At 42.1% G+C, this 136,055-nt stretch overlaps 2 long non-coding RNA genes across 3 annotated transcripts; one reads left to right on the top strand and one right to left on the bottom strand.

The window, feature by feature from the left end:
- Positions 1–14,569: 14,569 nt before the first annotated feature.
- Positions 14,570–67,760, bottom strand: LOC148056285 (uncharacterized). Of its 2 annotated transcripts, none has more exons than XR_015703528.1 (4): positions 67,610–67,760; positions 59,963–60,072; positions 22,812–22,915; positions 14,570–15,193 (listed from the first exon to the last, which is right to left on the bottom strand). It is a non-coding gene; the product is annotated as an uncharacterized LOC148056285 (long non-coding RNA). The 2 variants fall into 2 exon arrangements; XR_015703529.1 differs by lacking the exon at positions 14,570–15,193 and adding an exon at positions 22,035–22,156.
- LOC148056286 (uncharacterized) lies at positions 52,645–57,060 on the top strand. Its single transcript, XR_015703530.1, has 3 exons — positions 52,645–52,719; positions 54,300–54,339; positions 56,924–57,060. It is a non-coding gene; the product is annotated as an uncharacterized LOC148056286 (long non-coding RNA).
- Positions 67,761–136,055: the final 68,295 nt, after the last annotated feature.

Below are 136,055 nucleotides of genomic sequence, written 5' to 3'. Positions count from 1 at the left end.
GAAGGTAAGGTGACAAGCAGGCGCCATGCATGAAGTTCTGCAGAGTTACTGAGCTGTAATTTCAGAATATTTTATTTACTGTAACCAGCACGTGGCAAAAGAAATGACATACCTACGTGCTCTCCAATAGATCCAAAAAATGCTGTGGTCTTAGTAAGAGACTGATGTTAGTGGCTTTGGACACAGCCAATTAAGAAAACATTGATGCGAACTGTTTAGCGGGAGCCAGCGCAGCAAGCCCTGGGGTCATAGGTTTGAATATCAGTGGTTCCAAAAATACTTGGATGCTCCTGTGTGCATTTTTGTCAGAAAGCAAGTAGAGAATTGAGTTTTTAATTGACCCTTTTGTTTAGCTGATGGAACATGGGGTTTAATCCAGTGTATGATCCTACTGCTTCTTTTGGGGGAGCAGGTAAGTGGCACACCGTGTGAGGTAAAGGGAAGGAATTCTGGATTGAAAAATTATAAAAGGACCTTATGCTCCTTCAGACAAAATAAAATATGTTCAATTCTATTAACTTCAGAAGAGTAACTAGCAACGTTGAGAGCAGTTACATTAGAACAGCACTGAAATACTTTATATTTCATTTGCCTTTCTTATTGATTGTAAATCTTCTCTGAATTTCCGTTCAGCTGTACAGTAAATACAGCTGGAAACACGTGATAGACCAGCGGCCAGGGAAGCAGAAATTATCCCTGCAGTCCTCTAATCCCTCTCTTCCACTAATTTATAACAGATTAAATTTGGGTTCAGATCTGTGGACGTACTGCACCTTTAAGAGCTACCATTTTATGTAGGGAAATTATTCAGTTTATACATTAGAGCAGATTAGAGATGTGTCAGTAGTGATCCTGTGCGTTTCTGGGCTGTCACATGCTGTTGGGGGAGCAGTTACTCCCAGTCGGAGTTAAGCCTTCCTTCGGGGCTGAAGCTGATGCGGGACATGGCGCGCTGCAGAAACCGGGGCTCTGTGTCTCAGGAGGTCAGGGAACAGCCCCTTACCGCTGCTACGTTAACGTATTTCTGCCACTTCATCCTTTTACTGTAGGGCACTTTGTTATTGTTTTGTTTGGAGCTGGCTTTACACCTGTGAAAGGTTGTAATAAGGATTCAGAGTTCAGGGGTTAAGCAGAATTGATCTGTGAGCTTTTCCAAGACGGGCGCTCTGCTGCCCTGGCCTTTGAAGGATAAATGTCTCACTCGGACAAATCCACGTCGCTTTTCAGAGCGACTCGGTTTGCTGCGCCACTGCTGTCAGGGAGCATGACTGCTGCGGAGATCGCCGGCACGAGGCAGGGAAGAACGGGCTTCTGTCTGCTTTTGGGGGGAAGGTGGAAACGCACATTTTCAAAGCAGCTCGTTGTTTTATAAAAGTCTGGTTTTAATTCCAAAATAAACATGTTTTCAATCTGTTTCCATCTCAGAAGGTAGATTCTAGGCGCAATTTAAAAGGTTCCTTTCAGCTTTCACTAGCTGGCGATCAAAGGCACCCATCATCCTGGATCAATGCACTGGGTTTGCGTGGCAAGGTTTCGGTAGCGGGGGGGCTACAGGGGCGGCTTCTGTGAGAAGCTGCCAGAAGCTTCCCCTGTGTCCAACAGAGCCAACGCCAGCCGGCTCCAAGAGGGACCCGAGCCCATCAGCGATGGTGCTGGCGCCTCGGGGGTAACGTATTTAAGAAGGGAGGGGTGAAGGGAAGTTTTTAAGATTTGGGTCTATTTCTCATTATCCTACTCTGATGTGATTGCTAATAAATTAAACTAATTTTCCCAAGTCGGGGCTGTCTTACCCATGATAGTAATTGGTGAGTGATCTCTCCCTGCCCTTATCTCGACCCATGAGCCTTACGTTTTATTTTCTCTCCCCTGTCCCCCTGAGGAGGGCAGTGATAGAGCGGCTCGGTGGGCACCTGGTGTCCAGCCAGGGTCAGCCCACCAAAATCAAACATGCTAATTCTCTGCTTTGGCTTAAACTCATAGTTGTGAGTAGAGAAAAAGTGCGTATAGAGTAAAGGCTTTAAGATCTATTCCCTCTCTCCCCCTTCTTTTTTTTAATATGTGTATTTTATGACGAAAGGTTCATTTCTCCCACCAGAGTTAAAGGTTACATTGCTGGCGTTTCTTTTTGGAGAAAACCCATTTCAATTGTGCCTCACCGTGCTAAGCTGCAAGTGCCTGGGGGTTAACTGCTCTGGCTTGCGCGCAAGTACACGGTGAGTATCTTCTGCCTCCCAACGCTTGCTTGAAATGGAGGGAGCAAAGAGGTGGGAAAATGTTTGTCCTCATGCAGCAGAGGTGCAGCGAAATCGCGTGGCTTCGCTGGTGTCACGCGGGAAGTCTGCGGCAAGCAGAGAACTGAACCTCCTGGAATCGCAGGTAGCTCCTGTCCCCTGGGAGCAGCATTGCTGCTTGTTTGCAAACACTGCTGTTTGTTTTCTAAAGCATATATTTAAAGGACACACCGTGATTACTAATAAACTAAATTAAAAGGGCAAAAGCTGGAGAGAGACAGTAGAGGGAAATTCTTATACCTGTTATCGTGTTCATTACTCACCACTGTTTGTGTTTTTTCACTGCTACAGATCGCCACACAGACATAACGCTAATTATCTGTGCAGGAGGTCGTTTTTGCATGCTAAAGGAAAACACTGGTATGTCTTGCTAATTTGATTTTAATATCTGTGCCATGCTATTGTTTGGCCTAGAAATTAGATTGCTTTTTACTAATATAATTGGCTAATTAAAACATCTTCTGTAGGAGATGGGGAAGATACCCACAGTCCTTATGTGACTTGGGACATAATAAAGTAAACATGAGTCAGTTCCTAATCCAACAAGAGCTCATTTAGAGCACAAAGAAAGGAGTACCCTCAATACAATTTTCTTAATAAGTTTTGAGATAATTTAGGGTCCAGTCTTCCACCTTTGAAGTGGAGATAGAAACACGGGAACTTAGAAGACCCAGCCCTGCAGGACTTCTGTGGCAATACCTAACAGGTAGTTAACTACTATCAATTCCATATATTTGCAGTACGCTGTATCTGTAGTCATTGTAAGTTCCCTACCTGGGGCTAGTCGTGAAGATGTAAAGCAGCAGAAAAGAGTGAAGTTGCACCAAAACATACTCCCTCTGTCCCAGCAACTAAACCACACCTGGTTTTGCGACCTGACCATACAAACTTGGTATTTCCTTCCTTCCTTCCCTGCTCCCAGTCCCCACCTGGGCTGAGTCCCTGGCAGGGGAATCACACTGGGGAGAGCCGCTGCTTTCCTCTCTCCCTCTGGTTAGCGAGGACACGGGGTAGACAGGTGAGGAAGGGACAAGTGTTGCCTCTGCCCTGAGAGTGAAGATGGAGCAGCGTGGGAAGTAACTTCCAGTAAACAGATCACCACCTTGTCTCGGATCCCAGCTGCGAGTCGCAGCCTCCTTCCCCCAGGATGCTCACTGGATTCCACCTTCTGCGTTATCCTTCAGACAGGACTCAAGGAAAAGTCCCGTCCTAGACAACCTATCTTTGAGCCTGGAAAGAGTTTGAGAGACTTATGCTAATCATATTTAATTTGTATGTGCAAATGATTCTAACTAAATGTAGGCTTCCCTGAGTATCTACAATTAAAAGCTCTGGATGTACTCCAAAGTTACAAATTCCTTCGCTAAGCCAGTAGGGAATGATAATGAATTATTGCTAATATAGCCATAAAGCTTTTATTTGCATAAGTAATATGAAGCTAATGTGTGGGTAAAATTAAACTTTAAAATGAAATATTATTAAAACAAAACTGTTAATGAATTTGGACACATTACTGAGCAGGTATATTTGGCAGCTGGCTAGAACAGATAACTCTAATAGAAGTCTAGTTGAATCAAAATCAATATTGAACATTACATAACAGATTGAAGATAGTTTAGCAAGTTATGTGTGCTCGTCTTCTCAATTCGGATGTGCTTCATCATTGTTAGCTTTCACAACCATAACTAAAGCAAACGAAGGTGTTGCAATGCAGGAAGGAGAACCAAATCCGTGAATTTGAGTATTTCATTCTCATTGTTACTGTTACAATGGGCTTGAGAGAAGACGCTCTGAATTCTCACTAGGATGGAAGAAAAATTGAAGATTGAAAGGCACGTTATACGTAGATGATGGATATATATGCTGCTTATACCAGCAGTATTATTGTTGTTATTATATTAAGATTGTTATTATATTAAGATTGTTATTACCGAGGCTGGACTTTTTTTCTTCTTGAAATGTTTCACTAATCGTTTTCCACTCTCTTTCATATTGCAGAAGTCTTTTCTCTATCCCTTGCAGATACTTTGGGCTGCAGTGGTTCAGGGGAATTACTCCAGACTAAAATAATCTGAAGACCAGAATAGTATTAGACGAAGGAACTTACTCTGACATAGTGAATTCTGCCTCTGTAAGTAAGCTGCAGAAAGATACAGGATGCGGTATTTTGATCAGTTTTCTCTTCCACTATCACACATGAAACAATCTAAGCAACGTCTCTCTTTGTTGGCGGACGGCATTGTATGGTTTTTATGGTGACTTCCTGGCAAAAGAATGCAGAGTAACGGCTGCGATTGCCTTGCTCGTAACTCTTAAACGTGTACATCAGACTTGCCTCCATTTCACTCGTGTACAAGCTGTGCTGCTGCCTTTTACACACATTACTCATTTACACAGGCTTAGCATTACTCCTGAGTTACATCCAGCTGCCCCAGTGCAGAAAGGTTCAGTTACAGCTACGTTGCTAGGCTCCCCTGCTGCCCTATTTCTGTACAGCAGTGTACACAAAACCGTATAAAGCAACCCCTGGATGTTTTATCAAGATACCCCAAGCCTGCTCACTTCTGGGGCTAGACATGGACCGTATCGTGCCTGCCTACCTTGTCTGCCATTGAGACAAGATGGAGTCATTCAATGTTTGGACTAGCGGAGAAAGAAGCATTTTTCGGGGCTAGAGGTTTCATTATCGGGTCTGAGAAACGAATTCATTTTCTCTTTTGTGCAGGAGGATTCTGTACTTCACCTTTTTGCAGAGGCCAAAACTCTGACACCTGAAAAGATGAAAGCTGTCAGCTCTCAGCTGGTGTTTCATCCCAAGTGGAAAGGCCTGCGCTGACTTTAACTATCTGGGAATTTGGCCATATCTGTGTTCTTTCAGAGTAGGTGCTTCAGAAATAACCTAGCGAAGTTGTTGCATTTCTGTGGGGCTTGCGCACCTGACCTACATACACAGCTTTGAAAATTCCAGTTCTTAGGAACTAAGGTTGAATTCAGTGTTGCTTTATGGTGCAAAAAGCACATTAGGTTTTCCTTTATTTTTTTTCTCTACATTCTATATGAATAGTTTTGGTGAAAAGAAATAGGAGATATTTCCCCCAGCGTTCCATTTCAGTTACTTCTGCTGTTTCTTGCACAGGATGAAATTATTTCCCTTTCTGTACTAAGAACAGCCTCTGAAGCTGTAACCAGGCTGGATCTGGACGGTACGGTAAATCAAGCTGGCTAGCTTGTCATTTATAGTTTGAATCTTACATGTGTGATAACCTTACTGCTGTGGGATACTGGTGTATTTTCTGTCCAGAAGAAGAGATTGAGACTTGGGATACTAAGTGTCATCTACCATTTTGCAGATGTCTTTTCCATTTTTGCACATATATGTGCTACTTTTAGCATTTTTACCTGATTTTATGCATATAACTTGCCAAACTTACAAGTTACACCTTTCCTTATTCATAATGTTTCCTAACTCAGTGACTAAGGGGAAAAGCAGTAGCAAGCTGGCTGTGTTCATCTTAAGTATGCTGTCCCCTGGAAGACTAGATGCAAACTGTGTCTTTGCACCACAGAGGAGACTGCAGAGTTTGCGGGCAGATTATTAATTTTGGAGAGAGCGCTACCCAGTTTTCCCACCTACCTGGGGCTTGTTCCGTCAGGTTCTACCAACTCAAAGGTTTCTAACGTGGGTATCTGCCTTTGGCACAGCTCTGTGCGCCTCCCTCGTGCCAGGGCTACGCTGTGCGATGGGTAGCGAGGCTGAGCTAATTCCCTTGGTGTGGGGGGAAAGGAGCGGACAGAGGCTGCTGACGCTCGCATCTGACTGATGCTGGGACCCAGCCTTGAGCCTGGCTCAGGCACAACCCCTGTGGCAGTAAGACACGCAGGGACCTTCCCTCCCAGCTTCCCCCGTCACCTCCCTGGGAAGCGTACATGTGTCTTACAGGTCTTGCCTGTTTTAAGCTCTTGATACAATCAGGTCATGAAGGTTGTGCACCCTGAATTACCAGGTTGCTTAATTTTGTCAAAATGACGTAAACAACTCATTCTGTTCCCTGGAGACTGTGTGAATAAACAGGGAGCAATGGGAATAAGACCCAAGTTTGTCGGACAGGAGGCATTTCTAATGCCTTCACTGAAGCACACCTGTGCTGGCTTTCCCCAGAGGAAAATTAGGTGTTCAGAGCATGTAAGTCCTAAACAGGTGAAGATGCAGGCCATGCTTTTTAGATCTCTGATTCAGCAAGAGCTGAGTGGATTTAAATTGTGCTTTTGATAAACAGATAAGCACAAACTGTGTCTCTGCTGATAACCTGAATGTCAACTTTCAGCCTTGTGCAATTGGAACTGCTGACTTATTAAACCTTGGAAATTGGGCTTGATAATGGAAATAGCAACTCAGTGAACCTTAATTACAGTTGTGGCACTGGCCATGGCCTACCTTTTCACACACAAGAAGAATTCAATATGAGAGGGTGAGTACGGTAGAAACAATTTGTCATGAACGGTATTAGCTGGGAATGTGGGCTTCCTTCACGCTGGCCACATGTCTTAGTCAACCTGAGAAAAGTTATCGAACTCAGTGGGGCAGTGTCAGCACGAGGAGAGTAAAACAGAAACTACGATTAATCTTTTTTTGTGACATGTTTTCAAGAGTCAGGTTCAGTATCTCGGTGGAAATGGGCCTGTTGTACTGCTTTGTTATGAAGGAAGCTCAGGAAGATTTGACAAAGTGGTGTTACAAAGTTAAATCACAAATGAATGTTGAGATGCGAGTTTGCTCAATTCTGCTTTCGTTCACTACTGCGCCTCAGTTTTAGAAGAATTTGAATACTGAAATATATGTCATCATTTTGAAATGCTTAGAACACAAGGCCAATGTTTCATCAATTTATGTTTGTCCCAAATGGCCTCATATATCCGAGAGCGTGCTTGAAACTCTGGATTATAGGCATAAAAAGATGAATAGAATTGTAATGATTTGCTGTAAAAGAAGACTAAGATTTGGGGAGTACGATGAAAGCCAGCTATAGCTTAAGCATTTTTCTTCTGTGTAGTTCTTCAAAGAAGTACAGTGGCAAAATCAAAAGAGATGGCAAGGATATGTTTTATATTACGATACAAAAGCAAACAGATGGTTTACTTTTTCTCCTCTTTTAAATATGTAGCTGCTACAGTCTCATTATATCTCTTGGAATGGTTTCAGGTATCAATTTATTTTGCAAAACTGAATTGATTGAATAATAGCTATATCACAATTTCAAATCAATTAGAAATATCGCTCGCCAGAGGAGCTGATGGTTTACTTGAACGTCAATAATAAAACTGTATAAGCCATTAATTACTTTGGACTATTTAACATTATTACATTTCTCTGTACCAGGGACAGTTCTGCTGATATTAGTTGACAGGAGCTGCTAGAGATGGGGCAGGCTTATTTATGACCAGACGTAAAGTAGCTCTCGGGGGCCTGTGGAGGGAGTTTCTTTGTCTCTCGGTGCTTGTGTGAGCGGTTCCCTCCCGACAGCTGCTTCTAAACTTTATCCCTTTCCTCCTCGCTCTCCGGCTCAGCACTTGCTGCTAGAAGGAGGACAGATGTAGGGTGCTTGCTTTTGGCTTCACTAAGCTGCCTTCCACGCAAGCACATTGCTGCTTTATTTTTCCTCCTTTTTTTTTGGTTTTTGTTATTAACTTAGTATCTTATTCTCTCTCCTGCATCAAGAAGTACGAGACGTGGGAAGATGAGTACTTTCTTTTATTTTCCGAACTGTAACTAACTGTTCTGCCCAGAACAACTTCTTGTAACCTGGCTTGTCTCTCATAATTATGTATTTCATACACGTTCTCCTGAGGGAATAAACTATCCCTGAGAATCTAATTTCTTAGAGAAGGGGATTGAATAAGGTGATATATGTGGGATTTAAAAACCCAGGTGAAATACAGTGTTATCAGTATCCTTCCTAGAACACTGTTGATTTGTATCATTTAATCTGTTATTAGTTCAAAACATGATTGTTTCCTTAATCTGCAGTACATTGCCCCATCGGGTCCCGCGACACAAAAGCACTTGCTTAAACCTGTTTCTGTTTGATGAAGCAACACTTCTGTAGCTAACTCTCACGGAAATTAGTTGACCTCAAATGTCTGCACACGGTGTTGCCATTTCTACTAGGCCATGAGTGCGCTTTGGGAATGTGTTCTGTCTTCCTAATTAATCATAATTTTCAACACAATATGTCAATAATGGAGAACCACACAAGAAAGGACTTAGCACACAACAGCAGAACATGCAGTTCTTACGCTGCAGGACAGGATGTGTTTTATGGATGTTTGAAAACGTCTAATTTGCAGGCTGCCTGGAGGCTGGCTTGTGGCGGTTTGAGCTACAGCCTCCTGGCTCTTTAACAGCAAGGAAGCGCTGGGGTCAATTTACATGGTGTTGCATGAGAAAATTTGCAAACAGATAAATAAATAAATATTGTCTTTTCCCCTTCCAGTGGGATCTGAAATAGGTTGGGGTGTATGAATTGGGCCGCGCTTTGCCTCCCGGAAACGAGCGCTGAGATGCGCGTGGGGGTAGTGTACTGCGGGCAGCCCCCGAGCTGCCAGGCCCCCCTGTTGCTGGAACAGGACAGGAGGCTCAGTGAACCCCGAACCAATTTCAAGACTTTTTGCATTGTGTATTCGCAGTTTTATTTCAGTGGCAGCTGCTCAGGTTGTGGAAGTGCAGATTTTTAATGTAGAGGCAGAGGAGAAGTTTTTCCAACCCCTTTAAGGAACCACCTCCTCTCTAACAGTAGCAGTAGGAGCAGCACTGAAAAATCTGGCCTCATTCATCGTTGGCCCAGATCTTCTGTTAAGGGGCTACACTTTGTTTCAAGATCCTGAGTCATGAAACAGGTCTTGCACACGGGTGCCTGGGAGACTCTGCAAGGGTGCCGAGGTGCCCGCTCTGTTCGGCTCCACGCGGTCCTCCCAGGCTGCCAGCAATGCTGGCCGGCTGCGGGGCAGCTGAATTGCATCGGGTTCTACTTTGTCCTGCAGTCACAGCTGCATGTGCATGGATAAGCGAGTTGAAAGGTAGATGCTTTTGTAGTTTAATGTGTGTCTTCTGCTGAAATGCATCCAGGGCCTCCTACAGAGCCATCTTTAGTTACAGCAAATCCGATGGGCTGTGCCGTGATTCGAGTCCTTCAGGACAGACCAAGAGCAGAGGGGCTGAGCTAATTCTTCTGCTTCCTACCTGTTGTTTTGCTGAGGGCTGTAATAACACAGCGTGGTATCATCCACGGTCTGACTAGCCAAAATGATGGCCTTTGGCCCCAGACTAAAACCAAAAACAGTATTTATGTTCATTGCAGAATTTAAGGTGCATCGATAGCTTTGACTCTGACCCCGATCAGTCTCGGCTCACAGGAAGCTGTTTTTGGCTAGGGCAGAGGTAGTTCCTGGCTTGGTATTCCCAGCAACCTCTTACCCCACTGAGCTGCAGTCAGTGAGGTCAGCCTGGGTCTCTGCACAGGTTTTTGGGCTGGTTTTGGCGGGCTTTGGTGGTTTTTTATCGTTGTTGTGTTTTGTTCTGGTTTTATTTGCTTCTGTTGGCATTGATCTCTGGAAGACAGTAAAAATATTTATTCAGCATAGGCAGGGTGACAGATATCTCTTGTATGAAGAACTATTTGATGAGCTGTTAGTTTTGAGTGCCTTTCCTATTCATTGAACTAATTAGCTCTACAAATCTTGCTGTCAACCAGTCATATAGCCACTTATTTATTTTCCCATGTGCAGAATTTTTACTTTGCTGCATATACACAGAGCTATAAAACCAAATGCACCAAAAATTGTCTCTTAGTTGGATATAAATGGAAACAAAATACGCTTGGAATTATTATTACATGTGCCATTAATTTTTATTTGAACTGTCTTATAAAAATGCCAAGCTGCTTTCATTGTTTTTCACTGTTGCACTCATGTAAATGTAGGAAAGTTGTTGATTTTTTTTTTTTTTTCTTTTAATGCTGTTTTACTGTCTTCGGTGGGAGAGCATGAAAATGACGATGTCTAAGTCAGGGGAGAATGGAGATGTTAATGCTTGCCACATGGGTACCTGGAATCTGTTGTCACCGATTGCTACGTCTCTTTAAAATTATTGCTTGGTTTTAACCTCCTCTTGTGCTTGCTCTCCTTCTGCAAGCTTTGCATTTTTGGCAGCCTTTTAAACATCATAGGAGTGGAGTTAAGTATTTAATGCAATTAAAGCATTTCAAGCTCATGAAAATACAGCCTGCAAGACTGGCCTGTGTTGTGCTTAGTCACAGTGAGTCTGGTTGTTTCTGGCAGTGACGGTGCAGAGGGCATTCGGATGAAAGATATCTAGAAAATGTACTTTGTGGGAAAGAAAAATATGAATTACGTGATTCTTGGCAGAAATGCCTCTTGTGGTTTGATTGCTGTGGCATTTTGGATTTGGGACAGGAGCATGTGGGCTCTGGAGACTCAGTAACCAGTGCTGCTCCTACAGAACTCTGAGGTGGGGCCTAGGAAGTATGTGATCACCCTGTGAAATATGGCCAGATGTTTTATAGCTGTGCAGTTGCCTACAAAAGTTGCCAGTAATCCCTGGAAGCTGTGCAACGTAACGGCCAGCTGGAATTGTACTGCCTGCTGGGAAGGGATTTTCTGTTTTGTAACCTGATGTCTTCAAAGTCATCACAGCCAAGATTCCCCTTCGACATATGCAGCATCCTCTGCTCCTGAGCATGGAGTTCACGGAGACTTTTGCCAGTTGCAAAGCTATGCCCTCAGCGGTCTGGGTTGTAACGGGCCGCATGGCATTTCTTTCTTTTCTCAAGTTTGACGATTTTTTTTTTTTTTTTTAATGCTGGTGTCTTCCTGTGTTCCCTTCTGCCCCCAGTACAAAATTCTTAAGTACACCTCCTTTTGGAAGCAGATGTAATGGAATTGTGTAGGATCTACTACAAGCACAAATTAAACTGTGTTTGAAAGCAAGCAAGCATTTACCTTTTTTTCCTTCCCACCAAAGAAAGCCCAGTTCACATGAAGCATAGACAAACAGTGAGTGGTGAAAGCATAGCTGTAAAACGGAAAACTGCTAAACAGAACTGCACTAATTAGCTACAGAGTGCTCTTATTTCACCATTTGAAATGTGTGTCTGATTTTGATGCGTGAACTTCAAAAAGGATGCTGGCAAATTGGAAAGGATTTGGGAAAGAGTTACAGGGAAGATTTCAAAATCATGCCATCTAAAGAGAGACTTAGACTCTTAATCTCTATATCTTGTTTGAGAAGAAGAATAAAAGATTACTTGAGGAAGAGATCTGTGATAATAATGACTATTTAATCTAAAGTTAGAAAGCACAGGAGCAGTGTTGGGCAGCCGTAGCTAGGCATGGTTAAGCCATACAGTTTTGACTGTGGGTGTAACTGAAAACTTGAGCAGCTTCACAGTGTTGGGCATTGTCTGCTGCTTGAAATCTGTGGTCAAGAGTGAATCCTCAAAGCTGTAAATCTGATGGAGTTGCAAAACAAGTGCTCTGGTTCGTGTTAGACAAGTCAGATAATCGTAATGGAGCAATGGGAAAAACAACGTACCTAATTTTCAGATGAAATTTGACAAGTTTGGGAATGTAGCTAGGTGACGTGGCTGCCTCTGATCCCTGTGGAAGATACTCAGTCATCAAGATGATGGCAGTAAAGCAAGAACTGGTAAGCTGAAAATTGTGAGGAAGACTTTAGGCCCGTGTTTTTGGTCCATTCTCTGTTGATTCTCTTGATGCATTACTAAATGCTGAGGTGTTAAAGAGTTTAAAAGAAACACGATCCCTTCTCTAAAGTGTGTGATACCTATCTTTGGGGAGAATGAAGCCTGTGGATGATGGAAATACATTTAAACCAGCACAAAACCCTTGCGTTAGGACTCTTCAATGTCAAGTTCTACCTAAGAGCTCCGATGAGGTGGGGTTACCTTGTGGCAGTCTGTTGCAGCCCGTGTGTATACACTTCTGACAGTGGCGTGGTGGGAGGCGGGATGGGGGCAGGAAGAAGGTTTGAAACATTGGAAGTGAGAGGCTTCAAGTTTCACGTTTCAATGTTTGGCAGGTACTAATTTATCCTGACAGAGCCTCCTTTCTCTCTGTGCCATTTTTGTTACCATAACACATCCTTTGCATTCTGTCTCTTCTTCTTAAACTTCCTTCCCATCAACCAGACCTCATCCTATGTCAGTTCTCTGCTCAGTACGCTTTCATTTGGGAAATTTTTTAAATTTTCCTTCTGTAAATGTGCAGGTATACACAAGAGACTTAAGCTGTTTGCCGGTTGTGAGCGAAACCAGACACGCTTGACTTGTGCTGGAACAAACAGAAATAGGACTTGAGCTGTAACACCTAGGCTGTGCTCACCTCGAGGTCAGAGGCATTTAGAACTAGGTTATAACTTGGGCCCACATCAGATTATTAACAGCAGTTCTGAAAGGATACATCTGTCTATTAACTGACCTTACTATTCAGAAATCTCTCTTCTTTGGCGCTTCAGCCCCTCTTGGTCATCATGAGAGCACCATACGTTATTTTGATTTGCTTTCTTAAGCATCTAGTCCACACCATTGTTTCACCTGAAGCTTTCCCTGAAAGAAAACACTGTTACAGTACCAAGCTCCTGACGACTTCTGAAAAGGAGAATAATAAACAGCTCGTTGAGGTAAATGGAAAGATTTCGCTTGGGCTATGTGGGCTTTCGATCAGAGAGGTTAATCAGAAAGGCATTTAGACATATGCCTAAGGAATAGAAATTGGCTTTAAAGGGAAATACATACTACGTTAGAATAAATTACAAGGTAATGCGATTTGGTAAAGTGGGGTTTATAACAGTGGAAACTGGAGTGGGCTTTTAATCCATGATGCCTGTTCATTTATTTTAATAGTGAGTTTACAAAACCTACAGTAAAGCAGACTATAAAAGATGTAACTTATTTAAATTATGCTTTAAAACTGAGGAATTTCTCTGTACCCAGTTAAAAGGAAGCATGGCATTATGCTAAAAACATATATCCTTACAGAATGTTCCTCAGGGTGGCAAATCTCAGTGGTGTCATTTTTCAGATGTGTTTGATTATAAGTCATGCTTGTACCTGAAATTATAGGAAATTGAGTGTTCAGTTTTATGCTTATAGGGGATCTTTTGAATTTTAATTCAACTTACAGCACGTGTAATATTTTCTTTAGTCCTAACACGTCGTTGTCAACTCTACAGAGTATATTTCAGAACAATTTTGAAACATTTCTTTGCTAGTAAGCACTTCTGTCTTGGCAATACTAGAAGTGCTTTTCCATATCAGCAACAGTGCGTGAATGCTGAAAACTCACTAGAGAATTGTGCTGCGTTGAGAGAGATTCTAACTCAGCAAAGCAAATGCGTAACTGGTAATTGTATTTAGAAAGTTACTATAGTAAAATTAACAATTAGTCATCTTTGATGCAGAATTTAAGTCTTATACACATTTTTCACATCCCCAAGTTTCTGAATAAAAGTACATACTAGAAGAAATTATTACAGATCAAAGTCCTCCCATGACACCTGCAGCACTCTTACGACCTTTGAATCTGTTTCTGTTTCTACATCCTGTAGTCGGGATGCTGCTGGGGAAGAATTTACCGGTTTTAAACTGTAGTTTCTAAAATGGCTTATTTGCACGTAGGTACACGTGGCAGCATCCAGGTGAGGTATCTATATGCAGAAGCACCACTGTGCTGCTTCACCGAGGGCATCCAGATTTAGCCCTGAACTGCAAACGTTTCAAGAACTGTCAGAGGGATCAGAGAAGAGTATTTGCTTGGAGAACACAGAAACTATGTTCCATTTGTAATAGCGTATTTACGTTTCTGTTGTATTCTTATACTAATTTACAACATCTTTGCACTGCCTCCATGACCAGAGTTCTTACTCTTTCACCAACATGTGAGCAAGTGTTTGAAAGCTGATGTGTTTTTTTTTCCCGGACAGATTGTCAGATCTGCAAGCGTACCTGTTGTAGGATGTAAATACAGTCACAAATTGAAGCAACATTTTATTATGTTTATCAGAAAAACTTATACTGAGGAAAGCCGAGGCCATTTTTTATGTTGATAGTCATCATGTAGCATTTAGCAGCTATAATAAAATTTGGGGAAGCAACCAATGTTCTCAAGGAAACAGTGCAAATCTCTCTGGAACTTCATTGCCACGCTGGTTAACTCTGCAGGAGGAGGTGGGCAAAATCTCTGGGAGGGCTACGCTGAATACTGTATTTAACTGGAGAGGGTAAAAAAAAGCCTAGTAAAGTTTTTAGTAATCTTGGCTTGAAGGGTAATTTTCTTGTCAGCTATATAATTAATGCACCATACATTACAGTAGTCCATTGTTATTCTAGAATGCCGGGATACATTTCAAACTGAATAGCTGTTTAACAAAACACTTGGCAGATTTATTACCCTTAGGTGATTCTGTCAGTCAGCATTTTCACATGTTTAGCCTGAAGTAGGCAGAATCAATTTTGGTATCTATTTTGTGAAATGCCGAGCTGTTTAAATTAAACCACACACACATGCACAACCCCCTAGAAAAACAGGACTTGTATTGGATCTTCATCTATGAGCAATGAGACAAGAATTACCCTTGCAAGCTCCTTGGTTTTTCCCCTCCACAGTCAAGGTGTTGCCTGCCCCTTGCAGTATCTGCGAAGGGGTATTTCGTGGTCATTTTCAGATAGTCCTGAATGGTATGGTTGTCTTTGCGTTACTTCGCAGAACGCTTACTTGGCAGCTTCAGAAACTAAGGTTCAGCAATAACTGTGTATGCGACGGAAATTCTTAGGCAGGGAGACGTCATGTTGAATTTGCTGTTGCCAGTTCTGCAAAAGAATTCAAGGTGCAATTGAATATTGGAGGGAAGTGAATTTAATAGGGTATCATGCCTCTCATGATAGGCTTAGAACTTCTTCTGAAAAAAGGTTGGTTTAAGTTTCTTGTTACAAATTATTAGGATTTCAAGGATGGAAATGTATTATTTTTATTTTTCAATAGGAGGAGATACAGGGTGCAGGTAGGAGCTGTGTATAGCCCAGGTATGAGGATACAGATAAAAGGTGGTAGGTGAGAAATAAAAAACATATGTTGCATGTTTGAAGCCGCAAAACATCACATAATCGTATTCTCATATTTTCACTGTTGAGACAGCATAATTTTCCGTTCTTTTTAAATACTCTCTGAAATATTCTTGGAAATTTTTTTACTTTAACTTAAAATGAAAAGGGAGTACATTCACTACATCCAGTTTTCCCTCACTGCTACCTTTCTGTCATATTTCTTTTGCTACTATTCTTTCTAGTTTGTTTTTTGTTTTGTGGGTTTTTTTTAGTTTTGAAGTTTATGAACTGCCAGAGCTGTAATTTCTTTCCTGTTTCACAATAGATATCTTTGCTAGAGGCTGAAAAGTCAGCAAGAGTAAAGGCAGGAGGGGGGGGGGCAGTCTTAGTTCCCATGCCTGACCTTAATTGATCTTCTCTTAACAGGTTTGAAGGGAGGGAATTATAATTAAAAAATATGAACAAGTAATTCCTCAAGCATTCAAATAGTTTTTAAATGCTTGTTTTTCACTTATAACTTCAAGAAAAAAAGAAAAAAGATATGTTTGTTACATGGCATAGCCTTGAGAGGAGGAAGTGTGTGTGAAATAAAAAGATTCTAGATTAAAAACTTCAGTGAGCTTAAAAAAAAAAAAAATTCCCACAAGTTGAGCACCTAGGTACGGCACCTGCTGAACTGCCTGTAAGATTCATTCACTCATCAGAGAAACCAAGGTGCATTAAGTAGGCCAGGTTTGTCACTGGGAGATTGTTCCGATGTCAATCATTGTCACCTCTAACCCCAGCTGGTGGCAATCCATCTGCACTTGTCAGCCGGGATGGTGGTTATATTCACTCGTGCGTTAAGCTGGCACAGTAGTCCACCGTGAATCTGACAGTAGCACTAGACCTTCCCACAGGGAGAGGCTTCTCAAATACGACTAATTTAGATAGCTTTAATTAAAGACCAGCGCATACATATGCATATGAAGCAGTAGCTGGTGGCCAGCTTCCTTGGGAGCGGGTGAGAGGGCAGGGAGGAGGGGCGGGGAGCTTTATCCTCCCCCGCTGGCTGGGGCTCTGCCATGTGGCTCACCCTCTTTAAGTTCCCCCCCGTACAGCTCCAGGCTGCGTCCGCCCCAGGGCAGCGTGCTGAGGGCACTGTGTTTTGTGACACAGCAAGGCAAGATAACGGCAGCTGTTTTACAGCAATAGGAGATAGGGAGGTTTGGGGATCAATGAGACCTCGAAGAGTTATCTTTTTCTAATTGATGTCAGACCTTGCCATGCTGTTGCTGGTGTTAACAAAGGTTCCCTGGGAAATAATTATAATAACTCCCTAGAAAACAATGATTCACTCTCAAGTTGCACTGAGCAGTTGTGTTATCCTGCTTAACTTGTATCAAGACAAAACAACCAGCAGTGCTGCTTGTGAAGTAGTTGGGCTGGTCTTTTGTTACAGACAGGATGCTCTCTGCTTAGTTAGGCAGTTCCGAACCTTAACAGATCATTTTTTTGCTGTGGTTTTCAAAGTAGCTTTGAATGTTGGTGCACCCTACAGAGACGGTAGGACACGGTGTTCTCCCAGTGCTTGGAAGTGCACCCATGGTGCAAATCCCACTGTGCGTTTGACATTGCTCAGCAAATGCACAGTGCAAAGGAGTCTAAAGCCAGTCACGCAAAGGCAGTGATGCCACCGACCTGCTGCTGCGCTGGGATGAGCGTAAGCTGACCTGGAAGGGCTGCCACGTGCGGAGTCCTAACCCACTGCATCAGCCACGAGGCCCCCACGCTTCCCCTCTGCTAGCAGTGTTCTGGAGCCTGATCCTGGGTGCTACCGTGTGTAGGGGAGGTCAGTGTATGGCACAAATTTCAGAATCAGTTCAGAAATACATGAAGAATTAGAATTAAACCACCAGCATTGGATGTTGCATCACATCTATGATTTAACCGTCTTAAAAACTGTTTTTAAAAAAAAAGACCCTGGAGGTGTCAGTGGGAAGTTTATTCTCTTCAACCATTTGATTGTCCTTGTTTCTGTGCATTGTGCTGACTCCCCAGCCATCTACCAGCTGTTGACTCTATGGCTGCAGGCCGGGCCCACGTGAAAATGCTTTGCAGTCCGGAACTGTAATGCTGAGCTAGGAGGTCATAAATTGGTTTTATTTTGTAAATTTTTAAGAAAGCATCCATTTTCACTAACTTTGAGTAATCTGAAGTTATTTTTTTTTTTCTCCTGCTGGTTTTTGGTGAAATGAAATCATCTCAGGAAAATATAGTGCTCATACTTTATTTGACCTTTTTATGGAGTCCATTTCAATTTCTCGTAAAAATAGGAATAAACAGAACATATAGAAGTCCCACTCTGGTGGTTAACGTTGAAGACCTTTTCCTACCTCATCTAACTTTGAGAGAGGGAGAATAGGTCTCTCTTGATATTCTGCTTTTTTAAAAAACTTTTTAAGAGGTTTTATTTCTTTTCCTTAACAAGTGGTTTCTAGAGACTCTACTGCTCTCCTGGCTGAGTTGTATTTGCAACCCTGTGCACTATAGGTTGCATCCGCTAGAATTGAGTTACAGTGCGCAACAGTTGGATAGATTAATCGAGTCTTGCTTAGAGTTCTTGCAGATGGAAATGATTTCATGGGACGAATCCCTCCCTGGAGTGAACTGACTTGATTGGAGTTACCTTAGAAATGACTTGACTTGACAGTGCAGAAAATGTGTGTGCAAGCACGGACCGAGAGCTGGAACTGAGCAAGCTTCCCCAGAAATGCCCGCGCAGCTCCCAGCAAGGAGAGGAGTACAGCTTTCCTAAGCCAGAAGCTCTGTCTGCACTGTTGTGTTTTATAGCAATGTATTCTCCGTGATATGTGTCCACTCTGTCTTTCAGTCTGTTTTTTCTTACACCACAGCATCTTGTGGCAATGACTTCCAAAATTTGAGTTGTTCTGCCAGAAAATGTCTCTGGTGTCGCAGAGCTCTTGTAGTATGAAACAGGCTTTTTTCTTCCTTATTCACTTTTTTGTGCCATTCATAATTTCACTGGCTTCTAGTATAGCGGATTCTCTCTTCAGTGAATATGCAGTTGTGTCCAGTATGCTGGATGCTTATGGAGAGATTTTCAAAGTCTTGGGCCTAATTTGTCTTCCAAGGGAGACAGATGTCCAGCTGTCCTTTGAAACCTTCCTTTTCCACCCTTTCTCCCCCAGTACTTACTATGTTTGATTTGATGCTCACCTACAAAATTATTGTCAACCAGTTTGACACTCTGTGTTGGCCAAGAGGTTTTCTAGTTCCTCACAGCTGGTTGTGGTTTGGCATATTCTTAGCAAAAAATCTAGTCCTAAAGATTTCACAGATGGCATTTCAACCGTACCCTTAGCTACATTGTTCTGGTGGTTAATTATCCCAAACGTGTATGCCTTATTTTCCATTGAAGTGTGCCTAGTTTCAGCTCCCAGGCATTGGATCATATTAAAGGTTTTGCCTCTCAGATTAAAACACGCTATACTTTAAGGGTCTCTCCCTACATAGTGTATTCTAGCTATTGGTCAGGTGAGCTCTTAATGCTCTTTTTGATAAGCGAGGTAGATTGAGCTTCCTTCAGGGTATGTCACACTTTGGTGCAATGCCAGTACAACGGACAATACTATCCAACAGTACAAGGCCACGAGCAAACTGTTTAAAGTTTTGATCAGGGGGTTGGCCAAGAGACCCCCAGGGGTCCTTGCCAACTTGAAATTATTCTGTGATACCACTAATTTACAGGATTATAGATCTACAAGAAAGCCAGTCCAATGTCCTGGAAATTTTTTCAATGGAAAAAATAAATCTGATATTTTGTATATATATTGATTTACACCTGTATTTTCATTACTTGCTAATAGAATTATATAATTATAATCTAGACCTGTTCTGTTGCACTTTTTCCTGAATGGAAAGGTTTCCTAGAGACTTCTCAAAAAGACAACAAAGGTACGGCTGCGTTTGCCAGTCTGCTTTTAAAAGGAATGTATATATTGATCTAAATCTGTTCAGCATTACTCATGAGAAATGAACCCACTTTGTGTTTATTCAGTTGGCACTGCATAAGTGGATGAGCATTAAGCTTGTTTTCCGTATTGAAGAAAACTTGCAGAGAACTAAGATGGCAAATTTATTTTTACATTGCAATATATGTGAATGTGAACTAGAAAGAACTCTCATTGCTTTTAGTAAGTAGGATAAATCCTTTTACTTCTATTTTATTTTATATGCTTCGACTTGCTCCGTACCTCAAGGCATCCATAAGCCATCCTAAAGTATAAAATGATGGCTAGATGTAAGGAAATAAAATAGAATATCAGCCCCACATTTGCTCTCTCATTATTCCAATGCAGGTGTGGGAATTAAGTCTTCTCTGTTCCTTAAAGAAGATCTCTTTCTTATTCCACAAACACTGTCTTTGCTGTGGCATTGTCTGAGTTATTTTCATAATTCATAATTATCTTGGTTCTTAAAAATTTAGACATACATTTAAAAGCATGATCCAATCTTGCCTGATTGCCACCACATTGTGTTTGAAGTAATTACCATTCATTTGGCTTTTGAGGCTGTTGAATGAATTTTCCACATGAGATTCCTTAATTTGTACATATTTTATTGCTATAAAATAGGTATTGGCAAGCTGCCTAAACTGTAGTGAAGCCCTTTAATTCCTATCCCTATGTGATGAAACAAATTAAGTGCGAACGGGGAGGCATAAGATAGACTCCTTAAAATGTATTTTGTTGACATTTCAAAATTGTCCTTACACAGGTGCAAATGCACAGGTAAAACTGAGGTAGCTTAGTTCTGCACTAAAGAGCCAAAATGGTTAGTTTTCATACAAGAAAGATAATGTTCCTTTATAGTAGAAAAGCTCTCTCTTTCTATCCTTGAGCTATTATCCCCATGAGAAAATGTACTCTGCTTGAAGAGGTTATTAGTGCCTTTGTGCTGCCTTCCTGCATGCTAAGGAAAACCTCCAAGAATATTAATCCTCCCTGTCCTGTACGTCTATTCTCTTATGGCTGAACGGGCCTGCCCTGCTAGCTAGCTTTGAGAAGCATGGAGGTGCCCGACTCTTTTAAAATAGCCGTGATTAGGTGGAGGTGAAGTAAGGAGGAAACACGTGCTCTGTTCCCCGCTCTCCCAGGGACACAGTGAAAGATCCTGGGGGCTTCCTTGAATATGGGGCTCCTTTCCCCCACCATTAAATTGACAGTGTTCTCTGGGTATCTTTATAAAGAGTCTACTGAGAGATTTAAATATGTCAGAATGCTATAAGTAGAGAGCAAATTATATAACTGCTCTTAAAGCATGCCAGGTTTCATAGCTGTGTTTTGCTAAACAATATTATAAAAAAATTTTAGGAGAAAATCTAACGTTAACAAACAAAAAGGGAAGAAACTTTGTTGGTTTTGTTGTTCGTTTGCTTTAAAGAATTGCAGGAAAGTTGACTGATTTCCCTGTTTCCCTATCAGGGCACTTCAGGTATGGCCTTGAAGGAAAAAATAACAATTCTTGGCATATGCCCTTGCATAGGCATAATTGGTACAAAATTCCACCCAGCCCAAACTAACAAAACCATCCCTGGTGATCTAGCATCTCATGTTTATCATAATCACAAGGCGCTCATAAATTAAACAGCAAGACTGTGGAGGCTTTGGATCTTACTAATGAGCACTTGTTGACAGTCAGCTATTCTATGCAAAATCAAGCCTTGCTTCATACTTCTGATGGGAAAGTGCAGGAGTTCCCGAAATGCAGAGCTTGTTAAGAAACCCGGCTAATTGTATTCATCTGAGGCAAAAGATTTACGAATTGAGGGATGTACTATGCAGGAACACCAGGGCTTCCACAGAGAGAATTTTAGGGATTGGTGTAAACGTGGAGTGTGGCTTGTGGTTATGTTGGGACGAGTGGTCAGAAAGTTGGCTTCAAAGACATTGGCTTACTCTTTAAGACAGACGTGCTGCTGTGAGGCCCCACTGAAGTCAATACAATAAAGGCAGGTGCTTAAAGGCTCTGTTGAACTTGAGGACCAGATTTGCAACTTCAAACATAAGAAATACATTCAGAATAAGAAATGTGCCTGAGACTGGACATCATAGGGAATAGCACATCTTCCTTCCCTCCATCCCTATCTATTCAGCATAAGCCAGCTGCTAAAGAAACTTCTACCTTAGTCATACTAAACCTTTCTTTACCTGCTTGAAACTCTCATGCCTTGGCCTTCTGAGCTCATTTTCACTGTGCAGAGTCCCTGCTGGCCTGGGAAGAACATTGTGGACGCATTTGGCATACTCTGGCCCTCGCAGTGCTGAATCAGTCTAACTGTTCATGAAGACATCTAAATTTAAGAACAGTGCTTCATGGGCTGTTGCGTAGAGGAGACTCAAGGATGCAGTTTCTTTCAGGGTTGATGTTTCAGTGCTAGCTATTTCTGTATCAGTTCCAAGCAGCCTGCAATTTCTCTGCTTGCAGACAGTAGCCTTTTTCTGCTTGCAAATGGCAGATACCAGCACCCTGAAAACAACAGGATGGCCTGCATCTCACGAGAGATATTGCTTTTGTTTCTCAGTTAATGGCAGGCATAATTCAGGAGCTGATGCCTCTCTATCGGCTCCAGCCCCAGAGCAAGCTTGGCAGTGGCTGGTTCCAGCGTTGCTGCACTGTGCTGTGTCGTATGCACAGACGTGCACTGAGACATGCACCTTCTTGTACCTACACGCCAGAATAAATCAAAAGACAAGGTCATGCAGTGTGGAAAGAAACATGCCATTGGATTGTCAAGCTCATCATAATACTCTTAGGATCCTTGTTCTCTGTGATCTCTTCATCTGGGAATATTCACAGTCCCTTTGATGATTCTTTACTGAGACACAGAATCCCAGAGAGGAAAAATGCTCTGTTTTATTATGGCAATGCATAACTTAATTTTGAGGCAGATCACAGATTTCTGTCTGACATTTCTGCCTTTCAACTGTTGCAAGTTTTTCAGCAAACAGTGAAGGAAAGGGAAAAAGACAAAGCCACCATGTTAAATGTTAATGTGCTTTTCTTCTCCCTCTGGAGGTAGATCTCAATAAAATGTATAACAGTTTTAAATCTTGTTTCAATACATTTTTATGTGAAAATATATGAAGTATAGTCTGAAAGGACAAAAGAAAATTCTCATTTGTCCTTTAGGCAAAGCTTTTTAAGTGTTCATACATAAAATATGATTGAGAATATCAGTGGCATTTCAACTAGAGACAAAAACAAGGTTAAAAATGTTCTGGATTATCCTAAAAGTAGAAGTTTCATTCGGAGGTTCTTTGGGAAAACCTTATAAACAAAGTGGTGCAGGATACAATTGAAATGTTGAATGCAAACTTACTCAGTTGAAGAGAGAATTCAATTAGGGCAGTGCTGGCTGTGAAACATGCACCTATCCGTGGTGTTAACGGGACTGTTTCCTGGTTTGTTGGTGGTCTTTGTCTTCTGAAAAACAGACGAATGTACAGATTTACTGATCAGGCGAGCTTCCACCTTAACTGTAAATTCTTAGGAACGACCTTTGCAGTTTGGTTTCATCACATAAAAAATAAAGCACCAACCCTGGATTCAGACTCCAGTGAACTGAAATGTAAATGTACGACTTCCTGTCCTCCTGCTTGGAAAAATATTTCTTATGTTTCTAGCAGCAGCAACACTCCATCAGAGGGGGCTGTAGTTAAGAAAACAGCACAGGTAAACTTTGGAATATGCATTTACAAAGAGAAAAATACCATTTGTGTTTCAGGTACTTCTTGCCTCTGTGGATATGGTTTTGCTCTGTGTGAGAAGCACCTCTTGCTGTTGCACTGCTGCTCTCTAGATTTGGCCAGTCATGAAACTGTGAAGTGCAGAGGTCACTAATACTTTGATTTGTGCCTTTTCATAGGTGGAAGAGGAAGAATCTGCTTGTGTCTCACCCTGTCTACATAAAGGGGCTTGCATTCTAGCTCACACAATCTCTAATCTAGCTGTGGCTGCAATGCTTCGAGTTGGCTGTAGCCTGCAGCAGAAGCCAAAGGGAAAGTTCAGACAGGTTGATTTATCAGAGAATCTCAAAAAATGTTTCTTTCTATTTATCTATTACGTTGCCTTCCCCTGATCGATCTAGCTGTGTGAGCAACTGAGCCCCTGAAGTTGCTAACACAGGCAGGAGATGCATGTGAGCAAAGGGGATGAAAATACTGGAATCCCTTCAGGTAATGCAAAATATCTCAGCTTTGAGTCTCTGTTGTTTCTCTCTGCACAGATCTCCATAGTCCCTCCTGGGGCAAAACCGCCCCACCTTGGGGCAGTGTTGGTTAGCAGGGTGCAGAAGTCTTGTGTGTGCACTCTTCAACACTGATACAGGCACAATGCATTTGTAGCGAGGCTTATTTTGTTTGAGAAACCAGTATAATGACTTTGCAGGCATTAGAGGAGATTTGCGAGAACACCTGTAGCTATCTAGCAAACCAGCTCTCCGGAAGGTGAGATCTTAACTCAGTAGTGCAGGCCACAGTTCACTGACAGGTTGGATGAAGTAACAATTTGCTGGATAAAGAAAAAGCCCTCTTTAGAAGTCTCCCCTGACTTTACATTCCTACACGGGTAATGCCATATATGGCCAGGTTCCTTATTTAAATTTTATTTTGAACAACTTTTATCTTCTTGTCATCGAGGTATCATCATTTCTGCTCTGTAGCAGTAGGTGTTTATTTTGATGTTTTATCTTTTTTTTTTAATTATTTGCAACCCAAACTGACCTTTTTACTACATAACCACTTGAAAAAGAGATGTCCTGCTCACATAAGGAATGCCTCAAGAGAAAGGCAGTCCTGCATAATTTCCTATCCTCTCGCAGAAAGTCTTCATATTGGAAAACTGGGGAATATTACTTTCTGGCCCTGCACTCTCTCCTGGGTAGAAAGGTCCTGAAACACAATTTATTGTAAAACACACAGTGGTTACAGAGCTAGCACAGTCAATGATATTCCTTTTATTACCACTCAGATGAGAACACAAAATGACATTGGAAAGCAGTGAACTCACCAGAAGGGCAGAGAAAGCCATTAAATTCAACACGCATCATATTTCATAATCAGAATCCTACAGTCAGAGCTGACACCACTGAATGAGTTTGTTGCAGTCATGATAATATAAAACCCGCTGCATCTGCTTCCCTTGGCACTTTTCTTTGTAGACCCTTGCAGTGTATGGGCTATTAATCATCAGTAGCCAGGGACACTGCAGACCAATGCACTTTGTATTGCATAAATTGAAAATGCATCACTATTAGAGAGAAAACTGCCTTCTGTACATCTCTATTTAGATAAGCAGTTTCCTAAAGGGCTGCCATGCTATTATGGCTAACCACTTAATTGGAGTTCTTTCCACAGCCTAGTAATTGGGGTTGGGGGGGAGGGTAACACAATCCCTTTCGTAGTGTGTATGAAAACAAGGCAGGGAGAGCGTTCTTCTTCTTACCTAGGAAGCCTGACAGGGCTCGAGCTGGAGGTGAGAAAATGCAGTCAAATACACTGTATCATTTAACCTCACTAAATTAACTTCATAAATGAGAGGGCTGAGTGTATCTGTGGGTGGGAGAGGGATGTTGTGTAACCTGTGCGGTAATGAATTTTCAGTAGCTGACTGCAGCAAGGGATTGCTAGAGAAGGGGTGTTGCCTTTCCTTCCATTAACTGCTCACAGAAGAGGGTAAGCTAAGGTTTGGGAGGATAAAAAAGTTTTAGTAGCAACCTGAGAAAAGGTAATTGCAAATTCAGCACTCAAAATTGCTCTTTTTAAAGAGAACCCATTTTATTCTACCATCATTTGCTTTATATGTAAAAAGGAAAGATCAGTAACTAATGAAAATGGGAGATCTGAAGTAATTTGACAATGAAAGTATAGCTTTTAAACTACATGTGTTTAACTGTAAATTGCTGCATGGTTTAAGTATTTTCTCTTGAAAGGCTGTGGTCAGTGTTTGGAACTTCGTTGATCTTTGGTTATAGCTGCCCACACTTCTTTATCATTACACCTACCATACTCTGTGGGTCTTCTTTCCTAGTGTGTGCAGTCGATGATGCATCAGAAAGACCTGAGTCTGATTGAGTTGAAATTATGTGAACTTGTTTTGAATCTCATGTCTTCTGGTCCTTGCTGGCTGAAACACAGGTATATCAGCTAAAGTGCTTAGGCCAGATCCAGATTAGACTGAGTTTAAACTGGGACCTATACACATCGCTTGTTCAGAACTGTGATCTTCAGCCTCCCCCTCTCCCCGCTGCTGCCTAACTTGGGTGTGTTTACATTTCAGCTACGTTTCTTCACTTGACTTCTTTTGACAAAGTTCTCTAGAAAGTTTCAAGTCCAGCCACAACCAAAAATATTCCTGTCTTGATTGATCTAAACAGCTCACAGGATCTTTTGTCACTCAGGTACTAGGTCAAAGCAATTTGAACTGGGGAGGTGTTTCCTGAGCATGTCTGTCTGTGAGGTTATCTAGGCAGAGCTGGAGGATACGGAGAGCCTAGGTTATTGGAGAAAAAGATGGCGCTATATTGACTAAAGGATGGAGAAAGGAGGGTCAGGCTCTAGCCCACAGTTGCAGGCTTTTGATTGTCTGTACGTTAACAGTAAGACACAGGAGTGGTGCCCTGCACCTGAAGTGGGTAGGGCTCGCTGATTTAGCTGATTGGCACTGACTTGCTTCTCAATAAGGCACTAATTCCCAAGCCCTGACAAAGAAGTGACAGAGAGGCCCCTTCATGCAGAAAAGAAAAAGGGGCATGGTAAAGTCATTCCCAGCAGCGCACACAGTAAGTGTCATCTTCTTTTTAAGTCCTACAAGTTTGTGCCTTTTGACTCTAGGATATAATCCTGTTACAGGTTAAACTGATCTAAATCCAGGCTGCTGGTGTCCTGTCCTACCCTCCCAGTCTGCTCCTGTGTGCTTTGGCACTACTCTGCATGGCTGAAGTTAAAACAGTTTTTTCCTATATTCAGTTTCAGCTGAATTGGCTCTCCGAACTGGCTCAGGGGTATTTGTCTATGTGACAGTGGTGCCCAAAAGGGAACCAGGAATAAGGGCTGCGCTTTACTCCAATAAGTAGAATTCAGTTTTAAACTCTAATGGCTGGGTTGGTAGCAGGTAATAGGGATGGAGAGGTCACTTAATACAGGAGTTATGAAGGAGAACAGCACCTTTATGAGGGACGACAGTTTATTCCTGTGCAGAGAACATTAAGGACTGAACTTCGAAGAAAGAAATCTGAAATTAGATCTGCTCAGTTAGGGAAAAAAAACACTCAAAAGTTGGTTAGTTGCCTTCATCTTGCAGTTTAATGGGAATTTAATTTCATTCTAGGTAAACTGGTGGCGAGTTATAACCAACCCTAATTTTTGGTTATGCGGTAAAGCAGTCAACTGATTTATGATGAAGAACATATTACCATCTTTAACTGGAGGTAACAAGGAATATGTTCTATTTTAAAGTAATTGTGTGGTTTCTGTGATGTAATCAGGGAAGGAGAAAAACTGTATTCACCTGAGTTCAGGACCAGGGCAGGACTGGTAAGCAGTTTGGTTCTGGGACTGATGCCTGTGCCTAATACCTGAACATTAACGCTACCTATAAAAAATGCAGAAATGGATTTTAAAAGGTAAGTAGTTACTATAACATCATTCAGGTTATGAAAAAGCTCTTTTGAAAAACAAGCAACGCTATCTGCTTAGAGTGTTGCTACTGCTTAGTATTGCTTTCTACAAAAATTACCTATTCAAAAGTATTGAAAGATTTTCTTTTAAAAAACCAAACAAACAAAATCCCCAAATCCAGACACCCGTATTTAAAGCCACCCATGCTTAAATTTTAGCTGTGAATACAGGTTGTTTTGCAAAAAATAATAACATCAAGGCATGGAAATATTTTGTTGAAAGAAATAAATTATGCAGAGGTTTCCTAAATAATTTAACAGATACAGTAAACAAAAATTATGACTTCTTACAAAACATCCTCAACTTGCTAGCATTTTGTTTCTGTGGTAACAGACACGGGTTCTGTGTTTTGAGGCTTTAATTTTAATCACACAGTATCCTGTTCTTGGTCAGAGCAGTGTTGCAGATGCAGAGTAATGTCCCAAAAGCCCTGTCAAATGTTGTGCTAGCATCCTTTCAAGTTTCTTCTGTAAATTAAAGTAGCTGTATGCTAAAATCCTAGTCTTTACTGTAAAACTATTACTATTATAAAATAAAATATTCTAGTATCAGCTAGTGAGCATGGCTTTGAAAACAAGATCTCATTATATTTGTTAACGTTATCGACGTGGTGAGGGGTTAAAACAGGTAACCTATTCAAACAGACAGTTCAGCTGACCAGAAAAAAATAAAAAAAAAACCTCATGGTATAGAAACCATCACAGATTTCCTGTCTGTATCCTCATTTCTTTAGATGAATTTCTGTTAGTCAGCAATGCCTTTTATTAATGCTTTGATTTCACTTGGGATGTCCCATTAATGCTTTGATTTCACTTAGGATGTCCCAACCCCTGGTTCAGTCTGCTGATAGGCTTTTGTCAGTATTATTTTATTTTTAAAATGGCTTTGATATATTGCCCTTGCTATACATAAAGCTATATTTAATATCAATTCAAGCTCCTCCTTCAGTTGTAAGAGTTACTCATGGGAAGACAAATACAAGTCAAAAAGTAACGCTTCCAAAGCACAGGAAATTTTCATTCTTAATGTGTATAATTACTGTTCTCTGTCAGTATTGGTAATGGGAAATTTGGAATCATACTTACACTCTGTCGTAAGACTTTGCAACAAGTAGAACAAGTTTCTGCAGCAAAGTCAGGTTTTACATTTATTTGGTCCTTGGGGGGATGCTGGAATTAAGACTAGAAGTAAATGAGGCCTCACTGATTTAGTATACAGCGCCTCGAATGTGTTAACCAGTTAGTGTGATTTATGTGTTTCCTTCCTCACACACCCCCTCCATAAAAGAAAATCTAGTCAGGATTTAAAGTTACGCTGTGTTCATTGCTTTGATTCTGGTGAATTGTTTCAATTTCTTATTATATGTGAAAGAAAAGCCAAGCAAAGCAAATTACAACAAAATATTTCAATTAAAGCTGTATTTGACCCATAATGCAGTGCTATGTGTTTCACACCTTGTTTTTGATACTATTAGCAACATTCCAAATTGAGAATATGATTGCAGTAACTGCTACCTACCAAGAGCTGATACTGTTAAGACAGAGAATGGGTAGGAACTTTTGTTTTTATAGTTTGGGAACACAGAAAAATGAGCTGAGGAGTCAAACAGTGGGTCAGTGCCAGAGTCAGGAATAGAAATCGGCTTCCCTTGCTCATTCCAAATGCTGAAAAACCTGACTCGTATCCAGCTGCCCAGTGAGCAGTATTTGTCTAGGATGACAACCTCCTGCAGCATCCTTCAAGATGAACCACGCCAGAGAAAAGTACCCACTCCTAGCAGTGCTGCAGAGAAAGAAGAGAGCGGACAGCACAGCAACCAGTTTTCTTAAGACCACTCAACAAACTTTCTTTTCCTTGCTTTTCCATCTTTATGCCATATTAATTTGCCTTTTTCTTTCTTGAACGTGCAGAAGAACAGTAAATGGGTCCATCTGCCTTGGAGAGCAGGAATGGAAGAGCCTTGGCCTTATCCCCTGGTGAGAGGCAGCACACAAAGGAAGAGGCCAGCGCAGTCAGACTAGATGTCTGCGCCAGCCATGGCTACTCTGTGGGCCTAGAAGGAAGGTAAGAACTGTGCCTCCAAGGTACAATTGATTTACACTGTGCTGAGAACGGTACAGTTTGTATAACACCGTTTATCTGCCCAAGGAGGCGTTAGGAGGACACACAGTGTAGTTCTATACATGGTGAAACCGCACATGGATTTTACTTCACATTCTGCATTGGAGTAAATTGCAGAAGAATGAATTCAGAGTGCCACTGCTCTCCTAAAGAGGGGGGAGTTCTGCCTGAGCCTCATCTGCTCAGCAGGGAGTGAGAGCAGCAGGAGCGAAGTGTGCTGTTAGTGCTCTGTGTGACGCTGGTACTACCCCGGTATTTTATGCACTAGAGGGATGTCAGTGTGGATTGCACAGCAAAATCATCACCGCTGATCTGCCTGGTAGCAGTATGTTTTCAGGCTTATGTTCTGGGAATCCTTCTTGTGCTGCTGGGCCTTCTGATTTAGCACAGTTCCCCAACTTAAATGGTCACAAAGTGATTTCCTTGCAGACTACAGTTGTGCATCCCACTGATTTCACGAAGGCAGATGGGAATGACAGCTAGCTCGACTTGGTGGTAGCCTGGTATTTTCACTATGGGGGAAACACAGCCTTAAAATCACCCAGTTATTTTTGTGAAACATGTTCAAGATTGCTTGCTTACTTCTGGAAGCTGTTGCAGCTGAAGTGTAGCTGTTTAAAGACTTACAGGTGCAGCAAGTCAGGGTCATCCATGTAAATCATTGCCTGCTGTTGACAAGAAATTTAACAGTTTGGGTTACTTGTTAGGAAAGCGTGCACAATTGGATATGTTGAAATCTTAATGGTGCTTTTCCTTACTGTTTGATACAGCTAGTAAAAAAACCCCAAACAATAAAAATCCCTCACCACAAGCTTTAATTATTTTATGAAGTCAGCAGAAATGTCTCAAGACTTAACATTCTGAAAAAAGCTTCAGTTGATCAAAACCAGATTCCTCCCTCTGTGTATGCACAAATGATTGATTTGCATTCATTTAATATTTTCCACTAGCTATATTTGGAAAAATCATTATCACAAGCTTCCTTGCTAGTAAAGGAGCTCAGTGGAACAGGAGGAGGACAGGGAATCAGAGGAAACACTGCAGGGATATGAAACGAGAGGGATGGTACAGCCAGTTAAGGAAGATGCCTCTAGTGGAAGAACTGAAGACAAAGTCTTCTGCATCTCCCTGCTTTGCTGCAGGGCAGTTTTCCATACTGCAAGCACATGAGTTCACTTCCATACTGCTAGCTAGTCCTAGAGGAAAACGTAAACCTGTTTTTAAGGCTAGTTTGTTATGAACTCTGCCCGGACAATAGGGATATATCCAACACTAGTCGGGCTCTTCCACCTGGGAGAGTTCCTTGGTATATACCAGGTAGTTGTGCACTGAAATGTCACCCCATGCTCATGAGTGTGCTCCCTGTATCATGCTGTAAACACACCATGCTGGTAGTCACCGTTATTTTGAACCAAAAACAAAAAGGAAAGAGAAGTTTCATGGCTGTAGGGTGCTAATTCTGGGCGATTTAGATGTGAGGCCTGTGTTTTCTCCCCAGTACAGCTGGTAAGGACAGTACACTCAACATTAGGAAGAAGCTAATTTAAATTTCCAAACACACCTCCCCTTACTTGGAGTTCCAAGTTGCGTGTTTTCCCACTAAACAGGGAATGCTTTAAAAGAGGTTTATGCAACTCTTCAGAGGAGTTATATGGTCTGAAATATGGAGAAAGTCAGACCAGTTTTCTGGTTTTATAATCTACAGTATTTTATATCTTTTTTTATTTAATTAAGTGTTTATCCCAGTCATCTTTTAGATTACTGCTTCGTCCAGTCATTTGTCGCAGCCAGCTCTTTACAGAAGCACAACTAGCTCTCTTCAGCATTACGGAAAACTTTATTTAAAAACTATATTTAATGAAAGAAAAGTGTCCTTCAGCCAAAGATGGAAGTATTTGGCAAATTACTCTATTGAAAGTTTTCCATAGTATGTCAGTCAGCTTCAGTGAGTTCTCATTAATTAAGCAATTTACCAGACGGTAGGAGATTTTTAAGGTTTACAGTGTCAGCACTGCCTATAGAATCATTAGTTAGTTGAGCAGCTTTTGTATAAAATGAACGACCCTACCACTGATGAGCTCTGTAGTCATTCAAGCTGGATGAAAAAGAGAGTTACCAAAGTTTGGTACCTCTCTCTGTTTGAAATCAAGAATAATTTTTGAAAGGTTTCCATAAAAGCCGGAAACATGAAAGAAATTCTCTAGAAACATTTTTAACACTTCAAATTTGAAGTACTCTGTCACAAGGCAGGAAATTCTGTTCATGTTGATTGAATGTTAAAATTAATGATTAGAAATGCTCCCTAAGTACAAGAGAGTTTCTTTCACAGATTTAACTATCAGGGCATCCCACTGCAGAATGTAAACTTGCACTTTTTAGTGTCATTCAAAATCAGAAATTTATTTAAAATGTATATACATGTGGTGCCTGTTGCCAGAAATGAGCAATTGAGAGAGGAGATTCCACCCTTTGCTAGTGTTAAGAGTTCTAGGATATATTTCTTAGAGGTTTCTGAGATGAGTCTTGAGCCCTGGAGATTTTATGCAATTATTTTGGGTTCAACAGTGCAGAAGTATAGATTACCATATAGACTCATCCATAAGCTGTAAGTAAAACGTTGACCATTGTTTTAATACTTGATTTTTTTTTTTCCATGCAGTTGCTGAATGCTTTCTTTGGCAAAAATGAAAAAACGCCCCTTAAGCAATAGCTACCCCATGTGCTGGACATTTGGTTTTGTAACAAGATAGTGAAATAGATTATATTGCCTCTCTCACTGTAGAAATATGAAAATAGAAATACTATTTTCTATTTCTATATATTGAGCATACCCCTTGTATTTTTCATTTGTATCGTGTCAAAGCCTGTCTAAAAGTCTAAAAGTTGAATACTTATCTATAAAAATAAAGAGAAGAATTAAGGTGGGAAGGCAGAAGTTAGGATCCTGAAATTCTGTGATTTATGGGCTGGGGAGGGATGGAAACAGACCATGAGTGCTCTTTATTAGATAATAACAATTGCAAGCACATGTACCTGCAGTTGTGTGGTTTTTTTCTGTTTTAAACATGTTGGCTATACTAACTTAATCTGAAAGTGTGTATTTCAATAAGTAGCAACCTGAAAGCACTTCCAATCCAAAAAGTGTTTTCTACGAACTAATAAACAGATTACTACTGCAGTAGTACTACTACTAGTACATATTTTAGGCTAAAAGCATTAATGCAGCCACTGAAGGTACTCTGTGCAAACACCAGAGACTTTTTTTTCTATTCCACAATTTTTGCTTCCATTATGGAAAACATCAGGAAAAGAATATTTAATGTTAAAAATATAGTGACTCCTTTGAACTGGTATGAGATAGGCAGTGTGACTGAAGTACTATTTTATTTGAAATTGAGGTTGTGACTGAGTACAATCCCTTTTTCTAGCAATAACATTCATCCTTGGGCCCCCAAGATAATAATGTTGAGTTTGATTTGTGAATTTTAACAACCTGTGGTTTTGCAAATAAAACTGCAACTCAATATACTGGTTTGAGTTAGATTTATAATGTAAAAGAAATTGCCACTTTCAGTGGATTTCTCTTGCAGAAGTTCCAAAAATGGCTCTCCTAAAACACTAAATGCACCCCTTCATTCTGAAGCATAACATGTGTTTGCGAAGCAAAGCCAGAATTATAACAGCAGTTTTTACTGCTCCAGCTTGTAGTATCACTGCAGAGAATAACACGAGTCTCATGTTAAACAGGCAGAGGGAAGAAAAGGTCAAGATTTTCCACAAAACAACTTTGTATAAAGTAACACCCACAAAGCAGAACAAAGAATGTTGTTGGGCGTAATCATAGATCGGTGTTTTCTATTAACTGTTTGTAGCAATTCAAGGTAACATAGCTATGCTCATTACAGAAGAATCCCAGCATTTGAGCGACAGAGTATTCTGTATTCCTAATGCTATTGTTTACACTGTGTTTTGTCTGGGGCTTTGTCAGCTCCTTCTCTACTGGGTTTTTCTTGAGCTCTTTATAGATCCCTCTTCAAAGTTACATGACTCTTAAAGTCATAGTAAAACAAAGACTTCATATCACAGTTTAATATTTCAATTAAACTACAGAGTAATAATTTGCATTAATTGTAGCCTATTAGTTGCAAATTACAACATTTTGTTTTGTTGTACTTAAAGATTTTATTAGTAACAGACGCTTTTAGTTAGTGTTTGTTGCCCCAAGAGCTTTAGAGGAACTGATTTTCTGTCAGAAAAGATTGGAATCAATTGCAGTCCTCCCTTCCAGATAGTGCTAAAACATTTATTTAAAGGTTTATATGCTCACCCTGCCTTATCTGTATTCCAAGTCACTTGTCCAATGAAATAAAATTCATTCATGCCTTCCTTCACTGTGTTATTGACAAAGTGTAAGCTTTATGTGACTGGAAGCCAGAATTCTGTCTTTTGGGAATACCTCTCTCTAAACTTGTCTGAAAGAATTATTTTATTGCATTTTTCATGCCAGTTCAAGTATGTTTGAATGGTAAATCCTAGAAGCTGGGCTGTCTGTGACCATATCAGCCTTTTGAATTAGCAGCATGCACAGCGTGATAGAAATATTAGATTGTACGGAAGGAGTATGTGCACTACATAATTTTTTTATTAAGTATTTTTTTTTTTTGCACATAATAAACTGCATGTCACTTGGTTCTACAAATCAAAACCAAGGTCGAGTCAGTTTCCTAAACGCCTGGCATTATGCTGATGGAAAGTTTGCCATCACTATATGTTTTTTTAGCCCGTTCTCTAAAGAGGAGTGTCAGGAGAGCAAGTGCTGAAAACTATTTATGCCGTGTTTCATTTGGGGAAAATTAGAGCATCAGCAGCTGCTTTGTTCATCCATGCAGCCAGTGCCAGCATGAGTGATGTTCAGCTGTCTGTCAGGGGCATAATACAAAAAAGATGTTATGATCTAGGTGCTTTCTCTTATACAAAAGATAAGAGTAGGTCATCGGTGAATTAAATATTTAACAAAACAAAGCAACTGGCCTTGCAGCTGCAATACTGGTTGAAGAGTCCAGAAGCGAGATATGAACATGACCTAACTGTCATTTCTTTTCACTTCTGCATTGGGATAACTCCTGTAAAGCCAAGGAGAGGTAGAGGTAAAAGCAGAATTTAACAGTGCTGTGCTGATTTGAGACTAGAATGTGGGAGGAGGAAGTAATAAGCTTACCTTTTCCTTTTGTCACTCAGCAAATTCACAGAGCTGACCCTGGAGAGAACAATGTGCGTACAGGCACCGGGGTATTACAGCATGTAATTCCACTGCCTCAACCACAAACTAATTAAAAAACCCTCTGATTCTCCCAAACCCCTTCCTCTCTGTTTTCATTTCCTCTCCAAGCAGGACTTCAGTTTAAATTTGACATCCTTTGGGGACTCTGCAATGAGTAAGACTATTTGAGTTGTTCTAGAGCTTTCTTAAGCTTTCCTCGGAGAAACTATCCAAGTATTCAGTAATGTGCATGAACTGAGAACTAAAAGCTGAGTATATCTGATTGTTAGAGTTCTCAAAACTGAGGGTGGAGAGGAGGCCTGGAAAGAGGAATTAAAATTAATTCCATTTCTCATCCAGAAGCTGCTATACCTCTAATGATGCTATTGAGATGAGACAGCTTGGGGGAGCCAAGTTATCAGAGGAGGTCACCCGAGCAGTCCACACAAGCCTGAGCTTACCTATGCAGCCCTTTGAAAAGGGACAGGGCCCGCTGCTGCAGACAGTGGGAGCTCTCAGCTGGGCAGGCGATGCAAGGAAAAGGGGTTTGCTTTCTATATGCTTTAACTTGGACTAGATGATCATAGTAGATACCTTCCAACTGGAACTATACTATTCTATTCTAATTTCTTTTTGTAAATTTTTGTAAAACACTAGTGCTGTCTTAGGAGGTTGTAATGTTTTTTAGAATTGTCAGTTATGCACACATCAGTCTAACACAAGCTCGTGAGGACCTGAAGAAAAGAAAATTTGGCTTTGAGTAACTTAGATTTGGCAGATTTGGGCCTAAAGATAAATGCTTATTTCTATGATAACCCTTTCTTATTGTGCTAATGGTGTTAACTTGGGTGCTAATTAGGCTGTGGTGTCTAACCTACAGCTTTTGTGTGTTCATGGCTTATCTGCCTGTGGCCAGTTGTGTCTGAACTGATCTCCCAGCTGTCCTGGCCTGTGACCACAAATAGGAAGCTCTTGTACTCAGTAATAAAGCCTTCCATTTCAGGGCAACAATCCTCTTTCATTTGCCAAAGAATATTAATAGCATTGCAGGATTTCAAGATAGTCCTGAAAGCAACCCCAGCAGAAATACCTGTGGATTTTGTGCTGATTCACTTGTTTTCATTCTGAGGTCATCAGCAAAGTTGGGTTTGTGACCACCTTTACTTTCTTTGTTGTCAGAGAAAGTGACAATAAATGGTTCACAAATTTGGGTAGGCCTATGCTAAGTAATGCTGAACAACTCTGACGTTTCAGTTGCTGGTTCTGGACGTTCAAGGAAGCTTTCCAAATTGACTAATCTATAACTAATATTATATCTGCTACAGTTCTAAGTCATTCTGGGCTTAAAAAAAAACCCCACACTGTAACACCAGCCACAGCACAGTGTAAAGCCTTCTATTTGTTTAACCCTACACTAAATGTAAGCCACTGCTATAACACCCAAAGCAGACCTACAGTAGGCGTTTGAGGACACTTTACCTTGTTTTTGTCCTTTCAGAAAAAGCCCATACTTTTAGAAATGCTTTTATTTAGTCATAGAAATTATCTGAGTGCTAGGGGACTTGATCAGAACTCTAACGCGCAAGGTTCTTGTTCATTTTGAGCATGACTTTGGAGAATATGTGCTCTCCTCCCTTGGCCAGGCCATTTTTATCACATACCCCCATGAGAATTTGCCACCTTGAAAAATAAGCTGGGAAACTCAGCCACCTTCAGCTGCTTTCACTGGGAATCTTTCCAGGTAAGCTTTCCAGACTTCATAAAGACAGATGTGAAATCAAGGCTCAGGAGGCCCAGCTGGGAATGACCCTCATGCTCAACCACATGCAAACCCACCAATTCCCAAAACAGGATTAGCACATGTCTGCATATTTCTTTTGTCAGTTCTCATATTGGACAGTTCCCCACTCTTCCTGGAGTTCACATAGAGCCTAATAAATTGGCCTCTATCTCAATAAGCAATCTTTTCCTTTGTCCATAAACTACCTAATGTGATCCTGGTCTATCACTGGGCATCCTTGGCCCAGCCCCAACACAAATTATTACCATTAATAGCCATAAAATACATTTCTCATGCCGTGAGGGAGATAAAACATTTTACACAATCCGTTCCCTTGGAGCAGACAACTGAGAGCACACGCTACTGCAAAAGCGCTCTGTGGTGTCAATGTTAGTAAGTAATATTAAGAGGACTCCCCCTCCTCCCCACACACACACACACAAACCCTGTGCACAATATCCCACAAGGTTAAGTGTTGTGCTGCTCAGGGCACAGCGTTATATCCTGGTTGCCTAGAGGCAGTTGTTGGCTCAGTGAACGTGATCTGTCTAAGGCAGGAAATATAATCTCAATGGGAGAATGGGAGCTCCTAACAAAAGTCATGAACTCATTCACAATCCAGACATGCCCCAGGAGTTGGTTTTCAAGTGACCTAGTTTGCCCTCTGTTGTTATACATTTGTCCCTGCGGCACTATTTCACAGGCGGGGGGAAAAAAAAAAAAAAAAGAAATTCAAATATGACTAATCGAAGACAAAATGTTGCTTTCAGCTGCCAGTTGGCAGCTTTCACCCTTGTGGTGGGTAGGTGGTTAAAGAAGTAGAAAGCAAATATTTGGATTCTGAAAACACTCTTACTGCACCTTTTTGGTGTGTTTATGTTTAAATAAGCTACCAGCTGAATGGATGATTAATTCTAGAGAGATGGATACATATGAATGTAAAAAGGTCATTTTGTGTTCAAGCCAGCTTGCTAATGCAAAGCTGATACTCTACTGATTGGCAAAAGTCATTTGCCCTATTTACGTGAAGAGAGTCAAACATCTTTACATGGAGTGAGCTCTTGGTAGTGTTTTTTTAAGGGAGGAAAAAGAAAGATAAACTCTCTAGTGAACTCTCAAATGTTTTTATAATGAAATTAATTATACGACCATTCTCATCTTCATTTTATTATGCCTAAGAATAAGCTGAGAACAGAGGGAGGAAAAAAATAGTCTTTCAAATAGGCACACACATGTCCTGACGCAGAAGTTTCCTGGACGTGCTCATGCAGGGGGAGCACCGTTACACACAGTCCCTGACTCTGGTTTATGGAGCCTTCTGACACAGAAGTCAGTGACCAACCTGGGAAATGCTCACACGCCATTTACAGCTGTGCTGTCCTGGTCCTCACCTAGGCTGAGATCACTCCCTTCACTCAGAAGGCAGTCTGACAGACTCACTCTTTCCACCGTGGCCAGAAATAAGCTATTCCCAAAGTCCTAAGAAAATCGGTATATGAAGTTTTCTCTGAGCTTCTGGATGCTGATCTGCACTGACTGTGTGAGTGTGAGTTCACAGGGTGAGCTCCTCTTCTTAATCCTTAAATATTTAAACCCATGTACAGAAGAATGAAGTTGCTGTAAAGCGCGTGAAGTGTAAAGTTGCAGAATGTCAAAACTGGGAATACTGAATGCTCAGTTTGCTCTCAAGCTAGGCATGAAGTAGGGATACTGAAAACTTGGGTTCAGGTTTCAATTTTAGAAGCTCTCAAGTAAAAAGTACTGATGCAGTAAATCATCTGGGCATTGGACCATACCCAAGAAAGGCCTTTTACCCACAGTCGTTACTGATTCTAAACAATGTAGGTATTTCCACACAGCGAGTAGTGAGTAAGAGGCAGTTGCCCTTCTTAGGGTCTGAACAAACTTTACCTTATTAATCTTGAAAAGCTGAAATTTAGCAGGAATCTACATAGCTGAAGGGAAAAGAAATCTATGTCAAACAGGAGCTCTACAAGAGGACTTCTTGTAAGCCCTTGGGAATTCAGAAATCCTTTTTTTGACCCTGCTTTATCCTATAGTTTAGAGCTGTACACGATAATAAGTAATAGGAGAAAATGAGTGCTCCGAACTTCCTGAATGTCAAGAGCCGTGATCAGAGATTCGGGCTGATTGCTTAGCCTTCAAACCAATTCCTTCGTCTTTGTACCAGACTAGAAGGAATCCCCCACATTCCCCAGTACTAAGGGAAGGGGATCTCCCTGCTACTGCCGTTAGACTGGCAGGGTTGGATTTCTGTGGCCTCATGTACCCTCTTCAAAAAAAGTGGTCTTGTTTCTTAGAGCAGGAGGCACTCACCAGTCCCAGCACTTTTAAGGTTACCTAATTTAGTTCACAGCCTGGTTTTCAGATATGCTTATTACAGAAAATACTTACTACTCTGAACAGTGAGATATATAGGAACATACCTCCATCAAGTTCACCTAGCAACCGGTACAGCTAAGACTTGCCCCTTGTCTTGTCTTGAATTAATTCCTAATAACAGACAATCTTTGACAAAATACAAGGTTTTAGATGGTGTGATTTGCTAATGAAAAACCACATAGATAGTTAACAAACACTAGGAAAGACCTAAACCCCAGTCAGGATGAATCTTCTCTTAGATGAAATTGCAACAGTACTGGTCAGCTGCTATCTAACTAACCATTTGGCTTTAAATTCTACATTACATGAGAGAAACTTGTATTTTGGTATCATCTTCACTTACGCAAACATGCCAGACTCTTACATGTAAAGGACTATGGAGTATGGTAAAACAGCACTTCCCATTTAAGTGGTCTCAGGCATGATAATGCTAGACACGTCTGAAGGACTGGAAGTGATAAAAAACCCCACCCCGCAGACATGATCTTTGGCACCCAGGAAGGAATCGGCTGCTCCTGTGTTCCCACAAACAGACTCCCAAGGCATCAGATGTGTGCAGAAATATCTTTCACAGGAAAAGCAAAAGCCTCACCAGCTTTTTTTTTTTTTCTGTTTTAACATTTCACAGACATACCTAACCTCTTAGCAGGGGTGATCCTCTACGCTTCAACTATTTTATAATGTATTTTATTGAGGCAAAACTCTTAATTTACAGACATTAAATTGCTTTCTTATTGTAGTTCTTTTAGTGTTAATTGTAGTTTCTTTTTCTGATGTTTTGCTTGTGTTTGTTTTCAGCTAGGAGAAGAAGCACTTGGGAAGCCTGCTAAACTCAGGCAAAATTTACTATTACAAGAGATTACAAGCTAAGGTTTTCGAAGTATTGACTTGTTAGCTGAGCTTCAGAGAGGAAAGTTGATGTGGAAAGAGACAGTAAGACCAAGCAAAAAGAAAATACTTCCTCAGGTCACCCAGAACTCCCTTGCCCTACTCCTTCCACAAACTCTATGAATTAAATAATAAAAAAAAAAAAAAAACAAAAAAACCGAAAACACCACAACTCCTGATCTTAATAGAGAAGACATCTACTCAACAAAAAAATCCACTTTTAAGAACAAGTTATTCTGAAAACAGCTAATTTAAATCCTGAATAGCTTGTGATATCTCATAGAACGTCATCAGTAGTGCTAGTGAGCTAATATTAACGCATTGTAACATACAGAATGTTAAGTATGTAGTGGAGTAGCTCTAAGTCAGAAAATTTTTGCATTAAAGTTCTTTATTTATTTCTCTTCTCAGTAAAACCAAAAAAGAGTAAGTTTTCCGAATTGCTAACAACCTTAGGAAGGATTTCTGCAATAAGAAATAAGCAAGTTTCCCAGCCTTAATCTTCCATAATATTGCCACAAGAAGAGCTGTACATAAACTAAATTGCCTGTGTTGTTTCTACTTATTTTATCATGGACTCCTCTGATGTCTGATTAAGACAGAGATCTGAATTTGAAAGACCTGAATGCTCTTTGCTGTGAAAATGCTGAGCCAACCTTGTCTAGCAACCTTTGACATCTAAAGAGGGCGGGTAATTTCCACTTTCATTTCAAAACGTTGTAAATGACATAGCAAATTATTACTTGATAGGGTCTACTTTTAGGTCTCACTGTAAAAGGCAGACAATTTCAAAGAATAAATCAATTTTCTTCTCCTGTATTTGTGGTTTACACCCTATCCCCACCCTGGATGTCTAATTACGTTAGATAAATGTGTGTAAACATGAGCCTTACCCTCCGTAATCCACCTCCTACCTTACTTGCTTATACGGAGGTTAATAAGTTCAGTCTATTTACCATACTACTTAAGGTAATGTTTTTAATGCTTTATGCAACTTTATGCTCTTTTACCAAGAGTAAAAAGGCATGGAATTAGGGAATGATCATCTTTGATGGGTCTGGGTTCAATAACAGACTTTTCAACTTACGAGTCTATGAGCAGAAATGCCAGTAAACAGATTTGCAGAAATATTTGATTTGTTTCCCAGGAGCATTAATTTTCATTTTTATCCTGTTTATCCTTCTGTGTAATAATTCCTCATTCCTGATTTGGAGAGGAGACTCATGCATTATCATTCAGAAAGCCACAAAATTCAATTAAGGGCTGGCTGCAGCATCCCTTCTTGGTTTGTGAATGATTTGCTTCTGTTGAGAAAACAGGATGACTTTTTCTGTCACAAAGCATGGTTGCTAATTTTAACAGAGTAGACAGCCTTAAGCTGTGTAAGCCATCATTAAACAATAAAGAAACATGAATAAAATGACGCGAGGGTTGGTGTCCTTTAGCCAGGAGTATAACTATCCCTTGAACATTATAGGGACCGAGCATGTAAAATAGCGTAACATCTCAGGTAATGTAATTCCACATCCACCAGTCTCCAGCCTCTGCAAGCCCCACTCACTCCTCCAGCTGGACCCAGAGTGCCCGACAACTGGGTTGTCTTTCAGTCAAGTATCACTATTCTGCTGTCGGCACTTTAGCCATCTTTACATCTGAGGTATACAGGCACCGTCAGCTTGATGCAAGCAGTCCATATATAGATATAGGATGAAATATGGACTCTGGTCTTCTGATGTCATTATTATAATTCTTATTATTTATATTTTGATTTATTTTTCAAGATGACCAAAAGTTTCCAAGACAAGTTTTCATTACTCTATGTAGAAAATTTAAGATATTTTTAAGCGTGCTAGAAAACGCTGCACTTTCTCCCTCCCCCCCAAGTGTTTCATCAGAATTTTCAGGCTTTTACCCGCATAGTGGATGGTCACGTTTTTTCTTCTTTACTTCACGGCACAAGGGAGTGAGGCACAGATTAAATGTTCTATTTAAAAATGCTTTGACACATTTTGTTGAAGCCAAGACAATTCTGTTGAACTATTATGATGATTTACTTGAGGTAAATCAGCAAATAACTCGTGTTGCCCCATAGGGCCACTCAGCTAAATGTGTGTTTTATATACACAGAGCCCTATAGCTTCAGCAATTGGCACATTTCCTTCAAGTCAATATAGAGATTACACAATAAGACAGAGATATTTAGAGAGATGCTGCTGGTGGTGTCTGAGCCCCTAGGCTTTGTTCAGGCAGCTCCAATCTGAATGGATCACTTCCATACCAAAAGAAAAAAAACTATCTCTGGAGTGTAATGCGAAGTGTTTTCTATTAATGGCAACATGAATGTTATTGCCGAGCTGTGTTATGCCGGATGATTGTATGCAGCAGAAGGTAATTTAACTCACCAGAATTTTGCTTTGTTTCCCTCCCCCAGGTTAAAAATCTGATCAGATGCCTGCTCTACGTGCGAAATCATCAAGTGACTGCAGCAAACGCCTCTCAGAACACAAAGCAGTATCAGACAGGCAGCAGCTGAAACAAGCCCCTGCCGCCAGGGGAAGCAAACAGTGGGGCTGTGGTTTCCCACTGCTTTCCCCAGCCCTTAGCTGGTGGGGAGAGGATTATTAAACCCTTCTGCTTTGCTCTGAAGTGCTACAAATAGAACAGTAAATCTAAATAACGAGGTGCACGCTGTTCTCTTCAGTACGTGCTGCAGATGACAAGCAGGGACCAAAAACCAAAAGGAAAACGTAAGTATAGCTGGAGGCTGTTGTGCCCACCACGGAGCTGACTCCTGAAGTGTGTGGAGGTATATGCCTTGTACTTGTGTTGCACATCCTGCGGTTGTGACTGCCTTGTGTTGTGAGTGAGGCTGTTTAGTCATGCCAGGATGCTTTTCGCACCAGTGACCCCCCGTTACGTGGCTCAGCACCCACTCTGACAAGCTACAGAAAAGGGAGGTTGTATCCTGAGATTGGAGCAGCGGTTCACAAACTCTTCCCCAAATTTCCCCCTCTTCCGCTTTCTGCTCCCCTAAGGAAGGTGGCAAGTACGATTGCACCAGGACCGCTTTCCCCATGCTGGTCCCTATGGGTTATCAAACCCAGCCCACAAGGACTCTTGGCCACAAAGAGCCTGATGGAGGGTCTTCTGGAGGGGGCTACTTCTCATGCCTGCCCCCAAATAAATCCTACCTGCTCTGGTTTGAGATTGCCTATGTTAGACTGGACTTGGTTCAGAAGGTCCGAGACCTGCCTGTGACCACTAGCTAGATAGCAAATCTGAGAGCTGTCAGCTTTCAACTGCCAGCCAAGGGCGATTGGACAGGGATTACGTCAAATTTCTCATATATTGGCCTACACCCAAGACAAACCATTGCTTTGTTCATCTACTGCAAACACTTAAGCCCCTAAAGTTGGGATTCTGGAAGCAGAAACCTCAGAAAGAGGGCGAGTGCCTACAGAAACATACTGAGAGATGAAATCTAGGTACCATCTCTAGGATTGATCAGAGTGATACACGAGGCCATTGATGACTCATCCAAACTTCTATTTAACTGGCATGTGGTGAATACATTGGACAAGCTCAACTACCCAGGTCCGAAAGTAGCATTTTTAAGAGCACGTGTAACTATTCATAAGCAAGGGATAGGTCTGAGCCACTTGCCAGCTTTGTTGCTTCAGTGGATTAGAATTAAAGGGTAGGGTCCTTTTTTCCCCAATGTAAATATTGAGCTAGAAATTCATGGCTACTTTCAGAAGTGATCCAAGTCCTTCATATTCCACATAGGAACAGATGAACAGAAGTGTTTTCAACTGTGAGTAGTTAAAAGGCTAAGAGGGGGTTTTCAGCAACACACACATACGTTCATGCTCTCTCCCTCTCTTGATCAGGATCGTCAGCTGAGAATTCAAAGGCCCCTTTTCAAGGCTTTCCTCTCATGTGTGCGTCTAAAGCACCAGTTCGTGAGTTTTGGGAGTGGATGAATCTCCCTCTATTGAACCGGACAAAACTTTTCTGATAGAAAGCTGATTTCTGATTTAAACTCAGTTCCCATCTGCATTATCAAAAATATTCCTGACCATTCTTCTACACTCCTTAAGTCTTTCAGTGAGATTCGGTGAATCTCATCAGTTATGGCAATTGGTTATCCTGTTAACAGCAGTTCTCCGAGTCCCAGCCAAAGCTAACGTGATGACAGGACATGATCTCAGCAGCCCGAATCATTTTTGAAGGGGGACCTGACATTTTCAAAAGAGGCTTTAGCTACTTGCCATTTCTCTGGGGTAATTCCTTTATATGACCTGGCATACCTGGGCTGAGTACATCTACTCTGGCTAATGCTTCCTAAAATGACAGATTTCAGAATAATTCTGTGTTATATATTTGGATAACTACTTCACAAGCTATTTGTCTTTGAGAAATTATAATGAAAAGCAAATTATTAAAAAAAATATGAGAAAAAAGAAAGAGGTTAATGGTGCTGGAGTAAAATGGGAACACACGTCTAAGTGAAGATTTTAGTGTTTGGGGGCTCTGGTTTGGAAGTAGAGCTGATTGCCAAAGTTACTGGATAACATAAATTCTCTTTCAATTTCTTTGCAATTTTGAAGCTAATACAACTCCAGTGAAAGTTCCTAATGTTATTTTTCCTCTCTTAACCTAATTAACAAACTGAAAATTTATGTAGTCCTAAATGGAATTACTTTCTCCTAAGCACTGCAGAGGGAGTTATTTCTCATGTACCTGTTAAAGCATGGGTATCGATGCTAATGCTTCACTCTAGCTACAATACCTGAATTCTCTTCATGGGAATAATACATCGAAATTGCTCTGTCTGAGGCCATGCTCCCTTATGATGCAAACTGCTAACGTTAACTGAGGACAGTATCACCCTGCCTCCATTACTATTATTTTAAATGTTGAACTGGAGTTGTTAATTTTGGCATATTTACCTGCTGAACATTTAGAAAAACCTGGGTATGGCTCAAAAATCGGTTATACTTTTAAAGAAGAACTAAAAAAAAAAAAACCAACCCCAAAACCCCTTAGTTTTCATTTCATAAAAGGCTTCAAGAACTCTTTTGATGAAATTATTAAAAAACAAAACAAAATAAATTGCTTGAAGTCTCAGAGAGGAATCATATTTTTTTCTTGAACATGATTTTTCAATGATGATTTTTTCAACAGAGTTGTATTAAAACAGGATTACTCATTAACAAAAACCTGCCATCACTTTTAGAGTGATATTCTAGGGTATTACCAATACTGAGCTAATAGTTTCACATGCAGTTAGTTTCTCAAAAACAGATTTAACACATTTCCAAACAGAAAATGCATGTATTATTTTGTGGCTTAAATCTGTTTTGTCGTGATACCACTTCCAAAATACTGAAGGCATAAAATGGTTTATCGTCCAAAAGATAAACTAGTACAAGCCACTATGTTGGAATATAGGGAAGGATCTGAGAAAGTGCTAAAAGCATTATTACAGCTACAGAATGGACTCTTAAATCTTTTATGCAACTTGATCAGTTCCCACTGGAACCACACTATTGTTTTCATAAATAAACACCAAAAGTTGCTGTGCACAGTGTTTTTGGACTATAACAGACTGCTTTTGTGCTTTAACAGGTTTTGTGTTAAATTGTAAACTACAAATGATTGCATGAAAACTTCTTTTTTCCAGCATGCTGCTTGTGAATGGCATGTCATCTTTCTTGATGATCAACAAAGCAATCACATTTGTATAGCACTAAACCGCAGTCACGTCGCTTCATCCTCCGTGGAAGTGCCACAGCTCATAGCCAGGCTGGGAGGAGCAGCCCAGCAACGTCGTCCTATCTGAGGGAAGAGACTGGTTTCCTGAACTGGAATTTTTCCATGGCAATGAGATTAAAGAGATGATTCCTCTCCCGCCAGGAAAAACCAGTAGAGAATAATCCTCCATTTTTATCTGCTCAACCATTACAACACTAAAAGCCTCCGTACATTGAACTGTTTTTTGCATGCAGCAAAGGCATTCAAATCCCTAGCTTATTACTCAGTATTGTCAACCAAACCTGGCAAATGAGTTTTGGTTTGTCCATTTTCAATAGAACAGTTTAACCTCACACTAGATCATACTATTCCAGCTCATTTTTGAAATGGAGTGCTCTCCAAAAGATCAGGCTGTGGCAGAGACCTCCTGTCCTGCATTGGCTACAGCTCAATGATTTGTGAAGCATAAAACTCTACGCCCTGTAGGCTCCAGCCCCCAGACTGCCCTCCTCGCCGCAACTCTGCATGCTTGTGTTGCACTCACCCTCCTCCCCACTCAAGAAGTCTGGAAAAATATCTGTCAGAGAAAAGACGGTTTGTCTAAACTATTCTAATGGTTCGGTTGAAGCTCATCCTATGTGCTCCCAAGTAAAATATAATCTATTATTTTTAAACTCTAAGCACTGCTGTTGATTTAAAAAAAAAAAACAACAAAAACGCAGGTGGCTTTGAGAAGATGTACTCTGGAGAGCAGTGTGAAAAGAAAAAACACGCAAAGGTGGCTTCAGAAACAAGGACAGTTGAAAGCCATTTTTGGAGCATCTATAGTAGTCTAAGGCACATGAAAAGTATCCAAACCATAAATATTGAAACAAAACATTTGGTAGGTGAACAAAACATTTTAAGTGCTGTACAAGAGAGAATGAAAATCTGTGCCGTATAATAATGTATTTTATAATTCTGAATTAGTGACAGAAAAGTAAAGTGGGAAAATTAGTGTAGTTATCTTTTAAGGGCACTGATAAGACTTGATTTTGCCTTAATTTAGAGGCAGGAACAGGTATTCTGTTAATGTTCTCCTACGAGTCAGTATAAAATGTTAAACTCTGCTACAGGTAAGGCAAAACCCGTATGTGACTCACCATTATGTAGAAAGCATTTTAGTCTAGGGGATAGGACAACTGAGCCCATCCTTTTTTTTCCAGAAGAGAATAAAAATATGGCTGTGTACTATATACCACTTAGTACGCAGATGGTGGTACTTCAGCGAACAGGAGGTGAACAAGTGGAAGGATCAGCAATTTTGAGTAAAACATCTGTATAAGCTATGAATGAAAGCTGATCTCGGCACAGTAGCAGCAAATAATTTGTCCCAGAATGGTTAAGTTTCTTAGCCTAAAGCAGAAATAACATTTTAAAATACCCAGTCTCCACCCCTGAAATGCCTCTAAGCTGTTCTCTTGGCCACAGCATGCTGACAGCTTGGAGAGAGAGAGAAATGAAACAAATATCAATGGTCTAGTGCCTGAGGATCAGCTAAGATTGAGGTCCTGCTGTGTTAGGATCTAGATGTACATGTAGTAACTACTGTTCTTCTCTGAGCCTCCTACTGTTTAAATAGAAAAGATCATTATCTGTGTCTTGCAGAGGAATCAAGAGATTTGCTTTAAGTCTCAGATGAACTTGTTGCAGAGCCAGAAACTCAATCTGAAGGCCTAAAAATTGAACTTCAAGTGCCTAAAAACCAGACCTCCAGAACAGGCCAGTGGATGTAGCACAGGACTTGCAAAAGAGCTACGCTGATGTGAAGTGGCAACTGGAGGAGCATCTAGAGTGACATTTGTGCAGCTGAATGCTAGCCTTGCATCTTGGCCTTGTACTTTTCCATCAGCAGATGGACAGCAACAGGGAGATACTTTCAAAACTGACTTCACGTGTCGACAAGTTACAGATACAATCTATATTCCTGTAGGACGACTACGATTGTTCTGTGCCTTCACTGAACACAGCAAAAATCTGCAGGAATTTAGACACAAAACAGAGACGATTTCTATTGTGCTGTACTTTGAGCCATTTCTGAGCACACAGGAGAGAAGATAGAAGAAATGAGCAGCCATTTAAAGCATCTGTTGCTGTTAATGCTCACTAACTACACCCATGTAGCTACTATTAAGCATATAGTATGAAGTGGACTTAAGCACTAACATTGGATATTTCCTTGCCCCTGCGGGCCGCAAAAAGTAAAGTTCATGAAGAGTTTTTAATTATAAGCCATGCAAAAATGCATTGCTGCTGTCTCCTGGCATCCTTAGGAAGGATACCTTCATAAGGAAATGCAAGAGAAATGAAACTTGTTGCCCCACAGCCAAAAGGAAAAAACCATACCATTTCCTGTATGAGTGGAAAGCAAACATTGAGGGAATAAAAGTGGATATATCAGAACTTCCATTGCAGGTGTCCGTGCACATGGACAAGGCATAATTTAAAGAGCTACGGTGTTGCTGAAGCTGGGGACACTTTTGTTGATGTCTGCTGAGAATCGCTGCTGTATAACTCATACCCCAGCACAGAGAAATGTCAGATAGCACCAGCAAAAATATAACTTGGAAAGATTTGTCATTACAGATGGTCTAAATTACACTGCACAGCACAGACTGTGTTTTTTCCTACAGCATTTTGCAGGTTGTGTATGTAAGAAATCCTGTATTCCCTGCTATAGAACTAGGAAATGGATCCTGAAATCATTTCTTAGTGTAAAGTCAGCAGATGTAAAACTAATGAATGAGCCTTGACTCAGCGTGACTTCCTCTGGATGCCAAACCAGACCTTAAACTAGGACAGGCTAAGATCTACCCGTTCCGATGTGACATTGCAGACATCACAGAAAACAAAAACTGAATGAGTGGATACTTTGGTCAGCGTTCATCAGGGTCAGCTGACAACTTCTTACATACAGAGATGTGCTGATTTAGGTTAGGTACATTTAGCTGTGGCTTTGTTTCGAAAAAAATGGGCCTGCATGACAGCTGCAGAAAGTGCCACCTAGCCAGCAAAGCCAAAGGAGTTAAAAGGCTTTTTTCTGGGACGCCGCACATATTGAAAAGTACCTTGCAAAATCTGTGCCACCCTTCATGGCCTTCCACAGACTTATTCTATTTCCTCATGGACCTTTCTTCCGCTCCCCTACTACCTTCAGGATTCATGTTTTGAATTGATTCTATCCATGAAGGTGTAAGGCTGCCTTCAGCAGGCTCTCTCTCTCGTCTTCCTCAACTGACTCCTTCACAGTGGTGCCTTACATCTACTTTGATTGTCTACCGGTGAGAAGTAGTTTTGTCCACAACCCTGTGAATGTAACAGCTCTCAGCAGCTTTGAAACAGGCCTTAGAAGAGGAAGAACAGAAGTTACTAGCACCTTTTCAGTAGCCCATAAGGTTATTAAAAAGGTAATAGAAAAAATTCCTTTGACTTTTGTTTGTGTAGCTCCTCCTGAAATGTGGGGAAGGTGAGAGAAAGTTAGAGCCAGTCCATAGTCTACTATAGAAATTAACTTCAATGGGAAGAATAATGTTGCTTACAAAACCAGGAAGCTGCACTGCATAGGAAATAGAGCATGAAAATGATTTGTGCAGTGATGTCGAGATTAGGGAGAACAAGCAACATGAATTAGCAAGTGGAATGCAAATATTGTACATTCAAGTGTAACTTCAGCATAATACCAGAGATGTGGGTGCATAAGGAATTGGAGAGTCTCTAAAATAATATTAAAACTGCTGCTCTCTGCTGACTGGAGCCCATGCACAGTGGCTTAGGTGGCCCCAGCCTCCATTGATCTAGAGCTGATGCTCTCTCCTTACTCTTCTTTAGCAGGTTTTATTGCATGAAATTAGAGATTTTGTTTGTGCAGATACTTGGCACATGGGACAGTGACTTGCTTGCAAGAACACGTGGAGGTTGACACATCTTGGCGTTGGACAGAGACAGCAGTAACCAACCACAGATAACATGTAGGTCCTTTAGAGAGCAGGTGGGGAAAGAAAAGCAGATTTGTGAGAAAGGGAGTGTGCTAGTAAGCACAAGCTAGGCTGCTTTGTTGGCCAGGTGGATCAGTAACTAGAGACTGCAGTCTCAGCCTTCTGTGCTTCTCTTCGCACCTCCTTGCAAGATGAAGGAACAGGGCAGCATTTAATAGAGATGAACTTTTCTAATGCACCATTATTTAGTTTCTTGCCCCTGAATATGGAGCTCAGAGCTGTATGTGTAATGCTGCACTTACAATAAAGCAACTACTTAAATGCTTTACTGAATCAGGGCTGTGGTATACTAAAAGCTTTCTGTAGCTGGAAGGGTTGAACTAGGAACCTCCTGAATGCAGACAAGAAAAATTAGTTTTCTTGTGTACAAAACATTTTTAAAGGCTTTACATGCTTTATGGGCTTGGGGGAAGAAGGATTTCAAAATATGAGCATGTGTTAAACAAGTTTCCTTTAATTCTGCAAGAATAGAGCCTACATTTTTAAAAGAAAGGCTCTAGGTCTAAGCTTGTCTGTGCCTATACAAGTCCATTGATAAGTTTAAGGTCAGTTGGATGATCATCATTACCTCCTTGTTACCAAGCTCTCCACTTGTCTTGATCTGTGAGCTCCAGACTTGAATACACAAATAACAGGTTTAGGGCTCACGCCATAGTATTCCTCCATATTCTCCCTTTATTTACAGGTTTAATGCCATAGAAATTGTTTTCTCTCACCCTAATTACTCGCCCTTCCCCCTGTAAATGGTGTAGTTGCATTGCAGTGACTGCACTTGACTCACAGCTACCTTCTGTGCGCACTGCTCTTCCCTACTTGACCCAGAAATCATCTCAGTACTTCATTTTTGGAGGCATTTCATTGCTTTTCCTTGAGGAAATTAATTCCTTGTACAAGAAAGCCAACTTCTGTTTTCCACTTGAATACTTTTTTAGGCAGAGAGGGGAGGAGGAATGAAGTGGGTGATTCGCATTTTTAAATCAATAAACTCAAACTCCCAAAATACAGTACTAGTGCAAAGGGGCAAGTATGTAATTTTCTCAGTAGCAAATATAGCTACATGTATCTAAATCCAAGACATTCATCAGCTCTTTTATAGGATAAGACAGGGCTCAGAAATGATTTTCTGTTTAAGTACATAAGATCAAACATGTTTGTCATTTTAGCCTTCTCTTTATTCTATCTGATTTCAAGATCTTCAGACAGACTCTCTTTAGATGTCATTGCTTCAAGCTTCTGCTTTTATCACATTAACCACTCTTCATGAGCTTTTACACATCAAAATGTCTTTAGATACATTGTTGAAGAGAGAGCACTTGTGAAGACTTCAAGAAAAAGTTAGAGAATCTGTGCCTGAAACTTTATACAAACACACTTAGAGGAAAAAAACCCACCAAAACCAAAATAAAACCCCAAACAAAAATCCACAATGCTGCATTCTCATTATGTTTTTTCAAGAAGGAGAAAAAAGGCGTTTTCATTATGCTTGAATACAGCTTTGTTAGCGTGCAAAAACCCAGAAGTGGTAAGCCGTCTCATGCCTGTTGGATTCTTAAATTTTTGGAGCTTAATACTTTTGCCTTTTTGAACTATTCCCTCCCTGCTGTACTAAGCAGATGGTTATACCAAGCTCTGTAATTAGAAAGACCTCCATTTCCTAATGGATTGCCCAGACTTTTGCTGATCTGCGTCTCCAGGTATGTGTTGGTCCTGCTTCTGTTTAAATTTTTGACTATAGAAAATTCTTCCTAGGCCGGGCTTTGCTTTAAATGGTTTTAACTGAGGACAGAACTAGCCTCTGTAAGATCATTTGGCAATTTCCTCACTGGTTGCCATCACTTGTGATCACTTGTGCTTCACCAGTACCTTGCAATTAGCACTAATGAACATAAGACAACAATAACAACGCGTGCATGGCATTAAAGTGCTCTCATCCCTCACGCAAACAGATTTGGACTCCCCTCAGGCTGAAGGGTGCGTTTGTGCATAGAAAGGGACTGTTTCCAGCACTCATCAGCAGTGTGGGATCACAAGGAGACCAGCACAGTGGCAGGCTATTTCCATGATAAGTATTTCATACTGGCAGTTTTCTTATTCACTTATTTCTGGAACAAGCCTGCTATTTTTGACACAACTGCTTGTAGTCAGACTAGAGTGCAAGGACCATTAGAAAGAAACTTCCAAACCATTTTCAGGACGTTTTTGTGCATATGCATGTAGGTGTATTGATGATAAGCTAAGTAGCCAGCTGGGCTGTGTTAATATGTGGTGGGGAAATATAGCACCAGGATTTACTAGAGGATAAAGGGGAGCTACCTTTCTTTCATGAGCATCCATGGGGTGCTGGAACCACACTGAAACACACACTGTGACACTGTGATGTGTCAGCATGTTAAGTAAGAAAAAGCACAGCCACTACACCTGCATTACCAGGTATAAGAGCCAAATGCATCCAGCTTTCTGAATGCATTCACCTGCATTTCCCTTCAAATAACTGAAGGAGTAAATGCTAGAGCTATGTTTGAAAAAGATCTAGTTTAGTTCCTTGCATTTAAAATAAATAAATAAATAAATAAATAAATAAATAAATAAATAAATAAATAAATGAAATCACACATACATGGTCATCTCCAAGTTCTGCTGTGGAGCTGGTCACCCAGGGGAGGCCAGCTGCAAGTGAGTGACTGGAATTTGCGTGTACAAGGATAAGCGCTACAGTGGTATGCAAATTGTAAAGCCACAGCCTTACTACGTTGATTGCTTATTTCTGGAGTAAGAAGTTATGCCTTGAGGAGCTTACAGTGTGATTAGACAGCCAGAGTGGAAGCATTTATGTTCCAGGTACTACAATAAACCATTACCTAGATGGTCATTCACACAGGCCTTCAAGGTTAGAAAAGAAACATGCATCTCCTGCATCTTTGGCAAAGATTTTCCTCTCTATTCTGCAGATGCTTGACGAGCACACAAACCCCTCTTGGCTGAACCTGGTTGCATAGCCCAAGCCTTCCACACACTATTTTTGGAGCATGTTGCCTGGAGGAAGTGTAGAGTAAAGGTGTTATTAATCAGTAGGAGCAGTTTTCCCTCAGCCATTTCAAATCTTCCAGTGCAGAATGTCCCATAATGTCTCAGCTGTTAGCAATCAAGTCCCAGAATTACCAATTCACATTCCTAATCAGTTCTGAAATTAAACAACACCCCCACACACAACATCCCATCCCTCAGAAGCAAGACTAAAAACGCTGCTTGCTAGAAAACCAACTGAAAAACTCCATGCCATGCTCTCCAACTCATCCACTGTGAAGACGGTATGTAGAGTGACAGTGTTTGTTGCTAACATTTTCTAAATACCACTAGCTTGTCTGATGTGTAAATCATTGTTGATGAACTGCCGATTTTTGTTGTTGTTGTATCTATTTGGACATCAGGAGAGCACTGTAATATGAATGAATTTACAAAATGAAAGAAAACAAGTCTTAATTTGTTGCATAATTATTGAATTTCTAGCCATGCTATACCAGTCCCTAAAGCATATAAGAGTACTCTGTTTTTCAGAGTTTGATGATTGATGTCCCTTAAATATATTTGCATAGAACAAAGAAAATTTCTGTTTAAAATATTGCCATAAATGAGACCCAAAAGAAACATCTTTTCTTAATGTAACGGCAGGAAAGGTTTGAACTAAGAAGACCTTGTTGTGGTTTAACCCCAGCCAGCAACTAAGCCCCACGCAGCCGCTCGCTCACTCCCCCCCCGGTAGGATGGGGGAGAGAATAGGAAGAGTAAAAGCGAGAAAACTCATGGGTTGAGATAAAGACAGTTTAATGGGCAAAGCAAAAGCCACGTGCGCAAGCAAAGCAAGGAATTCATTCACTACTTCCCCTCGGCAGGCAGGTGTGCAGCCATCCTCAGGAAAGCAGGGCTCCATCACGCGTAACGGTTACTTGGGAAGACAAACGCCATCACTCCAAATGTGTCTGTGTGTGTGTCCCCACCTTCCTTCTTCTTCCCCCAGCTTATATACTGAGCATGATGTCATATGGTATGGAATAGCCCTTGGGCCAGTCTGGGTCAGCTGTCCTAGCTACTGTCCCTCCCAGCTTCTTACGCACCGGGCAGAGCACAAGAAGCTGAAAAGTCCTTGACTAGTGTAAACTCTGCTCAGCAAGAACCAAAACATCAGTGTGTTATCAACATTATTCTCATCCTAAATCCAAAACACAGCACTCTACCAGCTACTATGAAGAAAACTAACTCTATCCCAGCTGAAACCAGGACAGACTTAAATGGTAAATCCAATTGTGTTCCATTTTTGTGCTACTTAGAGAAGACTTCAAGCTCAGAATGTTGTATTTTTTCAGTTCCTTTTCCCTATTAATTTGGGAGGTTAATTATATGACATACATGAAGTACCTAGAATTAATGATAAATAATTTAGTGTTTGAAACAGAGTGTGTCAGATAGGGCAGGGATAGGATTGTAGTTAGAAACAAAAAGAAAGACCATTCAGTGGCTTCACAGATAGGGACACTAGGCATGCACTTGAAAGACACAGCAGCAAATCATGAACTTTGAGAATTGTTTTCTAGCAAGTTTTAAGTCTTGATTTATCAAAATGAGGAATGCTTACTCTAGGCTGTTAACTGTTTAAAAGGGGGGCTGTCCCTGATAATCTGGTTCGTTGATTTGATTCCTGAAGTGGGGAATGGATGTGTCTGGGATGCAGGCTGGGAGGCAGAGGGGGGCAGACTGCTGACCAAGACCTATGGAAAGGCAACTAAATTGGAAGTGCCGGAAGGCCATTTATTTTATTGCTTTTTGTTCTGTATTTGTACCAATTATTTTTTTTTGTTTACTAAAAGCTGCTTTCTTTGATCTCTTCTGATAGCTGCAAGTGTGACAGCAGGAAGGTCGTCACCTGAGAAAGGGTGAGTAGTGCAGCAGCCATTACAATATGACTGTGCACCTATTGCTCATCAGCATTTCTCATGTATGTTTATAGCTGCAAACAAATATAATGTCAAATTGCATCTGGGAAAAAGCTTAGAACAGATCCCTAGGAATTTAGCTGGAAATAGCTGAAGACGTGCATAAGTGAAGAAGGAGCAGCATTTTGGTGAGCATGCTGTGGTAACACCAGTTGATCAGTCCTCTCAGTTGACCAGCCCACTGCTAACAGTGCACACTATACTCCTGCATTAGAGACACATTCTTGGCTCTAAGATCACTTGCCATTTCTTGGTCACCCACCTGAATAGTCCATACCTAGCAGATGAGGTACACAAGCTGATCTGAACTGATTAGCATGAAGACGGGTCTGCCTGACAGATGAATCCAGACATACAGCAACAGCATCATGCAATTTCCGTTCAGATTTCAGTTTGAACAGTTGGCCTCTGGGAATGATTTCAGTGAATTGCATATGGAGTAAGGAAAGGCTAGGGGATGGGTGGGTATTCAGCCTTTCTAGAAGGATCCACTAGCTACCTGGAGGTAACAGCTTCTTCAGAAGTGGGTAAATTGGGTATTTCTGAGTTAAATCCTCCAATGCTTGCTCATTGGGTATTTCTCATATATAAATCTAAGCCTACCTCAATTTTCATTCTGCAGTTGCATTTCCATTTATATCTTCTTATGAGGAGTCATATGCCAGTTAAAAAAGGGGAGGGGGGAAATTAAAATGGAGAGCAAATAACTCGCAATAATGTAAGATAAAATTGTTACCTTACAAAGGAGAAATGTGTGACACCCAGCACACCAAAAGGTATTACTTCCTTAAATAAGGCTGGGTTTGAATATCGTACGCTGAATGCTGTAGAAGATTAAATGCTAATAATCAGATCAAAAGTGGATATATGAGATGGGAGATGAGGCTGGGAAATTGCTTGCCAGACTGAACAAAGAGGAGGACAGGAGTAAAGTTATTAGCTCAATTAAGGAGAAAGATGGTTTGATGAAAACCTACACTCAGAGAAATAAATCAAGTATTTAGAATATTAAAAAAAGAGAGACTTAAATTTGTGGACAGCTTTTCTTTGACACCCTCTATGCCAGTGTAATCTAAAGGCTTCTCTGATTATGAATGGGTATTACAAGAAGTTATCTGCAAGAAATAAACAGAACAACATTTAGCAGCCCTTCAGTATTTTACAAGGAGTTCCTCAAATGGATCTCACAGATGGGAAATTACTGCTATCCCTGTGTTTTATGAACAGGAAGGGAGAACACTTGTGGTTGCAGCTTTCCCCGTTCTAATCCTCGTCCCTCAGGCTCAGGGTAGTACATGGCTCTCCTGGTGCTTGTCCCCTTGTGGGCCAGCTGTGAGGCCATGAACTCTGCTTTCAAGACTGATTTCAATGATGAAGCATTGAAGAAGCATTTTAGGTACCAGTGATCCCCAGTGCAAGATATTAGTGGATGCTTATGAAGCATTTTCTTATATCCCAGTCTGTTAACTTTCCATTAATTCAGGGATAGTTCTAGAAACATAAAATGTATAATGGTGGATTGCCTACACTATAACTAAAAATAAAAATAAAATAACTATCTTAAACCCCAAAGGCCATCACTAATTGACCTGACATGCTAATTAAGCAGTTTTGATCAGAAATAATTAACATAATCCAGCTAGACCAATTAGAGCATGGAAAAAAAAAAGAAATTAGAACTTTTTAGGGCTTTAATTTTAAGAGTATCATTTGCACTATGAAATACCAGCTGATTCAGCAAAGCAAGCAGGAGTTCTGAGTTTAGGAAACAAGTTATAACCCACTACACAAGGAAACAGTAGATAAAGCAAAAAGCCATTGACAAGACACTTTCTTCATGGCAGTGAGAAGACAAGCAGAAAACCTTTAAAACTTATTATCACCTCTAGAAGAGGCAGGCGGAAGAAGACAGAGTAGTCTAGCTGTTGCAGCAGCACTGAGAGAGTGATCTAAATACTGGTCCCACACCACAGCGACTGTGGATAGGTGAGAAAAACAGAGCCTGTGGGAAGCCTGCATTTGAAATTTACCCTTGAGAGACACCGTTAGCAATTTTTATTTGTTATTTCCACCACAGAAGAGTGGAAACGTCAAATCTCACTGTCCTAAATGCAAAGGAAGAGAGAAGAAAACTCTACTAATGAACGAAACAGTGAGTGATATGATTGCAAATAAAGTGAGACAGCTGTGCATGGAGATGGTGAAAACAGTTGCTTATTTTGGTTTTGGTGAAAAACATACTGAGACTTGAACCCACAGAGAGGATCAGCAGTATGGAAGCAAGATAGGGTGGAGGAGTTTGGTAACAGCCAGACACTATGCAGAGCAGAGGGGGGCTGGGAAAGATGCAGCACTCCACAGGATCACACCAAGGGTTGCTTCTGAGGCATCCTTCTCTCTTGCAGCAAGGAGCCAAGCACCATGCTTGCTAACTAATGAGGCGAATTCCCAGATAAGGTCCCCCACATGCTTTAATTAAACAATCTCAGTACCTCTGCTGACTATTTTTCATCCCTGTTTTCAGCTGCAAGATGGGGTGTCCTGTCCCAGGCACACCATCCCCAGGTTCTCATTCCAGCCAGTCCCCAATGATGTGGTGCTGCCGGACAGTGCGCCAACACGCCGCTTCCCTAGACACGCACCTTTGTACAGTGGGCTGTGTGGGAGGACGAAAGAGCACTTGGATATATTAGCAGGAAGAACATCAAGCTGCTATGATGATGCATTGTACAGATTTTTTTTCTGGCAGAAGGTTGTCTTGAGAATTTGAGCAGGTGCACAGATAGACTGAGATTTTCAGAACATACATTTTGGTCTTTAGATCTTAACTAATTTGACCCCAGGGAGAATTTTTAGTAAAATGCTGTATGAAAACCTTTGTGAATGGAAGCTCCCTACCAGGGAATATTACATTTATAGCTGTCTATTTAGGTATTTAACTAACGTTGAGAGGGTTGGGGGTTTTGTGCGTTTGTTTGTTTTTTTAAAAAAAACACTCATACCTATTTTCACAAAGTACACTCTGTGTCTAATACAGGAAGATGTCAGATCCTGTAAGAAACTAGCTGCAAATCTCAACATCTCAAGTTGCTACCTTGTAACTTCATTTTCTTTTAGTGGCCACCAGAAAAGGAATTTCTTACGCACAAAATAAAAAGCCTGAAAACCCCCAAACTGATGTGAGATTTGGACACTTCACATGAAATATTCAAGGAAGTTTTTTCCTCCTGAACATTGACACACACTTTGCTTTCTTGCACATCCCCAAAATTCCTGTCATCTCAGGGAGTGTGGATTTTGAGGCTCAGATTCAGTTGGACTGACTAATTAGTTGTGTTGTAATGATCAACCTGCTTAATTTATCACTTCTTTGAACATTTAATTAGCCAACAGTGCAAGACAATTAGGTTCTGAATTAGGATAAATTAAAATGCTAGCTTTGCAGCTTTAAGGATATGCAAGACACCACCAATTGCTGCTGTGAAAATATTCAACAAAGCAGATAAGAATGCAAAGATCTCAGCCAGGTTAATGATTCTGAAGTAACACAGCCTTTGAAAAGCTAACTGTGAAATGTGTATGTATGTTTCATCACATGTCAATCTGTCTATGCTGAAAGATAAAAACAAGAAGCTGCAAATGGCAATTTCCTCCTCCTCCATGCTCAGCTCCAGCTCCCTCTGGTGAGTGAGGCTCATCAAACCACCTACGCATCCACTCCTACCCCTGGGTAACTGAGGTCCCAGTTCAATCCCTGTACACATCCGTTTGGGGCAAGGTCACATTTTGTTTTCCTATAAGCAAAGCACTAATTCATATTTCTAAGTACTCTAAAACTGCTTTGGCACTGTCCCAGTATCAGGCAGTTAAATGTTCTTGAACAGATACAGAATAATAAACCTGAATATAGAGCTTTAATAGGAAAAATGAGCAGTGGAGATGGTTTAAGATTAGTAGTCAATGGAGACGCTTTTGTACAACTAGCAGAAATACTTTCATTATGTATGCTGTCATTTGGTTTCCATGACTAAGCCATTGTAATAAACTGAAAGGGACCACAGATAATACTTTCGAAAGTGCTAAAGAATCACAGGCCTAATTCTTGCTGGTTTTCCAAGAAAGTCTCATTCTCAGTCTTGCACCTGCAGCACATATTTGGGTGCCTTATTTGTATTTTTTTTAGGATGACTATAGAAATGATGAGACTCTTGATATCTTTGTGTATCTTGATATCTAGGTCAAAGCCATGATAGAAAAAGTGATTGTCCAAATCCTTGGGTTTTCAGAGTCTTTGTTCTTGAGGTATTTATTCAAATAGCGACCACATGTGCTTGTAGTACAGAGATGAGGACCAGGAGATGCATTCCTTTCTTATCTAATGAATATAACTCTACAAATCCAACCTCCAGTGAGCTGCAAATGCATTCAGAATCTCCTGAAGAGCCCTGAGAGATGCCCACGTACATCAGTATCAGGCACCTATTGATATAGAAACCAGGGGTTGCAAGCAGCAATACCAGTTTAGTTCCAAATAATTCTGACTATACTTTTGAATGGTGTATTTAGTGCTAATTAGTCCATTTTGAATTGTTTGCCCAAACTACACAATAATATCACTTCATTAAAAAGGCTTCAATTAAAGAAGAGAGAAAAAAAGTTCCCATCAGAAAGCTATCTGCACACATTATACAAGCATTCTCAAATTAGAGATGAAATTACAGCTTTCCTGTTACCATGAGAACAGCAACATTTCTCACAGCCTGTTAAAATTATTAACTCAAGGAGCATATATCTTTTTAAACTTCATTATTATTTATCTACGGTTGTACAAGCTTTGGCTGTGCCCACACTAACCACCATTAATCACGTGTCAAGTGAACTACTGCCAGCATGGAGAGAGCCTCCACCGTTTTTGCCAACAGCTATAATTAGCTTTTATCCTTCTGTTGTCTTTTTTTGTACTAGCAATGTGTGGACATTATAGCAGAAACTGCTATAATAAAAAGAACAGAAAAGCTTATGTCTCCAGGAATCTTACAGCCTGTGCTCCACAGCAGCTGGCAAGTTCAGTGGTGGTCCGAGTTCAATGATGCGGGGAAAAGGAATAGCAATGAGGGTCTCAAAACACTTTCTTCACAGCCAGTGCAACCTACAGGTTTCACTGATGGCATCAAGTCACCCAAGAGCTTGAGGTTGCCATAGCAATGTGCACAGAGGCCAGCCTTGCTCAGGCAGGACAAGGGCTGCACGTTCTCCCTGCTGCCAGAGATTCGATCCTCTGACGCACAGGCTGCCCTGTCCTCTCCTCCTCACCTCAGCAGCAATTGTAACAGTTTGCTTTCAACAGAGAGAGGGTGAGGAAAAGCCACTGTGAGCATTTGGCTCAATACAGGAAAGATTAATGGCAGGAGTGAGGGTCTGAACCAGAGAGCCTGCTGTCAGCATGTGCTGTCAGCAAAGCTGGCCTGATTCATGCTGTACTTCATGTGCTTTGCATGTCCTGATGGCTCAAAGGAGATGGAGGGGACATATTGAAAATGAAGGATTCCAGCTGCCTTGTTACCTGCTGACACTGGAGTTGCTGTGGCTGCCTGGGCAATCCATCACTGCTCTGGCTCCCACCTAGCTGCCAGCTTTCAGGTTATTCCAGGAGAAGGCAACTCATTTGGCTGGCTGTCAAAAGGAAACACAAGGTGAATTCCGGTGTGGGGGTACACAGCTTAGAGGCATTTCAGTCTTTCTTCATGACATGCTTACTACTAGACTCCTGCTGCCATCCCAGGAAAGGACAGATAAAAGTTTCAGGATTTCAGAAGTCAAATGCACAGAATTCCTTGACAATTCCAATTCTCTCCTTCTGTTAAATTGCTACCTAGACACAGTCAAACAGGCTTCAGTGCCTTAAGATTAACTGTACTTCAGTCACCAGCATGGACTATTAGACCAGCTCAAGCAAAGGCAGTGGCAGAAGCCCATAAACGAAAGCGTGAGTGAGGGGTAGTACACCTTGTGACAAGTTTGTTTCTATGTGCACCTTGGCTCTACAGTGGTCAGTGGGACCACTGTACCTGTGCAAGGGCTGGGCCACACACGACAGTCTTCTTGCACTCTGTAAGTGCAATACGAGGTAAAAATCATTCTGGATTCCTGTTGTTTGTTTCTTTCTTGTTTTTCTGGGGATGAAAATAATCGCTGTAAAGAGGCCCTACTCTCCCATTGTCAGATTTCAGAATACCAGTGGCTTTGTGCCCCACATTTGTGCAGCAGTGCCCTTGACCAGGAGCTGAGTTGTAGGTCACATTCACCTTTCCTGCTCTCAGAACAGTTCTTGTCCTTGTAAATCACAGATGTTAGTGCAAACCAGCTCAGAGGTGTTCTCCCAACAAATCTTTGCAACTGCATCGTTTTAGTTTTGCTTAGGTCCTTACCAGGTACAAAATATTTCCAGAGGGAAAAGCAGCTTATAAACAGAGAGCAGCCCTTTAACCCTCACTGAAACCCATTTTTAAGTATGCTCAGGCATGAGGCAGTGCAGTCAGACTGGTTCCAGTACAGCCAAATTATACTTCACCTGTCCCCAAACCATATAACATTTGATGTACACACTTGATCTGCATTTTACCAGTATGAACAGGGCCTCAGCTCAGAGTATTATCTGCAGCATTTACAATATAGCAAATTAAGCTGCCACTTTGCAATACTACTGGAATTACTCATTTGTAAATGGCTTTGTATTAGCTTGCTATCTATCAGATTTTTGGTTACTTGTAAACCTAGAATTTCTTCTTTAGACTCATACCCAGTGCTTCCAGTAGTTTTGCTGCCTCATCTTCTTAAAAATCCTAAAGCTTTTGTGATCAATAGCCACTTATTGTTTACAAAAACAGAAGTAGGATTAATAAAGATATGTTCATACTAACTATGAGGATAAAGATAAGATAAAAAAGGAATATCTCAATAGATGAAAAGAGTTTTGAAGATAAGGAATGCCCATGAATTTTGGGGAAAATAGTAAGATTCCAGAGATAAAGTAAACCATAACAATCTTTATGATAATGGGAGAAGAACACATTAAGAATTTTATTAGCAAGAACTACAAAAATTAGCTATCTCCATTTTCATTTTAGAATCAGTGAATATTTTGTTTCCATAATAAAAACAGCAATGAAAAGAAAATTGGACACAGGGCATTACACTTCTTCCTCTGCAGGCGAAGATGATTTCTCCTCTCTCAGAGGATTAATATGGACAATCAAGGCTTTAAGTCTGGGGGGCATGGTGCATGTCACGAACGTGCCATCTAACCCACGGCTCCCTCCACTTCAGAGCTCAGACTGCATTTGATGAGCATGACTTTGGGAGAGTCCCGCCTTCTCAGCTAGTCACACCAGCAACAGGAATCATCAGTATACTGATGGATGAAGGGGAAAGTTTTCCTTTATTCCTTTCTGTGCATTGGCTACAAATGAACCCAGTGCAGGACTCTGTATCCACGTGGTGCTACAATGCAGGACCTCCCAGCAGATGCTGACACTGCCTGGCCTGAGCGGGCAAAGATGCACCATGTAATACTAGAGATAATACGTGGAGCTTAGGAAAAAAAATATCTGTGCCATCCTGAAACTGCAATGAGAGGCTTTTTGTGGCCTCCCCCCCGCCTGCTTTAATGATCAGATACAGCTTTTGGCATTGCAGAGAACCTACTAGTGGCAGACAGACTCCCTGAATCAAGCTCAAGAGGGTAGAAAATTCCTACAGACAGAGCCACCGGTAGACCTGCAGAGAGCAGAAATCAGCTGGGAACAGCTTTGGATATGTTTCTGAACCAGAGTGAAGAAACTCTGCTCAGCTTGACTTTAGGTCCAGTCTAAAGTACCAGTGTCTTTGCCACTTTAGGTTGTGACTTTAAACACAGCTCAGATATGTCATGATTGAAAACAGCCTGCTGCTCTCTGAACATGTTTATCTAATGTCTGCAGGAGTAAGAAGAGGGAGCAGGAGAGCAGATGGTGCAGCTATCTCAGTGCAGAGAGTACAGTCTATGTATGCAATATGTAGACATCCAGTATTTTCTAATGCAACACTATAATTATTGTGGAGAGGATTTTATTTTTAAACTGCAGCTTAAATAAAATGATTGCTTCAGACCACACAGGCTCAAGTGCAGCTGGAATAATAGCAAGCCTTTTCTCCAGACAGGAGGGAGAATCCCAAATATACAGGCTAAGATGAGCAGGAATGTGGGACAAAGCAGCAGAGCAATAAGCTACTCAAAGGAAAAGGGATTTCCAGTACAACCTGTGACTGAAGAGTCGCCTCAAGAAAAATTTTCCTTCTCTTTAGAAACATATTGGAGTGGTGGGAGAGGGCTGGTGTGCTTTGAGAAGAATATCAGTTGAAACTGCTCAAAACAGGGAAGAAGTGTAAAGGGAAACTGCAAAACTAATGAGGAAAACAACTGAAAACAAGAAGTAGGGTCTTTCTGGGGGAAGGGAACTGGTGCAAGTCAAGGTCAGCGCTTACTCTGACCAGATGGTGAGCAACTAGTAACCTGCTATTCTTCCATCATCCAAATACTTGCCTCTTTCCCCTCATGCCATGTGCATTATTCAGTAGGAGCAGAGTTACAAAGACCTAATTAATCCTTTCAACTAAGTTAACATTTTCAGTACTCAATTCTAAGTAAAGTGCAGTATTTTGGACTGGTTCAATAAAAAGCCTGTGTCACTTATCTCCCTTTCTCTCACAGAATCTCTGAAAAACTAAACAGAGCATGCTGAAATTGGTTTAATGAAAAGGTTTCCTTCAGAAGTTATCTCAGTAAGTAAGGCAGTAGTACAAGGAGGTATATATCCCTTTGAAATGGGACTGGGGATTATTAGTTATTTCAGTACAGAAGGGGCAGAGATTGGGAATAAGGGGGGGGGGGGGGAGGTTGGGCCATTTTTCAGTCCTCTCAATTTAGAGCAGAGAGAGTGAAGGTGCTGGCTGATAAGTGCGGGCAGGACTGTGCATGGTGCTGTACAGTGAAATAAAATAGGCTGTCCTTGCTCCAAATGGCTCAGCCCCAAAAGCCATCCCATGTAGTCAGGAGGCCCCTGGACAGACAGTGCCCCACAACACCCCATGTATTAGTGATCCACCAAAGTGAATCGAGGGCTAGGGCCTGCATTTAGGCAAGAAACGACCAAAATAGCAGCATGACTAATGGAATTTAAGAACTGTCACACAACAAAGGAGTCGCAGCGATGCCCTCCAACAGTCATCCTTGCCAGGCAATCAGAAAGCATTTTCCTTCTTCAGTGATCTGAAGCTTTTGAAATGAATTTACACTTTCTATTCTCCCTTCCTTCCTGAGATAACAGCAACAGAATACTTAGTGGTAATCAGTCCTGTTGCTAATTTTGCATGGTCTTCAGTAATTTACTTTCCCCATGTCCTCATTTTCTCCATTTGTATAGTACAGCTTGTACCTACATCATAAGAGGTTTAAAAGGAAAAAGGGATTTATATTAAGCATGATTCTAATCTCTTTTGTAGCATATATAAATAACTTCCGTGCTGAAAATTTAGCCCTGTATTCTGGCATATTTAGATCAATAGATTTTTTTGTAAATAAAAAAAGTAGAAAAAATTACCAAACACTTGAAAATAAGTGACTGGCTAAAGCATTCTGTTTTCTAGAAGAAAATATTTGTAAGCACAAAATGACTTTACAATCACAGGCTGCACATAATGCAGCAGAGAGCTGTTGAAAAGCAATCCTAAGGAGATGCGAAGATTTTATTATTCTTTTATTCCCTGCATGTTCTTGTGATGTCGGAAAGCCAAAGCCCTGGGAACAGGGAGCAGAAGGGGAGCTCTCTGTTGGTACTTGCCAGTGGATAGGGAGGAGAACTGTCTTATGGCAGCAGCCCAGTAGGGGAGGGAGTGCAAGTGAGAAAGGGCGCTTGGCTGGACCACTCAGGTCTCATCTGCATGAAAGAAGCTGTGATATTTTTATTAAAATTTTAGATTTTCTGCAACTTTAAAATAGTGTTTGCATTGATGCTTGGGAATGTCTGGACAGGAGAACTAAGTTTACGTTATCTGTCTAGCGTGGCCATTCTGTGAGAGAGGGCAAACTGCCAACAGACTGTGAAAGATGCCCATAGACAACTAGTTTGTTTTGGTTATAGGGCCTTATGAAGGAACTTTTAGGCTGCTGTTACTTTTCCAAAAGAGCTAAAACATCAGCAGAAGCTGCAGCAAGAAACATCTCCTCCATCAGTTGCAAGCCTGATGCTATCATAGCTTCTGCAGCAATAACAATCCCCAGCAAGCTGGGGCTGAGGATGATGCTGAGTGCAGGAGCTCCCTACCCAGCACAAAGCCACGACTACCTGTGGGAGAGACAGTGAAGTCCTTAGAGACTTCAAATCCTTTTAGAAGTAGACGGTGAGTACTAGCTACCTCAGCAGCCCTCCACAGTTGCAGAAAGAGACTTAGATCAAGTACATTGTCCTCTTACCCCAGGCTGTAAAATTCTTGTACATGCTTGATCATTCAGTTATGCTACACTATGGGCTCCCTTCAGTGCATTACACTTCTTTAAACCCCATGTGTAATGTCGCTGTTTGATAGTGAGGAAGCATTATTCATTCCTGAATGTCCTGAAAATATAATTGAAGTTCCCAGGATAATGGCTAGAAACTTGAGCTGTTTAAATCCACTGACCTAATCTCCTGAAGAAGACAGGCCTTTGTGACCATATTGTCAATCTACCTCCAAAACAACCAAACCAAACCAAAACAACCCCCCCGAAACTTATGAACCTGGTAGCCCATTTTAACAAAATTTTACATAGGAATAGACAATTCAAAGATAATTCATTACATTCCTACAAATTTTATGGCAATTAGTATCTAGCTAGAGTAGGGACCCAAATGAGCACCTCTACCAGGGAAAAGGCAAGTGGATCTCAGTTGTTACATATTCTCCTTGGGGGTCACTGTCTGGCCTGTCTTGCTCAGTGTGGCTCTCACAAAGGACACATAATGAGGCTGCAGTTACTCTGTGTGGAAAGAGAAAGAAAAAATGGAACAAAAAGCTCAACTTCACAGGAAGCTCGACTCCATTAGCTCTGTTGTTCACAGAACAACTTGGTGTTTTTAGCTGAGACCACTAGAAATCATAGCTTTCCTTTTTAGTGCCAGAACAAATGGTTGAAGCAGTTGGAAATTCCTGAAAGTATTAATGGTGGTAGTAATAAAGCACAGAAGGTTCACTCTGTGTATTTGGTTCTTGTTCTAATGAATTCTGAGTAGAAAAGTATATTTTAATCATGAAGTATTTTTAAAGTAGTTCATAGTGTTGTATTTTTATTATTATTTAGTACAATGATTCCTCTTCTCTAAACTCCTGAATCATTCAGGCAAAAAAAAAAATCCACCCAGTATTTCCTCCACTGACTCCAACAATTCAGGGCTGAACAAGCACATGCTTTAGAATGAGACTCAATCTAATTATTAAAAGCCTTTGTACATAATCAGCTGGCAAGCCATGTCTGTCAATAGCAAGTAGGCTGTTCTGCAGCCAGAATTCCTCACACCACCAAAGGAAGAAGTCCAAGTCATCTGGGTGACCTCACTGACCCCAATTAACAGCAAAGCACTAGTTAAAGTTCATAGGCTCGACTGAGCTTACACTAACACTGTGTTCAAAGAAATACTGAAGATTCCAGATGTTTCAAATTTTCTATGCATTTATAAAAATAAAATGACCTTTTCCTGACTTTTTACAGCAAAAATAGAAATTAATCTGAAGTGTTTTGTAGGGTTTTGCTGTCCTTGACTCAGAGAAGCATGCCTCTCCTTCACATCACAGAACAGTCTAACACCGCTCACAAAGGAGCCCTGTGGTCCTCCACTACGCCCTCCACCCCAAGACGGCCGAGGAACCTGCGTCAGCAATGCTGAAAACCACTCACACGAAACTCCCCTCCTTCAAGTACTTTGTACTGCACAAGCAAGATCAGTCACGTGCAGCCTACTATCAGAGCACTGGCATCTGAACCTGTTGGCTGGCGCTTTTTTTGTGATTTTTTTTGTCACTTCCATAGTGAGTGGTAGACGGGGCACAGCTGGGAGCTTTGAAAGTAGTTCTCTGTGTATTACTGCTACAGTAAACAAGTGGTTTCATTTCTCACACTAAAGAGAAGAAAAAGTAATCTATACAAGGTGATGGATGATTGCACTCACCATTTATAACAAGTTTTAATAAAATTGTAGGAGAGTTTTTCCTCCCTACCGCATTCCAACAGCAGGTAATTTTTTAAAACTTCTTTCAGAGTCACAGACGTTACATCCTTCTCTTTAGCTCAGAGATATTCCTTTTTTAACAAGTACTTAAAAGGCACAGAGGTTATTCTTATAGCCCTTTCAGATGGTAAGGTTGATATGTCATTCACACAACTACAAACTGACTTGCTATGAAAAACACTACAGCAAACCTACCACACATCCAGTATTTCCCATACTGTGCCATATGTTGCCCTGCAGACACCTGCATGGGCACATTTCAAGAATTTGTGCTGTGCTTTGGGGAATTTTTGGACTCGTGGCTGCCTGGTTGTCAGTACTTTTGTGAGAGCCTGGCATGCAGCTGGACCTCAGCGGAATGGCGGACACAAGCCCTGTGATCCCAGGACTGAGTGCACACCTTGCTTGCTGCTGTGTGGGGGGATTATGGTTTCCAGGAGGTACCTGCTCTCTGGTGGATGCACGACCGGGGCATCTGCACACGGTCGCCTGAGCTGCCTCGGATGGATGTGCATGGGGAACCACAGCTACACAGCTTACATCAATATGTAAGTTGCATTCACCCGTACTGGGGCTGCATCAGGATGTGTGAGGTACCCCCCCAACAGGAGCACAACTTCATTTGTACTATCAAATTACCTCAACAGGGGACAGAGCCTTCATGGGGTCCAACCAAAGGCTCCGGTCCCCCCGCCTGCCCCGCCCCGGGGGCGGGGGAGTCTCTCCCGCGGTGTTAAGGGGGCGCAGGGCGGTCCCGCTCGCGGTCGCCCACCTGTGCCGCAAGCGCTGCGGGGATAAGCGTGCCCCGTTGAAGCGCGCTGTTACCGGCGCGGAGGCCTCACAGTGCGTGCCTGGCCCTAAAAGCCTCCCCGAGCGGGTTAACGCGCTACCGGACCGAATCGCCCCCTCACCTGCCTGAGGGCACAGTGCATCGCCGTTCTCCTCGGGGCCGCAGCAGGGCTTCGACGGCCGCCAGGCCTCGGGAAGGCTGGGGCAGGAGGTGAGCGCGTGTCTTCCACGGCCGGGCTCTCCCCTCAGCAGCGTGGCGGGGCCCGGGCGCGTCCCGCCGTCCCCTGAGCGGCTCAGCGGTCCCCGCCGCTCCCCTCCTCTTCCCCCGCTGGAAGTATTCGGGGCTTTCAACGCCCTTTTCCCCTCCAATCGGCCGCCGCCGCGGCTGGGTGAGGGTGGAGAGGGCGCGGGCGGGCGGGCAGGATCCCGCGGCGTCTCCGCCGTCTCCAGGGCGTCGTCTGTGGTGGTGGCGGCGGCGGCGGGCGGGAAGGGCTCGGCTCGCGCGGCCGCGCGTGCAGGCGAGTCGCCTCTCTGTCAGGCTGAGGGCGGGAGCTGAGCTCTATGGTCTGCCGCGGGCGTGAGGAGAAGTTAAGCCTATAAACCCAAGGTTTGTTTTTAAAAAAAAAAAAAAAAAAACACACCAAAAAAAGCGCCCCCACCTCACAGAAGCTCAAAAGCACCGTGATAGAAAGCGTCAAAAACTCTAGTTGTTTGTGGAAGAAATGTACTTAACCAATGGCTTCACGTGGGCCTGGGGGGAGCCTTCGTCCCAGAGCAGCGCTGCGGGGGAGCCTTTGAGTGGGAACAGAAGAGGAGCGTGTGGTGGCTTTCTCCGTGCGCGCAGCACTTAACGGTGTTATAATCCCCCTCCAGGAAGATGTATTTTTACTGCATGTTAGTCATAATTAGGTTCAAACATGCTCTGAAAGCAAAAGTGCTGGGCAACTGCACATCATTGTCAGTCTTGCTGGTGGGGAAGGTGAGCCTGTGTCAGCCCTGGTGAGTGCTGGTGTGCCCCTTTTTTATTGCAGTGCAAGTGTAGGAGGAGCTGTCAACCGAGAGCAAAACACAGGCTAGACAATGCCAAGGTATTTCCTAGAGAAAAGGCAGCAATTCTAATGATGTGAAACAACCACCTCAAACTTCCTGGTGAGGATAAGTGAATAAATTAGGCGGTTCATACGGGGGGGGGGGGGGGGGGAGGAAGGAGCTTTACAAATTCTGTAGTACCGCTGACTAAGTGCTGATTTACAGTAATTCCTTTCATTTCTCTTCTAATTAAACATCTCCTGAAGGATCAGGCCTGTCAATGTGATCTGAGGCCTATAGCCTGAAGTGTAAAGTGAGGCAAATTGCCTGACTTACTTGCAATGATAGAGTCATTTTGGAAGGAGATTGAAAATCAATACTTGTCATCCCTGCGCAGTGCTCTTTATTCAGAGGGGCAATTTGTAAGTGTAATCTGTATGAGTGTAGTGGGAGCATACAAAGTTACAGTACTAGTCATGCAGAGTGCAATGACAGAATATAAAATATAAGCTTATTGCCATTTTATTCATATTAATGTCAAGGAAGCTTATGAATAAGCGTAACATTTTAATTCAGTGCTCTGCAGTCAGGCCACTTGCTGCAGTTTTTGGGTTAAGCTGCAGTCAACAATAAGGGTACTAGTGTTTGACATGATTTCCCCGTTGACAATGTCAGGCAGTATCTATGTGCATCTGCTTTCAGCTGTGGCAAGGCAAACAAGGGCTAAAAAAACCAACCAAAAAAAGAAATGGATTGACCCCATGTATGCTGAGAAAACAGCAAACAAGCTCTCAGTGATCATGGGACTTAGTCAAACTCCAAGAGGATGGCAGCACTAGAGTGCAGATGCAATCACAGAGGACAAGAGGCACTCAGGATCTTGTGCTTTTCTCAAATGAGAGTACTCAAGAGTGGAAGACTGACAGCTCCGGCTTACTCCAAGCATAATACAGTCAGGTGCCGTGTTAGCTTCCCCTTGCAACTCTGGCAGCTCGCTTTAATCTGCACTGGTAACTATGAACAGTTTTCCTCCTGAATCTCTCTCAAACTGAATTTGCCAGTTATGACAATTATTGGGACAAATTAGTTAGGGCAAATTAGAGAGGGACAAATGGGCCTCAGTTACTGCAGTAAGGCTGTTCAGTGAATAGGTAAACTGAGCTGAATCTGAGCTAGAGAAGTGAGCTGTAATTCTGGTTGGCATTGCTACCTCTGCTGTTGCTCATCTAGAGTATTCCCTCACGCTGAAAAAAATCTGTGACATCATAAAATATTATGTGACATTTCTCTCTCTGGAAAATGAGTTTTAAAAAAAAATGACACAACTATTAAGAAAAAAAACCCAGTGTTACTCTGAAGAGAGCTTTCTTCTCAGAGCACTACTTCCCTCCCAAGATAGCGATTATAAAATTATAAAGGTTATGAAACTGGCCTAAAGCCTTCCTGTGGGAGGCCTGTGCCCAAGAATTATCCTGCGGAGAATATGGGTTTCCTATGGATGTGTGTTTTACTTTTCTTGTGGCTCAGAGTGAATTTTCAATAGCTATATTTGAACTTTTTTCCTGATTGTGGGTTCAGTTCATTTGCACCCTACCCTAGCTGAAGAGGTAGAGTGGACAAACAGAGAACAAACATATTTCCTACAACATCACCTGCCAGAACTCCTAGATTGCATTATAATTATTTTTAAACAATGAAAAGGTTTCATTGGCACTGTCTTCCCATTTAAAGAATGATACTTTAGTAACCAGACCCGTTGACAAAAGCAGGTGTTTGGAAACAGCATGAATTGCCAAAGTTGTTTTAAAGCAGTCTCACAAGATTTCCAAACCTTATTCACTTGGGTGGGAGGAACAGGAAAGCTCAATGCTTCTTGACAGGGCTGCATCCCCCTCCTGGCCCACCTGAAAGCAATTGGTATGTTACGTTTCCTGCAGATGGACCACAAATGGCACATGTACAGCTGATGTGCTCTGGCACTCAGGGAATGAGGTTGCATTTGCCAGTTAGCTTGCCAGCCAGAAGCCAGATTTAATTTGGAAGAGAATGGTCCACAGTTGTTGCAGAAATAGCAGAGAGCAGATTTTTAATCATCCTCTGTTTCTCCCTGTTCAGTCTCATCCTCTAATTGGTAAATGAGAGCCCCAATCATCTCAAATCAGGGGAAAAATGTGTCACAAGCAGCCAGTGAGACAGAAAACAGAGGTACCCGCTCCTTGATATCATGATCTTGCAGCTGTTTACAAGTCAGATTTAGCTAATCAGAGGGTCCCAGGGAGCAATTAGTCTCTCTTTCTAGGTTCCATGTGTAAATTCTAGTAGAAAAGAGCTTTTTTTCTGCTTGCTGCCCTGATTATTTTTGCATGCTGTTAACTATTTGCCATTTTATCCACCAGAAGGGACATATAATGTCATTTTATATGTTTGTAGATAAACATAGCTAGACTGATCAGAAATTAGAACATTTTTAACTGAGTGTAGTAAAGTGCTTAGAAGAAATAAATTTCACATTATTTCCTGTGTTTATTAATAATGGTGGTTTTCACCTCCCCGTATTTCTTCTTTGGTAGTGTACTTTCCTTCAGCCTGACTTAACTCCTTAAGCCATGACCCTTAAAAATGAATAAAGACTGCCTCAGCCTCTAGACTTCAGATGCTTGAGCAGGGCTTGTGTTCAGCTGACAGCATCTCAGCAATTGGCCTTTCAAGATACCTGAATCTAGGAAACTTGAAATTGTATCTCACTTAAGGAATGTCTGGGTTGATTGTGCATGATTGTTCTTCCTTAGGAGATCATCTCCTTTGGATAGTGCCCTTCCATTCCTGGGATAGGACACCCTGTTCTCGGAGGGAAGGGATGGCAGACTACAGCCTTGAATATGTAACAGAATTTTCATGTTCTTGAGTATCAGTGTTTAGATCTGTTTCTTGTAGACTGATCTGCTGAAGCTCTTGCTTTTCATGCCATGATTGAGCCTCAGACATGTTGGACATGTTTAACCGTGGTGCCCTGCTGCCTGCACATTAGTTAAATTAACTGGTTTCTATAAGCTTTAGTCTGTAATGCACTGCCATCTGCATCTCTGCTACACAGGCTCCTGTCCTGTGGGTCTGAATTGTCTCCTTGGTGATTTCTATTACTGCAGGATTATCTGTGGGACTGGGTAGCTGGAAAATGTTGGACCTGTAATCTTAGCTCTTCTAAGAATTTTTTTTATATATAGTTATTGTTGTCTTCACTTGTTATTCTGTTATCTGCCAGCTACACTTACAAGCATGCATTTTACAAGCTGCTGTGTGTTTCTAATGTTTCTTTATGCTGTTTTTTAAGGGGGTTCTCATTGGCTTTAGTCTGTCAGGCTCTCTGGAGCTTTAGCATTGGATTTGTAGAAGTACAATGATGTCCTGAAGCCTTTGAGCATGTCAAATACAGCCCTGGGAGGTCACCAACCTGGGCCTGCAGTGCTATCCACTGCCTCGTGCTTTCTCTTGGAAAATGCCAGATTTGTAAAAGCCATCAGTAAATATGGCTTAGTTGAAAGCAGGTTCAGCCATAGACAAAATCTCATTGCCTCCCACCAGGTGAGGTTTGAGCTTTGAGCACCTGACCTAAAATCTGCAAAAGCCCATGTGGGTCCTGTTGTACTCAACGGCAAGAGCCGTCGCTGGCCATACCCCAGAAGGCGGCAGCTCAGCCCCCTTGCAAGACGCACTCGGTACACCTTTCAGCCACCCCGGTATGCTGCCTGGGAATGCTTGTGAGAAGGGTTAGGGTTACACCGGCTGTCCCTGCCGTAGGCTTACTAATCCAAGGGGGGATGATACCTCAATGACAGCTCGGGAAGCTACCTGGAGCAAATTATGACATAAGTGACTTGAATTGCACTTTGGGGATGCAGTAACCATGGAAACCTAAGGGAAAAACTGTTTCTCAACTTTCAGTGCCAGCCTGATGGTTTAAAAACTCTTTATTAATACTTTGATGTGCTAGAGTTTGAGCACTGTATACAAACTCTTTTGGGGGTAAACAAAAGCACAGAGTATTAATGATAGAGAAGTAAGGGAGTGGTTTTTATGTCAGCAGGGCTGGGCATGTTGGCTCTGATGAAGCAGTGCTGATTGACTCATGCTCCAAGCCACTGTTTCTTAGACAGTAAAATGATAGTTTGGTTTTGGCTGGTCTCTGTACTGGCTTGTGCCTTGCTAAGTATTTCAGTTTAAAACTGGTATGCTAACATGCGATTCGACTAGAGCAGCCTCAAGTATGGATATGGTTACACTGATATAGAAGTATTTGGTCTCTTTAAAGCTACAATGATGTACTGGTAACCACATTAGGAAGTAAAACTGTTCATTTCTGAAGTGGTATAGCTGTACAAAAAGTGTGTGCCACAACTCAGAGCACACTTGAATTCCATGAAAACACCAGCTCGATACTCTGTAGCTACCAGAAAAGCAAATAATAAAAAAAAAAATTGAGTTTTTTAGGAAAGGAATAGATGGAAAATAAAATTGTGTCATTATAAATTGTAGCAAATGTGTTCAAGACGAAGAGAAGAAGTGTTAGTAGGCCTGTGAAACTCCTTGCCAAAGACTGTTGTATTTGCAAAAAGAGTACATGGGACCAGAGAACCTGAATAGCATTTGGAGAAGACATGTATTGAGTATTATTAGATAGACAAATAATATTAGATTCAAGTAATTCTTTGAGTTGAAAATGGTCAGAGGCTGTGAGAGTACTGGAAAGGGCCATATATGTTTGTGCAGTTCTTACTTATCTCTAGGTGTCAACTTCTGGCCCTTGTTGAAGAGAGGCTACTTGGTTAGATGAACCCAGGTACAGCTGCTTTTGTGTTCTTAGCTGCCTTAATCAGAGTATTAATGCATAAGCAAACACGCCCGATAGAAGTGGTTGTTAATGCTCACCAACAGTATATTGTAGGCACTTCTTTGACAAGTGTAGTTCAGTTTTAATTGCTTATAATAATGCTCATTGTGGAAAGTGGTGTCAAATCTTTACTGAGAATTATACACTAACTTTTTGTTTGCGCAAGTAGCAGGGTATTTGCAAAGTGCAGGACTGCATAGTAGTGATTTTTTTTCATAAAAGCATTTCTCTTTTCAGAGAGAGATGTAGAAGAAGATAAATAAAATGACTCTGCAGACTGTGAATGTATTATAGTATTAATTCTTTCCTGTAAACTGCTACTAATTTTTTTCCACTTAATTCTTTCCCAAATTCCTGGTGCTGGTTCCTGCTATATCATAATTACTTCTTATACAATTAATTCGGTTTACACAACTTGCATATAGTAATTTTCAGTTAAAGGTATCAATGTAAAGGTGGTCAGAATACTTCCATGTTTGATCCAATTCAGGGTTTCTTGTACCATGTTAATGCTGTCCCTGTTAGTGCCTCCGTTACAGGTGCAGGCTGGCTGGGCTGTGATGCTCAGCAGCAGCCTTGCTGGAGCCTAGAGGAGTGCTCAGAGCTCCACGTGCCTGCTGGCACCACAGCAGCCCAGACAGCCAGCACAGGGAGGGGGGTGGCCCTCCTGGGGTCCCTGCCGAGTCACAGCGCAGGAGAGCAGGTCTAGCTTAGGCTGACATGCTGGGGGCTGTGGTTCTTCTGGACTTGTCTGTGGGCTCAGGTCAGGATTTGACTTCTGCCAGGGAAGGCTGTCATACAAAACCAGCACCTAGTTCCAGCTGCTTGGGCCTGAAGCAATAAGAGGAAAGACCAAGGTGTGCCTGGTGTCTGAGGTGGCCCACACATGCCAGTGACAGTCCGGCCAGTGCAGATGACAGCAGCAGGGGTGTCCCAGAAGCTGTGACTCCAGCCTGTGCTAGTGATGAAGGTAAACTCTGCAGGTGCCCTGGGCAACCCTGCGTCGGTCACTAAAGGGTGCTGAGGCCATGCCTCCCCATCTTGGCCTCTTGCTGCACTGAGATCTGCCACCATGTGATTCAGCCATACAGTCGTCTTGGGGTGTGGAGCTTTCCATGAGCACAAGCCAATGCTAATTAAGTAGGATGCTTACTTTTGTAATGAATTTATTGTTAAAGGTGAATTATCCCAAATCTGGTGCAACCTATAATGTGTTTGATATTTTAGAGGTAGTTAAAATAAACAAACACTGAAGCTAATGTTCCTAGCAATCTGGAGGGAATTAACACCACACTGCAAAGGGTGTTTAAATTACTTTTAAAATTCTAATTAGCCCATGAACAGCAGTGAGTGTGGGACAAATTGCCTGGCTTCAAAACAAGACAATCAAAAAACAACCTCAAAGGAAAGCGAAGGGTGGAGGATGGCTGCCATGAAACAAATGAAAATGACCCCATCCGTTTGTTTAAGTAATGGCCTGTTTTGAGGCTTATGTTACATTGTCCCACATCTATAATGCTCTGGGAGATCAAGAGGCAGAGGAGAAGCTTCAGTGGGATAGAAAGAGTTTTTGACTACTAAAAATGATGGCAGTGAAATCCCAGATGCTTAGTTGCAATGAAATTAGCTGGAAACTAGTTTGGGGTGGTTGCAGTTGAAATAATCAAAACACTTGTTCTGCCTTAGACTCCACCTTTCCCACAATTATTTCACTTCCCCTGTTCTTATATACATGAACAGGAATTTGACTGGAAGCATTTGTGGCTTTATAAATAAACTGTTCCCCTAAAAGTTTGGTCTCCAAAGCCTTTTTGTACTCTTGATATTTTTCTTTATTGTGGCTGTATCAGCATGTGGTATAATGCTCTACCCTGCAGCATGATCCCTCACTCTGGAATTGTGCCTGGTGCTAAGAGATCCTGTTAGGAAAAAGTTTCAATGGACAGATTTTTGCCTGTCAATTTTTATTATTGTTGCCCTTTTGGAGACTGCCTCTATTATAGGAAATTGAACCAAGTAGTGTCAGGCTTGTACCATAAAACTTGAATAGGAATGTTGGTTTCTTCAGTCTTTGCAATGGCACACGTTTTTTTCCTGGTCAGTTTTGCTTGTTTCAGCTTTGTTCTGTTGTGTAACTGTGACCCTCCTGTGATGAACAACGGGAAAGCAACAAGTTTCCTTTGATATTCCTGGGGTTTTCTATGTTTTTGTTTCCCTGTACTAACCTGAGTCCTTCTCCTGAATCAGGAGAACTAAGAGTACTACGTTCTCCATGTTTTCTAATACAAAGTTTTTAAAGTTGCCTTTCAATCTTTTGTTCATGAGGAAGTATCGGGAGATACCACAGATGAAGAGCTGTTACTTTTTATGCAGCTAACTTCTGTTTAGTTAATAGAAGCCCTCAACTTATTACATCTGACTGATGGCACCACTGGTCTAAGTTTGGTATTGAGATTTGACCCTTCAAGTGAAAAAGAAAAACATGGGTGTGGCTGTGATTCCTGCCTCTTTCTTACACAATAATCACTGTCACAGTCAGAGAAGTTCCATCCATCATTCAGCTCTGCGTAGGGCATAGTTGGTATGTGGTGTGGTATGAGAATGTATTTGTTCCTCAAGTGCGTGAACATTTTATTCCACTTTGGAGTCTGCTTTCTCTGGTAATGCAGCTAATTTTTCCTGTAGACTGTTTAAATCCAAAGATGACAGGAAAATGACACAAGATCTCTCTGGATCCTGTGAGAACATATACTGCATAGATAATACCTTTGTAATAAGACACTGAATTAAATCTAAGTTAGCGAAGGACTCGGTCTCTTTCCAAAGTTGTCTTCACTTCAGCACATTATATTCGAGTACCACAGATCTCAGACTTGGAAACACTTGGGTCCCTTTGTTGAGATTTCCAGATGTGAGCCTTTAGGTTCTGACTACTGGAAGCTCACACAGGACCTGAGGCCAGACTGGAAATTGCCTTTCCTATCTCAGACTGCTGTAGAGTCTCCCTTTACATGGCTCTGCTGAACCACTGCATATTCAAGTGTTCCCATAGTTCCTCTTCCATTTGTGGGTTTTGATTCAGGTGTTTCAAAGCTCTTTCCAAAGAAGTGGGCCATTAGCTTTCCCATTGCACGAGGCAGCATTTCTTTTCTAAGGGATGAGATTAACATGTTCAGCCTGTTGAGTGATTGGACTGTCTGAATGTTTCTAGGTGTCCTGTAATAGTCATTAATGTAAATTAGCTATGTATTTCATTAACTAAGCCAAAAGTTACACTCTGGCTGAATGCTGAAAAAGAAAAAACCTGTCTGAATTAGATCAAATAAATTAAAATAAGAACCATTCAGTAGTAGCAGTTAATGAACTGTAACTAACTGGAAAAAAAGAAAAGTCTCCTTCCAGTAGCAAAACAGAGAGAATCAGTTTGTTTTGTAAATGCTCTGAACACACCATTTGCATTGCCCTCCACCATTAAATTGTCTAAACATCCCTAAGGGGCTTGCCTGCATATTTGCCAGGCTGCATAGCCAGAGTGCATTTCAGCACTGTCCTTGACTCTTGATGTTGATTTCCAGGTCCTTGAAACATTACAAGGAGAGCCACAAGCAGGAAGACCTCATGTCTGGCTGTAAATATACCTCTGCTCTATTTTACTTAGGTGAATCTCCACAGTTTTATTGTTTTTTTTTTTTTTAAATGTTCAATATGGTTATTAACACAAACCAAAACTGGGAAGGGTGTGTGCAAGAAAGGCTAAATAGATATGTGTGTGTTTTTAAGAACAAACACCCCCTCCCAAAAAATAAACAAAAACCAACCAAACAAACCAAACCCAAAAAACACCAAAAACACAACTGTTTTTCTGTGCTTTGGGATAAGATTTAAAAAGACAATGTACAGCCTGGGAAAACAAATTCCCTTCCAGCCTTGGTAATAATATTTCTGTAATAGTTCTAATCTTCAAAACAGGCCTCCTAACAAAGCTGGGGCAGAGTCTCCCATTCGCAATTAAATCCACAATGCTGGTATATAAAGAGATGTGAAGAGACTTACCGAAGACTGTAATGAGTCTTTAGATAGAGGTGCTGAAGTTCAGGTCCTTTTCTTTTACCTGCTGTGTGCTCTGGCACTGGCTTCCACTGTCTCAACCTGGCAAGAGGTATTTTAGAAAATGTAATTTGGCAGATGATATTGATTTCTGGTGTAGAAAAATGTCAGAACAGAAAATAGTTTCTTTGGTTGACTGTCTAGCTTGGATTCACTCAGTCTACCATAATTCATCTTAATTTCTTCGATAGAGAAAAGTTTTAAAGACTATAGAAGGCAGATAGGAAAAAAACAAACCAAAAAAACCAAGAAGAAAAGTGATCTTCATGGAGCTGACTTTACCAATTTTACTAAGGCTTTCATTCCTCAGGTTCCTATGCAATGACTGGTTTTCTCTCCCAACGGATATACATAAGAATCTATATTAGCATTCCTGTGATATCAAAATCACTAGGTTTTTCCCTGCTTAAAATAAATACAACTAGAAATATTCAAAATGTGTCCAAAACATAATAGTTTGCTAAACCTGCATTGAACAATGTCAGAATCTGGGATCATATCACATTCTTTCCTTTCCGTCCCCCCAAGTATTGATTTCATCGTATTTCCTGACTCAGATTTTCATCACCTTCTTGTGGTATCTTCCCCCTTGTAATACAACATCAATGGTAAAACAATTGATACTGGATTTCTCATACAAGAACAGACTCCCACAATCTTGGGGAGTTCAGAGCTGTGTGGAGATTGAGTCTGAAAGCCTTTGAATTTGGATTTCCCAAGAGGCTGTTGGGTTTTATGTACATTTCCTATTTCCTGGCAGAGATGTCAGTTGGTGTTTTCTGAATTTCTCTTCAGGAGAAAAAGAGGAATGCAAGACGTGAACTAAAAGGTACGGTAAATTGTCAGCTGCTGCCAGGAGGCAGCCTTGTGCTGATCCCCTGTGCCTGTATGCCAAGTTTCTCCTGCTCCCAAGTTTCTCCTGCTCCGTGCTATACCTGAAAACACTCAGCTATGCTTGCCAGTGGGGTTTCTTTAAAATCAGATAATTGCCCCTCATGTGCCATTCCTAGGTCTCTCTTCCAAATCGCCCTCCTCTACCTGCAAGAATAAGTACAAAGCCTTGAAGATAGATGGCTCTTCAACATGAAACAATAGCTTTTTAATTTGACATTGAACACAGTGAGAACTGTTAAAGTGCAGGCCAGTGGAGATCTGTATAAGCTGTCCTTCCAAAAAGGTTGCTCAGTCACACCGATCTCCTGTCCTAGCCCTGTGCGCCATCTTGCCGTAGAAAGTATGGAGATGTGCTTTCTTCCTGTCTTATCCTTTTAATGTCAATATCCAGAAGCATTTTTCATCTGTAGATCTTTCCCTTCCTTGTCTAGAAGAGAATAGAAGGTGGGGGAAACCCAAAGCTTAGCAATTTGACTTTACATCATTACAGCAATCTCAGTGGGAGCCATTTGATAAAAAATTCAACAGCCTCATGTTCCTGTATTTCCAACACAGGTACTGGAAAGACATTGTTAAATAATGGGCCTGCATTTCATATGGTTTCTTCTGCAGTCTTTAATCAATAAAACGTTCTTTAGATCAATACAGATGTTATTTCGCTGCTTGGAACCATTTGTAAGTATACGATGGAGGTAGTTACAGCATAGTCAGTGCATAGTAAGGATAGCTCTTGGGCACAACACAGTTATAGCTCCGCTCATACACAGCAGGTATCAATATAAAATTGGATATACCAGCATAAAATCACAACATCCTCTCTACAGAGCAACTCCAGATAAGCTGCACTGGGGGAATGAGGTCTGAGTGTGTTTAACACTGTGTTTTGTTCCCTATCAACAAGTCGGCAAAAGAGTATTTGCAGATTTATGTTGATTATTGTATCAGTAAACTGACATAGTCCCTTGCTGAAAGGATGTTTGTAAAATGTGTGTCTGATGCCTTGGTAATGGAAAATATAGAGGATAATTCTAATTCTGCCAGCTTCATTTCAAGTAGATGAGTTTTATGCTGTATGCTATGGATGGAAGGTTTGGACATTGCTGATGATCTACTGTGAGAGGCTATTGTCACAATAATGTTGGTGCAAATAACATTTAAAGTGCTGCTGAGTGAAGGCTGGAAGATATCAGAACCCTGTTTGTAATAATATTTTAACTGGGATACAGCTTATGCCTTCGAAGTATCATACAAACTCTAAATAATTAAGCATCTGGATTGGCAAAGTAGATATTTTGTGGACAAAGCCTCAGAGAAATGAAACCCCAAGGTCACAGACAGGTTTAGAGGGTTTTGTTTCCTCCTGTATCAGGTACAGGACTTTGACAGTCTGTGGGCAGCAAACCTGACTTTTTGAAGAGCTCTGTATTGGTATTGAGCAAGCCTGTGCCTATTTTTGATCTCTGCATTGTAAGCCATGCTATAAAATCTTTGCATGCATCAACAGCAAGAAAGGGGACTAGCCTGTCACAACATCTTAAAAGTTTTAAAATTTGGCTGCTGCACAGTCGTGTGATGAGCGAACCCAGTGGGCAGGGATGGGGAGCATTGTCTCACAGACACAAGAACCAGGCTGGGGACTGCAGCAGGAAAGAGGTGTCTGGGGCTGGGTTAAGGCTGGCCTGGAAAGCACAGGCTGTTACTGGGGTTTTGTTACAACAGTAATTAGACATGCCAGAGTTATGCAGGAACAGTGACTGTCTTCCAAGTACTTAATTTTGCTATCAATTTTAATTTTCATATTAATTGCCATTAGTTAAACTGATGTAAGGAGCCTAGAGTGGCAGATGAAAATGACACTAGGGGTGAGTAGGGATTCCGATTCCAACTAGTAAAAGTAGCTGGCTTGTTAAGGGAGGTCTGTAAGGGCTATCTGCAGATTCACAGGTAAAGCCTCGACTCAGCCTCAGTTTCAGTCTCTTCCTGTTGTGTTTTGAAACCGCTAAATCCCTCAGACAAGTAATTGTTCATTTTGGTGCAAGTTCCATGCATTCAAACTCAAATCTCTTGTTTTCAGACCCAATTAGGAGATGGTAATTACCTGCGGGACGTGGGGATTTTGCTTGTCTGCAGGGGCAATGCAGATATTCTGCTTGTATCTCCCCTTCCAGTTATCAATAAAACACTAGAGCAAACCAGTGTTTTCCTCTCAGTGTTTTCAGGCAGTGTTATGCCAAATGAAGGCAATATTGTGAGATTGCATGTGTTTGGGAATAATCATGCAAGCTATTAGTAATCATGCCTCACTGTTCTTCAGCACTGCTCACCCCCAGCTTTTGTGTGTTTGACACACAAGTAGCTGTTTGATGATTCTCATCACTGCCTTATGGATGGTGAAGCTGAGGTCATCCAGTCAGTCAGTGATGGAGTCAGAAGATGAATGCAAATCTCTTGAGTCCCAGTACAGTGATGTTGTACTTCTAGGAACTCAGCCTTTCTGAAAAACATGTCTATAACATATTCTCTATCCTAATATAAAACAACCACTCCAATTCAAGGACAAGCTGAGCAGAGGAAGCATATTGCTTAAGTAGCTGTTCAGTAAAGGAGACCTGCAGAACACGGAGAACACTGATTTCTTTTGAAAAGTGCGCAGAAGAGTGGATTGGGAGTCTTTCATGACATAGCACTCAGTTGTCAACCACTCTAGTAGGTGAGAAGAGATATTCTCAACTCTTAATATAATTTCCAATAGGGCAGAAAAGGCAGTTGGCAGCTCTTTTGTCTCTGGATGAGGATTTCCTCTTAATGCTCCCTTGGTAATGGTCCTAGCCTGGGCGAGGCTGAGAGTGTTAAGGAAGAGAATAGCTTCAAATATGGAGGTGTCTTAAAGAGAATGCTAGCCATCTGGCTACCTATCCATCTTAAAACAATCCCTTCCACAGTATGCTGATAAACCACTGAGATTGTCAGAAACTATGGTGGTCTTTGTCCTACAAAACAAATTAAGCATGGTAAATTGGAGCTGCTGCAAACAGCCAAGGAGTTATAAAATTTGTTACTGATAAACACCATTTGGATTCATTAGTTTTGTTTTCTTCCTTTTCCTGGACTTCACAGTGAGCTTGGACTGGTGATGAGCCTGGGACAAAGGTAATCATTACTGGGACCTGAATGAATGTGAATTGAGCAAGAAAGTCACACCACCAGTCCCTGAAACAGGCCTAAATGTTTGAATGCCAGTTCAGTGTTTTGCTACTGAAATGAAAGAATGCAAATAAAACCAAACAGCAAAGGATTTTGTTCAGCTGTGAGATTTCCTGTTGCCCCTGCTTTCAGCCATGCTGGGAATCAGAACAGCTGTTCTTGCCTAGCTCCTGCCATTAGTCCTGGTAAGAGTCGAATCCTGACCATGGGGATGAAACAGAATAGTTTGATATTTGGCATGGTGGCTGAGCAGAGATTCATGATGTAGGAAACTGCCTTTGCATCTGTTTTATCAGAACCTGTCTTCCCCATTTTTGCAAGCCAATATGCAAACAGCACACATGCTTTTGGTACATTATTGCTCAGAGCTGATATCAACAGAAATTGGAATTGCAGGACTACCACGCTGCAGAGAATTGGGATTGCTGTGACTCCTCTCCCTCCCTTCACACTTTTCCCAGCTTCAGCTGTGTAGTGCAGATGTGTACTGAGGGACAAAGTCATTCTTTGCTGTTCACCTTCTCTGTCGTGTAGATCATGTCTGAGAGGAAGGAGAGTCAAATGGCCTCTGCACAGTTCAGGGCAGTGCCCTACTGATGCAGAAGAGAGCTTCTTTCTCCATCTCCTCTTTGTGTCTGTAGGTCAGTCATAACCTGATCTACAGTATATTAAGGTGTCATCATGGTACTGAAAGACTTACTCTGTTTTGGCAAGTGGGATAAAGCAATGCAGTGAATTGCAGAGAATCCCAGACCTGATCTTGTAATAGAGCAGCTGACAAATATACCCAGGGAAAAATCACAGGTTTTGCAGCAGAAAAGAGTCTTGATATTTATGCAGTGTCCCAACTAGATATGGGATTGGACATCATTGTAGCAAATCCCTCTGTGCCATGATGGTTGACTACAAGGAGAACAAACCTTACACTTGGTGTGCTGCCGCAGAAACACAATACAAATCCACAGAGGAGATTCTTGAACTGCCTTAAGCACCTCTGGGGTGAAGCAAATGTGCCCTTGTCCCTTATTTTAAAAGGAGCATGTTGCTTTTGAAGGCAAGAAGTGCTGAGCAGAACAATACAGATGCTTGCCAAAAAGCTTGAGAAGAGAGTGATGAAACTGGGTGCCTCATCTAACACTAAATGAATTCCTTTAAACGAAAGACTGAGTGCAGATGGGTCCAGGAACTTCAGAGAAGCCCTGAACTGGGTCAGGCAACCCTCCTGGTATGGAGTGATTAGCTCCTTCCCTAGGGGATTTTGGAGAAGTCTGAGTATTCACACGAATGGAGGGACATGTCTCAGCTCAAACAGTCTCCACTATCCAGTAGTTGTCAGCCTGCTCTTACAATACTGCCAGGTTTAGGGCTAAACAATTAATGTAAATTGATGACAGCCGTGAATCAGAGCTCATTTAAACCTGCAGAGGAGTTGGTCTCGTGATCCCTAAGACAGGACAGTCATGCTGCAGGGATGTAGGCGGAAGAAGATGGTGTTCAACAGCCAGATTGATGAGAGGATCCAGGTGCTTGAATGTGAAGAGGGTTTTGTTTTTGCACGTAGTGCATATTGATGGGGACATTAGCATTAGTGGACAAAGGCCCAAATTCACAAAAAAAATAAGGCAGTTAAAATAGAATAAACTGCTTCTCTGATTCTTGAAGTCTTCAAGTCAACACCAGATGCTTTTGCATTAGTCAAATGCAAGTTACTGATTTAAGCCTTGCAGTAAATGGGTTAAGTGTTATGGTCTGTGCCACAAAGAAACTGAGACTAGAAAATCTCCTTTGGACTGAAATCTGCAGAATAAGAATTATGTAGCAACATTATTGATCCAATAACTGTAAACAAAGAATAATATTAACATGTTCTTGAACAACCACCAACTGAAAGAAAGATAAATTCATCATGTCTTATTTGCTACTCAGATATTAGAAATAACAACTAATAAAAAGGGGTAATAATTAGGTATCTTGATGTGAGGCATCTTATTCCTGGAGCTGTCTCACCGAATGCAGTGGATAACAAAGGTATCAGTGCATTTTTGGGATGGCCCCTTATGCTGAATCTCAGCTGGCTGCCACTGTGGAGATGCTTTTCAGAAGTAGCCCAGTCTCAAATAGAAACAATGTCTGATTCATATGTTCAAAAGTAAATACAAAAGGTTTTTGCTTTCACCATCAAATGCCTGCTGAACTGTTCAGTGCTCTGTTAGTCTGCTGCTACTTGTCTCTGGCTTTTCCCCCTCAGGGAAAATTTTGTGAAGGTTGGCTTGACTGGCAGCTGAAAATGCCACAGTAGAGTGAGGAGTAAGTCAGCCTGATGAGGACGTTATTTCAGCTGCACCTTACTTTATTAAAAAAAGTAGAGTCCTGAATTTCCAAGGCACGCAAGCAGAATGGGATTTCTGGTGTATTTACAGCTGCTGTGCCTCTGGGGCTGTATCTACTCCTTCATCCCAAAGGTGCACCTTTTGGATAGTGGGGTTCATCCTGTGCAACTGTAGACATATAAACCAAAAACATCTACATGATACGAAGACGTCTGAAGTTACATATGTTTGCAGATGAGATGGATTGTCCAATATTTTATCACCTCTATAGGGAGAAGAGGGTGGCCAGCTAATATCTAGCCATGTACAGTATAGGTTTCAAGATTTTATCTAGTCATCCTCACCCTTCATGTGGTCAGTGGTTAAGAAGCAGCGTGAGTTCAGCACTAAAGATTTTCTTGTTGTTTTCACATGTACTTTCAGGCCACTAATGAAAATGCTGCCCCTGAGTTCATTGCAAGCCATCAACTCACAGGTGAATTTCGGCAATATGTTTCTGTCCAAGAAATTAACTTCTAAACACTTGCAAATATGAAGCAACACTGTGTGTCTCTGGTAAGATTGGGATGATTTTAAAGCACTTAGGTGTCTTAGGTGCCAGTTGGGAGTGTTAAAGTTACTATGTTGAAGCAGGGCAGATCTGAGATGGCATGGATCAGAAGTGGGAGCGTTTGGTGTAGTTGACAGCCCCAGATTTAGTCTAACATCTGTGATACAATGGTTGAGAATCTTGTCCACTGTGTATGTCTCAACTTTTTAATTCGTGACATATGAAGCAGCCTTCTCCTTTCAGTTAAGTGCTTTGACTTTTACAAGTGAAAAATGTTAAACAAACAGATTGAAACCACTACAGTCATGGGAGTATTTCCTTTAACTTCAGGGAGATTTGGCTTATGGCCTATACCGCATTGTATTGTACTGGCTCAATTAGAAAAAGAATAATGAATTAAAAGGTCACAGCTGTTTAAATTAAAATGCAGGTACAAGGGCAAAATGTGTGTGTGTGGGTTCCTCTTTAACTGCCCTGAGCATTTACCATTAAGTACCAATGGGAACTCTCCATCCAACAAGTTCACTAATCTCCTTTTAATCTCATTGAGTCCTGAACGTTTTCTGGAAAACATTTTTCAGAACTAATCTGCCCAGGCAGGGCGGGGGAAATGTTAAAACACACAAAAATCTGCGCAACAGGAAATAATGTTAGAAAGCTGTGAAAATCATTTATCCTTTTGAAGCGTAATGGTTTTTAATTTTCTCATGCCCTGATCTCCCTGGCAACAATTTAAAAGTGCATAAGCATTCATGAATCAAAGCCGTTCACGTCTGCATTTTTAATTATGTGTCATTGGATTGAAACTTTCCCTTTGATCTTTGCATTTAAAGGGATTTACAATTTAATGATTACAATCCTCCCCCCGCCCCCAAAGTCTATGCTTGTTATTGAGCAATGTCACAAAGGGGTCACTGTTGGACAGGGGGAAGACAGGTTTTTTTCGGGATGTTTATAAGCATATCTGAAACCTGCCTTGTGCTCTGACTCATGGAGAAGATCCCTATATGATGATGGGGCTTCCCAATGGTGGTGACTCTAGGCCTTTTGCTCTAGGCAAGACATTTAAAAACAAAGTAAGATAAAATAGAGAACAAAAATAACATGGTTGCCCATTAAGCAGTCCTATGCTCTAGGCAGCTGCCTCTCTTGCCCTGTGTAATGACTTCAGAGCCACGTAGCATGGGCACTGTGACAAATGGAGGTAGAAACACTCCTTGCCACTTGCTGTGAGGGTAGTCAGAAGCGGTTGATGGCTTTGAGGTTGAATGGAGCGGTTTGTCCTTGCCAGCAGAAACCAAGCAAACAGAAGCACTTGAACACTTCAATTCAAGCTGGGGAAAACACACAGCTATTTTTTGTGCCAGTTTGGGAGAATGAGCTCCAAGGAGGCTGGTCTCAGCAGGGCAAAAAGAAAGCCTTGTGGTTAAAGCACAGGTTGAGAGTAGGGGTGTCAGACTGCCTTGGGGTGAAGAGAGGGCTGGTGGTGGGAAGATGATGTAGTGGGTCTGGAGTGGGGTACAAGTGAGGAGGCCTGGAGAGGGTGACAGCTGTGATGGCTCTTCTGTGTAACACAGGGCTGTGGAGAAATAAGGAATGAAATCTGTACAAAGTACGTAGACACTACAGCTGTGAATGCCATAGAGGTGGTTAAAAGGAATGGATGACCTTGGTGAAGTCGCTTGACTTCTTTGCTCTCTCATGAGGCTCATAAATGCCCAACTACAACCTACGCATGTACAGCAAGATAACCGCTTCACTGCAAAAAAGACTCTCATGCTCACCACTGGCATTAAAAGACGTCAACAGTTTCCCATTAGATCTGTGTATGTGTGTGACTTGATGCAATGCGTAGCACATACTAGGTACTCTCTAATGAATTGTTCTTTCAAAGCTTTTTGCTAGATATTTAATTTTCTTGCTGAATAACAGTTTAAAGGTCATGTGGATCGGTGACACATGCAAAATGAATGAATGTTACTTTTGATGTGCCTGTGCAAAATTAAGGCCTTGCGCAGACTGCTTTATATGCACAATGTTATTGTATTTTCTTGTAAAAAATCAATAAAAAAGTATTAAACTAAAAACCCTGAGCAGAATATTTTATGTCTTATTAAGCTACTTACGGGTTCAGCTAGGATAGCAAGGGTCCTATTAATCAATGCTTTAAGTTGACTCCATGGTGAGTTGATGAGTTGAAAAATTTGTTAAGATCCCTTTTTGTCTCTCTTTAGAGGGTCTTAATGTGGTAGATTTTGTGAAGTGAGCATACGTTTGTGCCATTAGCAATAAGTTAACATTGCATGATTTAACATTAGAAACATCATTTATTGAGCTTATACTAAAAAAAAAAAAAAAAAAGCCGGTGTTTTCACTGAAATGTGCTCTGTGATGATCCAATTTTACAATCATTTACTCAGATGAAAAAATTCATGGTTACACTATTGACAGCTGCTGTTAAATTGCTCCAGATGGGATGACACTAGAGGTAGACTACTCATCCACATAAAGGCTACAGGAAAAGATCCTAACAATTTTAGGCGAGTTACTCAGGAAACAGTCATGCTTGTTACAGCACAGGTACCGTTTATAGTCTAGAGAAGTGCTGTAGATCAAGGATAAACATGAATCAGACTTTGGGAATCAGCAGCGATAGCAAGCAGGTAAGAACCAGGGAGATAGAGAACTTGTAGAAAAGGAGAAAACTTGGGGCAGAGTCTTGCTTTTTTTGGTTGGTTGGTTTTTTTTTTTTCCTGACTGAATGAAAATATTTATAAGGTATGAGTGAATAGCAGGAGCAGCGGTTGAGTTTTTGAAGCAGCAGCAATCTATAGACTGTTTCTGCCCGTAAGATAATTAGTGCCACAGTATAATTAGAGAGGAAAGAACAAAAGGAAGATAAGTATCGCTAAGGGCTTCAGTTTAATTTACAAGGAAATCTAGGTAAGCAGCTAAATATAATATGCTTCTCTTAAAACAGTATATGTTGGTATTAGATTTTAGAGAGCACATCATCAGTTTGTAAGGGTAGAAATTCTCAGAAATACCTCCATAGCTTTTAAAATCGCTTCTTTAGATTGAATTTCCTTTTACTGAAATACATTTTATTTAAATACTCTGTGATACTCCTATTGAACTATAACTCAATTCTGTATCCTGAAGAGGCTGCTGAAAATTTTAATTAAGCAGTAGCTGAGGCAGATTAGTCCAGTCCCTCCAAGCCCTGCGCCCCTGCAGTAGCTGGTGCGTGGTCGTGACTCCGCAAGGCAGAAGTCCCCTTTTGTCACATTCATATTTGCGTTCTCAGGCATGTTGCCAGCGAGTCCAGTATCCGCAAGGATCCAGAAAAGGTGGATCTTGTTTTGAGGCTGGAAAGGGTGATTTGGACCTGACTGATTTGCTAGTTGCTTGCACTCATCTGCAGTCTGTCACTCCAGTTGCCTTCTGTGGCCCATAAGAGATATGTTGTTTGGAAAACCTCACTAAATCTGGTACTAAAAGTAGGACTGTCTTTGTTGGCAGCGTCAGTAGATGTATTAAGAAAGCAATGAACTCGGTGCCCTGATTTTCCTCTTGCCTGCAGAAGCAGTTCTTCACATAGCTGGTACAATGTGCTATCAACAAGCTGTTGCCAGAATGTCGACTTGTTAGTAAATAGGTTTCTAACATTGTCTGCTCCCAGTTGCTTTGTCCTTTGATATATTAATATGGCATCTTCTTTTCCAGGTTGAAGATGTGAAGCATACTGCAAGAAAGCTCAAAGCTGACATGCTTCGGGTTTGGAGCATCCCACATGTGTGACTGTGCTGACCTTCCTCCTGTCAGGATTCCTCTAAAGCACTCAGGAGCCCCAGGTAAGCCACCATCAAGCAGTGGTCATTGGTGGCTCTGTAATACTTTTCTTTCCTACTTGTGACTTATGAGCTTCCCTGTTTACTACCTTCTGCTTGTCTCAATCTTGTTGTATTTTTTACATGGTTATGGACTATAGGGGACATTCAGTATCTCATTTTCTGCACGGCTCCTATCAGAAAGATACTCTGTTCTTGATAGGAATACAAAGAATACAACTGGCTAAACCGAAGTTGATTCCAATAAAAAATAACAAAGAAACAATGCACGTGCTGAAAATTAGTCATATAAATTATTCAGCAAATTATTTTAAATAATTAGCACATTTTGAGAAAATATTAAATGGATGTACAGTTTTTGCAAAAAGAAAAAACACTAGATTAATTGAAAAAAAAAATGCTTAGCTCAGGGCTGCCCTTGTTTCTGTTATGGTTGTCATGGCTGGAATTGGTGGCACATCAGAGCATCAGTCATAAACTGGAAGCAAGGATGCCAGGGTCCTCTGTTACACAAACATAACAAAAAAGTCCACTGCTGCCCCAGGGCCAATGGAAACAGCAAACAGAAAGTGGGATTCAGATGCAGAGAGGGATACAGTCCTGGACTGATGGGCGAGACAACTATACACTACCACAAACACATCACATGGTGGGACAGTAAGTGTAGCTTTCAGCTGCTGTTATGGAGGAGTAACCCTTCCTTCCTTAGTACTGTACATCTGAGTTTATGGGGTCATATTTTCTTTTTCTGCCTAGATTTGAAAGATTTAGAACAATTATTCAGGCTCCTGAATGTCAATGAGCTAGTTTGGAGGAATAGCTTTGGTTGCCAGATGTATGGAAACCCCAGATATGTTCCCTGCACAAATCAACTCTACAGAACATGTGCAGTGAATTCAATGCTACCAGAACTGTGCTGAACTCACTATGGCTGTGCTTTATAATGCTTGTACACACAGACCTGTTCGAGAAGTCCCGATCGCAAACACGACAACTCCCTGCCCCCTTCTGTTTAGTTGTAAACCCATGACAAGCAGAAAGACAGTGGTCTCTGCTGCTGGTGGCTTTAGGCCGTGATCCCACAGTGGGCTTGGTGCAGGGTTATAATACTCTGCTCACAGGCAGTCGTCTTATGATACAAATTTCTGCACAAGTTCAGAAGCATCACTCAGGACCTCTGTGGAGGGTGTTCAGATCTCGTCTTATCTAAGGTTCTGAGTAGTGGAAGTCAAACATCACACTCCAGCCTTGAGTGATGACTTAGATTGATGAAAGAAAATTAAAACTTTCAACTCCCTGCCCTAGAGGGAGAACATAATGATCCAGACCAATCCCACTTACCTCTTTGAAATTATTATCTTTTTAAAGGAAGTCAATGATTTATGAGATGTTTAGTGGGCAAAAACCTCTGCAAACACTGGGCTGGCTAGGTTATAAATGATCTGTACACAACCTGGGATTTTTCTGGCAATTCATATGCTGTCTATCTATGACTAGGGCTTCTTTCTCCGAGTTGCAGAGCATACAGAAATAAAAATGATTTGCTGTGCTTGGGTATAGCTTAGGCAACGGTAATTACTGCATGGAAAGGTACTCCACTTAATCAATGGGCTGATGCACAGCTCATTTGAGGCTTCCTCCAGCATAAAGGAGAGAAAACAGAACCAGAGGAAACAAAACTGGCCACGAGGAAAAACATTCAAACTCATTACTGAAAACTCTCTGCACTATGAGTTATACAAATGCAGAAATACAGAAGATACAGAGTGAAAAAACACCCAACATGATAAAGAATACAAAAAGGACAGTCTCTGACCTGGGAATGCTTTAGTAAGAACAGAAAACAAGGACCAGCAGGAAGACAGAGACAGGGAGTGCAAAGAAACAATGCAACATTAAAATCAGTATAATAGGTTTACTTAGTTACAAGTAGGTTTGAGATACCAACCAATTCACTGTAGAACAAGCAAGAATGCAACACAATTTGCAAAGCTAAAGCACTTTACAGGGGAAGTAGAAGGTGGGATAGTGCTTGATTTTAAGGGTGACTTGGTGGGTTTTCTTTTGTGGCCTGATAGGGTATAAATAATCAGGATTGCATCATGACCTTAGGCTTTTTACCTACATCATGTGAAGAAAGCTTTCTCCTAGGGGTGATGAGCCAAATCTGACAGGAGGCACTGGGAGAAATGAAGCAATCTGGCCACAGACTTACAACCAAGTTCACCATTGTTAGGCTACCCTGCGCTGCGTTTGATGGTGGTGGTCCTTTGCTCATTCTTCCAGACTGCATGTTCTTAAGCAAGCTCCTGACTGCTCGTGTTGTCATCCCTGAATTCATGTCTTTGACTGCAAGCACCTGAGATGCTCAGTCTGTGCCCATCAAGTTATCAGGTTCTCAGTGCTGTTCCTGAACTATTTATGTATTCTCTGTTAAGATTATAAGCAGTTTGTAGGAACAGGTGGAGTTAGGCATTATATTCCATGCATGCAGGAATGAATAGAAGTCATGGAGCACATGCATTGCTTTTGGAAAAAAAGGGGCAGGAGGACTCAGAAGGCTGCTGGATTTTTGGCTCTTCTGAAAATCAGGCTGCTGGTTAGTAAATCTGGATCTTCAAAATAAGAAGCCCTTGTGGGAATTGTTGCTGTGCAGGAGTCTGATCAACCTCCCAGTACAACAATTCTCAAAGCTTTTTGATGGCTCGAGGGAAAGTGGTGTGTCCTACTCATGCACATCTTATGAATGGGTCAGTTACATTTTCGCAAAATGCTACATGCTCTCTAAATGGAGGACACATTAGATTAGTCACTTAGAAGCTGTATAAAATGAATGTGTGCATTATATATCTTAACCTTATAAAGCTGAGGGACAAGATGCTGCAAATGCTAAATGCATTTGTTTTCTTTTGTGGTTATCCAATGGAAATTAAAAGAAAATGTAGCTGCAAGCTGTGAAGACTCGCGCAACATCATGATAGTCATGTAGGAGTATTGTCAGAGGATATAAAAGAGACTAGGTTGGTAGGGAGAAATGTATTTTATTAGACTGATGTTGCTGGGAAAAACAAACACATTTTTCAAGCTCCAAGATGGGCATTTCTGGCAGCAGTCCGGTTTGTGTGTCATACCAATTCAGCCTGAGTGTTGGATGAGTTCGTGCAGAGGATAGGAAAGCAATGTCCCCTCCCTTCCTTTCTCACTGTGGAATACCTGAAGTAGCCAAAATGAACTGCTGTGTGGGTCAGGACTTTGCTTTTCGGGGATCATCAGATTAAGAATGTTTGGGTGTAGACTGTAGCGTATCTGCCAACTTGTGTGTGCTCTGTGTGCAGCCATGTTGCATAGAAAAGATCCTGATCTGCATCATTGTTGAATGAAAGGTCAAACTCAAGCTGACATGGCTTTTCTGGGAGTTTGCTTCTCTGTGCAAAAACCACGACAGCATTATGCCTCATCACAGGGGTACTCAAGCTACAGAAATGTGATTGTCTCCTTGTCTGGGCATATAACTCCACGAACAAATGTGTGCACAGTACACCAACTGTGAAAATGAGAGATTCCTCTGAGGCTTTCAGGGACACGGGTACAGTGTTCCAGCAATATGCTGTGAACCAGGAAGGTTCGGCTCGCAGCATCCACAGGGGAAATTGTGTGGAAATCTAGGAATTCTTCTGCCCTTTGCTTTTCCCTTTGAAAATGTCTTTATTTGGAGCCTCAAAACATGTTGAAGGTATCTAACTATAGGTACTCTGACTTGGAGTTATTAGCCTGCATGCCATGAACACTAGACAACAGCTATCCATAACACGGCACAACATAAATAAAACAGTATTTGTAAAAATGTTCAGGTTTTACGTCATAAGACTGTATATTTTCTTTTTCCTGACTACCCTGTTTTTGAGGTCTGCTTGCAGGGAGACAGGACTAGCACCTCATCAGTGATTCATTTCCTAATGAAATGGAAACTGGCATCAGGAAAGGAGAAAAAAAAAAAAAAACCTGGGGGAAAAAAGGCAAGATAAATGGCTGGCTTTCTGAAAAGCATGCAGTGAAACAATGGGACTAAATGAGATACATTCCTGACAAAGATCTCTTCTGTTCTCTAAAGGCTTTTATTGTACCTGGAGTTATGTTTTATCTTTAAAAAGTGGTGTTCTTTATTTTATGTGAGCTCTCTCCCCCTCGTCCTCTTTTCTGCTTGCTGAGATTTAAGTAAGCTCTTGTAGTGCTCTATCTCTGATCAGGCTTAAAGATTTGGAAAGCCCTGAGTTTGCAAGGATAAAAAAGGCCTTAGTATCTAGACGCTGATAGATCTGATTCATCACCTCGGGAGGACGTTACCACACAGCCTGTGCCACAGATTGTCTTGATAACAAGGTCTGGATTTTTCTTGGCATGCACCTTCATTTAAAGGTCAAAGCTCTCCCAAAGAAAGAGGAATTGCTGGGTTAGGGAAAAAAAAAAAGTGGTCACATTATTTTGACAAAGCCATACTCTTCACTGAGGCCAGGGGATTTAGAGTGCGAACAGTGGGCCTGATTCTGGCTTAGTAAAAGGTGCTTTTGGGCTTCTCTGAGCTCTGCAGAGGGAGCAGAGCCAGCGCATGACTGCATGGGCTGGCAGTCCAGCCCGGGCTGGGTTAAGTGTCTGACTGGAGCCGGTGGACTCGCCTCCTGCTCCTTCCCCACTTGGGAGCAAACAAATGGCAAAACAGGAACACGTGAGCCCTAGTCCCTGCAAGACTCTGACATTACACACGAGGAGAGAAAGACACCCCACTTCAGTGGATCCCCAGCCCTGCTCTGGTTTTATCTAGCAAAAATGAACACCTCCAGCTTTGGACCAAAATACCTTAGTCTTGTATTTCTTGTTTTCCTTTTCTTCATATCTGAGCAATAACCCACTGCATAAGATGTGCTAAACTTCATCTGCTCTTAATCAGGATACCTCCCTGGGTAGCAATTAAGCAATGATGGCTGCCACTTAATGGGGATGGTAATTTTCACTTAATTGGGGTGTTTTCCAGTGCCTTAGACTTGTGTGGGTCTCTGTGCATTGTCTGTCTCTGGCTTTATATGACTTTTTAGCACCAAGACACAGAAACAGTGCTTTCCCAACACCTTATCCTGTCTGCTCACTTGACCTTCCTGTAACAGGCAAGGTCAATCAGGATTGACTGTTCTACAAATTCCAGTGGTCAGCTGATAATGGAGCGATGCCTTGCTCTCTTTAGGAATTTCTCAGCCCCAGCACACAAACTCCTTCCTTTCCCCCCACATGTTGGTGTTAAATTCACTATGAACAGCAAAACAAAGACCCTCTGATGAATTCAAACCACTGATGGCACTATGCAACAGAATTGAATTTTACAACCTAGCAGTAACAGTGAAGGCCAGCAAGAGGACCCGAGCCCCAGGAGAATGGGATTAGGAGTAGATCTAATTCTTTTCTCCAGGCTGCCCTGTAATCTGCTCTCTGACACTGGCCTAATCTTTTTATCACTCTGCACTGAAATTTCATGATCTGGAAAATTATTCCACTGTGGAGCGAGCTGTGTATGAATAACTGATTTATTTTTGGTTGTGAGAGTGGATCAAAAGGAAGCTAGGTTCACCATTTGACAGAGAATCAAAAAGCTAAGAAGCAGTTTGCCTTGTCATAAAGCATTAAAAAAATTGTAAACACTTGATTTAAAAATAAATAAAGCTGAAGAAGTGATGCATGGTTTGGAGCTTAAAAAAAAGGAAAAAACAAAATGTCACATGTTGACATTTTTAGAATTTTAAAACTTAGATTACTGAAGTGACAATATTGAAAATGCACTGCTTGCCTCAGCATTGCCTACTAGCCTGTCTGATTTAATTTTGAAGAGAAGAAAACTACCAGCAAATGGAAAACAATGATCTTTTCCCATGTGCTGATTAAATGAAAAGCCTAGAAGGCGCTCCCACAATGGACAAATGTGCAAGTACATTTCTTTAATTGACATAATACCTGTAGCAGGAAATGGTTATATCTTCACAATGTTTGACAACACACAACATAGATTTTGAAGGGCTGGAGAGCCTATTGGAGATAGTAGTTGTCATAAGTAGATTCCATCAAGGCTTCTAGATATTTTCCATTTTAATCCTATCTGTAAAACATTGACTTTTCTAATCAAGTGTGAAAGTAAATCCTCAGGATTTGCCAGATTATGTGTGAAATGTAATAGGGAGTACTTAAATATATCAGTAAATAAACAAACACGTAAATCAAAAACTAGAGGGGGAGAAAGCAGCACTCAGTATCCTGGCTACAATCCATGCTTATTATTTAACTTTAAAATGACAAAGCAATGGCAAAATGAAATTAAGTAGCTGTGTAAGCACAGAAGTAATTTTATCAGTGTATGAGATGCTCATGTTTTACATTATACAGAACATGGTGTGTTTACTGAGCAAATGCAGAAACATCAGTAGGAGCTGGAATTGGAGCCAAGGCTGAAGGGAACGGGGATGCCATCTGAGAGATGAGACCCTGGGGACGAGTTTCTGATGGTAACCGCATGGACAATAATGGGAAAGGGATGCATTCAGGTTCTTCAGAGGAGATAATGAAACTTGCTTTATGATTTGAAAGTAGAGCTGAGCAAGAAGAGGAAACACCTTGTCTAGAGGTGAAGGCTGACACAGTCTCAACTAGCAGGATGTTTAAGCATGGCTGATGTGCTAGTGGATTCAGCTGTAACCCTAGGACTGACCTGGATTAACTAATGTGCGTGTTAGAAGGCATTAACGTTTTCTGTTGTAGTGGAAATTGTGTAAAAGTGAGGTTGTTCAAGCAGAGAGCTGGAACACAAGCACCATGTAAATCTGTACAGATTTTGTACTGTTCTTTTAGGAAGTGTCCCCTTTCAGAATATCTCAGAGTGGATATCTGTTTCAGCCACCACAGGCTGATTTTTTTGGTGAATTCCTAACCTTGTGGTGGTTTAGTTGTATTTTACACGTCATTTAAAATCCATTTTTTCAGGAAAATCAGTGAAACTGAAATGTCATCTGTGTGCACGTTCAGAGGAAGTGGCATTAGGACCAATAACAAGGAGTTATTTGAACATGAAAATAAACTCGTTATGTGATAGAGAAATAGTTCATGAGGGTAGAAGATAACAGAGATGAATTAAATCACTAGTTGCTACTCCCAAAACAGCATTCCATGACTAAAAGGCCAGCATACTGTATGGTGAACGAAGAATATGTGAAAATCAAAGGAAACATTTACAAAATTTGCCAGCTTCATGTTGTACAGCTTATTACAGCGATGTTTTCTGCAGAATAAGGTCTAATTCAACTTGAGTAATAGTAGGAAAAATCTCACTGTATGTGAACATTTGCTATGAAACAGTCCAAAGCAGTCAACAGATGCTATTCACAGTTACAGTTTGCCCAGTTGTCCCAGTTGGGTTGTCTGAAGCCCAGCTCAGGTTTGTTTAAAGTCAGCCTCAGCTTGGAAAGGTCTGTGGGTTGTTAAGACATAACATATATTGAGAGTCTCCCTGGACCTGCCTGCACCAGAAAACTGAATCAAATTCCAGACACTGAAGGTAGGCTCAGATGAAAACAGAAATACCAGGAGTGTTTTTACTGCTGCTGTCTGCCCCTGTGCCAGGTCAAGCCAAAATTGTCCCCTACCTGCATGTCAGAAGTCTCAAAATTTCACAGTAAGGAAAAAATACAATGGAAAAAAAAAATGTGGTAGCCACCGAAAATGATGGCAAATCAGGAAATCAGATTTCATCCTGAACAAGGGAATTTATGGGATCTGTCTTGCAAGAAACTGAAACTGTTTTGAATAACTCTGCATATGTAACTGCAGATGAGGATGGCAAGAGGGCTGAGGGAGTGCTGCCCTCTCCTCACCAGGTCTCCTAAGCACTGCTGACAGTCAGATAAATGCTTTGGCTGCCTGGCCTCTCTCTCCCACAATGTAAAAGTCAAACTCTACCTGTGACCCAAATTTTGCCCTCCCCAAATCTTGCAGCCATCTTGGCCTTCCCCAGATCTTGTAGTCAGTTGTGCTTGAGCCAGTCACGCACGCTGCTGCGTGCGCTGCTGCAAAGAGAAGAGTGTAACCGAGGCAGGAAGATGGTGCGGTTCACAGCCAGCAAAGGGCACAGTTCTTTTAAATGAAGTAGAAAGGAAAAGAGAACAATGGATTATTTTGCTAAATCAGTGAAGGGATCTCAAAACTGCAAAACATCCCACATCATGGATTTTATGGCTGTTATAGAGCTCTATTGATGTATTATTGGTATAGATGCTAGAGAATGGTTTTATACAAAGAAAAAAGAAAGCCGGACAGTAATTGAGGATTGACTACTAAATCAATGTACAGAAGCTTTCAAATGCTAGGGGCCAACAAATCACAAGACAAGTGACTGGTTGCTCTTTTATTGTTATGCGCTGTAGTAGTATTTTATAACTTAGTAGTACCGGGAGGCATCAGCTAAGACTAGAACCTCCTTGAGCGGCATTAAGTATGAATTTTGGGGTCTTTCTCTTTGCCTTCTAGGTTTCCTTGTGTGATTGCCCTGAAGTTGCGTTTTCAGCTTTTCCTCCACAGTCACGAGGGTTAGAAACTTTATTTCTTTGCTCACAAGACCAAATAGCTGAAGCTGTAGAGGAAACATGAAGTATCAAAGACCTTTAGTACAGTCAAGAGAGCTGGCAGTGCTGACCTCCTTTCCTCTGTGTTTTCATTTCAGTTTTGATTTCAAATCTTCTTTACTTCCTGTCTTCAGCAGTCAGTTTGGCTGCTGAAGCTCTTGGGGGTGTAGTTCAGTAGGTTTTGACCTTGGTTCAAGGGAGCTGCATTTTACTGATAGGTAATACTTGAAGGTAGAAGTAATAGAGATGGTGTTACAGTTGTGACTGTTTAAGGATATGAGAGATGCAAGGTTTGCAGAAAGATTTAGTATCTTTTATTAGCTGGTCTGATATGGTTGGAAAAGCAGTTTTGGGCACGCCAGCCTTTTGCCAAATCATTCTTTCAGCCTGACAGCTGGATAAGAAAGGTGGACATAGGGAGCCCTGTCCCTCATCCTGGCTCTGTCCCTGCCTGCTCTGGGACCTGACACAGCTGAAGGTGTGCAGGAGCGGTGCTTCGTCTAAGGAATATCACCTTGATAGGTCATTGGCACAAGACCTGAAATATCTTTTCTGTATTTCACACAGTCCTGCTCAGCAAACACATGCTCTCTGGGCTATGCTTTTCTGAGCCCATGTCTTGATATGTTCGGGGTGTAACTGATTGCTAAGGGCGGAGCTAAAAGCCAAAAGGGTTTGCACCTTCACTCTGGCCTCTGGTTCCCTCATTTCAGTGCATGCAGTTGTTCAATGCGCACGGTTATATGTGTAGGTGAATCTACTGCTGCTCAGATCAGGGGTTGAGCTCATACCACGTTGAAGTCCTTTGCACACAATGGCTGTACAGAACGTCTGGTTGCCCCGTTCATTAATCATCTCTGCTGAAAAACCCTTTTAATTACATTATGTTCAGAATCCGTAAAATATAATTAAAATATGTAAATCTATGATATTATTTAATGAGTACATTGAGACCTGAAAGTTTAAATTAGATGTAAAACTGATACAGACCTATTGTTATTGATTACTTATATTAATAAATCATTGCAGCCTTGGACAGAGATTTTTTTCCCCTACCAGGTAGCAATATCTTTTTTTTTTTTTTCACCCATCAATTCTTATGTTTATGCAGTCTTTTAAAACTACTATGGAGTAGTAATGAATAACTATGTAACTTTTCTGCAACTAAAATCCATTTTTTAGCATGATTTCGTCAAGTTCTGTGCCCTTTTGTTCTTTCTTGGAAGGCATGGCAGACTGCTAGCAGTACAAGTGAGGCAGCACAAATAAGCCCAACCCCTTCCCCCAACATTTTAGTTACAGACATTACATCAGACACGTATTTTAGGATTAGTATCATTTTCTGGGAGCATGGTATGCAAGTACAGTGGAGCTAGAGTATTAAAACCTGATGGGGTAGCAGATTTGAAAGTTACCCTAGCTTTGAGTCTTTTACCCTGGGGGAGGAAAATTTAGAAATAAGGGTTGCCCTGCACTGGGAAAGACTTCTTTATCACTTGCGTATAGCTTGCCGAGCGTTATTAAACATCTGTCATGGTGTATAGCCATGGAGGCTCTGAAGTAGGAAGTAAAAGTTTTATTTAGGATATTGTCTTACTATTGACTGCTTTTCCCTCTACTTAAATACATTTTGCATCAAATGTACATTGTGTTTGTTTCACGGTAGAGGCTTTTCTAGCAAAGTTTGAAAAAATAGGGTGCTTCTTTCCCATGGAAGCTGTGTACTGGGCCCTGCTGGCCAGCTGCCATACTGGGCAGGGTCTGTGGGGCGGGCAGCAGAGGATGAATGTGCTCGTACATCCTCCTCCTGCCCGCCCAGCCGCAGACCCCGCATCTCCACAGAGCTGCTGACAGTAAAATCCAAAGGATATTTCACAACCGATTATAAGTATTTGAAACCAGAGCAAATGTCAGGCTGCTTGACAGCAAAAGATAGCCCTTTAGCACAGCCACCTGTATTACCTTCCATTTTCTTGATTTGGCAAGATCGCAGGCTTCAACCTCATTTAATACCTTTTCTCTGCATTTCCTTCCTGTAGGGTAGACATACATCTCCTCTCCCTTCACTTGTGCTGCACGGCTCACCAGCTGCATGCCAAAACTTCCAAGGGAAATATTCAGGAGATGAGAAGTCATCAGCAGCAAAGTACCAATTTCATGTCAGGCAGTGTGTCAGTAATACGAGATAAAACAGCCCTTTCACCTGTTTAAAACCCTGATGCCTGCTAGACATTCCGATCAGCACTTAAGGCAAGTTTTGTATTTTCAGATACCAAGGTCATATTCTTAAAGACAGGCATTTAAATTGCATACAAAAATATGCAGGCCGGGGTGCAAAGAGGTAATTGCGCGTATGAAGTATGCAGTTGCAAACACCCGCTGGGTAATTGTGTGCTCACAAGCATTCAGCTGCACCTGCAATTTCCTGGTTTCCTTTTGGAATGACTTCCCTGTGCCCGGGTGCGTGTGTTTGGCATGTTTCTTCTCTGTGCTTGAAACTGTGGCCCAAAGCACGGTGATGCTGTTTAGCACAGATTTAAGCTTCTGATTTCAAAGCTGCTGTAATTAGTAACTTGCAGTCAGTGTACTCTACCAATTCTTAGCCCACTGGGATGTTACCAGACTTTATTGTTTCTTTCTGTCTTTGTGGAACTTCTGTAAATCTTTTCTTTGATAGCAGCTGGGGTTTCAAAGCTGCCCACGTTTGAGCCAGAGGAGACTAATAATGATCTAATTAATGAAAGATGTTTTTCTCTGCATTGCTGTATTTTATCTCTTCCCCAAAGACTTGTTGGTGCAAGCCAACCTCAGGCACCAGCTAGATCCCTTTTTTCCCTCATGTATTTGAGAAATACAGATACATCTGTATATATCCCATGTTGTTCTCACTTGAGTGTGTAAATCTTGAAAAATCTTCCCAAGTGTAACTTGGATTTAGGAAGTAGCTTTGTTATTCCCAGAAGATTTTTCTTCTAGCTAAGATTTGTTTCTCTAGCTCAAACCACAAAGCCACTTTAACTCTCCCTAAAAGACTTCAGTCTGTGTAAGCTGCAGTGTAGGACATCCTTATTATCCCCCAGTGGGTATTCATTGCCCCTCTCCTCCTGCTTTTTCAATTTCACTTTCTTTTTATTAATTAATGAGCTCCCTTAATTATTTATAGAAGCCTGAAAATGTGTCAGGGTTGGATTCCACAGTCTCTTCCTTGCCACATTGCACTGTTTTGCCACAGGAAGGGCACAAATTCCTTCCCAAAGGCACCCAGAGTGCTAGCAGCTTTAATTGGCATTGCAGTAACACATCATTATGCACTGGGTGCAAAGCAAGGGAGTTCCTGCTGTACACTTAAGACCACTGGGTCTTCCTTTACAGCTCTTTGGGGCCAAGTAGCACCGGGCAGGGCCTTGACCATCCTCTTGCTTATTTCAGGCTGGTGCAGGACAAGTTCAGTGGGTTGCAGGTCTGTTATCTCATCCACCCAGACAGGCTGAGTCATGCTGCATGAACTGGCTGCGTAAGAGGCATTACAGCAGCATAATTTTTCTCCCCCTTTCACTCCTACCTGATCACTTTCTAGGTTTCTGGTTTCTTTATCACAGGGTCAACAGTGGGACTGTTTTTTTTTTTTTTTGAACTACTCCTTTGGCAGACCTGTTTTACATATGCCTTGGAAGCCAACCCTTCAGTCCAGCTTTACTGTCCCCAAACCTTTCCCTTTGCAGCCTTGGCTCAGAGCTACCAAATTAGTCCCCAAAGGTACCTAAAGTGTTAAGTCTGATCCCGTCCAACCACAGAGATGTCAGGTACTGTGGGAGGAGGCACAGGGAGCACGAAAGAGCAGAAGAGAAGGGAGCACTTCAGTGGCAGAGATTCAAGCTGGCAGGCAAGTTGTGTCACTTTATGGTGCTTTATGACCTTGAGACACTGTCTCAATAAATCATGCCAAGTAATTAAAAACATAATTTAGAACTTAACTAGCATGTCAGAACACTGGGTATACACTGGTGATGCCTTTCTGTTTTCCTTCCCTCTACCCCCCATGATGCTGGGCTCCAGTGGAGTGAAACCACCTACTGAAGGCAAAAACTCAAACACAATTAATGGCTTGCTGCCAGCCACTTAAATACAAAGAAGTTGATCTAGCCCAGCTAGCTATCTGCAGGTGCCCTGGAGCCTCCTGCTGTACGTTGAATGGCCTCCTCTGACACTGCAAGCAAAACCACAGGTTCTCCTGCAGCATAAATATTTCCTTGCTGGTTTAAATAGAAAGCAGATGTGTCTCATTTGCTTGCGACCCTGAACACTGAGACTAGTAGCAAGGCAAGAAAATGATGGCAGAATACGGGGCACTTTAGAAAAAAGATTAAGGCAATGATAGAACTCAGAGAGAAGTTGCCAAGTCAGGGACATCATTTACCTGTTTGTTAGCTTCTTAGAAAATAGATTTTCATTGGTGATAACGGGCGAAGAATTGCCAGTTTTCGGATACCATCTGTCCTCATCCTCTGGCCCAGCACAAAGTGCAATGCAGCTGACTTGCCTTGTTCAGTGTGTGGGAGTCCCAGCTCCTCTGTTGGTCTTTTTAGCAGTGTTATGGTAGTGAGATCAGGGTGTGAAAATGAGAAAAGGGACTCGCTGCCCCTCAGAGAAACATTCTCAGTAAGAAGGGCAGAAGGAAGAGGAGAAAGTAAGAGCTGCTTCATTAGACACTGAGGTGCCAGAGTGTGACTTAACCGGGGACAGAGCTGGACCTTACCTGTGTTTCTGACAGGTTCAGTCCACACCACCCTTTTACCACAAAAGACAAAACAAATGGAGGAACTCAATAACCCAGATGTTGGATCTCTGACCTGGCCTCAAGCTGTTTGGTACGTGAGCAGTAGGATAGCAGCAGTCTGCCCGATCCCTGGGGGAAGGCTGACACAGAGCACAGTCGCAGGCAGAGATACCAGATCTGTGGGAGCAGGCGAAGGACCAAAACAGCATTTAGCAATGCCTTATTGTCAGGACATGGCTGTGTATGTCCATGGAAGAAAAGCGGTGAAATGAAGTAAACTAAGCTGTGTTCCTCAGCGGGCAGTGTCTGATGGATGAAGGTGCTTACTGTATTTCTCTTGCACTTGTTTGGAGGGGAAAAAGAGTACAGAACATAGTATCTCTCTCTCTCACAGTTCAGTTACTTTGGCAGAAGGTCTCACTGGTTTTCTTTTACAAATGAAGCAAGTCAGGGAGGATATTCTCACCTTTCTTTAAGCTGTGCTGGAGCCTCTCGCCACCAGCTGTTTCCGTATTGTTACCCACCCCTGCCATTTCGTGGAGCTGCAGCAGAGCTTATTTCTGCTGGTCGCCACCCTGCTGGCAGTTAATCGCCTGAGCACAAAACCAATCACACAACAAAAAACCCAGAGAGCTAATTAATTTTTAATTTGTGTCATTTAAAGATCCATTGCATCTTCTTGCAGTTGGATTCTGAAGTGTGTCATTTCCTGAGGCAGGGGGGCAGCCTTTCCTGGTTTTGGGTGGAAGACCCGGCTCTCTTATCAAACCAGTACCATGCTGGGTAAAACCTGGTGCAGCCCATCTGGATCAGATTAAGTTTGACTTAATTCTTTTTTCCTCTTTTTTTGGCAAGAGCTTTGGTACTTCATTTATTAAAACACAAACTTGACTCCATGCTGTAATTGCCCAGCTTGACAATAATAAATCTTATAAGCAGGTTTGCTGTTTGCATGCTTGAAGTCATGATTTACGTTCATTCACACAAAACTTCAGGGCCATAGTTTGTTTTTACAGCTATGTATTTGGAAGTCAGTGCAACAAACTGAGGAAGTGTGGTGTTCCCCTCCGGTGCCTGTTCCAGTGGGAGAAAACAGCCTACACCACCCACCAGCGAACAGGGTTGCCTTTTCAGTGGAGGAGCAGAGGTCTGTGCTGCACTACCGAAGTCAGCTGGAGGCAGCAGGCATTACATGAACCCACAAGGGAAGGCTGCGGTACAGTTTTCTGTGTACCGTTCTGTGACCATAAATTTCATGAGCATTTATAGTTTGAGCTGATATTTCTCATGCCTGGTTGATGATCAATGGGTTGTTAATTTGGAAAGTTAAAGCAGAATCTATTTAGTTTGTGTTGCAAGCAAATAATTGCCTGCATGGTTTGAAGGAAAATGGGGCCCTTATTTTGGATGAGACTTAGACCAGCAAAGTGCACCAGGATATTAATGTAGTGTACTTTTTCAGCTTCATGGAAATATGACAGTTAGGCTATGGCTGTACTACTTTTCTTGGCTGTATCTGAGTGTGGTTGTCTGCACTACACAGCCTGGGGTGTTATGTCAATAATTCCTGTAGTATTGGGCTTGAATTCAGGCCTGTTCCCAGTGCCGAGCTCTGGTTTCCCTGCCAGCTGATACAGCTTGCCTAGCTCTGGGGATATCTAGATAACAGGGAGCCTGGAGCTGCCATGCTCATATAGACATCCTTATAGTGCCTGGCTGTGACACAAGCAGAACAAATACGGAAATAGATCTCAGTGAGGACTAGCTGCTTAGCCTAGTGTGGGGAGAAAAAAAGAAATGCTTTTGCTGTGCCACTAGGAACAAGAAAAAATTGCTCCAGGGTATGCTGGTTTTGGCAGGGATAGAGTTAATTTTCTTCACAGTAGCTGGTATGGGGCTATGGTCTGGATTTGTGCTGAAGACAGTGTTGATAATACAGGGATGTTTTAGTTATCGCTGAGCAGTGCTGACACAGAGTCAAGGCCTTTTCTGCCTCTCCCCCCACCCCACCAGCGAGTGGGCTGGGGGTGCACAAGGAGCTGGGGGGGGACACGGCCGGGACAGCTGACCCCAGCTGACCCAAGGGCTATCCCACACCGTATGACATCATGCTCAGCGTATAAAGCTGGGGGAAGAAGAAGGAAGGGGGGAATGTTCAGAGTGATAGTGTTTGTCTTCCCAAGTCACTGTTACATGTGATGGAGCCCTGCGTTCCTGGAGATGGCTGCACACCTGCCTGCCGAGGGGAAGCAGTGAATGAATTCCTTGTCTTGCTTTGCTTCTGTGCATGGCTTTTGCTTTACGTATTAAACTGTCTTTATCTCAGCCCATGAGTTTCCTCACTTTTACTCTTCTGATTCTTTCCCCCATCCCACTGGGGGGAGTGAGCGAGCGGCTGTGTGGGGCTTAGTTGCTGGCTGGGGTTAAACCACAACACAGAGGGACAGAGCTACCTTCTAAATTTGGAACTGCCTGTTTCATTTTGCCAGTTCTGCCTGCTCGGGGACCCTGTTGTCTGCAGGGTCTTAAACAGAGGATTGGGGAGCCTGAGTGGGAGCAGACACAGAGCCATGGGAGTGCTGGGGGGACACTGGATTCATTCCTCTCTGTTCCCGTGACCAAAGGAGCTGTAGACCTGCCCCTGGGATTTCTTTCTGCTTATTAGGTATAATAATCATGGTGAAGACAATGAAGATCCCAAACAGAGGGTCCATTCACAAGTTTCTGGCAATTCTCAGTGGCCCAGCAGGGCAGCTAGTCCACCGTCGTGCCTGATAACCAGTAGCAAACCCCTGACTGTCTGCTAGGGCAGGGTGAGATCATTAGGAATGCACTTCAAGTGTTCATAAGCACGGAGCCACCGCTGTGGGGAAGCCTTGAGCCTGAGAGCTGCAAATCTGTTACTGTATGTGCCTGATGGCTGTCTCACCCTCTCTCTTACTGCTGTGTTCATAATGCTAGATGTGAAAAATTAGCAAGACTCCCTTCATGCAAACAGTGGGAGGAAGTCTGCCCCTCCTGATTTATGCAATATGAGGAGCAAAGGCAGAATGTCAGATTATCAACAGGACAGGGTTTTCTTGTGCTTTCCTGCCTGACTCAATGCATTTCACTGATGTCACAGATTTATATCAGAGAGGGTTAGATCTGTTTGGGTTTGCATTATAGGTCGTACTTCCAAGGTGAAATATTGAGTGACTTATCTCTGGATCTTATTGATCCTACCTCCTTTGGATAATTTTTTACATAGTGCTGATTCAGGCCAGTGAAGTCCTAGTGTTGGTAGGTGCTCCGGACAAATCAGTATTTGGCTCTTTGCTGTCAAAATCCTGGCCAAATGCATGCTGGACTCGGCGTGTGGCAGAGGGGTTTGCTGGCTATTCCCCAGCCCTGCCTGGAGGTGGCCAACCCTGGAGCAGCACTTTACAGCTGATGTCTTTTGTTCAGGAAGACAGGATATTTGTTTAAAGAGGAGCAACCATGGTAATACTTCAAAGTCAAGTAATTCATTTCAATGGGGAACAGGAATATGACACTGACAGCATCAATGTGAGGCTCCCACAGCAACCACAGCAATATGCCTCAAAATCTGAGCAGCTGACATTCGTCTCCTGTAGGCTGAAAGGAGGGGTTGCCCAAACCCACCCTCTCCAGCCTATTTTCCTCTCCCATCTGTGGACCCCAAAGATGCTAGTTACATTTCCTGCAGAGCTTTAGTTATCACTCAGATCTTCAAGTCAAATGGAAAAAAAATAATAATTGTGCTTCACTGAGCCAAGGGAGAAAGAAAAATATGAGAGATTCAGAAATATCAAATGCAAATATTGACTTGCCCCATCCCCCCCAACATTGGTTATTACTGAAAAATCAAGGAAGTTTGAAATGCACTTTGCACACAGACCCAGCATAAATAACGCTACTTTGCATTTCATCAGCCTTATTTTCCCCATGGGTTCACTGTCATCTCTCATTTAGGCACCACAGGGATGATCAACTTCAGAAAGAAGTTGAGATGAAAGGCGCCAAAATAGAAGTGGGTAAAAAAATTCCTGGCACTCGAGAGCAATCCAGAAAACTTTCCACTCCACAGGTGCACGAGCACTGGGGGATTGAATCAGTCTTTTTTTTAAAGGAAAACTTTTTCTGTATCAGTAGTATAAAGATTTTTTTGAAGTCACGTTTTGCTTTTAAAGTGTTTACCAACAACAAACTGTCTGTGGTACTGTCTGTGACACTAGATGCAGCAGTTTTGAGATCTCTGTGAAACTGGGAATTCCTGTGCACTGGAGGGGTGGATGCAGGCAATATATTAATAATCTGTTATTTAGCTTTTTTCAAAGTGTATTTAATACTATAAAATAATTACAGCTGTTGTCTACAAGGAAATTAAAAAAAGAGTAAATATAATGGCTTTCAGATTAAAAGAGATGCAGTAAGACAGAAGGGTATTTCTGTGGCTGTGGTTTCTAAGGTAGGATTCAAATCTGGGTTCATCTTCCATCTTCCTCTTTGACCCAGTGCAAATCTACCTCTTGCGCCCCCGTTTCCCAGTTGCTAAAAAGGGCTTGAAATATCCCATTCTCTCAACCATTGCCTGCAGTGACCAACTGGACACTGAACCCTTCAGGGCTGTGTATGCCCCCCTGGGATGCACTTTATAAGTCCTCCCTGATAGAAAAGGAGGACAACAGGGCAGACCTAAGCGTAGGACAGCAGCAGAGGTGGGAGCAGAGAAGCAAGTGTAGCCTGAAAGCCAGATCAGTGACTTCAGAGAAAGACCCACAAGCCCAAATAAGACCAGGACCCGCTGACCACAGAAGGCAGTGGCTGGTCTGTGGATGTGCTGTGCGCAGAGTGAGGTTAACCTGAGGGGTGGCTGGGGAGGGAACTGGCCCACTCGGATACGGAGCATAAGGAAGCTTTGACTTTGAATGGGGCTTACAAGAGAAAATACAAAGACTAATAATACTAGACAAGTGATTAAAAATACCTTGACAGCAACAAAAAAGGGATAAAGCGAGATCAATTCATATCTTTTCAATATGGTCTGGTACATGTAGATGCGCACAGAATAATTTTGGAAAAGGCAAAGCAATATTCCAACAGCTAAATATCTCCACTTTTATTTGTTTTATATGCAATGATCTTCCAGAAGGGGATTCATTCAAGACATCTGAGTAATATAGCAGAGCTAATCCACACGTGGTTCAGTAAAAGGTCACTATACTGCATCCTCCAGAGGAGATTTATGTACCTCAGTATATGTGTGTTTTTCTTCTTATTTGGCTGTATGTTTATTCTTTTGGAGAATGGTGCATTGTAGGTCAATATGAGGTGCCTTTGGAAAATTCTAGGTGCAGACAATTACTCTGGCTGCCAGTAGCAAGTTCTTATACAGTATGGCTTCCTTCTGTATTGAAATGGCTTAGGAGCAGCTTTCAAACACCCATCATGCATAATGCTTTCAAATATATCATCCGGGCTGTGTTTTGCATCCACTTTTATAGGTATAGATGGTGCTTAGTCAGGCAATTTGCACAAGGTCATGAAGTTAAGTGGCTAAGTGAACATCTTCAGACCAGCATCCTTATTAGTTCCCAGCCCTGCCTTAAACACATATGGCCAAAAAGGGTCAGGTTTTCCCGGTGGCATCCAGCAGGTCAGCAGTTGCTTCCCTTCCCTCCTGCTCTCTCCGTGGTGGTGAGGAGTATCTCTCGTTCAGGGAGCTCGGGGGAGCTGCACCTTTTCAGGTGGCTGCCCAGGCTCAGCCTCCAGAAGGGCTGAGCTGCCCAGTCTTAGCCAAAGCCAAGCAGAAGCCCTTGGTTCTCCAGAGCACTGCTCATCAGGCCCTTAAGGTCTCATAAAACTACTTCTAAAGCATTCTCTATAGGGTTGTCTGTTTAAATGTTTAATTTAGGGACTAGCTAAGATTAATTTAGCAGCTGATTAAGAGAGATGCCAGTTCTGCTGTTCCAGGATTGATAATCCATAATGTACACATGTTGTTGCTATTGTAACAGTGTTGTGGCTATGAAGTAGCAGCATCATTTTCTACCAAGCTTGGGCTATCTGTCACCTTGATTTTGTCAGCCTAATGATAAATGTAAATACTATTTTAAGGACCTTGCTGGTGAGTATCTTTCTGTCAGAATGAAACTGCCTTATGCTAAAGATATTCCAGGGCAGAAGAAGTTGTAGCCCTGATGGCGACTAACTCTGAGGTAGATGGGAAGACATCAAGATGACAGCATCAGATTAATTTTTTAGCCACTAAAAATAATTGTTGCCCTGCTGTTCACCTGGAGGGAGCCAGTTCCATTGCTGAAGCACAGGGGAAATTATGAGCTGTGCTGGTTACTGTTATCATAGCATAAAACAAAACTGTGCTTCCTTTCTGGAGCCGTTTCCCCTGTGTGTGATCAAGGTGTGATACAACCAGCGTGTGCTCAGACTGTGAACTTTATTTCCTGACCTTGACATGACTCAGGGTTACAGAAGCAAATACCCCTCTCACCAAATGTGGCCCGTATCCATTGACTCCCACAGTTTTTTGTTCTGTGTCTTTTCACAAACATCTTTTTGATTACGGTAGTGCTATTTACAAGGTTATTCTTCGCATGACTTTCTTCCCCGTAGCAGGTAATATCTTTGTCCTCAAAGGTCCTGAGGTCTGAGCTTTCATATTTTAGAAGCTCTCATTCTTTCTCATCTACTGTCTGAACAACAACTTCTGATCAGTCATCAGAAATCATTTATTTCAAATCTCATTCTGCTACTTGTGCCCGTTACGTTACTACTGCTAATAGCCCCTGGGTCTTGCAGAGTGCAAGATCTTTAAATCAGATGCCAGTTTCAGTGTTATCCCCATTTTGTGTTGGGTAAACTGAGGTATAAAGAAGATACTTGCTTAAGATACTAATGGGCATCTGTGGTATAGACAACTTTTAAAAGACTTGAAATGTCCGTGTGCCTTTCTGATCAGCTCTTCAGTAAGTACCAGTTTCGGAGATTCTGGGCTGGATGGGTGTCTATATACCAGACACAAATCAGATCCCTGTTATTTCTACAAACTAAAATAATAAAGGAAAAGACTGGGAAGAGAATTAAGCAGTCCAAAATTACTACAACATTGTCATCTTCACGTGAACTAACTGTTCAAATTCCCTTTGTAGTCCACAGAGAAAAATGGACACCTTTAAGGAACAATTCCTTTTCTAAAGTGGGTGTCTAAAAGCTGGACGAATCAGCTGCTTTGGGGGTGCATGTACTTCTCCTTTGGCTGAAACCAGGGTGAGGTGTCGACATGCACACAGGAGATGTTAGAGGAGAGAGCCTCCCTCTCCCCTGATCGGAGGGAAGGGTCAGTGTTGTCCATAGGCACGGGTCACATGGAACTTGGCAGCAGGGCTCATTCTGCAGTTCTCCCTGTCCCTTGCCCCTTGAGCTCCTTCAAACGTACAGCAGCAAACAATTACTGGAACCCAAACAGCCTGGGAGAAAATACAGAGCTAGATCCTTTTCTTTAGCCAAGTGTGTGATTTGGAAACAAGCAAATGCTTTCTTTAAAACAAATCCAGTACAGCGATTTATTTGCAAAATTCCTGGAGTGGAGCAGAAGCCACATAAAAGCTTTGAGGCTGTGGACCGAATCAAGGGTATGTTGTATTTAGCAGATGCAAATAGATAAGTCACAGACAGAATATAAGGGAAGGGAAAAATACATTTCCATGGTTGGGAAGATAGCACATGTTTGTATCCGGGATGTTTCACTGACGACTTCTTTTCCAAACATAACACTGAGCACATTAGTAAAGGATGTGTCACATTTACTGATTATTGCATTAGCCGAATATAGAACAATATTGAATTCCTTCCATCAGTGGCCCCTTGCAAACCGAAACAGCGCGGATTATAAGCAGAGTCTGTGGGGTAGCTGCGCTGTGGTTTGGTTATGTTCAGAGGAATGTTGTCACCAGAATCACAGTGCCACTGTTCGTACATTTCTTCTTGTTGTTTGTACATTTCTTGTTTGTAGAGCTGTTGTTACTAATTATTATTTCAGGAATATCCTATGGGCTGTGGCACAGACCAGGCCTCCACGGTGCTAAGCGTTGTGCAAACACGGAATAAAAGGTTGTGCCAGTTGTTTTGAGGTTGCAGTTTGCACTGTGGTTTGGTTAATAACATATTTGGAGTGACAAGATTTTAACCACATCAAAAGCATTTCCTGTCACTGGGAAGCACTGGTTGTATGGGAAACCCTTGTCCAAACCAACTGGAAAGACAGCATGACTGCAGAAAAATCAAGCCTAAGGCCATAATTTTGAAGTATTCTAAACCAGTGCAGCAATGATCCTTCATGTAAGCTGCAATTTTAGCCCTGAATATTTGACCTTGGTAACTTAATGACTGAATATCGGAAGTGAAGAAAAGTTTTCATCATGAGCGTATGAAAAATTAGCAACTCTTTGTTCACACTCTTCTGCTGAGACTCCCCCCCCCGTACTTAGAAATACTTGACATCATCTTTGGATAGACATCAATTTTTGATAATATTCCAGACATGCACCCAGGTCAGCTAACTAATGCAGCTCAGTCTGGCTGCTAATGGACTGAGCAGATGACCAGGACCTATTCATTTGCTCAGATAAAGCCTCTGTCCTCCTTTTCAGGAAAATTCCTGCCACAGAGGTGGTTAGATTTATTAGTGGAAGATGTATTGGTCTCAGTTTGCTGACATGTTGTTACAGGAGGGTGAAGGGTGTGTGAGGATGAATTCAGGTGCTGTTTTGTTTTGTCTGATAGAGTCTGTCATTGCAATTAGGGAATTAGATTCTCTCTCTTTTCTCCAAAGTTTATTCATGGATTTGTGGGATGAGAAGAGAGTCTGATGCAGGAAGCACGATGCAACCTGAGAGCACCTCAGGTACGACCAGATGTCAGAGGGTGCTTGCTTCCTGGGATAGCTATTTTTCTCCCGCTTAGTGCCACACACATTTTAACTCAATTGTAACAATTCACACATCTTCAGAATGGAGTTTGTCATAACCCAGGAAATAAGTCCCATCAAGAGAAATGCAAACAGAAGGAACCTCTGTTCCCGAGTTCACTTGTCATCATAACACTTCACACTTCCCTGGGCTCTCGGAGCTTTCTAACAGTATAAATGCGGTGGGAATCTTTTGCTTGTTGCTGACACGTGGGCATTTGTATCGTGGCACTGAGCAGCTGCTCACTGATTGCAGTCTTGTACTGCAGTATTTCTCCATAGAAAAAGAGGTGAGGATGAATCCATGGCTCTAAGTAAGGAGGGAACATGGAGAGATGCTGGTACTTGCAGTGGATTAGATCCTTGCCATGTTAGCATTCATTTGCCATGACATGTATATACTGATATGCTAAAACTACTGGGGTGGAAGAGAGTCTCACATATATATGGTAGATAACATCCATATTTCCAGAGAAATGTAGGCATCTGAATCTATCAGCAGGACACTTAGTTCACTACTAGTCCGGATATTTTGTTGCTAACAGAGGCCAATTGATTGGCCGAGAAAGGAAATGCATCAAGAACTGGTACTGAATATAAATTGAAGTCCCTGCTTTTTAAGTGTCTGCTTGATTTCATTTTTAAGAAGGAACAAGCATGAGTGAGAGAATTTATATTAAAATTTATATTTAAGATTATTAAAGCCTACTTCACAGACTGCAGATATTAATATCTAGACCATGGTACCAGAAAATCTCCCAGCAGGGAGTGGTGTTCGAACCATGAAATGTCAGTGTTCAGTTGTACGAAGAATGAACTTAGGGCTTTGCAGATCTGTATTGGGAAGTTTAAGTTCTTACTTGTGAATAAATATAAAATATTAATTATTGAAGGATATTTTTGAGGGGATGTAGTCTAACAGTGTAAAGCAGCTGCCCCATGCCTTCAGAGGAAACACGATTATGAAGGAATTGTAGTGGGTAAAGAAAAAATATATCTAATATGTTTTGAAATAAAAAGAAATCCTTAGAAATTAGATATGGCTGTCAATACTCTCAGAAAATCTCTAACCAAATTAATGCCATGATAAGTATATTTGTTGTGGGTTTAGTGGATTTTACTAGGGAGACATGCCTAAGAATTTGTAAACACTATTTATTAAATCTGATGGAGGGGAAAATTTAACCATATGGTGGTAAAGCATGGAGCGAGCATGCTCTGGCTTGCAAAGTATTTCATTATCAAAGTTCCTGCTCTTCCAAAACACACTCACCTCCGAGACTGACCTCAGGAAGAAATTAATTCCTCTTGTAGATGGTTTGATAAAGTTAGAAAATGGGTCAATAGCTGAGATTGAAAAGGAGGTGATAACCAAAGATTCCCTGACGGGAGGGAGGCAGCGAGAGGAGGCGGTGGGCAGCCCTGGCCAGTCCACTCAGTGTTCCTCGCTCAGCACAGTGCTCTGCGGGTGCCTGGCATGGGCTGTACGCGAAGCAGGGTGAGATAATGAGTATTAGCTTTATCCAAATGGTCAACATAGCACTTCTGTGTGTGCCGGCTCATTGATGTTGCTGGTCAGCTGCCCTGAAGAGGGAGGGTCTATTGGAGTGGATGAGCTGAAGAAGCTTCATCTCCCCTCCATAGGCCATCAGGAGGATTCCTTGGCTTGAGCCAATCCAGCAAGAAAGTGCTTGTAATCATATAGCCAACCTCTTACATTACCTTTTCAAGACAAAGAGCTTCTAAATTTTTTTTCAGCTACTTTTCACCTCTCCCATAAGCCTGCCCTGGCATTTTCTCTCTTGTGCATTTACAAAAGCCTGCAGTACTCTTCCATGGATGCCGTGGACGTGTGCAGCTCTGAGAAGCGTGTGGGGCCTTTCTGTGGATATAAAAGGAAGAAAGGCAGAAAGAATGCGGTGGAGAGGCTTCCCTCAAGACATGCATGTGCATACACACGCCGTTACTGCTTAACACTTCTGTTTCCTTCAGGATTCAGCCCTTGGTTCACCTCATTTCTGATGTTTTATTTAACCTCCACTTAACGTTCCTCTTTAACCATCTGCTTGCTTACTGACTCCTAGCTGCTTGTCCTCACTATTCCCTTCAGCAGTCGCTGCTCTTTACTAAACCTTTCTTCTTCCTGCACCAGAACCCTATTCCTTTCCAAAAGCAAAGAGCAGTTGCTCAGTTGAGCAGGTTTTGGTATTGTATAAGGACAGGTTTCCAGAGCTGTTGGTGTGATTCCCAAGACCCATGTCCAACTAGTTTCCAGTCTATTATTAGCCATGGAGCCCTTTTTAAGCGCAAGGTAACACACACAGACACGCTTGAATTGTATTAGCTGAGTTACCTGAGAAAGCTTGCGGCACTATATCTTATTTTTTCCTGGATGGATACATAGAGGAATTTACAGTATTTTTAATAACTGATATTATAAACTTCCATTAGCATTTAATGTACCACAGATTCAAGATCCTGATTCTTTCTTGTATGAAGGTCTTTAGGGAAGGCCTTGGTCACCTGGGTCCATGAGCGGTGACTATATTGGAATTTGACTACTGAATTTTTTTATATATGTATGTTTTCTCCTGAGTTTTCTGTGCCTGTACTAAATGGCAGGGCAAGGATATGTTCCTAATTGCACTCTGTAGTTTTGAATTCACCGTTTAAGTGGTGAAGGTAAAAGAGAGAAAACTGAAATGGAGAGGAGCACAGCTGTCCCTAAGGCAGTCTGCTGAAGATGGGGAAGAACGAGTCGCTGAATAAGAGAAAATATAAATTGCAGGTATTAGAAAATTGGCCAATGAAGAGGTCTTGAATTCCAGTTCTAAAAGAAACGAAAGAGCTTTCATTCTTTCCCAGTGCTATACTGCAGACGAACTCTGTGTATTACGGTATATTATCAAGTTTGAACAGTAATTCTACATGATTGTTCCTTAAAAATTGCTATTGATGCTTTTGGTTAACTCACCTTTTCACAGCTCTTCTGCTACGTAACGTGTGGCTGTGAGGAGAATACTGAATCGTTCTCACGATGGCTACTGATTTGAAAAGTGTCTCTGTGAATCTGAAGAGATGACAAGAGATGACCCTTCCCTGAAAGACTTTGTAGAGACCCAGGAAATACATTAGAAGTTGTAATACAATTCCTAAAAAGAGGAAGAACTTGTACAAATCTGAGAGTAGGTTGTTTTTCACTCTAGAGCAAAGCTTTGGGGATTTTTTTGACTGTGCCTAGGACACTCGGTGGCAGGCAGTATTGTAAAGTGAGAAGGGAGGCTTCCTTGGTGTTCTGGGTAGGATGGATCATTCCTGACATTGGAAGGAGTAGAGAACATCTGGTTGTCTGCTGAAAATGAGACTTTGGTTATGAGGAATAGTGTTTGTTCCCACCAGCAGGTTGAGCTCAGCCTTAGGTTGACTAAGACTACGTTGGTCAAGCCAGTTTCTGCATTTCTGGGATTTTTTTGGAGCTTGCACCTTTAATATAAAAATGTTCAAGCACAGTCTGACCGTATAAAACATGATTATATCCTTTTCAAATTCAGATCGGGGAAGTATGAAGTGCTTAATCTCATACTCTTCATTAATTGCAAATTTAATTTATAAACAGCTGCATGAGTTAGAAATTCCATCTCCTGTGATGAATACAGACCAATTAAGGTTATAAGTAGAAATAATTTATGGGATGTGTCAAAAGCAAAAATAGATTTACATAGAGCTGTATTGATTGAAATGCAATCTCATCAATCTGGAGGATGTTCTGGACAGTATTTAAGGAACTTGGAGATGAAAAAGATGGGAAGACAACACAATAAACCGAACATCTTCATTTGTAAGGCAACTAAAACGTATCACTGAATCCCAGCTGCTATAATAATTCCCTCCCTTCTCACACAGCTCCGCAATACTGACAAATCTAAACATGAAGAAGAAAAATGTCTCTAGAAGGCTGTTATTTTGCTGCCTGAATTGTGTCAAGGAAGTGTAAATATAATCACATTTTATCCTCTGATCTGAAATGGATTTCAGTGGCACAGATCACAATGTAGCTTGCCTGATTGATAATAACTCCCTTGTTACCATCAGTAATACTGTGAGGTGGGGAGGAAGGAGAAGGCAGTTCAGTTCATGACAGAATTACTAGGCAATTCACTCAAAATCTTGTATCTTTATTTGTGCCAGGAAGGGAGAGTGGACCCCAAAGGTTTGCTGCGAGAAACAGACCATCCTAAGGAAATCCTTTCTACAATTATTTGGATGCAGAGGCCCAAGTGGTATCATGTGACAAACACCACCACGTTATCTCTCTTTCAGTGGTCCATAAGAAGCTTACAGTTTTCTTGGATTTGTTATGCTAACTAATTCAGGCTGATACTTCTCTGTGCTTTCAGAAGCAGTCAACAGCAGGTTGGTAGAGATTCAAAGTGCAAGCTGCCTTGGTCAGTTCTGGTGGGGATTCTTGCTCCTTCTGGTCCACAGCTGACCGTAAAGACCCAGGCTCTTCCTCCCTTGCCTGCTGCAACCCTCCAGCAACAGCTGTGCTTCTGGACTGGAAGTGACTCAGATATCCTCTTCTGAATCTGGTTGGGTCAGCTGGATACTTCACTGCTCTCAGCTGCTCACTCGCCTCCCCACTTCGAGAACATGAGCCCCGTTCCTCCCACGCACACATCTGTGCCAGCAGCACTTGTGTGAGCGCTTCCAGCCTGCTGTGGGCAAAGGCAGCCCATCCCTGCTGGCTGTCAGGCTCCCGGGCTGGCTCTGCCGGGATGTCAGCAAGGCAATGCTGCCGTCAGCTGTTTTGCTAGCAGGGCTTGGAGGGCGGGACCACTCAGGGAGCTCCCAAGGGAGCTGTGACGTCTGCCAGCATCGCAGCAGTGTGTCAAGCAAAGCGCAGCCCGTGGTCTCAGCACTCAAGACCTTGGACAAGAGCTACTGTGGAAAGGCTGTTGTTCTCCAAGCTGGTCCTCTTTAGAGATTATTGCCCTCACGGCTCTGACTGCTGAGCAGGACACGTGGGCGTTTCTGTGGCTGTGTGGAACCAGCGCAGTGGTGAGAGGAGACTGGGTGCACTTTGGCCTCCTGTGGTTGCTTAGTTGATTTATTTGGCAGCTGGAAAGAGTGTAACTGTAGCTCAGGAAAATGGTGCAGGGAAGATGGGGAAAGAAATAGCTGGTGCTGTCTCTAGTCCTGTCTGGGATCCTCTGTGCATGGCCATGTCATAGGGTCAGCATTTGATGAAGGAATAGCTGATGTTTAATACATCTGCGGCTTTAGAGACTTAAGTAAGTCCATACAGTGCCTTATAGATTGTAAAAGAAATCCCAGACTGGAGCTGTCTCCCAGTTTTCTCTTATCCCAGTTCTTCAGCAAATGAATTCCTAACCTGTTCACCTGGCCAAGCAACTTAATTTTATCTTGAATTTACGGCTCACACAGCTCCATCCATTTCCTCTTCCTTCCCCAAGCGTGACTATGCAGTAGCTGGCAGAGCTGTATGAGGGAGCACAGTGTGTCTGAGGCTCTGCTAGCTTGGTAGCCAGCCAAAAATGACGCATGTGGAGACCCCCCTCCACAGCTGTATCCTTTTCAAAGTGATGTTTGTAGCAGAGAGCTACAAAAGTGCTATTATGTTGTCTTGAGTGGCTATGCGGGTTGCATTCTAAGCAGAGCAGGGATTAAATTTTGCCATCACTGCCCATGAGCAATTTGCCATTGTGCAGCGAGCAGCTTTCAGAGCAGGTTATTATTGCTGTCTGTGCTGTACCATTCTTATTATAGGAAACCTGAAGCAGGACTCCCAACCTTGGAAGAAAAAGGATAATCCCTTTCCCTCTATTGTTGGCAATACTGTCTTAGAAGCCAGAGAAATGCAGCCCCCCTTCTCCTCCCTTAATGATCCTGTGCTTTTCTACTCAGTGTTATTTCTGTGTTTGCTTCTGCTGCATTTCAAATAATGCTGGGACTAATATGGCTGTTCCCACTGAACGGTTCCAGCTGATGGAAGGCCACATCTTGCCCAAAGATCTCTCTCTCTGTGCACAAATGCACAATGACAGCCACTTCTAGGGACAGGAGTTAACTGGCAGGTTACAGTGAACAAAGCAAGTGGCAAAACCTGTTGAGGTGTATTTATTTTTATTTTGTTAGGGGTCAGACATATTAGTGACAGAGAATGGCTTTTTGGAATGGAAATTTCTAAAGAAAACAGATACTTGTCGCCAAGGGGTGTTTCTTTGGTTACTATTATTTAGGCAGGGCCAAATTTTTAACAGCTCAAGATGCTTTGAATTAAAGCAAACCCTCTCTCCTTTCCTTTTCTCATCCCACTCCATCTCTCCCCCCTGGACGCAATCCAGATTACAGAAATGCCCACCCCTGCCTCTCAAACTAGTTTTTTTATTTCAGACAGGCAAAAAATGTCACACTTGACTGCATACTGTATTGAAGAGGTACTACCATGTGTTTGTACTTTTCTGTTTTTCCATTTTTCTTTAACTGTACTTAATACTCCTAATTAACCCCAAATTTCAGTCCTTTTCCATGTTACATAAGAATCCAATCCCTGTTCAGTTGACTCCCGCAGAATAACTTCGTATCTGTCTTAAATACCAGCTTGACACCAAAGTAAATTTACCATTAGAATGAGTTCCAGTAATTTCTTCTTTGCCTCAGCTTCATAGTGAAGGAGGACCTGGCTCTTTGCAAAACAAGTGCTGATGGAAATCAGGTGGCAGCTGTAAGTCTCCGATAACCTTGTCCTCTCAGACCTCCTGTATGAAGATGAAGACCCCAAAAACCCAGAGGAATTCCTGGGCAGATCTGAAGAGGGCCATCTGTGTGGATGAAATTGCCGCAGGAATCACACTTGCTTTTCTTCACTTTTTCTCAGGATCCATAGTCATTCTACCATATAAAAAGTCCTCTTTGAGAAAAATACTGTTATCACTTTTTACTCTAAGGACCCATACCAATCTCCTTTTCAGAAGAAAAGGCTAAAAATTCAAGGCCTAGGGTCAAAATCAGCTTCTTAAAAGAAAATGTCCAGACACAAAAAGAAGCCCAGTGAAGACCTTTTTGTTGCTCCTGATTTTACGTGCGGTCAATCCTATGGTGCCGGGAGCAGTGCAAGACTCAAAGTACTGATCCTATCTGTGAGTATCACAGGGGATGAGGTTCAAGGCATGACTCTGTCCAAGGAAATGTCAGGGCTTCTGGAGTGGGGTCCTGGATCTGGGCTTGGTTTGCATGAGCTGGTGGAAGGCCCTTCACTAGCATAATCCGTGTTCCTCTTGTCCGTAAGCGATTTGTTTTGTGAGCAAGAATGTCCCAAGTCCAGTTTCCTCCGGATATCTCTCTCACTTCACTGTCCAAGAAAGTACAAGCTTTAGCTGAAGCTTTTCCATGGCTGAGGCATTTTCTGCCTGCATTGCCCAATGAACTCACACAACAGCCTTTCCCTTCTGCACCCTGAAGTGATGTCAGAATTTGGGAGGTTCATTTTCTCTGGGGGTTCTACTTCTTTGTCAAATCTTCTTTAAATAGGCCAGTGATTCCGGCACATGTTAGTGGGAGAGCACGCAGATGCACACCCAGACAGCCAGCACGGGCACCTCTGCTTCATTTCCATAGGAAACAAAGCTACAGCAAGGTCGGATTGGATTGACCTACTGTTTGAGGAGGTTGTGGAATTTAATTAGCACTCAAAGAAGCACTTGGCGATCTCGGGACACAAAAGTGCGATTGAAGTATCTTTGTTTCCACACTAGTAAAATCTGCCAGAAAATGAAATAACCACATGGCTTTTCCGGTCAACATTTGTTGGAGCAGAATGATAATGGGTGGAGGAGGGAAATACATTTGTGCCGTTCCCTTTCTGCTCCGGCTCGGGGCTGTCAGTCTAGTGCTGTGCCCTGTCAGCTTCACAACGGGGAAGCAGTACCAACCCGACAAGCGGGGGGCATTCAAATCAGGCATGGTGATCACACAGTAAGTGCTTAGGAAGGAGCTTTGTGTTGCAGTTTCGCATGTAGGAATGTAGGAAACACCCTCCCCTCACTCCCCCATGGCCCCTCATTTCCGACAGGCTTGGAGACTCTAATTACGCTATTGCGCAGCTCCTGGCAATTGCAAGGGCTTTTAATGCTGCTGCCTGCTTTGGGGGAGAGAAACTGGAATAATCTGCTTTGTGTAGTGTCCCTTGCTGGAGATAAGAGACAGAAGTGAGTTGCAGGGAATTTTAAATTGAATGAACATATTGCAATTGCTGGACACAGCGCTGGTAGGTCTGCTCAGGCTCCACTTCTGATTGATAGAGCCCATCTTCCCCAGTGCCACTGCACCACGTGTCCCTGCTGCTTGTCCCAGAGTACAGCCGTGAAACAGGCTGTGGCTTCACGGTATGGCACAGGAGCTTTCAGTGGGTTTTCCATCATAAACTTTTCTTTCTTTACCTTTTTCCCCTCTTCCCTTCCTGTGAGCAGATGAAACATGCACTTAATTTTCAGGAAAGTGACTGCTGTGGTAGCAGCTGTGGGAAATCAAATGCACAGCAGGCCCCCATAATTCACAATAATTTTGTGTAGCAGTTTCTGATGATGTGATATCAGGTGAAAATTATCCCTGCTACTTTCTCGTGTGCCACATCTTTGAACTCCAGCCTGCTTTTCCATTGGCATGTGTGCCTAGGGCTACCAGATTATTGACAGGGGAGAAGAAGTAATATCATAGATTTAGTTTTAAAATCTTCCATGTAAATGTATTGCTGGGGATGCGCACAGGGTGCTGCTGGAGCCTCAGCAGCAAAGACCATTGCTGTTAGCCCTTTAATCTCCACTGTTTGTATTTATACCGATTCCTTTGCTAAGAAGCATACATTTTGATCTATTGTATTTACCCACAAATGTGATACTTACTTCTGACGAGATAAAAATGATAATGATATCTCTGTGTCACAGGATTTTATTTCAAATGAAAGATCTAACGGAGCATATCATGTTTTATTATTGCTGTACGTTCAGTTATTAGTATCTGTGGAGAGGCGTCCTTCCCTTCCCTGTCTCCATTCAAGCTGCAGGACTGGAGCTTGGCTCAGGGCACAGGAAAGGATGCACATGGGCTCTGGTTGAACGTACCATCCAGCACAGGCTGCGCAGCCCCTCCTTTTAAAAGATTCTGGAAAACACACTTGGAAAAGTGGGTCTAGGATGCCTATTCCCCATCAGACAGTGTACAGCTGAGAAGACATGAGACCCAAAGCTTCCCATCTCCTCCAGCAGGAAGGAGGCGGCCTCCAGGAAGCACTTAGCCCAGGAGGAGCTTTGGAGCCTGTTGTGATCGAAGCAGAGAAGCCCTAAGGCAAGGGGCCAAATGGATGTGTAGTTTCTTGACATCACACCAATGGGCCATTTGCCTCCTATTAGCAGGATGGCAGGTCTCTGGGATTAGAGTAGTGTGTGGACTGTAACACCAGGTTCCTTGGTGAGGTAGGGTCAGGAAGGGAAAGAAGATGGGATTGTAGTTACAGAAGATGTTAGTGAAAGGGTAAAACCTCTTGCAATCTGATACATCATTTCCATTGCTGTGTATCAAATAGGGCTGTTAGCAGTCTGATATGAAAGAACGTTTAAATATTGATGATGAGTCTGCTCAGCAGAGCATTGTGTATACTGAGAGGACCCTGTGAATCTGGAATATTTAATGTAATCAGCTGGAATGTAAAGTACAATATGTACAGCCTTGTTCAACCCCTGCATTTAATCACCGCTCTCGAAAGGCTATTACCTGCAATAATGCAATGCCAAGTCTAAAGTGGGGAACAAAACCACTATTTCCCAAGGGAGCTCCCTAGGTGGTTTTGGTTCCCTCTAGTCAGAGAGCACCTTGCAGGGGTATCATCAGAAATAAAGCTGGCCTAATAGCACAGACTAGTTTGCAAATAAAAGCACTAAATACTGTTTATCTGTAGTTACTCCTTTAGTTACTGTTGGGGAGCCATCATATGTATTAACTTAGGAACTAACTAAAAAGGTCACTAATTTGGAGAAATTTGTCAATTCTTGCTCCATTTATAATTCATTCAAAATATCAGTCAAAAATTGCCCCGCTAATACGCTTTTCTCCTACTTTTCTCCTGTTAAGGGAATTCCCTTCCTACCAGGATCTTCTGACAACCCTAGAAGACCACATAATGCTATCATGAGCAAAGTTAATAGTGAGCAAAAAATAGGCCAAATTAGAGAAAATAGTTCATTTGAGGTTTTAAGCTGAAGATCAATGATTAATGGATTCAAGCAAGGAAGACAGCATCAGTGCACTAACGATCTGTTACTCGGAAAGAGAGGTCTGTTTCTGACCCATTAGATGTGTCAATAGCCTCTGCAGTGATGGGTTTATAATAGCTGATGTATCCTATTAGTAGAGACATGAATGATAAACAGAATGATACCAAGTGCATAGTTCAACCAGCACTGATGAAATTAGCACAGCCTGAATATAGAGAAGTCTGTAATGTTGTGACTTGCTGTACGCAGGTGGCAGTAGACACAGTTCCAATGGTTAGACCCAGCTATTCCACATGGATTCTGGCCCTGGCACGTTTATCCAGGGACTCGGTCGTGCTCAGTCAGTGCAAGGCAGAGGAATAAGCCCCAGGAGCACCCATAAGCTCAAGTCAGCGTAGAGGGGTGTTAGCCCATTTGTAGAGCAGAGAGAGACAAGTGAGAGAGGTCAGCTCTGTTCCTGCAGTGGCATTTGAGTTGATACATGAATAAGTGACTCCTGGACGTGTGTTTTCCAAGGGTGGGTTCCTGGCAGTAGGACTTTTTCCCTTTACCAGAACAAGGCCTTGAACAAGTGTTCAATACATGCTTCAAAACCTGTCTTTTCTCACAGACTTGTTGAGAGAACTTTGATTGAGTGTTAAACGGTTGTGTCATGTATTTCTGTATTTAAACAAGGATTGTTTAAGGTTTGCTACTTGCCTGAACTCACTGTCTAGCTTTCCATTTACCAGCAGCTGGTCAGCCTATAGGAAAGGGACTCACAGCATTCTTAGAGTGCTTTTTAGGCGTTTTGTTGTGTATTGTAACTCCATAACCCCAAAATGAGGGACACTCCTTAAGTCTGGATCAAACCAGTGAACAATACAGACACCGCAGCTACACAGGCTGCTTTCCCTGGTTTATGGGAAAGGATGGGCTCGGAGAGAGACGCAGAGGAGACCAGTAGTGATAGCTTTCTCCACTAATAAAAAAAAAAAAAACCAACAAAAACCAACACAACAACACAACAAACAACCTGCATCAGCTGACAAGGGGGATTTAGTGGCTAGGCAACAGCCCCTGCCTGCCCCCCATCCCACGTCTTCTGGGCTTCCTCTGGGAGTGTGACCTAGAGCCTGTTTCCACTTACTACACTCATGATTAAGACAGACAAGAATGAGGAGGGAGATGGCCATACTGCTATAATGAAAACGCAGAGATCCCCACAGAGCTGCACCAGTTGCATGTTCATTTCCACTGGTGCTGCTAAACACCCCACAATGGAAGAAGCACAGACAACCAGAAAACTACAGCCCCGTCATTCCGAAAATAAAGCCTGTCAAATAATACTGAGCGTGCCTGCATTTTACTGCCATAGCCCTAATTTCTTAGATGCAGGCAGACACCATAAAGAATGGCTCAGCACTGACTCATCACATCAGATTCCTCATACCAGGCAAAAATGTTAAATGAAAGTGAAAATCCATCCATTTTTTATTTCTGCTAAGAGCGTGGCAGTGGGCACACAAAGGTTTATAACCAGCCTCTGGACTGGAACTGGTCTCCAAAGGAAGGGTTTTGAAGAGCTGAGCCAATATGTTCATCCTGAGCTAAATGCAAATACAAGCACTACATCACTCCTGCACAGGGAAATGAGTGCACAGGGAGGTGAAACTGCTCTCCCACAAACCACTGATCCCCAGTCCCTTCTCCAGCTTTGCTAAAATTAGTCTCACATGCATAGGGAGAAAACCTGAACAACAGCAAGTAAGTTGATCCAAATGCAGGTCATTCTTGCACTGATTTTGGGCCTCCTGATTTGTGAGCAGTTGAACGTGGCTCTGCTGTTGTACCAGTGCCTGTGCTAACACACCTGCACTGTTCAGCTCCTGGTACAGAACTGGTTTTTTTCAGCCCTGTAAACACCTACCTGTAGACCTCCCAACACCATTCCAAAAGCATAAGCCCTTTTAGAAAGCTGTTCCACTGCCTGAGATAAAATACCTCCCCCCTTTCATCAACAAACTTCCTTCACCTAAGCAAGCCCACCCCCAAACCAGAACGACCCACAACAGAATCCGCCCATGGGCTGCCATGACCCCTATTTATGGAGGTGGGGCTGGGGCAGCGGGAGGGAGATCTCTCTGCCCACACCTAGGGATGTGCTGTGAAAGGTAGGAGCAGATGGGGTTTTGCTTTCTTTCTAGGTAAAATTAAAGAGCTACATCTAGGGAGGAGAGGCTCTAAGATAAAAAGCAAATAATCCAGAAATGGGGGGGAGGGCAGAATATAAAATACGCTGGTTTTAATCAGGAAAAGCAATTTAGTTGCAGTTTTCTGCATAATTCTGTTGAAGAAATAAATTATGCAGAAGAATGTGCTTTTCTCCTGAGGCTAAAAAAAGAACAAGTGGGGCTCAGGGAAATGCCTGGGACTTACATGTGTTTGCCGTTTAGCTGCATTTTTTGACAATCCCTTGTAGGTTGAATGGTTTATCCTGTAAGCTTCAGCTCTGAAATGGACTCCTAACAAGAGTGTCCTCTCATGTGGGAGAAATTATTTTTTTTCTTCTGTGGTGTGGACCATCTCCGAAAGGCCTTTTCTGGTACTTCTGGGGCTGTCAGAGCCCCTCGCATCTCTGGTGGGGCAGCTCTGCCCCATGGGGCCACACTGAGCCCCAGCTGGGGCAGTTCAGGCTGGGACCTGCCCCAGCTCAGCCTCTCCTCCCTCCCCGACCTGCTCGCTTGGGTGGATGGGACTGTTCTTTGCAAGGGACTTGCAGGATATGGGAACCCTGTCAGAAATAAATGAAGATGTAGGCAAGGTTGTTTTTCCATTGCTATGCTAAAGAAAAACAAATGCTGCAGGTTTTATTTCTTTAATGTTTTGTGCAGCAGTTCCCAAACCCATGAAATGAAGCAGTGCTTTTCCTGAAAAAGAAAAAAATCCAGGCCCAGGAGACTGAAATTTTGGACTCCTTAATGGGAAGAACCTAATTTTTAAAATTACTTCTTTTCCACTGAAATGCTTAGGTTTGGGACTTAGGAGCTCAGAGCATTTAGATATATTGGAAAGCTTTCATTCTAAGCTTTAAAATATTAATTCAGAAATCCTTGAGTGGAAGAGGATCATCGTGAACCATCCTAGCAAAGTTTTGTCCATTTTTTGTTTTAGTTCATTAAACATAAGTACAAAACTTGTCTTGTGCATATGGTAGGTTTGCAGGAAAGAAAAACATATTGAGAGGCAAAACACAGTCTTTATGCTCCAAACTTTCGCTTTTCTCGGTATAGATCCAGCTTCAGACAATTACTAAGTCCCTCCTGCTTAGTCTCAAGTGGTCTTTAGGAATGGGAAACAGCATCTGTTAATTTTTAGCAGTGGACTTGGATTTTGGCTTGGGCTTTTCAGCCAGCTGTTACCACTGCACAGGCTGTGGCTTTAGAGGGGAGGAGGAGGCATCAGTGACTTCGGGACCTGGAGATAAGAGCTGCTGAGGAGGACACGAGGACAGGAACAGAGACAAGTCCTGAGGCTCTGGAGTGCAAGGGTGTCTGGCTGAGGAGAAGCTGGAGTTTCTGTAAGGAGTTTCTTCTCCTGTGGCATTCCTGTCCTGGAGCTTGTCTGGGAGCCTGAAAAATCGTCTGGGGCTCTGTTACTGCCCTGCAGAGGACGTATGTCCCCACCCTGCACATAGGGTTCACTCCCCCCCTCTCCTTTGTGCCACCATCTCACCAGTAGCTCTCTCGGGCTGCTATTGCTTTGGAGTCTGGTAGGGAAACGGATAGCAGTCACCCTCAGTACACCGGAGGGGAGAAATTCTCCTGAGTCTGGGAACTTAAACCCTGGCTGAAGCCTTCAGAAACAAGCAGGAGTTTCCCACAGAGAGGTTTGCTGCTGGCGTCTCCTGCAGCGTGTGGAGGAGAGGGAAGGGTGCCTGCCTTTGTGGCCAGATGAGGATGGGTGGATAGTGGGCAATTCAGATCCCTTTTCCACCAGTTTGTTCAAAACTTTGGGCAGGTCTGTCCATTTCTGTGAAAGATGCAATGATTTCCTGAAACAGTAATACCCACAAGGAGGGACAGCACTGCCGAGTTAACTGTCGTTTGTAACACATAAAAGTCCTCCAGCCACAGGTGCTGTGGAAGCTCCTAAATATCATTTTGTGTTTATGCCTACACTGGTGATGTTTTCTGTGGGTCAGGGACTTATTTAAATGACTCTGTGATTGTGAGGAGATATATAATTTAATTTAATCCTCTGTTTACAGTGAGTTTGATTTGATGGGGCCTCACAACTGCTTGATGACGAAGAAGACATGCATGATTACAGTTCATAGACATCTCACAGCTGGAGAAGAGGATATTTTTTCTTAGTGCTATTACTGTGGAAACCATAATGTACAAGCTGCCTTCTTGCCCTGATGGCTGCAGTTTTGCAAATAGCTGTGTTCTGCAGTAAAACCCCACTATTTCTAACCAGGGAAAGATCTCTGTTTTCTATAGTAGATGACTCAGATTTTTCTTTTCTATTCTATATCTGTGTGTAGTGACTGATCCTGGAAGACATATAAGGTGCAACCAGGATGAATGGCAATGCATTGGAGACTGGTCTCTCCTTGAAATAATGGCCTGTTTTCTGAGCATGGTGGTTAAAAAAAAAAAAAAAAAAAGAGGCAGAAACCTTTTCTGCTTAAAACTGGACCTCTGTTCTGTGGGGAACAGTTTACACGCCTTCTTCATCTATAAACTGATGAAATGCCTATAAAATCACTGATGGAAAACCAGTATTTTCTAAAGGAAAAGTGAGAAATAGATAAAGAAAATTCCTTTTTTTATGCTGATATTTTGAAATGCCAAATCCCATGCTCCATGTCCAGAGAGTCTGTTCTTATTCTTGGGAAAGTCTTCTGTTTTGCAGGCTTGTGTGTCTTTAGTTCAAGTAATAAAGATCACTTTTACACATCAATTACAACACGGAAATGAGTTCCATGACAGGTGAACACGCTGAAGGTCATTTGCTTTGTCAGAGCATTGAAAGCAGTTGCTGTTAGCCGTGCCCATCTCTGCGGATCTGACAGAAAATGGTGTTTCACGTCGTGGTACAGGGGGACCACAGGAGGCTCTGAAAGGGCACGAAGACATTATTGGTGCTGAATCAGCTTACTTTTAGGGCAATTTTCCCCTTGTCCTTCCCCCATCTCCAGCCTGGTTGATTTGCCTAATGGAAGCTGACAGTAAACCTCAGCCCTGATTGTCAGATTTCTCTAGAAACCTCAAGGGAAAGAAAGGCAGGCAGACATTTGAGGAACAAAAATAGCACACATAATGAGCTCCCTTATTTAGCCAAAATGCTTTTTTAATAACCTTCCTTTTCTTTCTCTCTCTTGCACAGACAGACACACCAAACACGCGGCGTCTTCAAACAATAGGAGGTGCTTTGGGCGTTGGGGTTGACAGAAAATAGATGGATGTGACTGCTGTCCCCCTGGGTGATTGCTTGGTCCCTCTGTGGAGATGCAGCTTGGGAAAACCATTTGGGAACAGTCTAAAAAGTGATCTCTTCCTTCTTGGTACTCTTGTTTAACTCATCTAAATTCTCATCCCAGCCATGGGAGTCTCTCATTTGATTCAGACTGTGTGCTAATGTCATGTCCCTTCAGCATGTGCTTAGGTTGGCACTCTGATGGTGAGCTTTGGGCAACGGTGACAGTTCAGGATAGTCTGTGCTTTTTACTTCCAGCCGGGGAAAATGTTTTTTCCCAAGTAAACCTGAAAACCACCTTTAAAGCAGGAAAAGAGAGTCAGACAAAGCATGTAAAGAAAGTTATCCTTCATACACTCTTTAGAAGTTGGACATGACAGTCTTTTGCTTTTGTGCCTGAGATAGTCTACGTATGATGTTATATTCTATGAAAAAGTCTTCTTGAAGTGCGTTGTGGCTTTTTTTAACTGTTCCAGAAGTGTAGCTGACAAGCAAAGAAAGAAAAGCTTATTTATTGACTTTCCATAGAAAAATATAACAAAAGATAAGATGGAAAATATGACAGTCATATAGATAGTCAGAAGATATGATGGAAGATAGAGGAGTTTGATTTATTTCAGGATGTATCTGTTCTTCCTCCGGGTCCTTAGAGAGGACAGAACTTTTACAAATAACCCAGCACTGGAGATGACAAGCCGTACTTTTAGCATCCCCCCCCTATTAAGCAGGCTTTCTTTACCTTACTCCTCACCTGCTCTGGGGTCTTATTTTACGGTAACCAGTTGACAGCGAGATGAATTACTGAGGACAAGACATGGCACATCCTTTATAGCATTGTTTGTCCAGAGAGGTCTCAAAACTATAAAGTACTTGAGCTGTATATTATCTTGCCCAGTGGAGAAATGCAGCTTCTTCAGAGGCGGCACAGAGCAGCTGTCCAGCCAAACTAACTCGCACCAGACAAGTATTTAGGCTCACATGCTGGTGCAGCAACTGCTATGTGCCAAGGGTGTGGAACAGTATTTGTAGTTACTATTTTGCTATTACTACAAGTAGGCTTAATTTCATTGTCAGTTTTACTTACAACAAAGAAGAACTTAAAAGGAAGAGTAAGCTCATCTATTAATTATCTCAATACTTTCAAATGAGACTGATCTGAAGAAGCAACTTGGCTTTTGTCCCTTGGTTGTTCAGCTCCTGAATAATGCTGCCGACTTTGGCTGTGCGTCAGGAGATAAATGATGTCTGAATGTCATCAAAATGTTAGAGAGCTCCAAATAAATCCCAATAAGTTGTCTGGGTAAAGGGAACACAGAGGTGAGGTATAGTACATTTTGTGTTGCCTCAGAAATTTAAATTAATTTACAGTATATGTCTTATATTTATCTATATTTCAGAGCTGTGTTATCTTTATTTTTGTGGATTTCTATTGCTTTCCAGTGCTTTTAGTTTGTGAATTCAACCCCAGATGGATGTTTTGTCTTGGATATATCAAATCAGCTCCTTCTGAATTAGGACTGGAGCCTGAGTTTCTTTTCAGGCACGTATTTAGGGTAATATACCCAGCTCAAAACCAGGCTGGGGTGAAGCCAAATGCCAGTTTGGAAGTGTTTATATGCCTGTATTAGAGAGCACAATTTACCCATTTCACAGGAGCTGTTATTATTAGTTAAAAAGTAGGAGGTGCGTGCAGATGCTGAGGAATTTTCTGCTGCGTTGGGCCTGTGCTGCTGTGGGCTTTGGGAAGCTTCTCTGTCTTATCCATTCACCAGCCCAGGCTTGGAAAGGATGTCCAAAAAAAAGCAGAGCAGGACAAGCTTTTCACAGCCCATTTTATATCTCACTCCTTTGCAAGTGTGTGTGGTTTTTTTATTTTGTTTTGGTTTTGGTTTTTTTTAAAACAGATTTTCCCATCTCTGTCCCAATCTACATATTCTTCTTCTCTGTCCTGTCTACTGTCTTCCCTTGCAGTCAGTCCTGCCCATGGGAAATTATAAAATGGCTCCTGAGCAACTTCATTAGACAGGTTCTGCCTTATTTCCATTGAAATGAAGCTTTCTTCTTGCAGTGATATGTAAAAAAAGACCCAACCACCTCCCCACCACCTCCATACCCCAGGTGAGCAGAGTGCACATTAGATCTTCTCATCATTTTGCACTGCTCTAGCTCCTGCTGTTTTTATTGACAAGTCTTACAAGTTTGTTACTGAAAGTGGAAGAATACAGTCTCTATTTGTCTAGCTGAAATGAAGAAGCCCTTCTCATCATCTTAGCTTGCGTTAGCCCCTCTCATCCTCTTTGGCGGGGTGTTGTTTCAGTCTTTGTTAAATCCATTAAACCCTGGGAGATGGTCCATTTTAGAGGGTCTGAATGCATTGCGCTCTACTGATCTAGGAGATGTAATTACTAGAACAAATGTCACTCATGTAATCTTCTTTAAAGAGCAGAAATCTATCTGTAAGTCACTAATGTGGCCCAATAGGGATGATTTTACTGCAGAGTATTAGGAGGAAAAAGCCCTCTTTGGAATCCAGAAAATAAATATCAAAATTGATTGTTATATCCTTTCAGAAGTTGACACAAAGATTGATGGTTAATAAGCATGTGTTCTTAATTTCCATTGCAAAATTTTCAATGAAAACTACAGGCAACCATCGAAATAGTCAGTTCATTATTTTGTTAGCCTTCCTTTTTCCTATTGTCTACCCATGGGTAAGAAACCATATATCAATAAAGGAATACTGAGAAGCTCCGCTGAAGACAAGCAAGATAACAGATTGCAGTAGGTATCCATGGTTCCCTGGATTGGCGCCAGGGTTACTGCCTCATATTAGCTCAGAAAGTCAATGGACAATTTATTCTGTACTAAAAATATTTTCCCTTGTTTCTTTAATTTTTAGCAGTATATATACACATACACAAAGTGAATTTCAAATTCAACAGATGGATGAGATTATGCAGAAAAGACAGGCTGCTAAAGAAAGCAAAAAAGCTATTGTCTTTGATTTATGGATTTGTTCCAGTCCAAGAAGCTCAGAGCATTCTTCGATAAGGGCCATAAGTGATTAGAAAGTAATGAACTATGGAAAAGGGTCGGAAGATGTTGAGATTAGATCTTCATGACTGAACAGGAGCTAGTGATGAACCAATCTGCATGAAATGCTGCCTCAGTGTCAGCTTCTCAAAACTGTTGATTTATTCCTGTTATCTTTACATTTTGCTTCCAAAGAGCAAGAACGAGGAATTGAGTAGCCAAAGATAGGAACATTTTCACTTAATGTTTCATTAGCTTCTGTATGTTTCTGGTTTACTTAAAGCCTGTGCAGATGCCCATCTTTTCCTTGTTCATCTTCTCAGAGATTCATGTTTAAAAGAAGATTCATAAAACATTTCCATGTGGGGAAAAAAAATCCTTTGGTTAAATTCAAAGTCTCTTTTGATCTCCCTGAGATTTAATCATTGAAAACTCTCTGTGAAAGGGAAAACCTTTATACCTACATTAGACCAAAGAAATAGTATTGCAGGTCTCAAAAGTCTTCAGAATTTTTTCCTTGTCAGGTATAGAAGATCTTGTATTAAAATCTGTTTCTGTTTATTTCAATATCCGCACAGTTGAATGTTTCTTATTCCACTTGTAATTCTATCAAGAGGGTTCCATGCAAAGGTAGTTCTTAGTAGCAGTAATATTCTTACCACTGTGATGATCTTGGGCTATAAGTGAGGCAGGATTTAGAAGTAGTGCCTTCCAGTTAATCAGCTACTGCGCTTGTCTAACAAAAGATAATGCCAAGCAGCCTGTGATGTCTCGGATTATAATTCTCTGTGATTAATATATTGAAACCCTAACAGTATCCTTGGGGTACGGAGTTAAATGTTACACACTGACATCAGAAGACATTGTCCAAGTCCTCATTACGTTTCTTTTATTTTTAACTAAGAATTGTCATGGTTTAACCCCAGCCAGCAACTAAGCGCCATGCAGCCACTCGCTCACTCCCCCCTGGTGGGATGGGGGAGAGAATCGAAGGGTAAAAGGGAGAAAAACTCGTGGGTTGAGATAAGAACAGTTTAATAACTGAAGTAAAATAAAAATAGAAAAGTAGTAATAGTAATAATAACCATAATAATAAAAAAGAAATAATAATACAATAGTAATAGAAAGCAAGTGATACATTGTACAATTGCTCACCACCCGCGGACTGATGCCCAGCACGTCCCCAAGCAGCGATTGCTGCCCCCCGGCCAGCTCCCCCAGTTTCTATACTGAGCATGATGCCATGTGGTATGGAATAGCCCTTTGACCAGGCTGGGTCAGCTGTCCTGGCTGTGCCCCCTCCCAGCTTCTTGTGCACTGGGCAGAGCATGGGAAGCTGAAAAGTCCTTGACTGGTGTAAGCACTACTTAGCAACTGCTTAGCAACAGCTTAGCACTACTTAGCAAGAACGAAAGCATCAGTGTGTTATTGACATTGTTCTCATTCTCAACCCAAAACACAGCACCATACCGGCTACTAAGAAGAAAATTAACTCTATCCCAGCTGAAACCAGGACAAGAATAGATGGAGAAAAATTGTTATCCCTGTTTTATACTGGGGACAGAGTTATACTGCAGTGTGCTTGCCGTTTACTCAGGAAATTTGTACAGGAGAGAGCAGTTGCATCTAGATTGCCTGAATCTCAGTGCTGTTGCCACAAGGCCATCTTCTGGTGTTTTTATTTCTGGTATTATTTTAAGCACTATTTATAAAAAAAATTACTTAGGACATCTGAACACCTAATTTCAATAGCTTTGGTGCAATTTGGATGCCAACTTCTGCATGCAGCTTTGACAATCTCGGCATATCTGCAGGACGACGTATTAATATGATGGTTTTTTGTAGGAGTTGAGTGAAGGACAGTATAGAATACTAATGAATATTCCACAGATCCTTTGTAATACCTAGCCATATTCTAGCTTTGTAAAATCCTTAGACTAGTAAAATTTTGAAATTCTTTCATGTCATTTGGTCAAATACCAACATTTATTAAACAATAAACTTGTTGACCCCCTGGCAACTGCATATATTCAGTGAGTTTTTTAGCAGATTTTGATGCTGAACAGCCAGACCGCTTCCTGATGGGATGTACGAGCGGTAATGTGTTTGCTGTATTAAGGAGCCTTCAAATTGGTAGTCCTTGAAATGTGTCATAAGAACAAGTCTTACCCTCTTTCTCCTCTTCTAAACCCAAACCCAGGGCTCCAGAACTGCCACTTGTTTTCTTTGCCCCGTAATACTTTGTGCTTGCCAGTCTTACTTCATCCATTCAGCTTTACTTTGATTCAGCTACGAAGGGCAGTGGATGTTCTTTCCGTCCTTTCCAAGGTAGGAGTGGTATCCGTCTGTTGAAATAAGAAAAGACTATCTGTGTTCTTTATTGAAAAAACTATGAAGTGAGAGCTTATGGTTTTCTTGTCTTGCACTTGAAAACTGAAACTGCTCAATTTCTCTGAAAAAAATTCTTTCAAAAAGAATATTAAGGCTAAGTCCTAAGCCATATCCAGCCATGTAGATCTGATTTCACTCTGTCATGCAATCATTCAGATGAGCTGAACACAAACACGGGTTTTGCCATTTGCCATTCCAGGTTGTGGTCTCAGAAGATAGCCATCTGGATGGAATATGCATTTTGATGCTCAGTCAGGTGTCGCAGGACCTATTTGTGTTTGTTCTTCCTGTAGGCAGCTTTGTTCCATCAGATTAAGCTGGGATTCTTTCCAGTTGAGGCACCTTAGTGCAAGCAGCTCTTATTACTATTTGTCTAATGCTAGCAGTGTGCTGGGGACTTTAACTCAGAACAGAGCTCTCTGCGTTCTTCTCATATGGCTGTAAAATGATCATGCAGTTTTATGGACCGTTTTTGCTTACCAGACTCCAGTAGTGCTTGTGCAGAAGGAATTACTCAGGAACACTGGATACTGGCCAATGGATGAAACAGGACATTGGACTAGATGCATAAAACTTGCCATAACCCTTGGCCAAAGATCCACTGCACAGAGTTGGAGGGAACTTGTAGGAAATTCACCAACCAAAGTGGATTAAATCTCAGTGGATCGATCTGGGCTTTCTGGTTTGTAATGGATCCTTGAAGGCATCGAAAATAGCTTCAGGTATGAGTTGCAAATGGATTGACTAAGAGTTCAGTTTGTGTAATCATTAAGTTACTTCAAGCCCAAACCAAAAAGCCCAACACCCCTCTGCCCCCCCCCCCCCCCCAATTGTTGTCTATGATCTACTGTCTAGACAGATTTGTGACTGGATTAAATTGAAAAGGTTGCTTGGCGTTACAATTTTAATTCCCACCCTCAGAGGAGGCCAGATTTGGGTTGGAATTTGTTTTCTGTAAAACGCTGTGTGGATTTGGGGTTGGTGTCTGGTGACTGTGAACTGCTGTATGATGGAACTGTTCTCCATGAGCCACTGGGCTGCCAGAACACCACAGGTCTTCCCATGACCTGTGTATCTCCGACACAATTAAAATAGCTGTAACTTCACCTTTTTATGCAACGCAAAGCAAACATCCTAGAATTTGAGGTGACTGAAGAGTGCAGGAAAGTAACAGGTGCTTTGAAGGATTGTATTTATTCCAATCTCACCACCTGACTGGAGTGAATTCTGACTTCACCACCACCCCAGACACAACTCCTGGCAATGACTTGCAAGCCAAAGGGCAGGTCAGTGATGTACATCGGATGTGCAGAGTTGCAGAGGAGGACTCCTGCAGCACACAAGTGAGAATCTGCCTGAGCCAACTGTGCAGTGCAGCAACAACCTTGTAATTAACATCTGTTCCCTGCCGGATAGATAGGGGCAAGTCTACCCCACAATAAACCACTCAGCAAAATGCTGAGCAACCTTCCCACCCAGCTACCTCAGAAGGCCTCAAGGGTGTTGGCAGGATCCTGGGACACTGGGTGCAGGGGTGTTAGGTCAAGCTGGGCCTCCAAAGTGCCCTAAGATCCTGTCAGGTAGGGCATACAGGGAGAGCAAGAATATCATTATTTACTGCTATTTGGTTTACTTCAGACTCTGATGAGACAAATTAACAACATCACAGCCCCAAATCGGCCATCTTTAATCTTTTAAGGCTACCCTTCCCCCAATGGCACAATGCAAAAAGCTTTGGTAATTATGCAGCAGCCCATCTTCAACTGCACAGCTCTGCCTCCCCAACCAGGGCTGCCAGGCTTTCTCCTCCCTTGTTACCCAGCCAGGCTTCCTTTATAAGTCCTCTTAATTGGCTCGTTAGTGTAACCTGAGGCTACCTGTCCTGCTTGGCTGATTCACTAATGAGGCTCAGCTGCCTTTGCTCAGACCCAGACAGGCTGGAGAGGGATCTGTAAAACCTGGTCATGGGGATTTCAGAGCTGTTCCCTCCAGTCCCCTGGTAGCCCAGGCTCTCTGGCAGCAGTGTCACTGGTGGCTTTTGCACAGGCAGGCACCTCACGCACTCCAGCAGGCATTACTCCCCTGCTCAGACAGGGACTCTGTCCCTAAAAACCCATTTGTTGTTAGTACATCCGAATATACAGAGCACTGCCAGTAGTTACTGCTGCTGTGCCTGTAAAACCAAAGAAAGCGTCTTTGTGCTAATTCACGGGATATACATGCCACTTACGAAATGCTTCCCTGAACATCAGCAAGAACAGAAGTAAGTTCAAAGTAATTGCATATCGGGGTTTTAGGACTGAGAGTTACCAAGACCAGCACGAGGCCTATCAAGCTTTTGGTACCTGTGATGCCTGTCTTGTGAATGCTCTTGCTCCAGGCTTTCTGTACAATATACATCCCCTCTGGAAGGTAGTCGCGTGGCACAGACTGCTGAGGAACCTTAAGGAGATGGGACTAGCTGAGCTCACTGCCCAGCAAAGTAGGGATGGTGACTTCAGGGGCAGCAATACCTTCCAGACCTACCTGATGGGCAGTTATGCTCCAGAGTGCTGGCAGGACAAAGGTTTGACCTTTCCCTTCATAAGCCACCTGCAAAATGGGCTGGGTAGTTCTGTTGCTGTATTTTACATGCTCCCTGGAGCCTTGAGGGCTATGTAGTGAGGGGCTCACTTGAGATGAGCCAAGCCAGGGCTCCACATCTCTTCCTCTCCTACCGCCGGTCTGTGGAGACCAACAGTGAAGAGGCTAGCAGAGTCCTGGTAGCTTGCAGCTGTGTAAACCAAACCTGTAGGAAGAATTTGAGCAAGCAGGCTTGTAGCAGTTGTAACAAAACAATTTTATTTTTTTTCTCCCAATCTTTTGTTGGAAAAAGCTGCTTTATCACACCAATCCAGTCTTAAATAGTTTGCAATGTTAATTGCTACAATTTAAAGATATGAAGTGAGAGGTTATGTGCTTGGACTAATAGCAAGAATTTTTCCTGTTAGTTTAACAGACATCAGTTAGAAACAAATGAGGCAAATTTCCTTTTGTGCTAGCTGATCATGGGAAGCACCAGTGTGCCGCAACCGTGGAAATGGCAATGTGATGCTGGGGTTTGTCAGATGAAGGTCTTCTTCAAAGGGAAAGGAAGTATCCATGCAAGCTGTCTGTGTCTGAACCAGTGCTGCTCCAGTGAGTCATGTCCGGGAAAGGTGAACTTGAACCAAATGACCAGGGGAAAGTGGAACCTACTGTAAGAGAGAGGACTTGAAGAGTTTGGCTTGTTTAGTCTAGCAAATCACAGACCAGGAGATGATTTGATTGCTGTCTAAAAATATCATAGGGGAGTAAAGAGGAGAGAGAGAGGAAGGCACTGGCTAAGAGCAAAACATATACATTAACCATGTGTTAACTTAGGCTGGAAATAAGACAGCATTTAACCATTAAAACAACAAGATTCTGGAACATAGCAGCATTCATGTCAAAATAACAGGACCAAAAATACTGTCTGTTTAGAGATGCATCTTGAAGCACGTATGAAGGAGAATGTGATGTAGTGGCCTCTGCTATCAGGGCACAGGACTCAGTGACCCATCCAGTCTCTGCCAGCCCCAGTGATCCTATGTTCCCATGGAGCCGTCACTATCATCATCCAAGAGGAAATGTGCACTGGCTGAAAAGTTGTTTCTCTTAAGATGCCTTCTGGTTTCTCACTGACCTGTGACCAGACGCACCTTTGAACCAGAGGGCAAAGAGCGCTTGCTATAGAAAGGAAGGTTTTTCAAAGCCTTGGTGTGTCTGTAATATAAACTGGCAGTTCCTACAAAGGGCCGGAATTTAGGGAGGTGCAGAGAGGCATTGAATGTTTCGATGCAGAATTAAGCTACTGAGGCTTGGAAGCAATATAAATTCTCATGCTCAAGTATATAGGTGAAACTGCTAAACAGGGATTAGGCTGAAGCCTTGAGGAGGAGCTGTTGTGGAGTAATACTATCCCTTGTTTACCTCCTGTAAGACTTAGTGCATCTGCACTGAAGCACCTGATACTGGGCATTGACAGAGAGAAGGTTTAGGATTAGATGTCTTGAGCAGCATGGAAGTCCCCAGGGTCCTGTTATTTCCAACTCTTTCACCCTG

The sequence above is a fragment of the Nipponia nippon genome, unplaced genomic scaffold (genome assembly GCF_047370975.1).
Source record: "Nipponia nippon isolate SJK-2023a ecotype South Korea unplaced genomic scaffold, ASM4737097v1 scaffold_15, whole genome shotgun sequence".
NCBI classification, from domain to species: Eukaryota; Metazoa; Chordata; class Aves; order Pelecaniformes; family Threskiornithidae; genus Nipponia; species Nipponia nippon.
This window is presented reverse-complemented; position numbering and strand designations above follow the sequence as displayed.